At 39.6% G+C, this 144,179-nt stretch overlaps 2 protein-coding genes and 1 long non-coding RNA gene across 5 annotated transcripts; 1 reads left to right on the forward strand and 2 right to left on the reverse strand.

The window, feature by feature from the left end:
• Window positions 1-24,960: 24,960 nt before the first annotated feature.
• On the forward strand, window positions 24,961-43,159 carry OR2B11 (olfactory receptor family 2 subfamily B member 11; the record flags this gene model as incomplete). Its single annotated transcript, XM_082453978.1, is given in 8 exon segments — window positions 24,961-29,477; window positions 29,479-29,634; window positions 29,638-29,771; window positions 29,773-29,833; window positions 29,837-29,917; window positions 29,921-30,277; window positions 30,283-30,388; window positions 43,101-43,159. Coding segments are annotated over 8 exon segments (987 nt in total). The 5' UTR covers window positions 24,961-29,444.
• Window positions 43,160-44,418: 1,259 nt separating this feature from the next.
• On the reverse strand, window positions 44,419-100,272 carry NLRP3 (NLR family pyrin domain containing 3). 3 transcript variants are annotated; one of them, XM_082457650.1, is made up of 10 exons: window positions 98,485-100,272; window positions 97,995-98,315; window positions 94,263-94,367; window positions 91,971-93,747; window positions 88,336-88,503; window positions 85,159-85,329; window positions 83,953-84,123; window positions 48,911-49,081; window positions 48,236-48,406; window positions 44,419-45,099 (listed from the first exon to the last, which is right to left on the reverse strand). In XM_082457650.1, the coding sequence occupies exons 2-10, from the start codon at window positions 98,269-98,271 to the stop codon at window positions 45,000-45,002; spliced, it is 3,111 nt and encodes a 1,036-aa protein (XP_082313776.1). In that variant the 5' UTR covers window positions 98,272-98,315; window positions 98,485-100,272; the 3' UTR covers window positions 44,419-44,999. The 3 variants fall into 3 exon arrangements, with proteins under 3 accessions (XP_082313776.1, XP_082313777.1, XP_082313778.1); XM_082457651.1 differs by lacking the exon at window positions 88,336-88,503; XM_082457652.1 differs by lacking the exons at window positions 48,236-48,406; window positions 48,911-49,081.
• A 34,031-nt stretch (window positions 100,273-134,303) lies between these two features.
• Window positions 134,304-137,779, reverse strand: LOC309658813. Its single transcript, XR_014262412.1, has 2 exons — window positions 136,512-137,779; window positions 134,304-136,448 (listed from the first exon to the last, which is right to left on the reverse strand). It is a non-coding gene; the product is annotated as an uncharacterized lncRNA (long non-coding RNA).
• Between the last annotated feature and the right edge of the window lie 6,400 nt (window positions 137,780-144,179).

Raw genomic sequence — 144,179 nt, forward strand, 5'->3', positions numbered from 1 at the left:
AATAAGGGTGAGAGCTTCAACACATAAATTTTGAGGAAAAACAATTCAGTCCACAACACCATACAAATGAAGATACAACATAGACAATAAGCTGTTTGAGTCTGAAGTTTGGCATGGAGGTGCTAGCCAGCACCAAAGAAATATACTTTTATTTATGTATAAAATAGATAACTAATGAGAACCTACTGTAGAGCACGGGGAATTCTACTCAGTGCTCTGTGGTGGCCTAAATGGGAAGGAAATCTAAAAAAGAGTAGGTATATATATATACGTATGACTGATTCACTTTGCTGTACAGCAAGAAATTAACATAACATTGTAAAGCAACTATACTCCAAAAAAATTAATTAAAAAAAGGGGTACATTGGAGTTAATGAAAAAGTTCTGGAACTCGATATTGGTGATGGTTGCACTATTTTGTGAATGCACTTAATTCCACTGATTTGTACACTTTTAAATGGTTACAGCAGTAAATTTATGTGTTATATGTTTATTTTTACAAGTAAAAATAAACTTGTTCTATCAAGAAAAATATTAGTTCATCACTGTACTGTACACCAAGAATAGAGTAATTTGATTTTGAAAAAAAACCTGTAGCACATGTACCAAAATTACTGTAGTGAGCAAATATTTCAGACTCTCTTCTCCAGTACATGTGAGGACACTTTGTGTAGACACACGATTCTTATGTTCTGCAATCAATGTTTTGCAGTATAAAAACCTAAAATAATATTGAAATAACATTCAAAATAAACCTTCTGTACACACATGATCAATTCTGTGTGTATGGAAATTATAATAGAATTGTGATTATTCAATAGGGAAAAATATCCCAAAAACTTCTTTCCTTTCAATTGCACTGCCCTGATATCATCACCCTCTGTCTCCTTCCTGAATGTTCCAGGGGATAAAATGAATGTCTTGTGATTTTTAGAGTTTTTTGGTCTTTTAGGGGGTTGGCGTATATTTCTCATTCTGAAAACACGTGAATCATCCTTACTCCTTATACTAACAGTTTTCTTAGGGAAAAAAATAAATACTTCTGTCTGATTTAAAACGATTCTGATTTTAAAATTTAAGACCGTGTCCTTACACATGCATTTGAAGAGAATCTAGCACACCATTGACTTGGGGATTTCCAATATTTTTAGAACTTCGAAATCCCTTGGCTGCTCTCCTATTTTTTAATGCTACATGCGCTGAATTTGTGGATTTTAACAATCCTTGAAGTAAGATACTACCCATTATACAATATTTGCAACCTACCTACAGAGATATGATGCTGCTACTTCACCATCAGTAAGTGATATTCTTGGGTTTACTTGTTTTAGGTGGTATTTCAGATAAACTCTGATCAGAGAGTTTCTGGTAATTCCAATTAAGTTTGATGAGCACTGATCCATTTCAGTAATCTGATTTGCTCTTCTTAGGGTATTTGGTATTTTATCAGGTTCCTACCTTCAGGGGTAGAGTTTGTGACTGCATAATTGACTCCCAAAATATGGACTCATTCCTGTAACCGTCAACATGCTATATTTTTTGTCATAATGTCGCAGGACTAAGGGTTGCGTCACATTTTCAAGAATGATTTTTCATTGTAATTATTTTGGTGAATTATTGGATGAGCAAAACTCTTCCTTTACTGGGAATTTTTTTTTGTGCTAAGAATCTGGTTATCTTGAATGTAGCTCCAGTACTTACACTGAACAGCTCTTGGACTTTGAGTAAGCCACTAAACATTTCTAGAAATGAATCAGATTATCACTAAGATCTCCATTTCCTCAAAAATTCTACCAAACTTTTATTTCATGACTATGATTGACATTTTGGTCCCCATCTTTTGGTGACATTCATACATTTTCTTCATATGTCAGTCAACAAAAATTTCATATCTCCAGAGGGGATACTTACACCCATGGGGGACAATGTAGTCCTCAGTGTAGCCTGTTGCTTTTCTATGTCTCATCAGTTCATCTGAGATGACTCTTTTTATGGGGCAATTACTTTATTGCATCATGATTCACTTGCACATAAATATCCTCATGCACCTCTCCTCTCCTACATCCACATTATGAAACCACCCATGTTCTGACAACTCTCGATGCCTCCTGAATTTGGAGGGGATCAGAATCCATCTCCCTGGTGCTTTCTCAGAGTATCAGTGCTACTCTGGTCTGCTATATGCAAAGCAGAGGAATGTCTCAGCATTCTGGCTCACAAAAGTCCATACCATGACAACTTCTGTGTATGAATTTTGGCAAATGACTGAAACTCTCTGAGCCCCATTTCTACAAATGCACAGGGAAACTCTAAATGTATTTTAAAACACTGTGAATGTACATGTGTTCAATTTATTTTGTTTGGTCAACTTCCAGTTTTAGAAATGGGTAAGATTCCTGTCCTGGGATTTTAAAATGGTTGAGAGTTGAGTTTTGTTATTTTTTTTAACATCTTTATTGGAGTATAATTGCTTTACAATGTTGTGTTGGTTTCTGCTATATAACAAAGTGAATCAGCTATACATATACATATATACCCATATCTCCTCCCTCTTGCGTCTCCCTCCCTCCCTCCCTATCACACCCCTCTAGGTGGTCATAAAGCACCAAGCTGATCTCCCTGTGCTATGTGGCTGCTTCCCACTAGCTATCTATTTTACATTTGGTAGTGTATATATGTCAATGATACTCTCTCACTTCGTCCCATCTTACCCTTCCCCCTCCCCATGTCCTCAAGTCCATTTTCTACATCTGCTTCTTTATTCCTGTCCTGCACCTAGGTTCATCAAAAGCACTTTTTTTTTTTTTTAGATTCCATATATACGTGTTAGCATCTGGTATTTGTTTTTCTCTTTCTGACTTACTTCACTCTGTGTGACAGACTCTAGGTCCATCCACCTCACTACAAATAACTCAGTTTCATTTCTTGTTATGGTTGAGTAATATTCCATTGTATATATATGCCACATCTCCTCTATCCATTCTTCTGTCGATGGACACTTACGTTACTTCCATGTCCTAGCTATTATAAATAGTGCTGCAATGAATATTGTGGTATGTGACTCTTTTTCACTTATGGTTTTCTCAGGGTATATGCCCAGTAGTGGGATTGCTAGGTCATATGGTAGTTCTATTTTTAGATTTTTAAGGAGCCTCCATACTGTTCTCCATAGTGGTCATATCAATTTACATTCGCATCAACAGTGCAAGAGGTTCCCTTTTCTCCACACCCTCTCCAGCATTTACTGTTTGTAGATTTTTTGATGATGGCCATTCTGACTGGTGTGAGGTGAAACCTCATTGTAGTTTTGATTTGCATTTCTCTAATGATTAGTGATGTTGAGCAACCTTTCATGTGTTTGTTGGCAATCTGTATATCTTCTTTGGAGAAATGTCTACTTAGGTTTTCTGCCCATATTTGGATTGGGTTTTTTGTTTGTTCGATACTGAGCTGCATGAGCTGCTTGTACATTTTGGAGATTAATCCTTTGTCAGTTGCTTAGTTTGCAAATATTTTCTCCCATTCTGAGGGTTGTCTTTTTGTCTTGTTTGTGGTTTCCTTTGCTGTGCAGAAGTTTTTAAGTTTCATTAGGTCCCATTTGTTTATTTTTGTTTTTATTTCCATTTCTCTAGGAGGTGGGTCAAAAAGGATCTTGCTGTGATTTATGTCATAGAGTGTTCTGCCTATGTTTTCCTCTAAAAGTTTTACATTGTCTGGCCTTATATTTAGGTCTTAATCCATTTTGAGTTTATTTTTATGTATAGTGTTAGAAAGAGTTCTAATTTCATTCTTTTACATGTAACTGTCCAGTTTTCCCAGCACCACTTATTGAAGAGGCTGTCTTTTCTCCATTGTATATTCTTGCCTCTTTCATCAAAGATACGGTGACCATATGTGCGTGGGTTTATTTCTGGGCTTCCTATCCTGTTCCATTGATCTATATTTCTGTTTTTGTGCCAGTACCTTACTGTCTTGATTACTGTAGCTTTGTAGTATAGTCTGAAGTCAGCGAGCCTGATTCCTCCAGCTCCATTTTGCTTTCTCAAGATTGCTTTGGCTATTTGGGGTCTTTTGTGTTTCCATACAAATTGTGAAATTTTTCATTCCAGTTCTGTGAAAAATGCCATTGGTAGTTTGATAGGGATTGCATTGAATCTGTAGATTGCTTTGGGTAGTATAGTCATTTTCACAATGTTGATTCTTCCAATTCAAGAACATGGTATATTTCTCCGTCTGTTTGTATCATCTTTAATTTATTTCATCAGTGTCTTATAATTTTCTGTGTACAGGTCTTTTGTCTCCTTAGGTAAGTGTATTCCTAGGTATTTTATTCTTTTTGTTGCAATGGTAAATGAGAGTGTTTCCTTAATTTTTCTTTCATATTTTTCATCATTAGTGTATAGGAATTCAAGAGATTTCTGTGCATTAATTTTGTATCCTGCTACTCTACCAAATTCATTGATTAGCTCTACTAGTTTTCTGGTGTCATCTTAAGATTCTCTATGTCTAGTATCATGTCATCTGCAAACAGTGACAGTTTTACTTCTTTTCTGATTTGGATTCCTGTTATTTCTTTTTCTTCTCTGACTGCTGTGACTAAAACTTCCAAAACTGTGTTGAATAATAATGGTGAGGGTGGGCAACCTTGTCTTGTTCCTGGTCATAGAGGAAATGCTTTCAGTTTTTCCCTATTGAGAACAATGTTGGCTGTGGGTTTGTCATATATGACCTTTATTATGTTGAGGTAAGTTCCCTCTATGCCTACTTTCTAGAGGTTTTTTTTTTTTTTTTATCATAAATGGGTGTTGAATTTTGTCGAAAGCTTTTTCTGCATCTATTGAGATGATCATATGATTTTTCTGCTTCAATTTGTTAATATGGTGTATTACATTGATTGATTTGCGTATATTGAAGAATCCTTGCATTCCTGGGATAAACCCCACTTAATCAAGGTGTATGATCCTTTTAATGTGCTGTTGGATTCTGTTTGCTAATATTTTATTGTGGATTTTTGCATCTATGTTCATCAGTGATATTGGCCTGTTGTTTTCTTTTTTTGTGAAATTTTTGTCTGGTTTTGATATCAGGGTGATGCTGGCCTCATAGAATGAGTTTGGGAGTGTTCCTCTCTCTGCTATATTTTGGAAGAGTGTGAAAAAGATGGGCATTAGCTCTTCTCTAAATGTTTGATAGAACTCGCCTGTGAAGCCATCTGATCCTGGGCTTTTGTTTGTTGGAAGATTTTTAATCACAGTTTCAGTTTCAGTGCATGTGATTTGTCAGTTTATATTTTCTATTTCTTCCTGGTTCAGTCTCAGAAGTTTGTGCTTTTGTAAGAATTTGTCCATTTCTTCCAGGTTGTCCATTTTATTGGCATATAGTTGCTTGTAGTAATCTCTTATGATCCTTTGTATTTCTGCAGTATCAGTGCTTACTTCCCCTTTTTCATTTCTAATTCTATTGATTTGAGTCTTCTCCCTTTTTTCTTGATGAGTCTGGCTAATGGTTTATCAATTTTGTTTATCCTCTTACAGAACCAGTTTTTAGTTTTATTGACCTTTGCTATTGTTTCCTCATTTCTTTTTCATTTATTTCTGATCTGATCTTTATGATTTTTTTCCTACTGGTAACTTTGGGGGGTTTTTTTGTTGTTCTTCTTCTTCTTTCTCTAATTGCTTTAGGTATAAGGTTAGGTTGTGTTTTCAAGATTTTTCTTGTTTCCTGAGGTAGGATTGAATTGCTATAAAATTCCCTCTTAGAACTGCTTTTGCTGCATCCCATAGGTTTTGGGTCTTCGTGTTTTCATTGCCATCTGTTTCTAGGTATTTTTTTATTTCCTCTTTGATTTCTTCAGTGATCTCTTGGTTATTTAGTAGCATATTGTTTAGCCTCTATGTATTTCTATTTTTTACAGTGTTTTTCCTGTAATTGATATGTAGTCGCATAGCATTCGGAAAAGATATATGATACAATTTCAATTTTCTTAAATTTACCAAGGCTTGATTTGTGACCCAAGATATGATCTATCCTGGAGAATGTTCTTTGAGTACTTGAGAAGAAAGTGTATTCTGTTGTTTTTGGATGGATTGTACTATAAATATCAATTAAGTCCATCTTGTTTAATGTGCCATTTAAAGCTTGTGTTTCCTTTTTTATTTTCATTTTCAGTGATGTATTCTTTGGTGAAAGAAGGGTGTTAAAATCCCCTACTATTACTGTGCTACTGTCGATTTCCCCTTCTATGGCTGTTACCATTTGCCTTATGTATTCTTATGCTCCTATGTTGGGTGCATAAATATTTACAATTGTTATATCTTCTTTTGGATTGATCCCTTGATCATTATGTAGTGTCCTTCTTTGTCTCTTGTAATAGTCTTTATTTTAAAGTCTATTTTGTCTGATATGAGAATTGCCTTTCCAGCTTCCTTTTGATTTCCATTTGCATGGAATATCTTTTTCCATCCCCTCACTTTCTGTCTGTATGTGTCCCTAGGTCTGAAATGGGTCTCTCGTAGACAACATATATATGGGTCTTATTTTTGTGTCCATTCAGCCAGTCTGTGTCTTTTGGTTGGAGCATTTAATCCATTTACATTTAAGGTAATTCTTGATATGTATGTTCCTATTACCATATTCTTAATTGTTTTGGGGTTGTTTTTGTAGGTCTTTTCCTTCTCTTGTGTTTCCTGCCTAGAGAAGTTCCTTTAGCATTTGTTGTAAAGCTGGTTTGGTGGTGCTGAATTCTCTTAGCTTTTGCTTGTCTGTAAAGGTTTTAATGTCTCTGTCGAAACTGAATGAGATCCTTGCTAGGTAGAGTATTCTTGGTTGTAGGTTTTCCCTTTCATCATTTTAAATATGTCCTCCCACTTCCTTCTGGCTTGCAATGTTTCTGCTGAAAGATCAACGTTAACCTTATGGGGATTCCCTTGTATGTTATTTGCTGTTTTTCCCTTGATGCTTTTAATATTTTTTCTTTGTATTTAATTTTTGATAGTTTGATTAATATGTGTCTTGGCGTGTTTCTCCTTGGGTTTATCCTGTATGGAACTCTCTTCACTTCCTGGACTTGATTGACTATTTCCTTTCCCACATTAAGGAAGTTTTCAACTATAATCTCTTCAAATAGTTTCTCAGTCCCTTTCTTTTTCTCTTCTTCTTCTGTGACCTCCATAATTCAAATGTTGGTGTGTTTAATATTGTCCCAGAGGTCTCTGAGACTGTCCTCAATTCTTTTCATTCTTTTTTCTTTATTCTGCCCTGCAGTAGTTATTTCCACTATTTTATCTTCCAGGTCACTTACCTGTTCTTCTGCCTCAGTTATTCTGCTATTGATTCCTTCTAGAGAATTTTTAATTTCACTCATTGTGTTGTTCATCATTGTTTGTTTGCTCTTTATTTCTTCTAAGTCCTTGTTAAACAGTTCTTGTATTTTCTCCATTCTATTTCCAAGATTTTGGATCATCTTTACCATCCGTACTCTGAATTCTCTTTCAGGTAGACTGTCTATTTCCTCTTCATTTGTTTGGTCTGGTGGGTTTTTACCTTGCTCCTTCATCTTCTCTGTGCTTCTCTGTCATCTTGTTTTGCTTAATTTACTGTGTTTGGGTTCTCCTTTTCACAGGCTGCAGGTTTGTAGTTCCCATTGTATTTGGTGTGTGCTTCAGTGGGTTGTGTAGGCTTCCTGATGGAGGGGATTGGTGCCTGTGTTCTGATGGATCAGGCTGGATCTTGTTTTTCTGGTGGGCAGGACCACGTCCAGTGGTGTGTTTTGGGGTGTCTGTGACCTTATTGTGATTTTAGGCAGCCTCTCTGCTAATGGGTGAGGTTGTGTGTCCTGTCTTGCTTGTTGTTCGGCACAGGGTGTCCAGCATTGTAGCTTGCTGGTCGTTGAGTGGAGCTGGGTCTTAACGTTGAGATGGAGATCTCTGGGACAGCTTTCACTGTTTGATATTACATGGGGTTGGGAGGTCTCTGGTGGTCCAATATCCTGAACTCGGCTCTCCCACCTAAGTGGCTCAGGCCTGACACCCGGCTGAAGCACCAAGACCCTGTCAGCCACACAGCTCAGAAGAAAAGGGAGAAAATAAAGAAAGAAAGGAAAATAAAATAAAATAAAATAAAAAATAATATTAAAAATAAAAAGTAATTAAGAAAAAAGAATGAAAGAAAGAAAGAAGAGAGCAACCAAACAAATAAACAAATCCACCAATGACAACAAACGCTAAAAACTATACTAAAAAAAAAAAAAAAAAAGGACAGACAGAACCCTAGGACAAATGGTAAATGCAAAGCTCTACAGACAAAATCACACAAAGAAGCACACACATACACACTCACAAAAAGAGAAAAAGGAAATATATATATATGTTAACAAAGATAGGAAGGGAGCAAACAAATCAATAAATAAATCTACCAATGATAATAAGCTCTAAATACTAAACCAAGAAAAACATAAAACCAGAAACGGATTAGATGCAGGAAGCAAATCCCAAGTCTACTGTTGCTCCCAATGTCCACTGCCTCAATTTTGGGATGATTCATTGTTTATTCAGGTATTCCACAGATGCAGTGTACATCAAGTTGATTCTGGAGATTTAATCCACTGCTCCTGAGGCTGCTGGGAGAAATTTCCCTTTCTCTTCTTTGTTCACACAGCTCCTGGGGTTCAGCTTTGGGTTTGGCCCCACCCCTGCATGTAGGTCACCTGAGGGCATCTGTTTCCCACCCAGACAGGACAGGGTTAAAGTAGCAGCTTATTAGGGGGCTGTGGCTCACTCAGGCTGGGAGGAGGGAGGGGTATGGAATGTGGGGTGAACCTGTGGTGGCAGAGGCCAACTTGACGTTGCAACAGCCTGAGGCATGCCGTGTGTTCTCCAGGGGAAATTATCCCTGGATCACAGGACCCTGCTAGTGTCAAGCTGCACAGGCTCCTGGGAGGGGAGGTGTGGATAGTGACCTTTGCTTGCACACAGGCTTCTTGGTGGCTGCAGCAGCGGCCTTAGTGTTTCATGCCCGTCTCTGGTGTCTGCGCTGATAGCCGTGGCTTGCAGCCCTCTCTGGAGCTGGTTTAGGCAGTGCTCTGAATCCCCTCTCCTTGCACACCCCAAAACAATGGTCTCTTGCCTCTTAGGCAGTTCTGGACTTTTTCCTGGACTCCCTCTTGGCTAGCTGTGGCACCCTAGCCCCCTTCAGGCTGTGTTCACACAGCCAACCCCAGTCCTCTCCCTGGGATCTGACCTCCGAAGCCTGAGCCTGAGCCTCAGCTCCCAGCCCCCACCTGCCCCAGTGGGTGAGCAGACAAGCCTCTCAGGATGGTGTGTACTGGTAGACACTGATCCTCTGTGTGGGAATCTCTCCACTTTGCCCTCTGCACCCCTGTTGCTGCACTCTTATCCGTGGCTCTGAAGCTCCCCCCACCACCCCTGCTGCCTACCCTCAGGCTCCACAAGTGAAGGAGCTTCCTAGTGTTTGGAAACATTTCCTCCTTTACAGCTCCTTCCCAGAAGTGCAGGTCCTGTCCATATCCTTTTGTCTCTGAATTTTCTTTTTTCTTTTGCCCTATCCAGGTATGTGGGGAGTTTCTTGCCTTTTGGGAAGTCTGACGTCTTCTGCCAGCATTTAGGAGGTGTTCTGTAGGAGTTGTTCCACATGTAGATGTATTTTTGATGTGTTTGTGGGGAGGAAGGTGATCTCCACATCTTACTCCTCTGCCATCTTGAAGGTCCTCTGTGCATTATTTTTGTATCCTGTGATTTTACTAAATTCACTGATTAGCTCTATTAATTTTCTAGTGGCATCTTTAGGATTTTCTATATATAGCCTCATGTCATCTGCAAACAGTGACAGTATTACTTCTTCTTTTACAATTTGGATTCCTTTAATTTCTTTTTCTTCTGTGATTGCCGTGGCTAGGACTTCCAAAACTATGTTGAATAATAGTGGCAAAAGGGGACATCCTTGTCTTGTTTCTGATCTTAAGGAAATTCTTTCAGGTTTTCACCATTGAGAATAATGTTTGCTGTGGGTTTGTTGTATATGGGTTTTTGATGTTGAGGTAGGTTCCCTCTATGTGCACTTTCTGGAGAGTTTTTACCATAAATAGGTGTTCAATTTTGTCAAAAGGTTTTTCTGCATCTATTGAGATGATCATAAGGTTTTTAATCTTCACTTTGTTGATGTGGTGTATCACATGGATTGATTTGCAGAAACAGAAAAATCCTTGCATCCTTGAGATGAATCCCACTTGATCATGGTGTATGATAATTTTAATGTATTGTTGGATTTGGATTGCTAGTATTTTGTTGAGGATTTTTGCATCTATGTTCACTAGTGATATTGGCCTGTAATTTTCTTTTTTTGTGGTTTGTCTGGTTTTGGCATGAAGGTGGTGGCGGCCTCATAGAATGAGTTTGGAAGTTATCCTTCCTTTGCAATTTTTTGGAACAGTTTCAGAGGATCGGTTCTAGCTCTTCTCTAAGTATTTGATGGAATTTGCCTGTGAAGCCATCTGGTTCTGGACTTTTGTTTTTGGGGAGTTTTTAAATCACAGTTTCAATTTCAGTACCTGTGATTAGTCTGTTCATATTTTCTACTTTTTCCTGCTTTGATCTTGGAAGTTTGGGCCTTTCTAAAAATTTCTCCATTTCTTCCAGGTTGTCCATTTTATTGGCATATAGTTGCTTGAAGTAGTCTCATGATTGTTTGTATTTCTGTGGTGTCAGTTGTAAGTTCTCCTTTTTCATTTCTAATTTTATTGATTTGGCTCCTCTGCCTTTTTTTCTTGATGAGTCTGGCTAAAGGTTTATCAATTTCATTTATCCTTTCAAAGAACCAATTTAGTTTCATTCTTCTTCTTTATTTCATTTATTTCTGTTTTGATCTTTATTATTTTTTTCCTTCTACTAACTTTAGGTTTTCTTTGTTCTTCTCTCTCTGGTCACTTTAGGTGTAAGGTGAGGTTATTTATTTGAGAGTTTTCTTGTTTCTTGAGGTAAAATTGTATCACTATAAACTTCCCTCTTAGAACTTCTTTTGCTGCATATCATAGGTTTTGGATCTTTGTGCTTTCATTTTCATTTGTCTCTAGGTATTTTTTAATTTTTTCTTTGATTTCTTCAGTGATTCATTGGTTGTTTAGTACCATATTGTTTAGCATCTACGTGTTTGTATTTTTTACAGTATTTTTCTTGTAGTTTATTTCTAATATCATAGCATTATGGTTGGAAAAGATGTTTGATATGATTTCAGTTTTCTTAAATTTACCAAGGCTTGCTTTGTGGCCCAGAATATATTAAATCCTGGAGAATGTTCTATGTACACTTGAGAAGATTGTGTGTTCTACTGCTTTTGGACAGAATGCCCTATAGATATCAATTATGTCCTTCTGGTCTAATGTGTCATTTAAGGCCTGTGTTTCTTTGTTGATTTTCTGTCTGTATGATCTGTCCATTGATGAAAGTGGGGCATTAAAGTCCCCCACTATTATTGTGTTACTGTTGACTTCCCCCTTTATAACTCTTAGTAAAACATTTGCCTTATATATTGAGGTGTTCCTATGTTAGGTGCATATATATTTACAATTGTTATGTCTTCTTCTTGGATTGATCCCTTGATCATTATGTAGTGTCCTTCTTTGTCTCTTATAACAGTCTTTATTTCAAAGTCTATTTTGTCTGATATGAGTATTGCTACCCCAGCTTTCCTTTGACCTACATTTGCATGCAGTACTTTTTTCCATCCCCTCACTTTCAGTCTGTATGTGGACCTAGGACTGAAGTGGGAAGAGAAAAAAAAATTTGATCAGAAATTTTAAAAAAATAGCATTAATATTTTTCTTAGAAACTTACTTTAAGTGGGAGTACCACAAACTCACCTACTTGCAACAATGTTTTGCTGGTGTTTCTTTAGGTAGACTTTTTTTTTGACCAAATCCCTGCCTCTAGAAATTGTGCTCCCACTTTTTTTAATTCAACACATCGCTAAATGTCACATATTGATTCTCAGACTGCTCATTTGATTAATACTAACAGACATTGGGAGATTTGGATCTTGGATATGGTAAAACAGAGTATTGGGGTTCATATATTATCAGATTTATCAACTATTAACTCCTTAGCTTATTTCTATTAAAGCTGAGTCTGTAGGTCTGTAGAAAATGGGAACCAATAATTCATACATGTATTTATATATACTGTAAAAATAAAATGATTTTTAAAAATTATAAAACCAAAATGTTACCTACATTCTACCCAAATACTGATTATTTTATATATTGCTTTCTACCCAATCCCTATATGTTGTTCATTCATTGGTGGGGATTAACATAGTATAGGTAGAACTTTCTATTTCCTTTACTCAATAAGAATAACAACAATCATATCTGACACCTATTGAGTGCTAAGTATTCCCAGGCACATTTCTAGGAAATTTACTTGATTTCACTGATTTAATTTTCTCAATGAAGCTATTATTTAGGTGTTCTCATTATCCCCATTTTATAAATGAGTAAACTGAGGCCCAAATTATCAAAGTTTGGATGCAAGGAAGCTCATATTTAAATCTAGGCAGTTAGTTTCAGAGTGCCCTGCTGCTTCTTGAGTACTTTTTTCATTAAATGACATTACAATGTTCACACTGATGCAGTGTCATAATGTTTTTGAAAATAGTGTGTAACATTCCAAAAATAGATATCCCTTCAATTGGTTTCCAGCAATTGTTTTGTGTAGACATTTGGGATATTTTTATTTTCTTTTATTTTTGCTATGTTATGTGATTTGAGTAGGTTTATGCCTTCTATTGAATTATTTTCTTAAGATAATCCCCAGGATATACATTGCTGAGTCAAATATTACAAGAATTTCATTTTTTTCTTTTTTTGATGATTGCCCACATGTCGGCGACTGGAGGGGAAAACACATCAAGATGCAGCTCAATTTGCTTCACAAATTTACCTAAAAATAAAATTCACCTTCTTACCAAATATTGCATCATACTTATTTATTTTTATCAATTCTCTATTTAACATTGCATCACTGCATAGTTCTCTATAAAGCATCCCCAGGTTTCAGACTCAGGAGCATAGAACTCCACTTACTCTTCTGAAGTGAGAAAAAGGGTGTGATTACTCTTTTTCTCTGAGTTAATAAGTTAATGTAAACCAAAAGTGCCTTCTAGATTACCCAACATCTGTCATCCCACCACTGAGTTATGAGGTAGGAAGGAAATGAGTCTGGATTTGGAGCTAGAGAACCTGGGTTTACAATCAACCTTGACAATCAAGTATGGAGATGTTATGTTAATCAGGGTCCCAACAACAACAACAACAAAAAAACAGATGTCAAAGTGCATAATTTGAATAATATTTAATATGGATAAAATTGCCTAAAGTATGGGAAGATTCTATGGAAACTGCAAGGGCTAGTACAAGTGGGGACCGTTACTTCTCAGGGGTGGAGGCCAGAGGACAGGAACAGTTACAGGAACCTGAAGACAGAAGGGCTGAGGGGGGAGGAATACCTAATAGGAGTTATGAACTTCAGGGAGAAAAACACCCAGAGGTGGCACTTCCAGGAAGAATGATGGGGGATCAGTATGCTGACCGCACTCTATTACATCCTTACTACATCATGGCATGACCCCCAACCACTGATCACAACCACAAACTAAAGGCTAGGGACCCACTGAAGTAGTCCAATGCATGTGAAGCACAGAGCAAGTCAGAGAAAGTGGAGAGTGAATCTAGAGGGGCAAGGAGTCCATCCTTATTGCCTCAGTCTCTATTCTTGACCTTAATTTATGTTAAAGTTTACATCTCCAACTCCAGAAACATAGAAACTTGTGTTGGTTATCATATCACCAAGCAGTGATGTCAATTGAGGGATAAGCGCATCAGGAACTAAAATATTAGCCACCATCAGTGTTCTTCATAAAGATTATTAGAAGAGAAGGAGGATAATAATTTAACATAAAATAAAGCTGCTAAGTCCCCACAGCTCTTCATGAGTATGAGACAGGAGGTTCAATCATAGCTACCTTCTTCCACCACCCAATCCATGTTTCCCTAACCTTATTCCAGCATCTCAGCTGGAAGGAATTTTTTACCTGGTGATGTGAACCATACCTTTATCACTTTTTAGTTCCAGTGAGATTTGAGTCCTTAAGGTCTTGGCTTTATTGGGCTGTTATATTTTTCTATTGTCCAGGACTATTGGACAAGCATGTACTGGGAGCTTCTTCCCAATTATTTCTGCCTGCAACATTCTATAACAGCATTTCAAGTTATTGTAGTAATCCAGATTAATCACCCCTGCTAATAGAATTATCTCATTCTCCACCTGCTGATTTAGAGGCATGGGGAGCCCATATTAACAAAGTAACATCTCTAGCTTCTAATTTAAAGACATCACATGGCTATCTATATATTCTGGTGGAAGTGTTGTTTCTTTTAGTTCTAGGGTCTTCAAATCCACTATGTTAGTCAGGGTTCCCCAGAGAAACAGAACCAATAAGGTGTGTGTGTGTGTGTGTGTGTGTGTGTGTGTGTGTGTGTGTAGAGAGAGAGAGAGACAGAGAGTGAGAGAAATAGAAGGAGAGGGAGAAGGAGGGGGAGGAGAGAGAGAAAGAGAGAGAGAGGAAGGAGAGATTGATTTTAAGAAATTAACTCAAGCAATTTTGGAGAGTGTCAAACCGAACATCTGTAGTATGGGCCAGCAACCTGAAATTTCTGATAGGAGTTGATGTTGTAGCTTGAATCCAAGAGTCTGGAGGCAGAACTCTCTCTTCCTTGGAGGAACTCAGTCTTTTCTCCTAAGGCATTGATTGGATGAATGAGACCCACCCACATTGTGAAGAATAATCTACTTTACTCAGTCTATTGATTTAAATGCTCATCACATCTCAACAGATACCTTGACAGCAATATCTAGACTGGCATTTGAGCAAAAACTGCATAACATAGTTTATTCAAGTTGACACATAGAATTCATCATCACATTCACGAAGCCCAAACTTTCAGTGCCATGAAGCAAAATTCTTCAACTGAATGATTATGTGTAATAGTGAGTGGGGACGCCCCTTCCTCACCTGTTGGTTCCTGGACCCATGCATCACTCTGTGTGGAAGTTGTCTTCACGTACTGGCTTCAGATTTAGGACATATACCACACCTGCAGGAAAGCAATGTATATTCACACAGTATTGTTTCTCAGCTTGCACCATAACTGAAGCTTCATCAGGCCAGTCCATCAACCTCTCAAGCCTACTGCTTCTGAATAGTAAAGTATAAAGTAAGAATCATGAATTCCAATGGTGATCCTAATGTCACACTCCCTTTGCTTAAAATGTGTTCTCTGACCACAGGTGATATTGCATAGGATGCCATGGTGATGGCTAAGGCATTGTGAAAGTCCATTCTGTAAGTGGTTGGTGCAGGAAAACAAAACTGTGAGAATAGTTTTCTATCCTTATGAAAACAAACATTATTGACTGAATGATCAAAGGAGTCTAATGTAATCAACATGCCACTAGTTGGTCCCCTAGACCCCTGGGAATGTGCCAAATCAGGGGTCAACCTTATTGATAGAAAGGTCATAATTTTGAATCAATCCATAGCCTCCATCCCTGCTTCCATGTTCAACTTTTCTTGGGCCTAGGAGCAAGCCTGCTGGCAAAAAAGACTAATATCTACTGGAAGAGTTCTCACCTACATTACTATCAAGATCCATCTCTGCAGTGGATGTCCTTTAGCAGGGATTTATGTAGGACACAGTTATCATGCTCTTGTGCCCCTTTCAAGAACTTCATCTGCATCCTCTTTCCAGATTTCTGTCATTAATTTCCCAGTTTTGTTCTTCTCAAATCCCTGAACAAAAGACCACCAATGACCAGAAACCAGTGCACATCCGTACTTAAGCGCATATCTCCCATGAAAATTAACAGCCAGATGAACTGTCTGTAGTCTGTTCACTGGTAAAATGTCTACTTGCCAGCATCTTTTAAGACATTCAGAGGGGACTGAGGCATAAGACGTTCATTTCTTTCTGCTGCTGTATATAATTTAGATTTACCTATAAACTGGCCCTTGCTTTTCCTCCATTGATAACTGGTTGAGCATTACACAACTTTTGGAGGTTTAGGTAGGGAAGAAAGAGAGGTAAAAAAGTAGGTCAGTTGTTACCTAGGGAGTCAGAGCAGTAACATAAATTAGGAAGGGAGTTAATGGAGTCAACTGACAATTTTTACTCAGTTTAGTACCCACAGAATAAAAAGAACAAGGAGGAAAGTAATAACTTTGAAAGCATTAGATGAAAATTTTCAAGATCTGAAGAACAACTTCAATTTGTATACTGAAATCTTTCACTGACTCCTTGAAAAGATGTATTAAAAAATCTCTCCTGGTGTTTAGATGTGCTGTTATTTTCCTTTGCCTGCTCATGGTTTTGTTTAAACTTAGTAGTCAAGTTTTTAGAACCTCCAAACATTGCAGCAAGGAAGGGGGCAGGAGTACCCACTGGGATCCCCATTTCCCCAAGCATGCATCATCCTCTTGATCTCAGTGTTGGATATCAACTCAAGAGAGTAGTACAGGGTTTCATCAGATTATTCAGGAATAGTCGACCAAACAGGTCCTCCTGGAAACATGGAGGACAGCACTGAGCTCTGCTCATCTCTCCGTCACACTCTGGTTCAAAGAAGATTGATGACCATTACTAGCACTTTCTTCCAGTTGCTTTAAATGTCCAGGCTGATGGGTCATTTGCTAACCCAACTGCTACCTATATATGTTACCGAATTCAAACTCCCACTGATCGCTGCATGACAGGCCAATAAGTTGAGACAAAAGGTGTTGGGGCCAGGAATAGTGACTTTATTCAGAAAGCTGGACAATTGAGAAGATGGTGGACTAATGTCCTAAAGAACCATCTTAACTCAGAGTAGAATTCAGGCTTCTTTTATGCTAAGGGAAAAGAAGAAGCAGGAGGGTTCAAGATTAACGGGTAAAGCCTATGTATTCTATTACTTTATCTTGACATACAAGGATAAAGTAATAGAATACATAGGCTGAAGAATGAGGGAGGCAGTTTCAACATGGTGTTAGTTCTGTTCTTTCTCTGTTACATATGCTTGCCAATGAAGACATTCCCCTGAGAATCCAAGGAGATACACTTGAAGTGTGATTTGTGCCTCAGAGTGAAGTCAAGAACTGAAAGGAGCACCAGTGATTCCACAATTTCTCTCCCCATGTCCAGTAGAAGTATGGCAGACCCACCAACAGAGCCATCCTGAGTCAGTGCAGCCTGAGGGAGAGTGAGGGAAGGTCTTCCTAAATAGAGTGAATTTCTGTCTTATTTGTGTGTAAGTCCTTAAGTTACAGTGAAAGGGGAAAAGATGATTATGTGACCTATTGGAAACTAGCCATCTACTGATTTACATTATGCACCTTTTCTGCCCAATACATCAGAATCTTCTAGTCTCCACCATTACTCCTGTCACTCCTGCCCCCTTTTGCATCAAAGAGTTGCACACAGGTTTTGATGCCCTCTCACCAAAGCAAACAGACCCTAAGTCACCCCAGGCCCCCTTTGTGAACTCCTCAACTTTCCCTCTGGGTCTCCCCACATGCTTAACTCAAACATGCACAGTCTGGAAATGAAGCCACACCTACTACACGGATGGAAGCCAATGGAGATGCTTGTAAACAAATTTTTTGAGGTATAATTCACATATAACAAAATTCATACATTTTAATACACAATTTGAGGTTTTCATAAACATAGGCAGTTATGATACTACCATTCCAATCAAATTGTAGAACACTGCCACCACCCCAGAAAGTTTCCTTGAGGGCCAAATAATTCTAGTTGCATTCTATTTATCACCACTTATCATACTGCAAGATACATTGTAAAAATCTATGCAATACTTGTTGGTGGGTCAATGGAAAGAAAGAGTGCAGGAAGGAAAGAAGGGAAGTGTAGACTACCACTTATTAAATTATATACCAGGAAATATACTAAGATATTTGCATTTATTATTTCAGTTTTTCTCATTACAACCCAATGCTCAGATTTTACTATTCCTATTTTACAGATGAGTAGACTGGGTTTCATAAAACTTTTGTAAGTCATTCAAGGTCCAATAGTTAATAAGTGGGTGCTGGGGTTTGAATCCAGTTCATTTGATTACAAAAGTACATTTTTCACCACTATTTTTCACTGGTTTCATGTTAAATAAATATTGGTCTAGAGATGTGTTATCAGCACAAATCTTTTGCTCCTTGAATCTTAACTGCAGCTGAAATAACATGAAATCCCAGAAATATGGGCAATCTGTATTATACCCTCCCCCCTCCACAAGAGAACCTTCCAGTTCATTCCAAGCAGAACAAGGCATCTCTCATCTCCACTAACCATAACCACATTATTTTTTATCACCTATTTGATCATTAAATGTATTCATTTGTTCATTGTTAGTTCAATTATTAATCTGTTGTGTCCATATCAACAGAGACTGCTTCAGGTTACATTCTCCCAGAGATTGGGAGATTGTTGGGAATACTGACATCAACAACTTTATTATAGCCCATAATATAATAATGTTAAGAAAGAAATTTCAGAAAATCTTCTTGAAAGGTCTGTCATGATTAGGTTCAGCTTCCTAAAGCACAAAACCCAAACTGGTGCTATAAACAATGTGGAAGGCTGTCACTCTCCTGTCACAGATGCTGGGGTTCAACAGCTCATGGTACCTCCCTGATCATCAGGTACCCTGGTTCCTCTGAATGCTCCACCATTCATAGTGTGCAGCTTTCATCTTCAAGTTTGCTTCAAGGAGAAAAATGGCTGCTAGGGCTCCAGCCATCAAGTCTAAATTGCCCACAGGAAAATGAAGAAAGGAGGATTGACAAATATTTCTACAAGTTTTCCCAGCATCTCATTCATCTCATTATTGTCCTCTATCAAAGAAAGTGAAAAATATAACTCCTTCACAGGGTACCTTGTTGTCTGGAGTAACAGAGACTGCCAAAAATAAGAGTGGCCGAACAGATATCTGAAGTAAGATGAGGAAGGTGATGATTAGCATAAAGGTACTCTATCTCACTCATAACAGTTTCCATCTACTTATCATTTTTCCATCTAGAGTTTCCATAGTTTCCATCTACTTATCATTTTCCATCTACTTATCAGTTTCCATCAGTTTATCAGTTTCCACAGTTTCCATCTACTTATCATTTTTCCATCATAGAGTTTCCATAGTCATAGTTTCCATCTACCATCATTTTCACAGCACAAAACTGTGGATTTCATCTATTTTTTTCCAACTTCACGTATATTTAAGCCTCTATGTCTTCAGAATTTATCCCATCTGGACATCAAGACAGTTCCCAAGAATTCCCACATCCCACATCTGGCTCTCCACGGGACAGAGCACATGTGAGAGAAATGCTTAGAATCAGGGAATTTTCCCACTTCATCACCCAAGCACAATCTACTGTCTTCTTTGGGGCAGGCCTTCTCTCCTCACTCTAACCCTAGACAAAATGCTTCCTGAACGCCAGAGCGTAAAAATGAAACCACAGCCATAATCCGACCTCATGCCAAATCAAGACATCTAGAACTAGAGGTCAAGAATAATCAAGTTGAAACCTAGAGAGTAAAAATAACTGTCCCAGAGGTAGAGAATGGACTTGAGGACATGGGGAGGGGGAAGGGTAAGCTGGAATGAAGTAAGAGAGTGGCATGAACATATATACACTACCAAATGTAAAATAGATGGCTAGTGGGAATCAGCCACATAACACAGGGAGATCAGCTCGGTGCTTTGTGACCACCTAAAGAGGTGGGATAGGGAGGGTGGGAGGGAGATGCAAGAGGGAGAAGATATGGGGATATATGTATACATGTAGCTGACTCTGTTATACAGTAGCAAATAACACAACATTTTAAAGCAAATTATACTCCAATAAAGATGTTTAAAAATAAATACATAAATAACTGTCCCAAAGTGTCACTATTCATGGTGGTTTATAGTACATAATAGCTCTTATTCACCTGAATTACAGCTCATGAATTAATTTGCACTACTTCATACTGGCTGTCAACCTAAAGACTTTTTTGTCCATCCTTTCCATGTGGCAAATAGAACAGGTAGTTGAGACCATGTGTAGTAGTCAGAAAAAAGTTTTTCAAAATTTTTTCTCTGTGCCAGTCACAGTTCTGAGTGCTTTACAAAAACCAACTCATTTTGCACTTGAAATAGACTAAAGGGTGACTCTAGTGCTTCCTGTACTTTTCTGATCATGAGTGAGGTACATAGAAGTTAGGTAACCTGCTCAAAGACACACAGACAGTGAGTAGCTGAGCTTGGTGCTGAAGGCTGTTCAGTGCCCACACTCTAAGTGAATTATGTGCTGTACAAGTTTATCTTCCACTCTGATTTTACAGCAGCCCCTACCTACCCTGAAAAGTTAAAAATACAGGGTTCTCGTTCCCCATTTTTGGTCCATTTCCTCTGGTCTTCTGGTCTTCTAAGATTTATCATTCATTGCGAGTACTCCAGTCTCACACACTACATCAATTACCAGCTAACCCCTCAGACACTAATTAAACAAAACATCAGGGATAACTTCCCAGCCAGAGGAGAACAAGGTTTTCTTCTCAATGTCTGGGGAGAAAGAGCAAAGCCCTTAATAAAACAGAGACAATGAGGTCAAATTTCATCTGAGGGATAATTTTGAAATGATCAAGGAGCATGACACAGGATGGTTTGCCACCTAAGACTCTTATCCTCAGAAGTAACCTTCACTACCTAAGCACATAAGCTTGCTCCACCAAATCAAAATGTCTTCAGGTCTGGGGACCACCAAGATTATAGCAGATCCACGGAGATCACACAGAAAGCACTGAGTATCCCCAGTGATCGTGTTGTGATGGAAGACAGACTTTTCTTCTAGACTAATAATCTCTCCATGTCTACTCAGAGGGCAAGGCTCAGGTAAGGGTGAAGTCCCAGCAACTTCATCAGAGAAAGCATGTTGTGTCTTCCTAGAATATAAAGAACATTTCCAATGACTCCGTCCCTAAATGTCTCTCTCCAACAAAAAGCACCACATGCTGCTAATAAAGCCTCCATTCCTTAAGCAAGCCCTCTGTAGAAGCCAGGGAAACATGGAGGTAAGTGGTTAGTCCTCAACTCTAGACAAACTAAAATCTGCACAGTGCAGTAGAGGTTGGTCAGGCTGTGGCAGCAGGAACACTGGTCTGTGCTGGAGACCAAGATGATGTGGGACAGCGGACAGGCAGATCAATGATCAGTGGCTAAGCATTAAGCAACATATGTAAGATTGTGTACTTAAAAGCTAGAAAAGACAGCCAGGAACAGACTAGGCTGCGCCCACCTCTAGGTAAATGAGCTGTTCAATACTCACTGGAAGAGTGGATATTGCCCAGAGTAAATGAGACCCTGAGTCTCATTCCTGCTGCCTCTCAATATTTTCGACAATGCTGAGTCATAGTCTCAAGAGCAATATTAAACCCTTCATGGTCATGAAAAGAGAGAAACAGAACAAGTAAAGCCAAATAGTGCCAATCCCTAGAGAAAGCAAGCTTCTAGCTACATTTTAGCAGCAAACTGAAATATCCAGAGAACATTAAAAGGCAATGGATTATGGGTGGGGGACCAGATTTCTGCAGGCGAGGCCATCCCTGTCTCGGTGACATGTGTTTGCTTGCAGAGACTGGTGCCCTCCCTGTGAGGGCTTGTGTCCTCTCTCTGTGGCCCCAAAGACCCATCACTGCTGTGTTCCAGCTCCTTCTTCCCTTTTCCCCTCCCCACCACCACTAGAAAGAATAACAGATGCAGCTCAGGACTCTACATACCATCTGGAATAAGGAGTTATTTGAAGACTGAGACCTTTAGGTTTATGAACATAATCAGTAATCACTTCATGAATTAATTGCATTATGCATGCTGTCTAAGTGCTGTGAATGACACAATGTGTAAGATCCTTGCTTTTAGAGAAATTACAATCTCTGCAAAAAGTAAGAATTAACAAATTGGAAATTATTATCAAACAATATAGCACATTATTAAGTTTTCCTTTAGGCAAGGTTTTCAATATTTTTCAGGGTATTTAAGAAAGAGTTGTGCATCTAGAAGGGGACTGCTCATACTTTGGAGGCAGTGATGTCCTGGGTCAATGGTTATGACATCTGGGGGCTTATGAAGAGGTAACTTTCCCTCTGTATGAACCAATATCAGGGGGCTTCAATATCTTACCCCACGGAGTCATATTGCAGCTTTGACCTGAACAAGGAAGATGTTCTTAACCTTTATGAACTTCTCAGTTTTCCCAGAGTTTTTGAAGTAGGACATGAGATAGCACATATATAGTACCTGGTACACAGACTGAAGGGTGGTAGTGCTCAGTCAATGCTGATTTACCTCCTTTCCTTTCTCACTATTTGCTAGAAATTGTTTTTTTTTAATAATCTCTAAAAGTAAAGCATTTTGAAAAGTTTTACCTCAAGCCTCTTGTGGAGATGTGGTTACCAATGGTCCTCAAACCTCTCTGTATGTAGGAGTTTATAAGGGATGACCTATGGTGAGGATCAGTGAGGATGGTTTATGAAAGAAGCAGAAGCTGAGCTATAGTGAAATCAAATGTATGATGTGAAGTGAAACAGCATCCTGGCACATGGGCAAAGACCTGTCTCAGGATGAGTGAGACCTGTGAGTGGACCTGGGCGTTAACTATGCTGAAGGGGCTGATGGATTGAGAGTTAGTGGAGCAAAGCTAAAGGGGGCAGAGCTGAAGGGGGAAGAGTCTAAAAGTACTCTTTCCTCATTGTGCCAGTTCACTTCTTCATTTTACTCTAATCAGAACTTCCATCCAAGAATAAGCATGTCATCAGAACAGAACTGGAAATACAAACAAATCATAAGAAAAGTACTTTTTTCTTTTTTGAGGAAAAACTTCCTGTTAATATCAGTGAAGGAAAATATTGGCATTCTTCTTTTTTTTTAATTAATTAATTTATTTATTTATTTTTGGCTGTGTTGGGTCTTCGTTTCTGCGCGAGGGCTTTCTCTAGTTGCGACGAGCGGGGGCCACTCTTCATCGCGGTGTGCGGGCCTCTCACTGAGGCGGCCTCTTTTGTTGCGGAGCACAAGCTCCAGACGCGCAGGCTCAGTAGTTGTGGCTCACGGGCCTAGTTGCTCCGCGGCATGTAGGATCTTTCCAGACCAGGGCTCGAACCCGTGTGCCCTGCATTGGCAGGCAGATTCTCAACCACTGCGCCACCGGGGAAGCCCAATATTGGCATTCTTAAGCCTTGTCCCCAAGACTCAATCTGCAATATAGTTTTAGTTATGGCCTTGGCTGTTAAACAGGACTTTCACTTGGTTATCTGAGTGGTGGGAATTTGAGGCTGAATTTTGATTGAAGAAAGAGATCTTTGGGGTTGATAGACAATAATACCTCATGGCCTAGACCTTGTTTCCCCATCTCATAAGCTTATTTCTAGATTTTCTCTCTTGTTTGTTGGAGTAGGTAACGTGTTCTGTCAACTCCCAAGAGGAATTTCAGCAGCCAGTGTCAGGCATGTGTGTGTGTGTGTGTATGTGCGTGTGTACAGATAGATGATAGATAGATAGATAGATAGATAGATAGATAACAAGGTTTATATATCATACAGGGTAATGATATGGAATGATATATATCACAGGGTATATCAATGTGTTCCCATCCAGCCTGCCAATTGGTATGGTGTAAATACTGTCCTTAAAATTTCCCATGGCAGCTGCTAAGAGAGACATGTGACAGAGGTCAGAAGAAACTGCAGGGAATTTGGTGTGAGAAGGATACAATCCTTGCTCTTGCTCAGTAACTATTAAGGAGATTTATATTTATTTATTAAGAGTTTTTATTTTTTAGGTAATTGGAAGACATAAAGATATATTTGCTCTTAACACCTGAGTCTTAGAAAGATGACTCCATTGTGAATGTGAGTGATGGGTTAGATAAGGCAGGGACTGCCTGCAAGAAGACAGTTAACAGGCTCTAAGAGGGGTCTGGAAGACCATTCTGGCCCAGAATGGCAGTGGCGAGAAAATAGATAGCTTGTATCTACAACATTGTGCTGGTAGAATAAATAGAACAAAGTCACTGATGAAATATGGTAAGTGAGGAATAGAACATCATTAGAAATAACCTGAATACTTTGAGTCAGGATGACTAACGCAGAGGCAGCCAAAAATTAGTAGGAAGGTGCTGGTTTGAGGTTGGAAGAATGGCTAAGTTAAATTGGGGCTGTTTCAGTTAGTAATCTCAAGAGGGAAATTGGACATCAGTGAATAAGTGACAGCTGTAGACACAGGTCTGGATTCTGCTTGAGGGTTATTGTAGCTGATGTGGAAATTACTGTTTACCCAGGGAAGCGAAGCAGCATGTTGGGGAACGTCTCTTTTTTGGTAGAAGAAAAACACAAGGATGTCAAGAGAGAGCAGAGGCCAGATCTGAAGCAGAGCTCTAAATGGAGGGCTGGACAGCAAGGCATCTGATGCAGGGTGAGAAGTGTCAGGCTGGGATGACTCCAAGCTTTGCAGTTGAGAGGGTGTGTGTGTGGGTGTGTGGGTGTGTGTGTGAGTGTGTGTGTGGGTGCATGTGCCCAGAAATGCCTGGTACACTGAACTGGAAATTACAAAAAACCTCTTCTCAATTATCTTACCACTTTCCCTCCTGTGACACTGCTCTTCTCTTTCTGGCATTTTCTTCTATCTTAGTCATTTGCACAAATGCTGTTGATGCTCTCCAAGTCACTAGCTGCATTTTCAAAAGCAAAGTGCTAGAACAAAAACCAACAAAAGCAAAAATAAGCAAGTGGGATTACATGAAACTAAAAAGTTTCTGCACAGCAAAGGAAATTATCAACAAAATGAAAAGGCAACTTACTGAATGGGAGAAAATATTTGCAAATTACAATAACTGATAAGGGGTTAATATCCAAAATATATATAGAACTCATATAACTTAATAACCAAAAACCAACGATCCCAATTAAAATGGGCAGAGGATCTCAGTAGACATTTTTCCAAATGAGACATACAGACAGACAGCAAGAAAAGGTGTTCAACATCACTAATCATTAGGGAATTGCAAACCCAAACCACAGTGAGATATCACCTCATACCTGTCAGAATGGCTATTATCAAAAAGACAAAAACAACAATTGTTGGTGAAGATGTGGAGAAAAAGCCACCCTCATTCACTATTGGTGGAGATGTAAATTGATGCAACCACTATGGTAAGTGGTATGAGAAAAATTAAAAGTGGAAACATTATATATAATCCAGAAGTTAAACTTCTGGGTGTTTATCTGAAGAAAACAAAAACACTCTTGACCTCAGAGATATAGTGGGTTCCATTCCAGACCACCACAATAGAGCAAATATAACAATAAAACAAGTGACACAAAATTTTTGGTTCCCCAGTGAATATAAAAGTTATGTTTACACTACATTGTAGTGTATTAAGTGTGTAATAGCATTATGTCTAAAAAATCAATGTATATGCCTTAATTTTAAAATTCTCTACTGCTAAAAAATGCTAACCATTATCCGAGCCTTCCAGGAGTTATAATCTTTTTGCAACAGTAATATCAAAGATTACTGATCACAGGGAATTCCCTGGTGGTCCAGTGGTTAGGAATCTGCACTTTCACCGCCAAGGGCCCAGGTTCAATCCCTGGTCGGGGAACTAAGATCCCACAATCTGTGCAGCAAGGCCAAAAAACAAAAACAACAACAACAACAAAAAAAAAAAACAGGACAAAGATCACTGATCACAGACAACCATAATAAATAAAATAATAATTAAAAAGTTAAAAATATTGTGAGAATTACCAAAATGTGGCACCAAGACGTGAAGTGAGCAAATGCTGTTGAAAAAAATGATGCCAACAGACTTTCTCAATGCAGGGTTTCCATAAACCTTTAACTTGTAAAAAAAAAAAAAAAAAAAAAAAAAAGCAATATCTACAAAGGGCAATAAAGTGAACTTCAATAAAATGAGGTATACCCATAATTCAAAAAGACATATACACCCCATATCTGCTGCAGCATTATTTACAATAGCCAAGATATGGAACCAACCTAAATGTCTATCAATGGATGAATGGATAAAGAAACTGTGGTATATATACACATGGAATGCTACTGGGCCATAAAAAGAATGAAACCTTGCCATTTGTGAGAACATGGATGGATCTTGAGGGCTTTATGCTAAGTGAACTAAGTAAGAGAAAGAAAAGTACCATATGATTGTACTTATATGTAGAATACCAAAAAAAAAAAAAAAAAAGCTCATAGACACAGAGAACAGACTTGTAGTTGCCAGAGGTGGGGCGATGGACAAAATGGGCTCACAAGGTCAAAAGGAACGAATTTCCACTTATAAATTAAATAAGTAATGGGGATGTAGTGTACAGCATAGCAACTATAGTTAATAATACTGTTATTGCATATTTGAAAGTTGCTGAGAGAGTAGATTTTAAAAGTTCCAATCACAAGAAAAAAAATTGTAACTATATATGGGAACAGATGTTAACTAGAATTACTGTGGTGATCATTTTGCAATATATACAAATATAGAATCATTATGTTGTACACCTGAAACTAATGTTATATGTCAATTATACCTTAATTTTAAAAAATCAAAAAAATTTTTAAAAAGCAAAGTGCTAGAGAGAATAATGGCTAAAAGGAAGATCTTAGCTTTCAGTATTGACTGTCAGTTGCTGCTACATAAATAATATAAGGTAGACCAGTTATCCTCCCCAAGACACTGCTTAACAGTAAAACAGGGTTGAAAACTTCTACCTTACTGGGTTGTTAAAGCACTAAGTAAGATAACCATGTACTGTTGTTATCACAGTACCTCACTCACATGAGTGCTTAATAATTGGTATTTATTATTAAAAATCTCCTATATCTATCCCTCTATCTTTCTTGCTTCCTCCATCCTTTTATCTCTTTTTTCACCATTCCCCAACTTTTCTCTTTCTTGTCTAGTTTAGGTTCTGAGAAGAAACCTTGGAATCAGAAATTAGGAAAGGAAAATGACATAATTACTTTTCATCTTAAAAAAGGAGCAAGCCTGACTTTGCCCTGCTGCAACTCATGTGTCAAAATCTGGGTCTTGTGTTCCCATTAGAGATAAAATAATCAAATTCTCTTATAGAATTATCTTAGAAGTATTTTTGATAGGATGGTGGGTAGAAGTGCAACAATTGGGTGTTCCACAAGAATATTGGGAACTTAATAGGAAATATTATATAGTTTTGAAACAGCAGAGGAAGAAAGGTAATTTGCACTTATTTATCCATTTCAACCCCAGAATTTGAGTTATTTTCAAATAATACATTCCTTAGAATGTAGAGCTGTGGGGAATGGGAGGAAACATGTTTATTACAGCATCTAGGCTGAAGAGATCTCTATGAATTTTAGAGTTATGTATAAAGCACCAAATAAAGAACTAAAAAATGAATCCTTCATAAGTTACCTGCACACAGGACTTAATTCCCTTTCAATATTATCATGGACTGTATCATTCCCACCATGAACTTGAGGGTGTACAGTCCTGAGGGGAGTGTAGGAGGTTGGAGACCAATGCAGCTCAGTAGTAACGCCCCCTGAGTCAGAAGAGGGCAACACAGTTGCTTTATGACAGCAATGGAATCTGGAAATCAGATCAGTTGTGTTTTTCAACTCCAAGAGGAAACAGCTCCTTGGCAAAAAAAGTTTTATAGGGAATTCAAATGTCACTCAAACTGCCTGATAAATGTTACCTCTAGAGGCAATCTTATCCTTCAGTAGACAACTCCAGGGGCTATGTTTCTTACCCTCATCAACACCTTTCTCCCTTTGCTCAAAATTCTATGTTCTGGAGTCTCATTAGGTGCCATGACCCAGTCAAATGTGGAAGGGACTTATCTCCTCCACTCAGGATTTTGGACTGTGTTTTTTTGTTTGTTTGTTTGTTTTTAACTGCCTAAGTGAATGATAGTGCTGTCCATGTACGAGCAGTCATGGAGAGAGAGACCAGCATGGAGAGCCAGGGAGGCAATATAAACCTTAGGAGGTGAGTAGGATGTGCTCATATCAATAAACCCCTTAGCTATTTACAAAGCCCTTACTTTTTAAAAAAATTTTTATTGGAGTATATCTGATTTAAAATGTTGTGTTAGTTTCTGCTGTACAGCAAAGTGAATCAGTTGTACATATACATATATCCACTCTTTTTTACATTCTTTTCCCATATAGGTCATTACAGAGTACTGAGAAGAGTTCCCTGTGTTATACAGTAAGTCTTTATTAGTTATCTATTATATATACAGTAGCATATATATGTCAATCCCAATCTCCCAATTTATTCCTCCCCCCAACCCCCCACTTTCCTCCCTGGTAACCATAAGTTTGTTTTCTACATCTGTGACTGTATTTCTGTTTTGTAAATAAGTTCATTTGTATCACTTTTTTAGATTCCACATATAAGCAATATAGTATGATATTTGTCTTTCTCTGTCTGGCTTATTTCACTCAGTATGATAATCTCTAGGTCCATCCATGTTGCTGCAAGTAACATTATTTCATTCTTTTTTATGGCTGAGTAATATTTCATTGTATGTATGCACCACATCTTCTTTATCCATTCATCTGTCGATGGACATTTAGGTTGCTTCCATGTTCTGGCTATTGTAAATAGTGCTGCAATGAACATTGTGGTGCATGTATCTTTTCAAATTGTAGTTTTCTCTGGATAGATGCCCAGGAGTGGGATTGCAGGATCATATGGTAGCTCTATTTTTAGTTTTTTGAGGAACCTCTATACTGTTCTCCACGATGGTTGTACCAATTTACCTTCCCACCAATGCAAAGCCCTTACTCTTGCTTTATGCCACCTTTCACCTCCCTCCCGCCACCACTTCAAAAAGGTCAAACAAGAAAGCCTAAGAAAGTGATCAATGCCTGGTTAATGAGTTTGTAGAGAGAATTCAAACCTTCTAATAGTGATGGGAGCTATGGCAGATTTTGACCAAATTGGAAGAAAATTGCTCTTACAATATGCTTTCACAAACCTAATGGCCCTTTATCATCCCCAAGAATGTAGTTGAAGCAGGTATTTTTTCCCCATGTTACAGATGCAGAAATTGAAGTTCAGAGAGGGTCACAGAGTAGGAAGGAGAGCAAGACATACATGCAACTGTCTGACTCTTGGTTCTAATTTCCTCCATATTTCAGTGTCTTTACAGAGGTAAGGAAGATCAGACATGGTGGAACCTGTATAAGAAAGCACAGGCACTGGCATGAGAAAGACAGTTAATTTTGCTTCTTAGATTTTATTCATCCCAACTTTCTCAATTGATCACAGGTGCCAGAAAATGCCTCAGCATGAGAAGTGACAACCAAAGCTTTTTGGGGGACCCCCCCTAAGGACTTCATCCTTCTGGGTGTTTCTGATAGGCCATGTCTGGAACTTCCTCTCTTTGTGGTCCTCCTGGTGTCCTATGTTCTGTCCATGTTGGGGAACATTTCCATCATCCTGGTGTCCCAGCTGGATCCCCAGCTCCACAGCCCCACGTAAATCTTCCTCAACCACCTCTCCTTCCTGGACCTCTGCTATACCACCACCAAGGTCCTTCAGATGCTGGTCAACATGGGAAGCTCCAGCAAGACCATCAACTACAGTGGCTGCACTGTACAGTATGCAGTTTTCCACTAGTTGGGATGCACGAGCAGCCATGGCTCTGGACCGCTACGTGGCCATCTGTGAGCCCCTCTGATACACCATTATCATGCACTGCCCTCTCTGCCAGCAGCTTGTGGTTGTGGCCTGGCTCAGTGACTTTGGCAACTCCCTTGTTTAGGTAGTCCTGAGAGTACAGTTGCCTTTCTGTGGGCAAAAGGTGCTAAACAACTTCTTCTGTGAGGTGCCAGCCAAGATCAAGCTAGCGTGTGCTGACACAGCTGTGAATGACACCACACTGGCTGTGCTGGTGACCTTCTTTGTGCTGGTCCCCCTAGCTCTCATCCTTCTCTCTTACGGCTTCATTGCTCGTGCAGTGCTCATGATCCAGTCTTCCAAGGGATGGCACAAGGCATTTGGGACCTGTTCTTCCCACCTGGTGGTGGTCTCCCTCATCTACCTACCTGCCATCTACTTGTACTTGCAACCTCCTTCCAGCTACTCCCAGGAGCAGGGCGAATTTATCTCCCTCGTCTATTCCAAATCACACCCACCCTCAATCCCTTCATCTGTACCCCGAGGAACAAGGATGTGGAGGGTGATCTTAGAAGACTCCTGGCAAAGGGGGAACCTTCAACATGGCGGAGGAGTAAGACGTGCAGATCACCTTCCTCCCCACAAACACATCAAAAATACATCTACATGTGGAGCAACTCCTGCAGAACACCTACTGAATGCTGGCAGAAGACCTCAGACTTCCCAAAGGCAAGAAAGTCTCCATGTACCTGGGTAGGGCAAAAGAAAAAACAGAGACAAAAGAATAGGGATGGGACGTGCACCTCTGAGAGGGAGCTGTGAAGGAGGAAAAGTTTCCACACACTAGGAAACTCCTTCACTGGTGGACAGAGGGGATGGGCAGGGGGGAATCTTCAGAGCCACGGAGGAGAGCGCAGCAACAGCAGTGCAGAGGGCAAAGCAGAGAGATTCCCACACAGAGGATTGGTGCCGGCCAGCACTCACCAGCCTGAGAGGCTTGTCTGCTCACCTGCCAGGGAGGGTCAGAGCTGGGAGCTGAGGCTCAGGCTTTGGACATCATACTCCACGGATAGGACTGGGGTTGGCTGCGTGAAGACAGCCTGAGGGGGCTACTGCACCACAGCTAGCCAGGAGGGAGTCTGGGAAAAAGTCTGGAACTACCTACGAGACAAGAGACCATGGTTGCAGGGTGTGCGAGGAGAGGGAATTCAGAGCACCAGCTAAAAGAGCTCCATAGATGGGTGCGAGCCACAGCTATCAGCTCGGACCCCAGAGACGGGCATGAAACTCTAACGCTGCTGCTGCTGTCACCAAGAGTCCTATGTGCAAGCACAGGTCACTATCCACACCTCCCCCTGGGAGCCTATGCAGCCTGCCAGGGTCCTGTGATCCAAGAACAACTTCCCTGGAAGAAAACACAGCACACCTCAGGCTGTTGCAATGTCACGCCGGTCTCTGCCACCCCAGGCTCACTCTTCATTCCAAGTATGATTACAATACCCCTCCCTCCCCCCCACCTGAGTGAACAAGAGTGCCCTAATCAGCCACTGCTTTAACCTCCTCCTGTCTGGAAGGGGAACAGATGCCTGAGGGCCACCTTCATGCAGAGGTGGGGCCAAAACCAAAGCTGAACCCCAGGAGCTGTGCAAACAAAGAAGAGAAAGGGAAATTTCTCCGTGAAGCCTCAAGAGCAGTGGATTAAACCCACACAATCAACTTGATGTACCCTGCACCTGTGGAATAACTGAATAGATAATGAATTATCCCAAAATTGAGATGGTGGACTTTGGGAGCAACTGTAGACTTAGGGTTTGCTGTCTGCAACTAATCTGTTTCTGATTTTTATGTTTATCTTAGTATAGTTTTTAGTGCTTGTTATCATTCGTGGATTTGTTTATTGGTTTGGATGCTCTCTTTTTATTATTATTATTATTTTACTTTTTTATAATTATTATCTTTTTTTCTTTCTTTTTTCCTCCCTTTTCTTCTGAGCCATGTGGTTCACAGGGTCTTTTTTTTTTTTTTTTTTACTTTATTTATTTATTTATTTTATTTTTAGCTGCATTGGGTCTTCGTTGTTGTGTGCGGGCTATATCTAGTTGTGGCGAGCAGGGGCTAAACTTCATTGTGGTGCACACGGGCTTCTCATTGTGGTGGTTTCTCCTTGTTGCAGAGCATGGGCTCTAGACGCATGGGCTTCAGTAGTTGTGGCTTGCAGGCTTTAGAGTGCAGGCTCAGTAGTTGTGGCACATGGGCTTAGTTGCTATGTGGCATGTGAGATCTTCACAGACCAGGGATTGAAACTGTGTCCCCTGCAATGGTAGGTGGATTCTTTACCCCTGCACCACCAGGGACGTCTGCTAACAGGGTCTTGGTGCTCCAGCCTGGTGTAAGGCCTGAGCCTCCGAGGTGGGAGAGCTGACTTCAGGACATTGGACCACCAGACACCTTGCAGCCCCAAGTAATATCAATCGTCAAGAGCTCTGCCAGAAATCTCCAGCTAAATGCTAAGACACAGCTCCACCCAACAGCCAGCAAGCTCCAGTGCTGGACTCTCCATGCCAAACAACTAGCAAGACAGGAACACAACCCCACTCGTTAGCACAGAGGTTGCCTAAAATCATATTAAGTTCACAGACACCGCAAAACACACCACCAGACTCGACCCTTCTCACCAGAAGGACAAGATCCAGCCCCACCCACCAGAACACAGGCACCATTCCCCTCCACCAGGAAGCCTATACATACCACTGTACCAACCTTACCCACTGGGGGCAGATACCATAAACAATGAGAACTATGAACCTGCAGCCTGCAAAAAGGAGACCCCAAACACAGTGAGCTAAACAAAATGAGAAGACAGAGAAATATACAGCAGGTGAAGGAGCAAGGTAAAAACACACCAGACCAAACAAATGAAGCAGGAAATAAACAGTCTACCTGAAAAAGAATTCATAGTAATAATAATAAAGATGATCCAAAGTCTTGGAAATAGGTTGGAGAAAATACAAGAAATGTTTAACAAAGACCTAGAAGAACTGAAGAGCAAACAAACAATGATGAACAACACAATAAATGAAATTGAAAATTCTCTAGAAGGAAGCAATAGCAGAATAACTGAGGCAGAAGAACGGATAAGTGACCTGGAAGATAAAATAGTGGAAATAACTACTGCAGAGCAGAATAAAGAAAAAATAATGAAAAGAATTAAGGACAGTCTCAGAGACCTCTGGGACAACATTAAATGCACCAACTTTCGAATTATAGGGGTCCCAGATGAAGAAGAGAAAAAGAAAGGGTCTGAGAAAGTATTTGAACATTTATAGTTGAAAACGTCCCTAATATGGGAAAGGAAATAGTCAATCAAGTCCAGGAAGCACAGAGAGTCCCATACAGGATAAATGCAAGGAGAAACACCACAAGACAGATATTAATCAAATTATCAAAAATTAAATACAAAGACAGAATATTAAAAGCAGCAAGGGAAAAGCAACAAATAACATACAAGGGAATCCCCATAAGGCTAACAGCTCATCTTTCGGCAGAAACTCTGCAAGCCAGAAGGGAGTGGCAGGACATATTTAAAGTGATGAAAGGGAAAAACCTACAACCGAAATTATTCTACCCAGCAAGGATCCCAGTCAGATATGATGGAGAAATTAAAATCTTTACAGGCAAGCAAAAGCTAAAAGAATTCAGCACCACCAAACCAGCTTTACAACAAATGCTAAAGGAACTTCTCTAGGCAGAAAAGACAAGAGAAGGAAAAGACCTACAAAAACAAACTCAAAACAATTAAGAAAATGGTAATAGGAACATATATAGTGATAATTACCTTAAAAGTAAATGGATTAAATGCTCCAACCAAAAGACACAGGCAGGTTGAATGGATACAGAAACAAGACCTGTATATATGCTGTCTACAAGAGACCCACTTCAGACCTAGGGACACATACAGACTGAAAGTGATGAGATGGAAAAAGATATTCCATACAAATGGAAATCAAAAGAAAGCTGGAGTAGCAATTATCATATCAGACAAAATAGATGTTAAAATAAAGACTGTTATAAGAAACAAAGAAGGACACTGCATAATGATCAAAGGATCAATCCAAGAAGAAGATATTACAGTTGTAAATATTTATGCACCCAACATAGGAGTACCTCAATACATAAGGCAAATGCTAACAGCCATAGAAAGGGAAATCGACAGTAACACAATAATACTAGGACTTTAACACCCCACTTTCACCAATGGACAGATCATCCAAAATGAAAAGAAATAAGGAAACACAAGCTTTAAATGACACATTAGACAAGATGGATTTAATTAATATTTATAGGACATTCCATCCAAAAACAACAGAATACACTATCTTCTCTAGTGTTCATAGAACCTTCTCCAGGATAGATCATATGTTGGGGCACAAATCAAGCCTTGGTGAATTTAAGAAAATTGAATCATTTCCGACCACAATGCTATGAGACTAGATATCAATTACAGGAAAAAATCTGTAAAAAATACAAACACATGGAGGCTAAACATATATTACTAAATAACCAAGAGATCACTGAAGAAAATAAAGAGGAAATCAAATAATACCTAGAAACAAATGACAATGAAAACACGACGACCCAAAACCTATGGAATGCAGCAAAAGCAGTTCTAAGAGAGAAGTTTATAGCAATACAATCCTACTGCAAGAAACAAGGAACATCTCAAATAAACAACCTAACATTACACCTAAAGCAATTAGAGAAAGAAGAACAAAAAACCCCCAAAGTTAGCAGAAGGAAAGAAATCATAAAGATCAGAGCAGAAATAAATGAAAAAGAAATGAAGGAAACAATAGCAAAGATCAATAAACTAACAGTTGGTTCTTTGAGAAGATACAGAAAATTGATAAACCATTAGCCAGACTCATCAAGAAAAAAAGGGAGAAGACTCAAATCAATAGAATTAGCACTGAAAAAGGAGAAGTAACAACTGACACTGCAGAAGAACAAAGGATCGTGAGAGATTACTACAAGCAAGTACATGCCAATAAAATGGGCAACCTGGAAGAAATGGACTAATTCTTAGAAAAGCTCAACCTTCCGAGGCTAAACAAGGAAGAAATAGAAAATATAAACAGACCAATCACAAGCACTGAAATTGAAACTGTGATAAAAAATCTTCCAACAAATAAAAGCCCAGGACCAGATGGCTTCACAGGCGAATTCTATCAAACATTTAGAGAAGAGCTAATACCTATCCTTCCTAAACTCTTCCAAAATATAACAGAGGGAAGAACACTCCCAAACTCCTTCTACAGGGCCACCATCACCCTGATACCAAAACCAGACAAAGATGTCACAAAAAAAGAAAATTACAGACCAATATCACTGATGAACATAGATGCAAAAATCCTCAACAAAACACTAGCAAACTAATCCAGCAGCACATTAAAAGGATCATACATCATGATCAAGTGGGGTTTATCCCAGGAATGCAAGGATACTTCAATACATGCAAATCAATCAATGTGATACACCATATTAACAAATTGAAGGAGAAACACCATATGATAATCTCAATGGATGCATAAAAATCTTTTGACAAAATTCAACACTCATTTATGATAAAAACCCTCCAGAAAGTAGGCATAGAGGGAACTTACCTCAACATAATAATGGCCATATATGACAAACCCACAGCCAACATCATTCTCAGTGGTGAAAAACTGAAACCACTTACTCTAAGATCAGGAACAAGACAAGGTTGTCCACTCTCACCACTATTATTCAACATAGTTTTGGAAGTTTTAGTCACAGCAATCAGAGAAGAAACATAAATAAAAGGAATCCAAATTGGAAAAGAAGAAGTAAAGCTGTCACTGTTTGCAGATGACATGACACTATGCACAGAAAATCCTAAAGATGCCACCAGAAAACTACTAGAGCTAATCAATGAATCTGGTAAATGTGCAGGATACAAAATTCATGCACAGAAATCTCTTGCATTCCTATACACTAACAATGAAATATCAGAAAGAGAAATTAAGGAAACAATCCCATTTACCATTGCAAAAAAAGAATAAAATACCTAGGAATATATCTACCTAAGGAGGCAAAAGACCTGTACTCAGAAAACTATAAGATACTGATGAAAGAAATCAAAGATGACAAAAACAGATGGAGAGACACACCATGTTGTTGGATTGGAAGAATCAATATTGTGAAAATGACTATACTGACCAAAGCAATCTACAGATTCAATGCAATCTCTATAAAATTATGAATGGCATTTTTCACAGAATTAGAACAAAAAATTTCACAATTTGTATGGAAACAAAGAACACCCTGAATCATCAAACAATCCTGAGAAAGAAAAACAGAGCTGGAGGAATCAGGCTCCCTGGCTTCAGACTATATTACAAAACTACAGTAATCAAGACAGTATGGTACTGGCACAAAAACAGAAATATAGATCAATGAAACAGGATAGAAAGCCCAGAGATAAACCCACGCACATATGATCACCTTATCTTTGATAAAGGAGGCAAGAATATACAATGGAGAAAAGACAGCCTCTTCAATAAGTGGTACTGGGGAAACTGGACAGCTACATGTAAAAGAATGAAAATAGAACACTCAACACCATACACAAAAATAAATTCAAAATGGATTTAAGACTAAATTTAAGGCCAGACACTATAAAACTCTTAGAGGAGAACTTAGGCAGAACACTCTATGACATAAATCACAGCAAGATCCTTTTTGACATACTTCCTAGAGAAATGGAAATAAAAACAAAAATAAACAAATGGGACCTAATGAAACTTAAAAGCTTTTGCACAGCAAAGGAAACCATAAACAAGACAAAAAGACAACCCTCAGAATGGGAGAAAAAAATTGCAAATGAGGCAACTGACAAAAGATTAATCTCCAAAATTTACAAGCAGCTCATGCAGCTCAATATCAAAAAACAAAAAACCCAATCCAAAAATGGGCAGAAGACCTAAATAGACATTTCTCCAAAGAAGATAAACAGATTGCCAACAAACACATGAAAGGATGCTCAACATCGCTAATCATCAGGGAAATGCAAATCAAAACTACAATACGATATCATTTCACACCAGTCAGAATGGCCATCATCAAAAAATCTACAAACAATAAATGCTGGAGAGGGTGTGGAGAAAAGGGAACCCTCATACACTGTTGGTGCGAATGTAAATTGATACAGCCACTATGGAGAACAGTATAAAGGTTCCTTCAAAAACTAAAAATAGAACTACCATACGACCCAGCAATCCAACTACTGGGCATATACCCTGAGAAAACCGTAATTCAAAAAGAGTCATGTACCACAATGTTCATTGCAGCTCTATTTACAATAACCAGGACTTGAAAGCAACCTAAGTGTCCATCGACAGATGAATGGACAAAGAAGATGTAGCACATATGTACAATGGAATATTACTCAGCCATAAAAAGAAACGAAATTGAGTTATTTGTAGTGAGGTGGATGGACCTAGAGTCTGTCATACAGAGTGAAGTTAAGACAGAAAGAGAAAAACAAATACCGTATGCTGACACATATATATGGAATCTAAAAAAAAAAAAAAAACAGGTCATGGAGAACTAGGGGCAAGATGGGAATAAAGGCACAGACCTACTAGAGAATGGACTTGAGGACACGGGGAAGGGATAGGGTAAGTTGGGACAAAGTGAGAGGGTGGTAGTGTATATATGGACATGGTAGAGAGTGGTAGTGTATATATGTACTACCAAATGTACAATAGATAGCTAGTGGGAAGCAGTTGCATAGCACAGGGAGATCAGCTCGGTGCTTTGTGACCAGCTGGAAGGGTGGGATAGGGAGGGTGGGAGGGAGGGAGACACAAGAGGGAAGAGATATGCAGATATATGTATATGTATAACTGATTCACTTTGTTATAAAGCAGAAACTAACACACTATTGTAAAGCCATTATACTCCAATAAAGATGTTAAAAAATAAAATACATAAAATAAATAAAAAATTTTAAAAAATAAAAGAAACCAGGAATTGTGAATCTTAGGTTAATTCTCATTAAATTTGGAGCATAGCAAGGATATTCACTACCACTCCAAGTAGTAAAAACTACATAATGTAACAAACTAGAAAGAAAAATAAGATGTAGGAGAAAGAGAAAAGAAGAATCAGAGAATTATTATTACTTGAAGGTGATATCTATATAGAAAAAGCAAGCAAATTCATTAGACAAACCACTAGAATACTAAAGCTAATTGTTTTGCTATAGATAAATATTTATTTATATACAGCAATTTCACAATCCAACAATGACATTATAAAATGCAATAGAAATGCAACCCCATTTATAAAGGCCACAAAGATATTAGAGTATATAGGAATAAAGCTAATTTTTAAAACTGAGGGAGATACATATTAAAAAAATAACTAAACATTACTGAAAGATAGAAAAGGAGAATAATGGGGTAGATATACAATGTTTACAGATGGCATGACATATCACAAAACTGTGATTCTTTCCCAATTTAAACTTAAGTTCAACAGAAGTGCATGGATGCTTTCATGCAAGGTGTGTGTGTGTGTGTGTGTGTGTGTGTGTGTGCGTGTGTAGTTTAAGCTACAGGATCAAGAATGTGACTGGACAACTGTTTGCTAAAGGGATGAGGCATGTGACTCATGGATCCAATCAACTATCTCAGTAGAAACCAGGAATAAATTTGTTGTCCAGGTAAGATCTAAAAAGGTCCCTCTTGTTTGATGATTTGGACTCCTATGAATTTCACAGGAGACCAACAAGATTTTTGTGAATGTTCTATCAGCAGAAATACTGACAGATTGGACTAAAGGAGACAGAAACAGAATAAAATAAAGGAGACTGTAGGATTTCTAGGATTCCAGAGGCAAGAAATGGGCCAACAGGGCTATCTGTCTAGGAATACATGTTATCCTTCAAGAAAATGGAAGACTGATCCTATTGGTGGTTCAGAGTTTGACAAGGCTGCCATTGTCACCAGGGTCCAGAGAGCACAGGTCCAGGGGGTGAGGTCATCTACTTTTTTGTGACCAGGAGGGCAGTGCATAATCAGAGCAGATTATTCTCAAGACTTAAAATCTAATGGAATTTGTTCTGTCAGGTTTCATACTTGCTTGGGACCAGTGATTATTTCTTTCCTTCTGATTTTTCTCCTTTTGAATGGGAATGTCTATCCTATGCCTGTCCCACCATTATATTTTGGAAGTACATAACCTGATGTTTGGTTTCACATGTTCACAGCTGGACAGGAATTTTGCCTCAGGATGAATTATTCCTCAAGTCTCACCCATACCTGATTTAGATGATGTATTTTTTTTGGCCGAGCTGCACAGCTTGCAGGATCTTAGTTCCCCAACCAGGGATTGAACCCAGGCCTTTGACAGTGAAAGCCCGGAGTCCTAACCTCTGGACTGCCAGGGAATTCTAGATGATAATTAGATGAGCTTGGATAGTGGAATGGGTGAAGACCTTTAGGGAGGTTGGGATACAGTGAATGTATTTTACACGTGAAAAGAACATGAATTTGGAGAGCCAGAGAGAGCACGCTTATGAGTTTGTGTCCCCCAAAATTTATATATTGAAGGTCTATCTCCCAGCACCCCAGAATGTGACCTTATTTGGAAATAGCATTATTGCAGTTGTAATTAGTTAAGATGAGGACATTCGGGAGTAGGGTGAGCCTCCTCCATTTCTACAAATGTTCCTATAAAGTTTCGTCACTGGAAAAGCTCCACTGGCTGCTAGTGACACATCAGTTCTGAGAGTGAGTGTTACCATTTTAACCTGACTAAACATTTTGCTATTACAAATTGTATTAGTTTACTAGCACTGCCATAACAAAGTGCCACAAACTGCGTGGTTTAAATAATAGAAATGCACTGTCTCACAGTTCTGGAGGTTAGACATCTGAGACCGGGATGTCAACCAGGTTGGTTCCTTCTGAGAGCTATGAGGAAGAATCTGCTCCATGTCTCTGTCTCTGTCTCTGTCTCTGTCTGTCTCTCAGGTGGTTTGCTGAAAATCCTTGGCATTCCTCGGTTTGTAGAGTTCTGCCTTCATCTGCACATGATGTTCTCCCTGTGTTTATGTCTGTGTCTAAATTTTACCCTTTTACAAGGATACCAGGCATATTGAATTAGGGCCCATTCTACTCCAGCATGTTCCCACCTTAACTAATTACATCTATAAAGACCCTGTTTCCAAATAGGGTCACATTCTGAGTTACTGAAGGTTGGGGTTTCAACATATGAATTGAGACAGGTTGTGGGGCGAGGGAACACAATGTAACTGCAAACTAAAGAATGTCACTCGCCACTGGTTCTACAAGAATTAAGTCATTAGCCACTGTAGTCGCTGGCCTTCAGTATAACTTGAAAGAAATTCAGGGCAGAGATCAGGAATGAGGCACTCTGGGAAAACTGGCAGAACAAGACTTCAGATAGTTAGATTTTTTCAGGAGAAAATTTTATGAACCCTAATTCTTGCATCTTCCCATACTTAGAAAAACACTAAAACCACTAAGATATTCGTTCTTGGCAACTAGCAGCAATCTTCTACAGAGATGTGTGATTGATTACAAGTACGCTTCAGCAAAATCATATTTATGTGGGCCTCCCCCCTTACCTCTTCAGAACAGTTTCTCAGAGCTATCGTAGAGGCTCTCTCCCAGGCTATAGACCTCAGTAAGACACTGAATAAACTACACTCACAGTTCTTGTGTTGCGCATTTTCATTCAACTTGACATAATCCATAACAGAAGGAAAGCAAACACAAGGGAGGTGTAATAAGCTGACCCCTACAGTAAGTTACAGGGCCTCAATCCTAGCAAGTCCTTCTGAAAAGTATGTAGAATGTATCACTCAAAGGAAGAGGAAACCTTCATAGTGGTCCCCACCCCTGTTCTCAAGGGCATTAGCTTTGTTGTATTGGCAGGCTGGGCAGCATGGGGTTGTTCAGCAAATGTCCCATGGAGTATCAGAGAAGCCTCATGGCTGAAAGGCAAAGAAAGATAGGTGTTACCTCTGACTTGACATACTATCATATTGCATCTGTGTGCAGCTGGTGAGCACAATGGCTGGAGTGAAATGTGAACCAGAACTGGGCACAAGAGGGTTCAAGCTGGGGCTAATATTTTATCTTTACAACAATGCTCAAAAGTTTTACATTTTATAGTTTATCAACCTTTCCTTTATACTTTGTGTATTTTATATTTATTTCAAGAAGCACATTACCTAAACTTGCACATTTTGCTCTATTTTCTTCTAAAGTCTTTATACTTTCTTCCCTGAAGAAAACAATGTGCTTTTATTGTGACTGCATTCTGTTAATTTAATGATCTGTGTCAATGTGCTTATGTCATGTAATGCACTTTCCTGTCATTCTGTTTCTCCCCCAGCTTCATTGGGTTATAACTGACAAATAAAAATTAGATAGGTAAATAGGTAGAACACAATGTGATGTTTTAGTTAAGTATACACTGTGAAACAATCAACTCAATCAAGCTAATTAACATATCTATTGTCTCACATAGTTGCACTTTTCCTTTTGTGTGTGTGTGTATGGTGAGAACATTTAAGATCTACCCTCTTAGCAAACTTCAATTATACAATACAGTATTGTTAACTATAGTCACGTTGTTGTACATGTAGCTTTACTTTGAAAATGTGTCTTCATTACTTTTGGAATTTATTTGTATGATATAAGGCAGAAATACAATGTTTCCATGTGCATGGCTCTTTGTCCCAGCCAGGTTGACTAGTCCTTCCTTTCCTCAACATTTTCAATGTCACAAATTACATTTCCATGCATGCCTATGCCTGTGCATGAACTCTATCCTGCCTATACTACATCAATCAGTTTTATAGCTTTTTAATATCTAGTGTGGCAAGTTCTCCTACGTTGTCAAATTTTTTCTGGATATTCTTTGTTCCTTATTTTTCTTATACATTTAAAAAATTATCTTGCTCAGTTCTGTGAAAATCCCTGTCAGTATGTTAATGACAATTGCATCAAATTTTAGTTTGAGGGGAGGAACAGATAACATTGTCATGCCTTTGAAACTTCCCATCCATGAATATGACATATATCTCCATCTCTCCATTCATTCAGGTCCTCTTTTGTATGGTTTTTTACAACTTTTAATTTTTAAGAGATTCACTCCAGGTAAATATTGACTGAAAGAAAAACACACAAGTTACATTTTATTCAGGGTCTTACTGAGGACTATAGCCCAGGAGACAGCCTCTCAGATAGCTCTGAGGAACTGCTCCAAAGAGGTAGGGGAAGAAGCCAGTATATATGTGACTTTTTTTTTTTTTTTTTTTGGCTAGGGAATGCATGTAGTCAAGTATACATCTTGGTAAAAGATTACTGCTAGTCATAACGAACAGATATCTCAAGTTAATGATTAACATGCTTTTCTATCTATGAGAAGATGAAAGAAACTGGGCTTATTAAAACTCTTCCTGACCTACATCTAACTATCTAAGGAACCTGTTTGTCCAAAACACAGAGCATCCTGTTGTCATCTTTAATTTCCTCTGTCTGAAACACAGAGTGCACTGTTGGTCAGTGACTGTAGTGGGTAAATCTTTGTAGACTTGGATGGTGAGAAAAATGCTCTTTGCTCTTCTTTTGTTTGCATACTTAATAACTTTTATTGCTATGATTAATGGGATTTTTAAAAATAAATTTATTCATTTATTTTTGGCTACGTTGGGTCTTCGTTGTTGTGCACAGGCTTTCTCTAGCTGTGGCGAGCGGGGGCTACTCTTCGTTGCAGTGTGTGAGCTTCTCATTGAGGTAGTTTCTCTTGTTGCAGAGCACGGGCTCTAGGTGCACGGGCTTCAGTAGTTGTGGTGCACGGGCTTCAGTAGTTGTGGTGCATGGGCTTAGCTGCTCCGCGGCATGTGGGATCTTCCCAGACAAGGGCTTGAAACCATGTCCCCTGCATTAGCAGGTGGATTCTTAACCACTGCACCAGCAGGGAAGTCCCTTTATTAATAGGATTTTATTACATTTTAAATTGCAAGTGCTTAGAAATACTGCTGTTTCGATTATTTATACCTTTTATTTGGAAATATGTCATATGTACATAAAAGATGCAAGAATAAGAACAGTCTAAAGAATAATTCCATAACCCTCCCACCCCAAGATTTATCCATTGTCAACACTGACATTGACATTCTTGAAGAATATAGTTCCCCCCCCCCCCTTTTAATAGAACTTCCTCATTTGGAGTTTGTCTGGTGTTTGCTGATGATTAAATTCCAGGTTCTCAACCAGAAACACACAGTAGTGATATTGGTTCCACCTCAAGTCATCTCACCTGAAAGCAGACATCCATCTGCCCTCACTGATATTTTTTATTAGATGGTCAGGTACTGTCCAATTTCTGCTCTTTATATAGTTACTATTTTTCTTTTGCAACTGATTAGCCAACTGTAAAAAGATAATTTCAGACTACACAAGAATACTGCTTATCATTTAAATTTCCTATTAGGTTTTAGCACCCATTACTGCTTCATGCCTCACCCAATTTTAATTGTGATGGTTGGAACGAATGATTTCTTTCCAACTGCATGTGTTGATGTTTGTATATTGATTTTTCTATCCATCACCTTTACTTATTTTTTAGTTCTACTAGTGTGGAAAACCTCATGGAATTTTCCAAATTAATAGTTATATTGTGGGGTATTTATCTATTCAGATATTCCTCTTGACCACTGAAAGGTAAACTTTTAATCCAATTTTGAGATCTTAATGAACAGAAATTTTTCTTCTGTCTTTCCAGTTTAGCTGTGTTTTTCTAATTATATTTTATCCTGCATGTCAAGGTGTTTATGGCAGAGAGGCAGTCTGCAATATCTCACTTCACTAAGATGCAAAAAAACAAATATCGAGATCAGAGTTACTCAAAAGTGCTAGTCCTAGACTAGAAAAAGACTTTGCACCAGAATATAAATCACATACTGCTTCCCTTATTGAAAAAGTCTTATCATGAAAAAAGTCAGCTCATCTAAAAAGCATACTTAGTAATTCGATTGATTTACATTCTTTCAAAATCTCCTTACATCAACAGTCCATAGGCTACACTTTGAAAAGCAGAGGTCTAGATGACTCATTTGAAAAAGGAAGTGGTATTTCCATCCTGAAAAATTCCATGTGGTTTAAGAGTTGCTCCATGTGTGGAGAAGCAATCATTCAATATACATTAATGATTTAATGCTATGTGAAGTGTGGTAGATGAAATGCTCCTGGAATGTGACAAATCCAAGATAAGTTCTTATAACTGAAGGCAAAATGCATTTTCTACATAATACTTCTATTTATGAATATAGGCTCCCTCTACTCTAAAACTTTCTTTTGCATGATTTCAACCTCCTGTCCTACCAGAGCTGAAATTTCAACCATCAGAGTTAGGATAAGACATTTTTTTTTCCTTATTCATTACAATTGAATCATTTGGCAAAGAGATTTTTTAACACATGAAGCAATTTATTTTATCTTTAGTAGTTTAGATAAATAAATAAAAAGATTTCTAGGCACACTCTCTTAAAATTAAGGAAAGGAAACAAATTAACTCAATAAATACAATAAAGTTTTTCTATTTTCCAAATTTTCAACCAGCTACAATACAATAAAATGAATTATTTTATTAGAAAATATAACTGTTCAAAGATTAAAAATAAATAAGTTGCTGCCACAAAATTGCAACATAATATACAGTTAACTCATTCTGTTATGGTCAGTTAAGAGAAAGATGGCAGGAGGAATGATACAGTCAAAAGTAAACAAAAAAAGGGGGGGGGGAAGATATGAGGGAAAGGAGAGCTAGAGCAAAAAGAGAAAAAGAAAGAAAAAGTGCTTTATTGAATGAGTTAGTTACATGAGGTCACCAACAGGAGCACATCCTCTGACTGAGGCACTATGGTGAGACCTGTGTTGTTTGATGATTTTATTGCCCTGGTGTCTTCAACCCAGAGGTAAAGGAGATGCTCACGTTCTCTAGGCAAAGGCACCATCAGCAAGCTTCCACTCTTCCTCACTGGACCAGAAGAATCACAGAGTGGTGGTCTTAACCCTGATGGAGGAGTACTCACTACCACTTATCCACACCTAGATGGCAGAGAAGGCAAAGAACCTTGGCGTCTGGCAGCCCTGCTTCCACCACTACCGAACAGGCTCAAAGACAATGGTCAACTCAGGCTTTTCTTCTTGAAGTGTTTCTAATGCACGTTTTGTATCATAATTGAAATACATTCCACACAACCTGTAAAAGCAAATAGAGAAGCTTTGGATTGTACTCTTCAAATAAACACTTTCAGTTTTTGGCTTTAAAAATCTCATCTCCTCACTTAGCCTCACACTTCTAGGTTTTCCAATGCTGCACTTCATGCCTAAGGTGGTTTCTGTGATATTCAATATTTTTAACCTTCAAGTTTGGAAATGTTTAAACATGTGCAAATATAGAGAGAATAGTATAATGAATCCCATTACCCAGGTTTGACAGTTAACAGCTCATGGCCAATCTTGTTTCATCTATCATCCACCCACTCCTCACATCAGTGGATTATCTTAAACACAGCAGTTCATGTATCTATAAATATTTCAATGTGTGAAACTAAATGCAGACTTTTAAAACATACCTGCAATGCCATTATCACACCCAAAAAAGTTAACAATAATTTCTAAATATCAATATATGTCCAATCAGTGTTTAAACTTCCTCAACTGTCTGATAAAATTTTTATATTATGTTCATTTAATCAGGAGCCATATAAAGTCCACACATTGGGAATTCCCTGGAGGCCCAGTGGTTAAGACTTGGTGCTTTCACTGCCATGGCCCAGGTTCAATTGCTGGTGGGGGAACTAAGATCCTGCAAGCCGCACAATGCAGCCAAAAAAAAAAGGTCCACACATTGTAATTGCTTGGTATGCCTTTCAACTCTTCTTTGATATCAGTTCTTCCTCCTTCTCTTTTTTTAAATTTCCCTTGCAACTTAACTAAGAAATCATACCATTTGTCCTGAAGCATTTCTAATAATCTTGATTTGGTTGTGTTATGGACTGTTTGTGTTCCTTCAAAATTCATATGTTAAAGCCCTAACCCTCAATGTGATGGTATTTGGATATGAGGTCTGTGGGAGGTAATGAGGGTTAGATGAGGTCATGGGGGTGGGTCCTCATGATGGGATTAGTGCCCTTATAATAAGAGATACCACAGCACACACTCTCTGTCTATCACTGTGTCTCTCTGTGTGTACCACATGAGGACACAACAAGTCCAGAAAAGAGCTCTCACCAGAAACCAAATCAGCCAGTGTCATGATCTTGGATGTTCCAGCTGCCAGAACTGTGAGAAATAAATGTCTATGATTTGTTTAAGGCACCTAGTCTATGCTATTTTGTTATGGCAACCTGAGCTCACAAGACAGGTTGAATGAATCCATGGATTCCCCAGTCTATTTTGAGCCTGTCCCTTATCTCCAGAGTGTCCTTCAGGGCTGGGTCAATTAGCCCACATACAGCAATGTCCCCAGCTTCATCCTGACCAATAATTCCTTTCGTTCCTATTTCTCTTAGCTCTGGAAATGGCTTTTCTTGCAAGAAACATGTTCCACTGTGTCCACACAAGGATACAATGCTGATCTGAACTATTGTTTATTCAAACCTGTATTCCAATTGGTTCTCAGCCTTGAGTCCATGGACAAGGACAGAAATTTCTGGGCTAATAGAATTTATAAACTAGGGGTAAGATATAGATAATAAATAAACAAGAAAATGATATAGCATGTATTATGATGGTCAACACTATGGAGGAAAATAAGCAAAGAAGAGGAAAGGCATGCTGGGCTGCTATTTTCAGTAGGATGGTTACAGTCAGACTCACAGAGAAAACCCTGAGCAGAGAAGTTAATGATGCACAGGAATAAGGCATGTGGCTATCAAAGGGGGGAAGTTCCAGGCAGAGGGAACTGCAAGTGCATAGTTTCGGAGGTGACAGTGTTTTTCGAAATAGCAAGGAAACCAGTGTGAGTGGAGCAGAAGGAACTAGGGTTAGAAGATGACTTTGCAAAAATAGCAGGAGCCAGATCACATGGGGCCTTAGACACTGCCATGAGTTTGTGGCTCTTACTTTGTGATAGAAGCATGTTGGTAGGAGTGATATGCTCTGACTCATGTTTTAGCTACACCCTCCATCTGCAATGGTAGATGCAGAGTATCCTGGCAGAATGCTACCAGGACAATCCAGACAAGAGGTGACAGTGGTTTGAACTAGGGTAGGAGCCATGAAGCTGGCAAAAAGTGGTCAATGAGTGGGCATGCTGTGAAAGCAGAGTTAACAGGACATGCCAATGGATTGGATATGTGCATAAGGAAAAAGATGTGTCAAAGATGACACCAGGATTGTTTTGACCTGAACAATTCAGACTGAGTTACCATTGACTGAGATAGGGAAGAAGCAGATTTTAGACAGAAGGGAACAGCACAGGTTTGGATTTGGACATGTGAAATTTGGGAGGCTTATTAGACATCCAAGTAGAAAGGTGAGACAAGCATTTGAACATGGAATTCATGGAGATATGAACTGGGGGGAGGGGAACAGCACATATATGATGAAACCAGAAGACTAGATGATGTAAACAAGGGAGAAAGTGTAAAGAAGAAAAATTAACCCAGTGATTGAGTCCTGGGGATTCAGTATGTAAAGGTCAGAATGATGAAGGGATACCAGAGAAGACTGAGCAGAAACAGCCAATGTAGTAGGAGAAAATCCAGAGGAGAGTGTGTTGACCCTAAAACCAAGTGAAAGAAATGTCTTTAGTGGAGACTGTGATCGTCAGAGCTGACAGAAGTTATGAAACTAATTAGGAAGCTCTTACTAGCGAGGTAATGTGTACCTCAGTGGTATCATTGATGATGGAAAGGAGCCAACGGTCCCAACAACCTGAAGACAGGCCAAAGTTTATGGAATTCCTAATCTTGATGTTTCTGGAGCACTTTCTATTTAGAAATTCTCCGAAACAAGACCAACAACATCCCTACTACGCGAGGACCTTTGCAATAAGGATGACCCATGGACAGGTCTAGTTCTACAAAGTATGATACCTTGCATAGAAATACAATTCTCTTTGGCTATTTTTCACTGGGACTTGTGTTTCTTTCAGGAATATGGATGAAAGGTCTTTTCACACCCAAATGAACCTTGATTATTCTAAATGTCTGGATGAAATTGAATACATAGTTCATGACTCAATTACTGTATACATTTATAAATCTGCAACTGGCCCAGGCCCAACCTCACCCAGAGTGCAAATGAAGCCAACCTGGATTTTGGAAACTGGCCAACTTTTCCTTAGCACTAGGAGCCCTGCCACACAAATCTCTACAGAGCACACTTACTTCAGGCTTTTCAGGAGGCAGCCCTGCTGTTTCAGCACTTCACAGAGTAGCATGACCCCCAGATCACCCAGGTCATTGTTGCCTAAGCTCAACTTTCTCAGGCTCTGGTTAGAAGTCAGAAGTGTGGAAAGACCCCAGCAGCAGTGTGACGTGAGGCTGCAGTTGTCTAATCTGCAAGAAAGAAGGTGATTTCAAGAAAATGTACCCTTAATTATCCTCCACAGGTCTCCCAGATCTTAGCCTGTAATATTTCAAATGCAGAAAAGGCTCAGGATTAACAAATTTGGAACTGCCTTATGTGCCAAGGGTTATCATTCTCTCCTCTTCAGATGAGAATATTTTTTCCAGTCTACTGGATTTTGCAGTTCAAATGATTAACAGCAGTTTATGAAATGATTTTTCCCAAATTCTGTGTCTCTCCCCCAGATTTTCCTAAAACACTAGTGCCGTACCACCCCCACTCTTTTGTGGTAGAGAGATTTATGGTGAAAGGAACTTCAGTATTTACCTTTACACCATCTAAAAGTACAGCTCCTCCTAGTCCCATAATCCTGTAAGAAGCCAAGCCCTAGGAAGACTCTCAGATATAGATTATCTCATCATCATTCCCCTCAACTGTCCCCTTCCCTGTAGCCACCATGCATTCCCATCACTGTAATAAGCTCAGAGACTTACTCCAACACCTGAAGTTTGCAGTGGGCATGTAAGAGTCCCTTACAGAGTAGCTTGAGCCCCACGTCTCCGAGAGCATTGCCCCGTAGGTAAAGGTGTGTGAGATTCTGGTTTGTGCTGAGCACCGAGCATAGAGCTAGACAACCACCTGACGTAATGCCAGAATTCACCAACCTGTAGAAGGAACAGGGAGAAGAATCCTCAATGCCCAGACTTCCTTGAACATTGCACAGCTGTCTCAACACATGAACTTCATTTTATCTGAAAGGCTTCATGCTTCAACTTAAAGGTCAGTGGCCAGCATTTTGGATATAATCTGAGGAGAGCATGACTCCCTATCTCTGGCCCCATAAAAGAGACAAATGATTTCTTAGCAGATGCTTTCCTGGGATCAGCAGAAGGGACAGAGCAAAAGCAAACTGATCCACATTCCCTCCACATTCCTCCTTCTTACACGTATTCCCTCTGGCCATACATGTTCCTCACTACCACTTCTTCCAGAAAGACATCCCAGATTGTCTCTTACTAATAACTCTCATTATTATTATATTAACACTGCAGAGGCCTACCTTATTTGATTCTTATACCAACCAAGCAGGGTGGCAGTGCAGCTGTAACTATTGAATATTTTCTACAGATTAGAAAGCTGAAGCTCATCAAATCATGTGTTGCTTTTAAGGTCAAAGAGAGAGTATTTGGTAGAGAGGGGAGCCAGACTTACACCTTCTAGAGCCATCCCCTTCTCTATTGGCCCTTTTGTCCATTTCACACTACCTTCTGCCTTGTAAATGGCCTCTCAGAGTACAAAGCCCTAGGTTTGCATTATACGCAGTGGAACTAAGATTTTTGATGTACTACTCTTGGTCAAGTTGAGAATATACTATCACCCAACGAGAGCATAAGCGCTCTGAAATAGAGAGCTGTGTCACTCCTGCATAGAAGCTCAAAGAGTAATATACAGTATGCAGAAAGTCACATGTGCTAGGCCTTCAACAAAGCTTTGATTTAAGAATATCTCATGCAGTCACATTTCTTTCTTAACAATGACATGTTTTTAAGTTCCAAGGTGTCTTAGAATCAGAAAAAATAGAAATACAGAAAGAAGTGATCCAGACAGCATAGCATGAACAGATGACCAAAAGGAAACAGAAATAATTATCCATCCGCAAGTCTCCATCTTCCCAGTTAAGAATGAATCACAACAAAAAAGACTAAGTAAGCAAGACAGAGGGAAATGAAGCCCAAGAGCTATGAACAAAAACAATTGAGTAGTTTATAGTAAGTTCTTCTTTCTAGCTAAGGAGAATTTTATCAGAGGATCTTCAGTGAACATGCAGAAGGGATTTTCAGGATTTCTGGCTATCATAGACTGAATGTTTGTAGTCCCCCCTCCTCCAAATTTCATATGTTGAAATCTTAACTCTCAATGTGATGGTATTATTGGGTTGGCCACAAAGATCATTTGGGTTTTTCTGTAACATCTTAGGGAAAAACCCAAAAGAACTTTTTGGCCAATCCAGTAGAATGTGGGGGCTTTAAGATGTGATTAGATCTTGAGGGTAGAGTCCTCATGATGGGATTAGTGCCCTTTTAAAAGAGACCCCAGAGAGCTGCCTCACCCCTATCACCATGTGAGAACACAGCAAGAGTGGCTGTATGCAAGCCAAGAATAGAGTTCTCACCAGGAACCAGGTGATCTACAGGCACCTTGATCTTGGATTTCCAACCACCAGAACTGTGAGAAATAAATGTTTGTTGTTTGAGCCACCTAGTCTATGGTATTTTTGTTATTGCAGCCCAAATAGACTAAGACACTGGCAAAGATGAAGACCATTCCAGAAGACTAGAGATGGTCCTCAAAAAGGAAAAGAAAGAATATTTTGAAAGTTACAGAATAGTAAGATTTACTAGTATTTCCAGAAAAGGGCTAAAAAGTATTATGCAACAGATGTTTGAGGAGAAGTACACAGTGAAGTGGCAGCAATTACAAGTAGATAGGGTGGTTTTGTTAAGAATAAGTCACATCAGGATTATCAGAATGTTGGTAACCACTGAGACTGAGTGATGGGTACATAGAGTACATAATGAAATGTTTAGAAAATCAAACAACCAAGCCCTACCAACCAAACCACTAGATTAGAAGAATGTAACCAACATCATATATCTTGGTTTCACTCAATCCATTCGACTCAGATCTACATTTACTGAACATAGATATCTTTCCGTGTACTATATTGTTACTGATTTTTTAAAAATTTACTAATGATATGCCTTATGTCACAAAAATGTCTCACAAAGAAAATTGAGGAAGAAGATTTAACATTTATTGAGTATCTACTAATTGCTTGGCTGTGTGATGATGACTTTAAATAGGATTATCTCATTGAATTATTAGAAAATCAAGATGCACGTGTTGTTTTTATATCTATTTTTAAACAGAAAAACTGAGGATCAGAGAAATCAGTTGAAGAATAAGAAGGAGCTTTCTAGATGGACAGTAGGAATGGGAGAGTAAGGGTAACCCTCAGGCAAAAAGGAAAATGGTATGCAAGCGTGAGGAAGGGTGAAAGAGTGGGCCAGGTTCTTAGAACTAAAACTTTAGTATGACTCAGAAGAGTGACGTGTGTGGTAGGCAAGAGGGAAGAAGCAGCAATTTAGGGCTGATCAGGGATAGCCTTGTGTGCCAAGCTAAGATATACCAAATTTACCCTGATTTCAAAGAAGAACGTTTGAAGGTTTTTTTGAGCAAAAACCCAGTATTATCAAATTTGCATTTCAGAAAATTCCCTCTGGTGTTATGTAAAAGAAAGATGAGAGGCAGAGGAATTTGAAAGTAAACACAAGATTAGAATTATCCTCTGTTTACTTGTCAGCTCCCTGGAAAGTCCCACTATTCAACAAGGCAGAATAGAGAGGGCAAGAGGGCAGAATAGAGAGGGCAAGAAAAAGGAGAGGGGTGGGAAAAAAGTTACAAGAAATAAAGAATTTTGCAAATGCTTAGTGTGTGATGCTTGTGTAATATTGTGGAGGGGGCAGGGGCAATATGCAGCCAGAGAGAAAGACCTAAAGTTCAAGAAAAGAAATGTTGGCTATACCTAACAAAATATAAAATGCCTAAAAGTTTTGCCTCATTAATTCCACTTGTAGGTATCTGTCTCAAAACAAATACACACACATAAAGTTGTATATATAAATATGCTTGTTGCAGAGTTATTTGTAACAGTGAAAAAGTAGAAACTCATCCAAAGGTTCATCATTCAATGAGCAGCTAAATATATTACCATAATGCATACTATAGAGCATTATGTCAAAATCTGTAGATCTGTATATACCAGCATGGCAACGTGTCCACAATAAATGAAAAAAGTAAATCATGGAAAAATGGTCTCATAATGATTCCAGTTTGGATAGACAGAGTGTTTGGGGTTGAATCATGTCCCCCAACATTTTATATGTTGAAGTCTTATCCCCCAGTACTTCAGAATATGACCTTATTTAGAAATAGGGTCATTGAAGATGTAATTAGTTAAAATGAGGTCATTAAGGTAAGCCCTAACCCAATATGACTGATATCCTTATAAAAGGGAGATGTTTAAACTCAAAGACAGACACACACCAACACAGTGAGAACACCATGTGCATACATCTACAAGCCAAGGAATGTCAAAGATTGCCAGTAAACCACCAGAAGCTGGAAGAGAAGTATGGAACATATTCTTCCTCACAGCTGTCAGAGGAACAAATCCTGCCGACACCTTGATCTTGGACTTTTAGCCTCCATTACTAAGACAAAATAAATTTTGTTTGGAACATTTTAACAATAGCAGAACATTCTTCTCAAGTGCACATGAAAAATTTTCTAGGATAGATCATATGTTAGGCCACAAAACAGGTCTTAGCAAATTCAAGAAGATTGAAATTATACCAAGTATCGTCTCAGACCACAATGGTATGAAACTAGAAATCAATAACAGGAGGATAATTGAAAAACTCAAAAATACATGAAAATTAAACAATGCTCTTCTGAACAACCGATGAGTCAAAGAAAAATTATAGGGGAAATAAAATATCTTGAGTCAAAAAAAAATTAAAAATAACATACCAAAACTTATAAGATGCAGGAAAATCATTTCTAATGGGAAAGTTTTTAGCCATAAATGCATACATCAAGAAAATTGAAAGATCTTAATTAAACAACTAACTCTACACCTCAAAGAACTAGAAAAAGAGGAATAAACAAAGCCTAAAGTTAACAAAAGGAAGGAAATAAAAGATTACAGCAGAAATAAGTAAAATAAAAAGTAGAAAAATAATAGAAAAAAATAACAAACTAAGAGTTGGACCTTTGAAAAGATAAACAAAATTTACAAACTTTTAGCTAGAAACCTCCCCCCCCAAAAAAAGGAGAGAGAGAAAGAAAACCTAAGTCAATAAAAGTATAACCAAAAGAGGAGACATTAAAACTGATATCACAGAAATACAGAAGATCATAAGAACTGCTATAAACAACTATAACAAACTGGACAACCTAGAAGAAACGGAAAAATTCTTAGAAACATACAAGCTACCAGGACTGAATCAGGAAGAAATAGAAAATCTAACCAGACCAATTACTAGTAAGGAGATTGAATCAGAAATTTAAAAACTCCCAGCAAAAGAAGGCCCAGGACCAGATGGCTTCACTAGTGAATTTTATTAAACATTTAAAGAAGAATTATCACCAATTCTCTACAGACTTTTCCAAAAATCAAAAAGGAGGGAACACTCCCTAACTCATTTTATGAGGCCAACGTTATCTTGATACCAGATAGGACACTATAAGAAAAGAAAACCAGAGACCAATTTCCTTGATGAATATAGATGTAAAAATTCTCAACAAAATTCTAGTAAACTGAATTCAGCAGCACATTATAAGAATCATGCAGGACTTCCCTGGTGGTCCAGTGGTTAAGAATCTGCCTGCCAATGCAGGGGACATGGGTTCAATCCCTGGTCCGGGAAGATCTCACATGCCGCGGGACAACTAAGCCCATGAACCACGACTACTGAGCCTGAGCTCTAGAGCCTGCGAGCTGCAACTACTGAGATGATGAGCCACAACTACTGAAGCCCGTGTGCCTAGAGCCTGTGCTCTGCAATAAGAGAAACCACTACAATGAGAAGCCCATGCACCACAATGAAGAGTAGCCCCTGCTCACCGCAACTAGAGAAAGCCCATGCGCAGCAATGAAGACCCAGCACAGCCAAAAAAAAAGAAAAAAAAAAAAAGAATCATGCAATATGATCAAGTGGAATTTATCTCTGGGATGCAAGGATAGTTCAACATATGCAAATCCATTAATGTGATACATCACATTAATAGAATGAAATAAAAAATCACATGACCATCTCAGTAGATGCAGAAAAAGCATTTGACAAAATTCAACATCTGTTCATGATAAAAACTCTTAACAAATTAGGTATAGAAGGAATATACCCCATCATAATAAAGACCATATATTACAAGCCCACAATTAACATCATACTCAACAGTGAAATGTTGAAAGCTTTTCTCTATAATCAGAAACATGACAAAAGTGCCCACCCTCCCCACTCCTATTCAACATAGTACTGAAAGTCCTAGCAAGAGCAATCAGGCCAGAAAAAGAAATAAATGTATCAGAATTGGAAAGGAAGAAGTAAAATTGACTCTACAGATGACATGATTTTTATATAGAAAATCCTAAAGACTCAACCAAAAAAACTGTTAGATCTAATCAATGAATTCAGTAAAGTTGCAGTATACAAAAATCAACAAACAAACGTCAGTAACATTTCATGTAGCGTTGGTGGTATAGTGGTGAGCACAGCTGCCTTCCAAAACCCAGTAGCATTTCTATACGCTAATAACATTATATAAAAAAGAAATAAAGAAAACTATCCCATTTACAGTAGCATCAAAAACAATAAAATACTTAGGAATAAACTTAATCAAAGAGGTGAAAGATCTCTACACTGAAAACTGTAAGACACGGGTGAAAGAAATTTAAGAAGACATAAACAAACGGAAAGATATCCCTTGTTCACGTATTGGAAGAATTAATATCATCAAAATGTCCATACTACTTGAAGACATCTACCAATTCAATGCAATCCTTATCAAGACTTCAGTGGAATTTTTCACAGAAGTAGAAAAAACACTTCTAAAATTTATATGGAACCATAAAAGACCCAGAATAGCCAAAGTAATCCTGATAGAGAAGAACAAAGCTAGAGGCATCATACCTCCTAATTTCAAAGTATATTGTAAAGCTATGGTAATCAAAACAGTATCATAGTGGCATAAAAACATACAGTAGATCAATGGAACAGGATCCAGAGACCAGAAATAAGCCCATGAATATGCCATCAACATATATTTGATGAGGAGCCAAGAATACTCAATGGAGAAGACAATCTCTTCCATAAATGGTGCTGGGGAAATTAGATATTCACCTGAAAAGGAATGAAACTAGACCCCTTTCATATATCATTCACAAAAATCAACTTGAATAGGATTAAAGACTTAAAGATAAGACCTGAAACCATAAAATTCCTGGAAGAAAATATAGAAAACAAAGCTCCTTGACATGGGTCTTAGTAATGATTATTTTTTAATATGACTCCTAAAGCATTGGCAACAAAATTAAAAATAAACAAATGGGACTACATAAAACTAAAGTTTCTGCATAGCAAAAGAAATAATCAACAAAATGAAAAGGCAACCTACAGAATGGAAGACAATATTTGCAAATCATGTATCTGATAAAAGGTTAATATACAAAATGTAAAGAACTCATATAACTCAATAGCAAAAAAGCAAATAATCCAATTTAAAAATGAGCAAAGGGCCTGAATAGATATTTTTCCAAAGAAGATATTCGAATAGCCAACAGGTACATGAAAAGATGCTCAACAGGACTACTCACCAGGGAAATGTAAATTAAAAACACAATGAGCTACTACCTCATGTCTGTTAAAATGGCCATCATCAAAAAGACAAGTAATAACTATAGATAACACTGCTGTATGGTATATTTGAAAGTTGTTAAGAGAGTAATTCTAAAACATTTTTTGTAACTATATGAAGTGATGGATATTAACAGTGGTAATCATTTTGCAATATATGTATGTCAAGTCATTATGCTATACACCTTAAACTTATACAGTGCTGTACTTTAATTATATGCCAATAAAATTGAAAGAAAAAAAGTAAAAATAAATGTTGCTTAAGCCACTCCTTTTGTGGTACTTTATTACAGTAGCCCTAGAAAACCAATACACAGAGTGTATTAAGATGGGTGGGTAGATGGACAGATTAATGGATGGATGATTGTTCATGTATAACAAAATGTCTAGAAGTTTGCTCATCAGCCTGCTGTAAATTGTTCTCTTGGGAAGTGAGCTGAAAAGGAGCTTTCAATTCTTACTTCATGTATTTGTATTATTTAACATTTTCACACTAAGCATGTATTACTTTTGTAATTAAAAAACTCACAAGCAGGACTTCCAGTTTCCAGGCCAGCATGTAGAAAGCTTAGAAGTTGCCATTCTGTCCTAACAACAAGGTAAAAGCTGAACAAGCTGACGAATCAACAATACTTCTTAAATCCACGAGAAGTGTGGCCACAGCACAATTTGCTCCCCCAAAATTGGGGAGACACAGAGGCAAATACAAAGAATCATAACTTCCTGGATCAGAAACCAATGAGTTTAAATCTCCATGAGAATCAGTGCCCAGGTAGGAAAACCTGAATTGTAATTGACAAATAACTAAAGGCTAGTTGTGGACAAGTCTGAACAATAAAAACACCGGGGGACCCCATCATAAGGGGACCTGCATACTTTTGTGAGTTTTATCTCCAGGAGCTCAACCAAGTTCTCACATTAAATATCAGGGAAAAATCCGTCTGTGCTTCCAGTACAGGGAGGAGTAAAGGAACCATTTTAAAATACAAGCATATGTCAGATATATTGTCAGTTCAGTGCCAGACTACCGTAATGAAACAAATATCGCAACCAAATTAGTCACACGAGTTTTTTGGTTTCCCAGTGCATATAAAAGTTATGTTTACACTATGCTGTAGTCTATTAAGTGTGCAATAGCAATATGTCTAAAAAAAACAATGTGTATACTTTAATTAAAAAATACTTTATTGCTAAAAAATGCTAACTGTCGTCTGAGCCTTCAGTGAGTCATAATCTTTGCTGGTGGAAGGTCTTGACTCAGTGTTGATGGCTGCTGACTGATCAGAATGGTGGTTGCTGAGGTTTAGGGTGGCTGTGGCGATGTCTTGAAATAAGACAACAGTGAACAACAAGGTCCTACTGTAGAGCACAGGGAGATATATTCAACATTCTGTGATAAATCGTAATGGAAATGAACATGAAAAAGAACGTATACATATGTATAACTGACTCACTTTGCTGTACAGTAGAAACTAACACAACATTGTAAATCAACTACACTTCAATAATTTTTTTTTAAAAAGACAACCATGAAGTTTGCCAGATTGATTGACTCTTCACTTGAACACTTAGAAGAATTGTAGGGTTATTAATTGGCCTAATTTCAATATTGTTGTGTCTCAGAGAATAGGGAAGCCCGCTGAGAGGAAGAGAGATGACACAGGAACAGCCGATCTGTGGAGCAGTCAGAACACACACAACATTTATCAGTTAAGTTCACTGACGTACATGGGTGTGGTCTGTGGTGCCCCCAAAACAGTTACAATGGAACCAATAAAAATTGCTGATCATGGATCACCATAACAAATATAATAATAATCAAAAAGTATGAAATAAGGCAAGAATTACCAAAATGTGACACAGAGACACAAAGTGAGGAAATGCTGTTGGAAAATGATGCGAATAGACTTGCTCAACACAGGGTTGCCACAAACCTTCAATTTGTAAAAATTGCAATGTCTGCAAAGCACAATAAAGCAAAGATCAATAAATTAACGTATGCCTATATACCAGAGCACTCTGTTCTTTTCAACAATACTTATCTTCAGGAGAAAATAGTTGCCCAGGGCCTAACTTGCTGGGATATTATTAGTCTAACTGATCTTAGGGAAGGGAAATACTCAGCTTCAGGCTACTCTAGGCAACCTGTCCTGCTAAGAAGGGAGGGAAAAAACTGAGAAACAGTTGAAAAGCACTGAGAATTCACAGCCCAGAGGTATAAATTCACTAAAAGGCTGAAACCTAATCATAGGATTCTAGAATGCTTCACCTCTTCCCACACTCCATTACCATATTACTAAAGTTCTATTTAGAGTAGTTCCCTCTACCCAGTACATCATGTCCAGGTTTCAAGAAAAAGTTACAAAACACTTTAAAAGGCAAAGAATAAAGGTTGAAGAAACAGAGAAAACATCAGAACCAGAGTCAGATATGGCAGGAATGTGAAATTCTCAGACCAGGCATTTAAAATAATTATAACTAATACCCTAAGAGCTCTAACGGATTAAGTAAACAACATGGAAGAACAGACAGGCAAAGTAAGCAGAGAGAGGACCAGTCTCTCCCATCAGAAAACCTGCACAAGCCTCTTAGATAGCCTCATCCACCAGAAGACAGATAGCAGAAGCAAGAAGAACTACAATCCTGCAGTCTGTGGAACAAAAACCACATTCACACATAGATAGACAAGATGAAAAGGCAGAGGGCTATGTACCAGATGAAGGAACAGGATAAAACCCCAGAAAAACAACTAAATGAACTGGAGATAGGCAACCTTCCAGAAAAAGAATTCAGAATAATGACAGTGAAGATGATTCAGGACCTCGGAAAAACAATGGAGGCAAAGATCGAGAAGATGCAAGAAATGTTTAACAGAGACCTAGAAGAATTAAAGAACAAACAAACAGAGATGAGCAATAAATAACTAAAATTAAAACTACACTAGAAGGAATCAATAGCAGAATAACTGAGGCAGAAGAACGGATAAGTGACCTGGAAGACAGAAGGGTGGAATTCACTGCTGCAGAAAAGAATAAAGAAAAAAGAATGAAAAGAAATGAAGACAGCCTAAGAGACCTCTGGGACAACATTAAACGCAACAACATTTGCATTATAGGGGTCCCAGAAGGAGAAGAGAGAGAGAAAGGACCAGAGAAAATATTTGAAGAGATTATAGTCAAAAACTTCCCTAACATGGGAAAGGAGATAGCCACCCAAGTCCAGGAAGCCCAGAGAGTCCCAGGCAGGATAAACCCAAGGAGAAACACACCGAGACACATACTAATCAAATTGGCAAAAATTAAAGACACAGAAAAATTATTGAAAGCAGCAAGGGAAAAACAAAAAATAACATACAAGGGAACTCCCATAAGGTTAACAGCTGATTTCTCAGCAGAAACTCTACAAGTCAGAATGGAGTGGCATGATATACTTAAAGTGATGAAGGGGAAGAACCTACAACCAAGATTACTCTACCCAGCAAGGATCTCATTCAGATTCGATGGAGAAATCAAAAGCTTTACAGACAAGCAAAAGCTAAGAGAATTCAGCATCACCAAACCAGCTCTACAACAAATGCTAAAGGAACTTCTCTAAGTGGGAAACACAAGAGAAGAAAAGGATCTACAAAAACAAACCCAAAACAATTAAGAAAATGGTCATAGGAACATACATATCGACAAATACCTTAAACGTGAATGGATTAAATGCTCCAACCAAAAGACACAAGCTTGCTGAATGGATACAAAAACAAGACCCATCTATATGCTGTCTACAAGAGACCCACTTCAGACCTAAGGACACATACAGACTGAAAGTGAGGGGATGGAAAAAGATATTCCATGCAAATGGAAATCAAAAGAAAGCTGGAGTAGCTATATTCATATCAGATAAAATAGACTTTTAAATAAAGAATGTTACAAGAGACAAGAAAGGACACTACATAATGATCAAGGGATCAATCCAAGAAGAAGATATAACAATTCTAAATATATATGCACCCAACATAGGAGCACCTCAATATATAAGGCAACTGCTAACAGCTATAAGAGAGGAAATCGACAGTAACACAATAATAGTGGGGGACTTGAACACCTCACTTACACCAATGGACAGATCATCCAAAATGAAAATAAATAAGGAAACAGAAGCTTTAAATGACACAATAGACCAGATAGATTAATTGATATTTATAGGACATTCCATCCAAAAACAGCAGATTACACTTTCTTCTCAAGTGTGCATGGAACATTCTCCAGGATAGATCACATCTTGGGTCACAAATCAAGCCTCAGTAAATTTAATAAAATTGAAATCATATCAAGCATCTTTTCTGACCACAACGCTATGAGATTAGAAATGAATTACAGGGAAAAAAACGTAAAAAACACAAACACATGGAGGCTAAACAGTACGTTCCTAAATAACCAAGAGATCACTGAAGAAATCAAAGAAGAAATCAAAAAATACCTAGAGACAAATGACAATGAAAACACGATGATCCAAAACCTATGGGATGCAGCAAAAGCAGTTCTAAGAGAGAAGTTTATAGTTATAAAAGCGTACCTCAAGAAACAAGAAAAATCGCAAATAAACAATCTAACCTTACACCTAAAGGAACTAGAGAAAGAAGAACAAACAAAACCCAGAGTTAGCAGAAGGAAAGAAAATCATAAAGATCAGAGCAGAAATAAATGAAATAGAAACAAAGAAAACAATAGCAAAGATCAATAAAACTAAAAGTTGGTTCTTTGAGAAGATAAACAAAATTGATAAACCATTAGCCAGACTCATCAAGAAAAAGAGGGAGAGGACTCAGATCAATAAAATTAGAAATGAAAAAGGAGAAGTTACAACAGACACCATAGAAATACAAAGCATCCTAAGAGACTACTACAAGCAACTCTATGCCAATAAAATGGACAACCTGGAAAAAATGGACAAATTCTTAGAAAGGTATAACCTTCCAAGACTGAACTAGGAAGAAATAGAAAATATGAACTGACCAGTCACAAGTAATGAAATTGAAACTGTATTAAAAATCTTCCAACAAACAAAAGTCCTGGACCACATGGCTTCACAGGTGAATCTATCAAACAATTAGAGAAGAGCTAACACCCATCCTGCTCAAACTCTTCCAAAAAATTGTGGAGGAAGGAACACTCCCAAATTCATTCTATGAGGCCACCATCACCCTGATACCAAAACCAGACAAAGATACTACAAAAAAAGAAAATTACAGACCAATATCACTGCTGATTACAGATGCAAAAATCCTCAACACAATAATAGCAAACAGAATCCAACAACACATTAAAAGGATCAAGTGGGATTTATCCCAGGGATGCAAGGATTCTTCAATATATTCAGATCAATCAATGTGATACACCATATTAACAAATTGAAGAATAAAAACCATATGATCATCTCAATAGATGCAGAAAAAGCTTTTCACAAGATTCAACACTCATTTATGAAAAAAACTCTCCAGAAAGTGGGCATAGAGGAAACCTACCTCAACATAATAGAGGCCATATATGACAAACCCACAGCAAACATCATTCTCAATGGTGAAAAATTGAAAGCATTTCCTCTAAGATCAGGAACAAGACAAGGATGTCCACTCTCACCACTATTATTCAACATAGTTTTGGAAGTCCTAGCCATGGCAATCAGAGAAGAAAAAAAATAATAAAAGCAATACAAATTGGAAAAGAAGAAGTAAAACTGTCACTGTTTGCAGATGATATGATACTGTACATAGATAATCCTGAAGATGCCACCAGAAAACTTCTATAGCTAATCCATGAATTTGGTAAAGTTGCAGGACACAAAATTAATGCACAGAAATCTCTTCCATTCCTATACACTAACAGTGAAAAATCAGAAAGAGAAATTAAGGAAACAATCCCATTCACCATTGCAACAAAAACAATAATATACCTAGGAATAAACGTACCTGGGAGACAAAAGACCTATATGCAGAAAACTATAAGACACTGATGAAAGAAATTAAAGGTGATACCAACAGATGGAGAGATATACCATGTTCTTGGATTGGAAGAATCAACATTGTGAAAATGACTATACTACCCAAAGCAATCTACAGATTTAATGCAATCCCTATCAAATTACCAATGGCATTTTTTGCGGAACTAGAACAAAAAATCTTAAAATTTGTATGGAGACACAAAAGACCCCGAATAGCCAAAGAAGTCTTGAGGGAAAAAAGCGGAGCTGGAGGAATCAGACTCCCTGACTTCAGACTATACTACAAAGCTACAGTAATCAAGACAATATGGTACTGGCACAAAAACAGAAACATAGATCAATGGAACAAGATAGAAAGCCCACAGATAAACCCATGCACCTATGGTTAACTAATCTATGACAAAGGAGGCAGGATATACAATGGAGAAAAGACAGTCTCTTCAATAAGTGGTGCTGGGAAAACTGGACAGCTACATGTAAAAGAATGAAATTAGAACACTCCCTAACACCATACACAAAAATAAACTCAAAATGGATTAGAGACCTAAATGTAAGACTGGACACTATAAAACTCTCAGAAGAAAACATAGGAAGAACACTCTTTGACACAAATCACAGCAAGGTCCTTTTTGATCCACCTCCTAGAGTAATGGAAATAAAAACAAAAATAAACAAATGGGACCTAATGAAGTTTAAAAGCTTTTGCACAGCAAAGGAAACCAAAAACAAGATGAAAAGACAACCCTCAGAATGGGAGAAAATATTTGCAAATGAATCAACGGACAAAGGATTCATCTCCAAGATTTACAAGCAGCTCATGCAGCTCAATAACAAAAAAACAAACAACCCAATCCAAAAATGGGCAGAAGACCTAAATAGACATTTCTCCAAAGAAGACATACAGATGGCCAAGAGCACATAAGCTGCTCAACATCACTAATTATTAGAGAAATGCAAATCAAAACTACAATGAGGTATCACCTCACACCAGTTAGAATGGGTTTCATCAGAAAATCTACAAACAACAAATGCTGGAGAGGGTGTGGAGAAAAGGGAACCCTCTTGCACTGTTGGTGGGAATGTAAATTGATACAGTCACTATGGAGAACAATATGGAAGTTCCTTAAAAAACTAAAAATAGAATTACCATATGATCCAGCAATCCTACTACTGGCCATATACCCAGAGAAAAGCACAATTCAAAAAGACACATGCACCCTAATGTTCATTGCAGCACTATTTACAATAGCCAGGTCATGGAAGCAACCTAAATGCCCATCAACAGACGAATGGATAAAGAAGTTGTGGTACATATACACAATGGAATATTACTCAGCCATAAAAAGGGATGACATTGGGTCATTTGTTGAGACGTGGATGGATCTAGAGACTGTCATACAGAGTGAAGTAAGTCAGAGAGAGAAAAACAAATATTGTACATTAACGCATATATGTGGAACCTAGAAAAATGTTACAGATGAAACTGTTTTCAGGGCAGAAATTGAGACAGGGCAGATGTAGAGAACAAACGTATGGACACCAAGGGGGGAAAGCTGTGGGGTGGTGGGGGTGGTGGTTTGATGAATTGGGCGATTGGGATTGACATGTATACACTGATGAGTATAAAATTGATGACTAATAAGAACCTGCTGTATAAAGAAAAGAAACAAAAACCTGAGCCTAGGGAGTTAGGGGAGGGGTGGAGTGGGAGGTTGGGGTTAGCAGATGTAAGCTATTATATATGGAATGGATAAACCACAAGGTCCTACTGTATAGCACAGGGAACTATATTCAGTATCCTATGATAAACCATAAAAAAAAAAAGTGGGCTTCCCTGGTGGCGCAGTGGTTGAGAATCTGCCTGCCAATGCAGGGGACATGGGTTCGAGCCCTGGTCTGGGAAGATCCCACATGCCGCGGAACAGCTGGGCCCATGAGCCACAATTACTGAGCCTGCGCATCTGGAACCTGTGCTCAGCAACAAGAGAGGCCGCGATAGTGAGAGGCCCGCGCACCACGATGAAGAGTGGCCCCCGCTTGCCACAACTAGAGAAAGCCCTTGCACAGAAACGAAGAGCCAACACAGCCATAAATAAATTAATTAATTAAAAAAAAAAACTAGAAAAAAAAAAAACTCTTAAAAAAAAAGTAAGCAGAGTGATGGAAATTCCAAGAAGGAACCAAAAAGGAAAGCTAGAGATTAAAACAAGAACAACAACAACAACAAAAACCCAAAAAATAATAACAGTGTAACAGAAAAGAAGAATGCCTTTGATGGGATTATTAGTAGACTGGACATAGCTGAGAAAAGAATCTCTGAGCTTGAGGATATCTTAATAGGAAGCTCTAGAACTGAAAAGTAAACAGAAAAAAAGGATGGAAAAAAAACCCCAGAATATCCAAGAACTGTGGAATAACTATAAAAGTTGCCATATGAGTGTAACAGACACACAATGGAAATACCAGAAGGAGAGGAGAATGGAACAGAAGAATTACAGGAAACAAATATGACCAAGAATTTTCACTAAGTTAACGTCAGATGCCAAATCACAGATCCAGAGAACGCCAAGCAATATAGGTACCAAAAAAGATGGAAAAAAAGAAAAAAAAAAAAAAAACTACGGCTAGGCATATCATTTTCAGAACACAAAAAATCAAAGGTAAAGGAAAAATCCTGAAAGAAGCCAGAGGGGGGAAAATACTTTTTCTGTTTAGGAGCAAAGATAAGAATTACAACTGACTTATTCTCAGAAATCATGCAAACAAGAAAAGAATGGAGTGAAATATTTAGTGTTGAGAGAAAAAAAAATCCTAGAATTCTGAACCCTGTGAAATTAGCCATCAAAACTGAATATTACTCAGCCTTTGTTTCTCAGACAAACAAAAATTGAGGGAATTTGTCACCAATAGATCACCTTGCAAGAAATGAAATGTTACTTTAAAAAGTTCTTTAGAGAGAAGGAAAATAATATATGTCAGATGTGCATAAAGAATGGAAGAGCACCAGAGAAGGAACAAGTGAAGGTTAAATAAGAACTTTTATTTTTCTTATTCTTAATTGATCAAACAGATAACATCATGTTCAAAATAATAGCAACAATGTATTCAATGATTTATATTTATGTGTATATATATGCTTATATATAAATTGAATGAATGACAGCAATTATACAAGGGACAGAAAGGAGGAATTAGGATTACTTTGTTATTATAAGGTATTCATACTGTGAAGTGGCATAAGGTTATTTGAAAGTAGACAGATTAGTTGTAAATATGTATTCCAAACTCTGGAGCAACCACTAAGAAAAATTTTTTGAAAGTAAAATGGAGGGAATCCTGGCTGTCCAGTGGTTAGGACTCAGCACTTTCACTGCCATGGGCCCAGTTCAATCCCTGGTCAGAAAGCAAAGATCCTGTAAACCGGGCAGCACAGCCAAAAAAAATAAAGTATGATGGATGTGCTAAGAAAAGAGACAAAATGGAATTATATAAAAGGTCCAGTTAAAGTCACAAAAGGCAGTAAAAGAGATGAAGACAAAAATAAGATAAAAGAACAAGAGCAATAAATGGAAAATGGGAACAAATATGAGATATTAATCCAACAATGTCAATAATTAATTTATCAATGATCTAAATAAATCGATTAAAAGGCAGGTATCAGAGAGTGAACAAAAAATAAGACCCAACTGTTTATTGTCTACAAGAAATCCACTTTAGGACTTCCCTGGTGGCGCAGTGGTTAAGAATCTACCTGCCAATGCAGGGGACACGGGTCTGAGCCCTGGTCCGGGAAGATCCTACATGCTGCGGAGCAACTAAGCCCATGTACCACAACTAATAAGCCTGCACTCTAGAGACCATGAGCCACAACTACTGAGCCCATGTGCCACAGCTACTGAAGCCCATGCACCTAGAGCCCATGCTCTGCAACAAGAGAAGCCACTGCAATGAGAAGCCTGCACACTGCACCAAAGAGTAGCCCCCACTCACCACAACTAGAGAAAGTCCGTGCATAGCAACGAAGACCCAAGGCGGCCAAAAATAAATAAATAAATAAATAAATAAATAAATAGAAATCCACTTTAAATATAAACACATACAGATTAAAATTACAGGAATGGAAACAATGTTTTAAAAAATAAGTGTAAAGGGATAGAGAAAGATATAGCATGCTAACACTAATCAAAAAAAAGCAGAGGATATGTGGCATAGGTGATAGATGATAGATAGATAGATAGATAGATAGATAGATAGATAGATAGATAGATATACATATACATATATGCAATGGAATATTATTCATCCTTAAAAAAGAAGGAAATCCTGCCGTTTGTGACATGAATGAACCCAGAGGACATTATGCTAAGTGATTTAAGCCAAAGAGAGAAAGACAAATACCATGTAATCTCACCTATATGTGGAATCAAAAAAAACACAAAAAAACAAAAAACCCACCAAACTCATAGTTAACAGAGTAGAATGGGGGTTACCAAAGGTTGGGGGAATGGGGGAAAAAGGGAGATATTGATCAAAGAATATAAACTTTCAATTATAAGTTCTGAAGACTGAATGTACAGCTTGGTGACTGTACATTCACCAAGTTAACATGTTGTATATTTGATATTTGCTAAGAGTAGATTCAAGTGCTCTCACCACACACACACAAAAAAGTAACAATGTGATGGGTATGTTAATTAGCTTGTTTGTGGAAATTAGTTCACAATGTATACATATATAAAAACATCATGTGGTACATATTAAATATATATGACTTTTACTGGTCAATCATACCTCGATAAAGCTTGAAAATGTTTTTAAATTAAAAAATAAAAAATAAAGCAGGAGTATCTATATTAATTTCAGACAGAGCAGCCTGCAGAGCAATGAAAATTATTAAAGATAAAGAGGGACATTATATGATGTTTATATTGGTCAATTTTCCAGGAAGACATAACAATTCTTAAAATATGTGTGCCTAAAAAAAGTCAAAATATGTGAGGCAAAAACTGATAGAACTGCAAGGAGAAAAAATATATGTATCTATAACACATTGTTGGAGACTTTAACACCCCTCTATCAGAAACTAACAGATCCAGCAGGCAGAAAATCAGTAAGGACATAGTTGAACTCAGCAACTCTATCAATGAACTGAAAATAATTGACATCTACGTGTGGTTGCCAAGGGGGAGTGGGAGTAGGGGAGGGAGGGATTGGGAGTTTTGGATTAGCAGATGCAAACTATTATATTTAGAATGGATAAACAACAAGGTCCCACTGTATAGCACGGGGAACTATATTCAATATCCTGTGATAAACCATAATGGAAAAGAGTATATATGTATATATCTGAATCACTTTGCTGTACAGCAGAAATTAACACAACACTGTAAATCAACTATACTTCAAAAAAATAAATTAAAAAAAATTGACATCTATGGACTACTTCATCCAACAACAGAGGAATACACATTCTTCTCAGGCTCACATGTAACATTCACCAAGATAGACCACATTCTGTGTCATAAAACATATCTTAACAAGTTTAAAAAACAAATCAGACTGCAATCAAATGAAACTAGAAATAAATAACAGAAAGATAGCTGGAAAATTCCAAAATACATGGACACTAAACAACATACTTCTTTTTTCTTTCCATGTTAATTACAGTGTTTTAATTATGGCATCTTCCCCTTTACCAGAATATTTATGAATTATTCTTTGTGTAATCCCAAGGTACATTATTAATGCAAATCAAAGGACAGGTTAGTTATAAATATTAATGACCCAGGCAAAGTAACTTTTGGCATGGAATTTCATAACACAGTCAATTTTCTAAACAACACAGTTCTAAATAAAACATGGATCAAGGAAGAAATCTCAAAAGAAATTTTAAAATATTTTAAACTAAATGAAAATAAAAACACAACTTAAAATTTGTGGGATGCAGCAAAAGCAGTGCTTAGATGGAAATTTATAGCAAGGGATGCATATATTAGTAAAACATAAAAATCTAAAATCAATCATCTAAGCTTCCACCTTAGGAAACTAGAAGAAGAAGAGCAAGTTAAATTCAAAGTAAGCAGAAGAAAAGCAATAGACATTAGAGAAGGAATCAATGAAATTGAAAACAATAAATTCATATCAAGAAAATCAATGAGGGCTTCCCTGGTGGCACAGTGATTAAGAATCTGCCTGCCAATGCAGGGGACACGGGTTTGAGCCCTGGCCTGGGAAGATCCCATGTGCCGTGGAGCAAATAAGCCTATGCACCACAAGTACTGAGCCTCCACTCTGGAGCCTGCAAACCACAACGACTGACCCCATGCCACAACAACTGAAGCCCATGCGCCTAGAGCCTGTGCTCTGCAACAAGGGAAGCCACTGCAATGAAAAGCCCATGCACCACAATGAAGAGTAGCCCCTGCTTGCCTCAACTAGAGAAAGCCCACACACAGCAACAAAGACCCAACACAGCCAAAAATAAATAAATAAATAAATAAATTAATTAATTTTTTAAAAAAAGAAAATCAGTGAATCTTGGGCTTTCCTTGTGGTGCAGTGGTTAAGAATCCGCCTGCCAATGCAGGGGACACAGGTTTGAGCCCTGGTCCGGGAAGATCCCACATGCTGCGGAGCAGCTAAGTCCGTGTGCCAGAACTACTGAGCCTGCGCTCTAGAGCCCATGAGCCACAACTACTGAAGCCCGCGTACCTAGAACTGGTGCTCTGCAACAAGAGAAGTCACTGCAATGAGAGGCCCATGCACAGCAAGGAAGAGCAGCCCCCACTCACCACAACTAGAGAAAGCCCACGTGCAACAACGAAGACCCAATGCAGACAAAAATAATTTAAAAAAAAAAAAGGAAAAAAGAAAATCAATGAATCCAAAAACTGATCTCCTGAAAAGATCAATAAAATTGATAAATATCTAGCCAGGCTAATGAAGAAAAACAAAGAGAGAGGACACAAATTACTAATATCAGAAATGAAAGAAGGGAAATCTCTACAGTTCCCCAAAATATTACAAGGATAAGAAAGGAGTCCTACAAACAATTCTATATGCACATATTTTATAAGTTAGACGAAATGAACCAATCCTTTAAGGACAAAATTTGCCAAAACTTAAACAAGAAGAAATAGTCTGAATAGAACTTTATCTATTAAAGAAATTGAATCAATAATTAACAAACTTCCAAAAGAGAAAGTACTAGACACAAATGGTTTCACTGATGAATTCTAACAAATGTTTAAGGAAGAAATTTTACCAATCCTCTACAACTTCTTTCAGAAGAGAGAAGCAAAGGGAACATTTCCAAACTCATTCTATGAAGCCAGCATTATAAATATCTCTTATGACCAAAGGTGCAAAAATCCTCAACAGAATATTACCAAACTGAATCCAACAATGTATAAAAAGTTATATACCCACATGGAATTTATCCCAGATATTCAAGACTGAATCAACATTTGAAAATCAATTAATATAATCCATCACATCAACAGAATATAGAAAAAATTGCATGATCATATCAATAGATACAGAAAAAGCATTTGACAAAATCCAACACCCATTCATGATGAAAGTACTCAGCAAACTAGGAATGAGGGAAATTTCCTGGACTTGTTTTAAAAAATCTACAAAAAGACCTACTGGTAACAGCATACTTAAAGGTAAGGAACTTGAAGTTTTCCCACTAAGATTAGGAAAAAGACAAGGATGTCCCCTCTCACCACTCCTTTTCTTCATCATAGTAGAAGTCTTAGCTAATACAATAAGACAGCAAAAGGAAAAAATAATAAAAGGTATACAGATTGGGAAGAAAAAATAAAGCTGTGTTCACAGAGGACACGATCTTCCATATAGAAAATCTGAAAGAACTGAAAAAAACTCTTACAATGAAAAAGCAATTTCAGCATGGTTGCAGGGTATAAGGTTATGAGGACACAGGGAGGGGGAAGGGTAAGCTGGGATGAAGTGAGAGAGTAGCACTGACACATATACACTACCAAATGTAAAACAGATAGCTAGTGGGAAGCAGCTGCATAACACAGGGAGATCAGCTTGGTACCCTGTGACCATGTAGAGGGGTGGGATAGGGAGGGTGGGAGGGAGGCACAAGAGGAAGGGGATATGGGGATACATGTATACATATAGCTGGTTCAGTTTTGTTATACAGCAGAAACACAACATTGTAAAGCAATTATACTCCAATAAAGATGTTAAAAAAATGTGATATATATATATATATATATTATATATATATTATATATATATATAATGAAATACAACCCATCCATAAAAATAGAATGAAATAGCGACCTGGTGGTGCAGTGGTTAAGAATTCGCCTGCCAATGTGGGGACATGGGTTCAATCCATGGTCCGGGTAGATCCAACCTGCCGCAGATCAACTAAGCCTGTGGGCCACAACTACTGAGCCTGCACTCTAGAGCACATGGGCCACAACTACGAGTCCACGTGCCACAACTACTGAAGTCCACATGCCTAGAGCCCGTGCTCCACAACAAGAGAAGCCACCGCAATGAGAAACCCATGCACCTCATCAAAGAGTAGCCCCACTCGCCACAACTAGAGAAAGCCCACATGCAGCAACGAAGACCCAATGCAGCCAAAAATAAAAAAAAATAAAGAATGAAATAATGCCATTTGCAGCAACAGGGATTGAACTAGAGATTGTCATACTAAGTGAAGTAACTCAGAAAGAGAAAGACAAATACCATATGATAGCACTTACATGTGGAATCTAAAATATGACACAAATGAACTTATCTATGAAACAGAAATGGACTCACAGACATAGAGGATAGACTTGTGGTTGCCAAGGGGGAGGGGGTTGGGGGATGGAGTGGAAGTTTGGGGTTAGCAGTTGCAAACTGCTATCTATGGAATGGATGGACAATGGGGTCTTACTGTATGGCACAGGGAACTATGGTCAGTATCTTGGGACAAACCATAATGGAAAAGAATATTGCAAAAAGAATATATATATAAATATATGTATAACTGAATCACTTTGCTGTGCAGCAGAAATAAACACAACATTGTAAATCAACTATTTTAAAAAAAGATGTGGTACATATATACAGTGGAATATTACCCAGCCATAAAAAAAGAATGAAACAATGCTATTTGCAGCAACATGGAGGGATATGGAAATTATCATACTAAGTGAAGTAAGTCAGACAGAGAAAGACAAATATCATATGATATCATTTATATGTGGACTCAAAAGAAAAAAATGATACAAATGAACTTATTCACAAAACAGAAACAGACTCACAGACTTGGGAAACAAACTCATGGTTAACAAAGGGGAAATGTGGGGAGAGGGGAGGGATAAATTAGGACTTGGGGATTAACATATACACACCACTATATATAAAATAGATAATCAACAAGGACCTACTGTATAGCACAGGGAACTCTACTCAATGTTCTGTAATAACCTATATGAGAAAAGAATCTGAAAAAGAATGGATATATGAATATGTATAACTGAATCACTTAGCTGAACACCTGAAACTAACACAACATTGTAAATCAACTATACTCTAATATAAAATAAAATTTTAATTAAAAAAATCCATCCCTTTCCTATACTAGCAACGAACTACTAGAATTTGAAATAAAACACAATACCATTTATATTAGCACCCAAAAAACTGAAACATTTTAACCGAGCAGGACCCTATGAGGCCTTTCCAGAATAGACCTACACCCATGTCCTCCACCTGCCTTTTGTCTGAAGAAAGACTTTAGTCAAAGAATAAATTTAATCAGAGAAGTGAGAAAATGCAGAAAGAAAGGAAAACAGTCAAGCAAGACAAAATAATAATACTTTAGTCATTAAACAAAGTCAAGGACCTTTAGTTCTTCCTCAAGGACTATAGATAATATTCTGAGCAATGTCCTTTGAGCTGTTTTGCAGAAACTGAAACCCCCACCAGGTGGAAGAAGTTAATTGTATGCTGCCCACAAGTGTGTAGACCCCAGACCATTTGGAACCAGAAGGTTGATGATGCTGACTCTTGATTACCTCACCACCAACCAATCAGAAGATTGTCCACAAGCTGACCACGCCCTGCTCCTTGAACACTATAAGGCTCCTTACTACACCCTCCAGGGTGGGACTCACAGTTCTGAGGGCGTTAGCCCACTGTGGCCCCCTTTGCCTGGCAAAGCAATAAAGCTATTCTTTTCTACTTCATCCAAAACTCTGTGTCCACATTTCTATTCGGTGCAGGTGAACAGAGGCCAAATTTCGGCAACAATACTTAGGTATAAATCTAACAAAATATGTATAAGATCTACATAAGGAAAACTACAAAAGCCTGATAAAAGAAATCAAAGAACTACATATATGGACATATATTTCATGTTCATAGATAGGAAGACTCAATGTTGTCAAGATGTCAGTTCTGCCCAACGTGATCTATAGATTCAATGCAGTCCCAATAAACTTCCCAGCAAGTTTTTGTGTGTGTGTGGATATTGACAAAATGATTCTAAAGTTTATATGTAGAAGCAAAAGACCCATAATAGCCAACAAAATAGTGAAGGAGAAGAACAAAGTTGGAGGACTGACACTATTCAGCTCAATGACTTACTGTAAAATAACAGTAATGAGGACAAAAGAATAGGCAAATTGATCAGTGGAACAGAATAGAGAGCCCAGAAATAGAGGAACATAAATATAGTCAACTTATCTTTGACAAAGGAGCAAGGGCAAAGATAAGTCCTTTCAACAAATGGTGCTGGATAACTAGACATCCACATACAAAAACATGAATCCAGACACTCATACCCTTCACAAAAATAACACAAAAAATTAACTCAAAACAGACCTAAAGGTAAAACACAAAACTATAAAACTCCTAGAAGATAACATAGGAGAAAATCTGGAGGACTTTGGGTTTGGCAATGACTTTAGTTTGGCGATGGCCAAACTCATGATCCAAGAAATAAATAATTGATAAGTTGGACTTTATCAAAATTAAAATTTTCTTCTCTGGGAAAGACACTGTCAAGAGAATAAAGAGACAAGCTACACTGGGAGAAAATATTTGCAAAAGATATATCTGATAAAGGACTGTTATCCAAAATATACAGAGAACACTTAAAACCCAACAGTAAGAAAAGAAAAAATCCAGTCAAAAAATGGGCTAAATGCCTTAACAGACACCTTATCAAAGAGGATATATAGATGGCAAATAAACTTATGAAAATATGCTCCACATCATATGTCATCAATGAAATGCAAATTAAAACAACAATGAGATACCACCACATACATATCAGAATAGCCAGAGTCTGGTACACTGAAAACACCAAATACTGGCAATGATATGGAGCAACAGGAACTCTCATTCATTGGTGGTGGGAATGCAAAATTTTATATCCACTTTGGAAGACAGTTTTTCAGTTTCTTACAAAACTAAACATTTGTTACTATATGATCCAGCAATATCACTCCTTGGTATTTACCCAAAGAAGTTGAAAACTTATGTCCATGCAAAAGCCTGTACACAGATGTTTATGGAAGCTTTATTCATAATTATCAAAACTTGGAAGCAACCAAGATATCCTTCATTAGGTGAATGGATAAATAAACTGGTACATCCAGACAATGGTCAGTGCTATAAAGAAATGGCAAAAACTTAAATACATATTACTAAATAAAACAAGCCAATCTGAAAAGGCTACATATTGTATGATTCCAACTGTATGACATTCTGTTTAAGGCAAAATTATGAAGACAGTAAAAAGATCAGTGGTTACCAGGGATTAGAGGTGAGGGTGGGATGAATAGACCAAGCATGGAGGATTTGGGGGGCAGTAAACCTCCTCTCTATGTTACTACAATAGTAGATACATATCATTATACAATTTTCCAAACCCACAGAGCATACCAAATGAAGAGTGAACCTAATGTAAACTATGAACTTTGGGTGATTATGATATGTCAGTGTAGGTTCGTCAGTTGTAACAAATATACGACTCTGGGGGGTGATGGTGATAATGGGGGAGATTATGCATATGTGAGGTAGGGGGCATATGGGAAATCTCTGTATCTTCCTCTCAATTTTGCTGTGTATCTAATTCCCCTCTAAAAAATGTCTATTTAAAAAGAAAAAAGCACAAGAGCAATATCTAGGTTTAAGATCTGTTTGGGGAGCCACCTGTATACAGGTTGTTTTCAAAGCTGAGGGGCATATGAGAGTTCCCAGAGAGTGTAGAAACATTTAGTGAAAAAGAAAACCAATGGTGAAATCCCCAGACCACAGGAAGAGAAGTCAATGCAGAAGCCAGAGGAGCAGAAGCTATAAAATTAGCAGGAAAAACTGAGCAGTGCCCTAAAAACAAGAAAGAAGGGTTTCAAGGAGGAGATGATGAACAGAATTAAAGGCAACAGATTTCAACTAGGATTAGGACTGAGGAGAATCTACAAGAGTCAGAAACAGGATCACTGAGGGTCAACTGAGAGTTTATGCTCTGAGCCTCTTCACTTCTTTTTGCTTTGTGTGGAGTGTTTTCCCCTGGCTTTTTCATGGCTCTCACCCTCAGTTTATTTAGTACCCAATCCCATGTCATCTGCATGGGAGGCATTTACTGAACACTTGGGCAAGGAAGCAGTCCTCATTGTCACTCCAGTTTTTATTATACCACTTACATATATTGTACATTGCTTTGCTTGTCTATTGTCTAGTGTTTATCACCCACTATAAGAATGTTTGTGAAACCCGGGTCTTGGTTTGTTTTACTCACTGCTACTATCAACACCCACAACTGAGCCCCCAGAGTACCTGGAAAATAAAGGGGCTAAATCATATCTGTTGAACAAACCAAGAATAGCAGAAGCCAAATTGCTGAGATAGAGTAATGATATAAGGGAAGGAAATGAAGGCATTGAATATAGACTTTTTTTGGTAAAGAGTTTGGCAATATCTGAGGATGGGCCACTGGGACAGGCCCAAGGAGGTAACAGAGCTTTGTGAACATCTATGGGTTTTAATTATGGATTAACAGATTATTCCTCAGTAAATACACTTCCTGCTGTATTTGGTGCTGATCTAGTTGGTATTTCTGTCAGTAACATTAATGAAGACAGTTTGCTTGTTATATGTCTAGGTAATACTGACAGGATCATGATTCAAAAATGCCTAGACAGCTCTCTCACCTGCCCGCTTGCATCTCTTACAAGCGTCCTACATTAATAAATCTACTTCTTGCCTATCAATGTGCCTCTCGCTGAAGTCCTTCTGTGTTGAGACACAAAGAACCTGAGCCTCAATAAGTCCAGCACAGAGATTTCTTCAAGATGGCAGAGTAGAAGGACGTGCGCTCACTCCCTCTTGCGAGAGCACCAGAATCATAGCTAACTGCTGAACAATCATGGACAGGAAGACACTGAAACTCACCAAAAAAGATACCCTACATCCAAAGACAAAGGAGAAGCCGCAATGAGATGGTAGGAGGGGCACAATCACAATAAAATTAAATCCCATAACCACTGGATGGGTGACTCACAAACTGGAGAACAATTATACCACAGAAGTCCACCCACTGGAGTGAAGGTTCTGAACCCCACATCAGGCTTCCCAACCTGGGGGTCCAGAAATGGGAGGAGGAATTCCTGGGGAATCAGGCTTTGAAGGCTAGTGGGATTTGATTGCAGGACTTCAACAGGACTGGGGGAAACAGAGATTCCACTCTTGGAGGGCACACACAAAGTAGTGTGCACATCAGGACCCAAGGGGAAGGAGCAGTGACCCCATAGGAGACTGAACCAGACCTACCTGCTAGTGTTGGAGGGCCTCCTGCAGAGGCGGGGTGGGGTGGCTGTGGCTCACCATGAGGACAAGGACACTGGCAGCAGAAGTTCTGGGATGTACTCCTTGGCGTGAGCCCTCCCAGAGTCCACCATTAGCCCCACCAAAGAGCCTGTAGCCTCCAGTGCTGGGTTGCCTCAGGCCAAACAACCAACAGGGAGGGAACACAGCCCCACTCATCAGCAGACAAATGGATTAAAGTTTTACTGAGCTCTGTCCACCAGAGCAACACCCAGCTCTACCCACCACCAGTCCCTCCCATCAGGCAGCTTGCACAAACCTCTTAGAGAGCCTCATCCACCAGAGGGCAGACAGCAGAAGCAAGAAGAGCTACAATCTTGCAGCCTGTGGAATGAAAACCACATTCACATAAAGACAGACAAAATGAAAAGGCAGAGGACTATGTAGCAGATGAAGGAACAAGATAAAACCCCAGAAAAACAACTAAATGAAGAGGAGATAGGCAACCTTCCAGAAAAAGAATTCAGAATAATGATAGTGAAGATGATCCAGGACGTCAGAAAAAGAATGGAGGCAAAGATCGAGAAGATGCAAGAAATGTTTAACAAAGACCCAGAAGAATTAAAGAACAACGACCTAGAAGGATTAAAGAACAAACAAACAGAGATGAACAATACAATAACTGAAATGAAAAACACACTAGAAGGAATCAATAGCAGAATAACTGAGGCAGAAGGATGGATAAGTGACCTGGAAGACAGAATGGTGGAATTCACTGCTGCAGAAAAGAATAAAGAAAACAGAATAAAAAGAAATGAAGACAGCCTAAGAGACCTCTGGGACAACATTAAATGCAACAAGATTCACATTATAGGGGTCCCAGAAGGAGAAGAGAGAGAGATATGACCTGAGAAAATATTTGAAGAGATTATAGTCAAAAACTTCCCTAACATGGGAAAGGAAATAGCCACCCAAGTCCAGGAAGTGCAGAGAGTCCCAGGCAGGATAAACCCAAGGAGAAACTTGCTGAGACACATAGTAATCAAATTGACAAAAATTAAAGACAAAGAAAAATTATTAAAAGCAGTAAGTGAAAAATGACAAATAACATACACGGGAACTCCCATAAGGTTAAGAGCTGATTTCTCAGCAGAAACTCTACAAGCCAGAAGGGAGTGGCATGATATATTTAAAGTGATGAAAGGGAAGAATCTGCAACCAAGATTACTCTACTGGCAAGGAACTCATTCAGATTTGATGGAGAAATCAAAAGCTTTACAAACAAGAAAAAGCTAAGAGGATTCAGCACCACCAAACTAGCTCTACAACAAATGCTAAAGGAACTTCTCCAAGTGGGAAACACAAGAGAAGAAAAGGACCTACAAAAACTAACCCAAAACAATTAGAAAATGGCAATAATAACATACATATAATTACCTTAAATGTGAATGGATTAAATGCTCCAACCAAAAGACACAGGCTCGCTGAATGGATACAAAAACAAGACCCATATATATGCTGTCTACAAGAGACTCACCTCAGACCTAGGGACACATACAGACTGAAAGTGAGGATATGGAAAAAGATATTCCATGCAAATGGAAATGAAAAGAAAGCTGGAGTAGCATTACTCATATCAGATAAAATAGCCTTTAAAATAAAGAATGTTACAAGAGACAAGAAATGATACTACATAATGATCAAGGGATCAATCCCAGAAGAAGATATAACAATTATAAATATATATGCACCCAACATAGGAGTACCTCAATACATAAGGCAAATGCAAAAAACAGTTATAAAAGAGGAAATCGACAGTAACACAATAATAGTGGGGGACTTTAACAGCTCACTTACACCAATGGACAGATCATCGAGACAGAAAATTAATAAGGAAACACAGGCGTTAAATGATGCAATAGACCAGATAGATTTAATTGATATTTATAAGACATTCCATCTGAAAAGAGCAGATTACAATTTCTTCTCAAGTGCATATAGAACATTTTCCAGGATAGATCACATCTTGGGTCACAAATCAAGCGTCAGTAAATTTAAGAAAATTGAAATCATATCAAGCATCTTTTCCGACCACAACGCTATGAGATTAGGAATAAATTATAGGGAAAAAAACATAAAAAACACATAAACATGGAGGCTAAAGAATACACTACTAAATAACCAAGAGATCATTGAAGAAATCAAAGAGGAAATCGAAAAATACCTAGAGAAAAATGACAACGAAAACACGACGATCCAAAAGCTATGGGTTGCAGCAAAAGCAGTTCTAAGATGGAAGTTTATAGCAATACAATCCTAACTCAAGAAACAAGAAAAATCTCAAATAAACAATCTAACCTTACACCTAAAGGAACTAGAAAAAGAAACCCAAAACCCAAAATTAGTAGAAGGAAAGAAATCATAAAGATCAGAGCAGAAATAAATGAAATAGAAACAAAGAAAACAGTAGCAAAGATAAATAAAACTAAAAGCTGGTTCTTTGAGAAGATAAGCAAAATTGATAAACTTTTAGTCAGACTCATCAAGAAAAAGAGGGAGAGGACTCAAATCAATAAAATTAGAAATGAAAAAGGAGAAGTTACAACAGACACCGCAGAAATACAAAGCATCCTAAGAGACTACTACAAGCAACTCTATGCCAATAAAATGGACAACCTGGAAAAAATGGACAAATTCTTAGAAAGGTATAACCTTCTGAGACTGAACCAGGAAGAAAAATAAAATTTGAACAGACCAATCACAAGGAATGAAATTGAAGCTGTGATTTAAAATCTTCCAACAAACAAAAGTCGAGGACCAGATGGCTTCACGGGTGAATTCTTTCAAACATTTAGAGGAGAGCTAACACCCATCCTTCTCAAACTCTTCCAAAAAATTGCAGAGGAAGGAACACTCCTGAACTCATTCTATGAGGCCACCATCACCCTGATACCAAAACCAGACAAAGATACTACAAAAAAAAGAAAATTACAAACTAATATCACTGATATATATAGATGCAAAAATCCTCAACAAAATACTAGCAAACAGAATCCAACAACACATTAAAAGGATCATACACCATGGTCAAGTGAGATTTATCCCAGGGATGTAAGGATTCTTCAATATACACAAATCAAGCAATCTGATACACCATATTAACAAATTGAAGAATAAAAACCATATGATCATCTCAATAGATGCAGAAAAAGCTTTTCACAAGATTCAACACTCATTTATGCAAAACACTCTCCAGAAAGTGGGCATAGAGGGAAACTACCTCAACATGATAGAGGCCATATGTGACAAACCCACAGCAAACATCATTCTCAATGGTGAAAAACTGAAAGCATTTCCTCTAAGATCAGGAACAAGACAAGGATGTCCACTCTCACCACTATTATTCAACATAGTTTTGGAAGTCCTAGCCACGGCAATCAGAGAAGAAAAAATAATGAAAAGAATACAAATTGGAAAAGAAGAAGTGAAACTGTCACTGTTCGCAGATGATATAATACTGTACATAGATAATCCTGAAGATGCCACCAGAAAACTACTAGAGCTAATCCATGAATTTGGTAAAGTTGCAGGACACAAAATTAATGCACAGAAATCTCTTGCATTCCTATACACTAACAATGAAAGATCTGAAAGAGAAATTAAGGAAACAATCCCATTCACCATTGCAACAAAAAAATAAATTACCTAGGAATAAACCTACTTAAGGAGGTAAAACACCTGTACTCAGAAAACTATAAGGCACTGATGAAAGAAATCAAATATGACACAAACAGATCAAGAGATATACCATGTTCTTGGATTGGAAGAATCAATACTGTGAAAATGACTATACTACCCAAAGCAATCTACAGATTCAATTCAATCCCTATCAAATTACCAATGGCATTTTTACAGAACTAGAACAAAAAAATCTTAAAATTTGTATGGAGACACAAAAGACCCCTTATAGCCATAGCCATCTTGAGGAGAAAAAATGGAGCTGGAGGAATCAGACTCCCTGACTTCAGACTATACTACAAAGCTACAGTAATCAAGACAATATGGTACTGGCACAAAAACAGAAATATAGATGAATGGAACAGGATAGAAAGCCCAGAGATAAACCCACACACCTATGGTCAACTAATCTATGACAAAGGTGGCAGGGATATACAATGGAGAAAAGACAGTCTCTTCAATAAGTGGTGCTGGGAAAACTGGACAGCGACATGTAAAAGAATGAAATTAGAACACTCCCTAACACCATACACAAAAATAAACTCAAAATGGATGAAAGACCTAAATGTAAGACCAGACACTATAAAACTCTTAGAGCAAAACATAGGAAGAACAAACACTCTTTGACATAAATCACAGCAACATATTTTTTGACCCACCACCCAGAGTATTGGAAATTAAAACAAAAATAAACAAATGGGACCTAATGAAAGTTAAAAGCTTTTTCACAGCAAAGGAAACTATAAAAAAGATGAAAAGACAATCCTCAGAATGGGAGAAAATATTTGCAAATGAATCAATGGACAAAGGATTAATCTCCAAAATATATAAATAGCTCACGCAACTCAATATTAAAAAAACAAACAACCCAATCCAAAAATGGGAAGAAGACCTAAATAGACATTTCTTCAAAGAAGACATACAGATGGCCAAGAGGCACATGAAAAGCTGCTCAACATCACTAATTATTAGAGAAATGGAAATCAAAGCTACAATGAGGTATCAGCGCACGCTGGTTAGAATGGGCATCATCAGAAAATCTACAAACAACAAATGCTGGAGAGGGTGTGGAGGAAAGGGAACCTTCCTGCACTGTTGGTGGGAATATAAATTGGTACAGCCACTATGGAGAACAGTATGGAGGTTTCTTAAAAAACTGAAAATAGAATTATCTTATGACCCACTACTGGGCATATACCCAGAGAAAACCATAATTCAAAAAGACATATGCACACTAATGTTCACTGCAGCACTATTTGCAATAGCTAGGTCATGGAAGCAACCTAAATGCCCATCGACAGATATATGGATAAAGAAGATGTGGTATATATATACAATGGAATATTACTGAGCCATAAAAAAGGAATGAAATTGGGTCATTTGTAGAGACGTGAATGGACCTAGAGAATGTCATACAGAGTGAAGTAATTCAGAAATAGAAAAACAAATATCGTATATTAACGCATATATGTGGAATCTAGAAAAATGATACAGATGAACCGGTTTGCAAGGCAGAAATAGAGACACAGATGTAGAGAACAAATGTATGGACACCAAGGGGGGAAAGCAGGGGGGTGGAGGAGGTGGTGGGATGAAGCGGGAGATTGGGATTGACATATATACACTAATATGTATAAAATAGATTACTAATAAGAACCTGCTGTATATTTTTAAAAATTAAATTAAAAAAATGCCTAGAAAATGAGTCAAAAGAAAGATATGAAGAAATTTAACAGACCTAAATGTGAGGTGCCACACAGGTTGGAGAGGGCAATATATATTGTAGAAGCCTTCTAGAGAGTCTACTAGCAACTCATCATGAAGCAGTGTTGTGCTGGAGTTAAGGGGTGGGTGGTGGGTTACACTGGACTATATCTGCATTGGGTTCCACTGCCTTTAAGCTCTTTGAGCCTCACGTTCTCGTCTTTCAATTGGAGACACTGATATCTACTCAGTGTATATCAGTGGGTATTTTTGTGGTAGGCACATATATGCAATGGAATATTACTCAGCCATAAAAAGAAGCAAAATTGAGTTATTTGTAGTGAGATGGATGGACCTAGAGACTGTCATGCAGAGTGAAGTAAGTCAGAAAGAGAAAAACAAATACTGTATGCTAACACATATATATGGAATCTAAAAAAAAAAAAAATGTTCTGAAGAACCTAGGGGCAGGACAGGAATAAAGACGCAGACGTAGAGAATGGACTTGAGGATGTGGTGAGGGGGAAGGGTAAGCTGGGATGAAGTGAAAGAATGGCATGAACATATATACACTACCAAATGTAAAATAGGTAGCTAGTGGGAAGCAGCTGCATAGCACAGGGAGATCAGCTCGGTGCTTTGTGACCACCTAGAGGGGTGGGATAGGGAGGGTGGGACGGAGATGCAAGAGGGAGGAGATATGGGGATATATGTATATATATAGCTGATTCACTTTGTTATAAAGCAGAAACTAACACACCACTGTAAAGCAATTATACTGCAATAAAGGTGTTAAAAAATTTTAAAAAAGAAATATATTTGGTCTTTGTCCCCCATTCCCAGCTCAGAGGTCCTAAAACCCTGGGGATTTCCTGAGTAATAAGAGTGTCTCTTGTTATTCAAAGGAGCCCCTTTTGATCACATCTGAGTTTATGCTAATGAGGTAACTTAAGGTCGGGCCCCTAGATAGGCTCACGATGGGCTGATCATCAGAAAGCCCAAGTGATTAGAAAGTTGGAACTTTCAGCCCCATCCACCAACTTTCAGGAAGGAGAGGGGAGGAAGGCTGGAGATTAAGCTCTATAAAATCTCTTGAACAATGAGATTTGGAGACCTTCTGGGTTGGTGAATATATCCACAGGCCAGGAGTGTAAAGCACCCCAACTCCATGGGGATAGAAGCCCCTGGGCTCCAGACCCTACTGTACTTCACCCTAGTGTCTCTTCATCTGATTATTTGTACCCTTTATAAAAAATTCAAACATAAGTAAAGTATTTCCCTGATTTCTGTGAGTCATTCTAGCAAATTTTCCCACCTGAGTAGGGGGTCGTGTGAATCCTCAATTTGTAGCCAAGTCAGAAAGAAGTGTGAGTAATCTGGGGACCCACTACTTGCAGTTGATGTCTGACATTGGCAGGGGTTGGTGGAGGCAGTCTTTTTGGACTGAGACCTTAGCTGAAGGGTCTGCAATAACTCTGGGTAGTTAGTGTCAAAATCGAATTGCCTTGTAAGACACCCAGTTGGTGTCTGCAGAGAATTGGTTATTGGTGTTAGAAACACCCCCAAAATGTGTATTATTATTGACTGCAGACATCCAGTAGAACTCATGTTCTAATGTGATTGCCAGAAATATAAGGAAATCCCAGGCTTCACCGGTGACATTATAGTGCCCTGCCACAGGAGGTGAAAGTTCCACCAGGCATCTTTAGGAGTATCAGGTTCAGGTCTGGGCATTGCACTTGAAATAGACACATTAACAGACCAACCCTCACCTAGGACAACATAACTAAATAGGTGAAGGTGCTAAACCACATCCTAGTTAAGGGTTTAGACATCCAGGCAAAAGATGAGAAGACCTAGAGTGTGAGTGTTGTCTCTGAGGAATTGAGATCAGCATCTCTTAGCAGACCCTGGGGAGCAGAACAAAGACCAATGCACAAAAAAAAAAAGAAGGGGCTGCATAGAAATAAGAACTGCAGGCAGTGTAGCAATGACTAGCATGCCTAGAAATTTTTACGCATAAAACGGGTGACTACCCACGTGAATGTCTTAGAAGCAAGTGTTTCGCTGCTTCACTGGGCTGCACAATTCCTAAGCTTTCTTTCAGCTCTGAGAACCTCCACTTCTATATGTAATAGAGAAGAGCAAATCTGACTCCATATTAGATCTGGTTCTTTTACTTTAACCTTTGTGCTCTGTTGCCTGTGCTTAGTCATGCTTTGCACCTTTGTGTAAGAATGTTGCCTGTAGCCTGAAATATACAGAATAGCCTATTCTCAAAGCTCTGACTTTTAAGAGTCATCCATTTGGAGATACAAAGTTGCAGAACAGAGGGTAACATTTGTCTTGTTGGAGGTTTATGGGAACAGTGTGACCTGACCTACATGGACAGTGCAAGAACAAAGGATTACGGACACCAAGAAGTCTGCAAAAACCACCCACGCCCTTCCCTCAACTTGCCTTTAAAAATGTTTGCTGAAACCCTTAAAGGAGTGCAGGGTTTTGGGGTACATGAGCCACGCATCTCCTTGCATGGCCCTGCAATAAACCTTTCTCTGCTCCAAACTGCAATGTTTCAATTTGTTGTGCCTCACTGTGTGCTGGGCACATGAACTTGCATTCAGTAGCATAGACATAACTAACTTACTAGCAGTGGGTAGTATCTAGTGCTTCAAACTACTTCAGATATTGTCTCTTCCATTCTCTACCCTCAACTCCACCTGATTAATCTTTTTTAGAATAACCCCCATTCACATTTTCCAAACAATATATCCCTAAAGATAAGTTGCTTTATTGCTGAGACACTCATGAAGACTTACCCCAGTTTCTGCAGGTTACATTGTGGATTCTTTGCTTTTTCACATAAAATTCCAACTCCTGAGTCTCCCAGAGCATTTTCCCCCAAGTAGAGTCTGGTCAGGGAATGGTTGGTGCTCAGGACAGATGCGAGATCATCACAACACACCGATGTGAGACAGCAACTGACCAACCTTCAGAGATGGCAGAATGTCACAACACTTCTCTCATGCCACTCCCCACTCTCCTGTGACTCAAGAAAGCACTTGTCCGGCCCTTGCCTATAGTCCAGTCCACACGTGGAAAGAGTACATCCAAGCTCTTTATTAACTTTTTGCTTCTTTTTCTGGTTGGTATAATAGCACGTAAACACCTTCCAAGCCCATGCAATATTACAACATCTTCCCAGATCTCTACATGTATTTTTATTGTGGTAAAATATGCATAACATAAAATTTACCATTGTAAACATTTATAAGTGTTCATTTATAAGTGCTACAACTCAGTAGCACTTAAGTACATTCACATAATTGTGCAACGCTACCGCTGTTTATCTCCAGAACTCTTTTCATCTTCCCAAACTGAAACTTTGTACCCATTAAACAATAACTCCCAATTCCCCTCCCCCGAGCCCCTGGAAACCACCATTCTACATCTTGTCTCTACGAATTTGACAATTCTAGGGACTTCATATAAGTGAAATCATACAAATATTGCCCTTTTTCTTCTGGCTTATTTTATTGAATATATAGTCTTATTTTGCTTTGCTTTTTTATAATAGCCACCCTAATGGGTACCATTTTCAAGTGCGTTCTTGTCTTCTTCAAAATTCAAGTGTCCCAGAAGCATTTAATGAAGAGCTGCATAGAATGTCAAGTGTCTGCATTGCTTTAGCGTCGTTTTTCCTATTCTGTGTGGACCAGGGCCCTGTCATCAAGTCCCAAAACTCTTCTAAAGCAATGCATACGTCGGTTTTATTTTCTCAGCCAGGTTGTAAATACCTTAAAGGCAAGCATGACATTTTTGCTTTTTTAAGTTCCCCTCCAGGGCTGAGTTACGTGGCTTTTCCTACGACAAACACGAACTGAATTAATTATTGACAAACACCCAGAGATAAACACAGGGGATCCTCTGAGCAGCAAAGGTCATCCTCACACTAAAATTCTAAACCATCGTGACTCATTGAAGCCACAGCTCATACTTCTTGAAGGAAATTAGTTCAGACTCACCAGAGCTTCTTCAGATTGCAAAATAGATGCCTCAGTCCCACACACAAAAGCCTGATTCCAAAGTCTCCCAGGGCATTGTGGCTCAGATCCAGTTCCACCAGCTTCTGGTTGTTACTCAAGACCGAGGAGATGTTGAAGCAGCACTGATGGGAAAGGCAGCACTGCCCCAGCCTTCATGCCAAGCACAGAAACAGAAAACGTCAGAACGTGGGCGGCTTTTCTGTCACGGCTTTCTGGTCTACGTTGGTTTTTAGCACCAGGAAGGGGCACTCTGTTCTCATGTTACAAAGAGAAAGTTATAACTAAATTTTTTTTTTTCTTCCCTCGCCCCGCCACCCCTAAATTTTTTAATGAAAGAAAGAATTATCTTATCAGAACTCCTGACTACAGCTCAAGACGTATTGGGAAGTTAGGTGTTGGGCTCACTGGCTCACGGTCTGAGACCACAGCTGCCAGTGAACGCCCTCCAAAAATAATGGGCATATATATGAGTATATTATTGGCAAGTTCCAGTTTTGTAAATGAAAACAATGGTGAACCTATGGGTTCCACCTCTTTACCACATGTTCCTAACAGCTGAAACTCCTTCAGGTGGATACTATTCTCTTTAGGGTTGTACCCATCTACCTTTTCTCTTTGCCAACCTTGTCCCTGCTATACTGTTTGATGATTTTTTTTAAATTAATTAATTTATTTATTTTTGGCTGTGTTGGGTCTTCGTTTCTGTGCGAGGGCTTTCTCTAGTTGCGGCAAGCGGGGGCCACTCTTCATCGCGGTGCGCGGGCCTCTCACTATCGCGGCCTCTCTTGTTGCAGAGCACAGGCTCCAGACGCGCAGGCTCAGTAATTGTGGCTCACGGGCCCAGTTGCTCCGCGGCATGTGGGATCTTCCCAGACCAGGGCTCGAACCCGTGTCCCCTGCATTGGCAGGCAGATTCTCAACCACTGCGCCACCAGGGAAGCCCCTATACTGTTTGATGATTTAATCCCAGCCCTTCATCTAAACTGAAGGAGCAAGCAGCTCTGATTCTTGGTTTGCTCTACACACACACAAACACACACTCCGTCACCACCATCACCACCACCACCAACAATTAGTCCCTATCAGAGGAGCGAGAACAATATTCCAGCTCATCTCCAGGTGAATAGTTCAAATGTCCTGGAGCTCGTTGGATCATCTTTTCTGCCTCCATTTCCACACCAACTAGAAGCGAATGGATAATAGATCTTATCTGCAAAACATCTCATTCTCACCCATGTCTCCCCATTTGTGTCTCACTTTCTGGAATCACACAGGGGCACCCACAGGGGCGATGGGGAGAGTGGCATGGGATGATGGTGGAGAGGAAGGTTAAATGTCAAAACCAGCCAGAGCCTTGAAGGCAAGAAGAACATTTTATACTTTGTCAAAAGAGCAAAGAAAAAGCACCTAAGCATAGAAATGCCACGATCAAAGTAGAATTTTCTAAATAACACTCTGTCTTTTGTACAGAGAATGATTGGTGAGTGGCAAAAGTAGATGCAGGGAGACCAAACAGCCAACATTCATTCAATATGTATTTTGGGGCATGAACACATGGTAAGAACAATGTCTCCAGACATTATAGAGACAATTGCAGAACAAACATGAATCCTGTCATGAGAAGTTTATGGTCTTAGAGTCTATTGCACTATCCAGGCAAATCACGGTGGTTGTTGGACCTGGGCTGGTGGAGTTGAGATAGGCTGGGACCTGGGACTCTTTGCTGCAGTGCTTGCACCTGGACAAATATCTGCTCAAGCAACAGAATACAAAGAAACTATAAGGGACTAAACATAACTGCATGCATGTGTGCAGTTGGGGCAAATTATGAACAATAAGATACAAAAAAGTCAAAACCCAACTGCCATTTCTGAGGCGCCAGGAGCAAAAGCAGGGTACTGCACATGATCCCTGCACAGAGTACCACCAAGGGGGTGGCAGACCACCTAAGCCACGCCTCTGGCCAGACCCCTGGATCTTCCCCTACTCTCACCCCATTTAAGGGACCAGCTCGCCCCCCGCTCAGGGAGCGAGCAAGGGCACCTGTTACTTGTTTTTGCTCCCTTGTGCTGTAGCATGAGCCCCAATAAAGCCTTGCCTGAATTCATCATCTGGCCTCTAATTAATTTCTGTTGATTAAGGAGTCTAAGGACTCTAGTCAGTAATAGAGTGAGAATGAGGAAAAGTGGACAACGGTTTGTGTAATAGGTAAAATAAGACTGGTGATGGCGTGGTTATGACGAGCAAGAGAGGAAGGAATGAAAATGTCCTGGAGTGGTGGGCTTTAACACTGGCTGTGTAGCTCATCAAAAATGCAGATGTGTGATGGAAGAGGGCTGGAGGGATGGCCCATACAGCTGTGTGCTCAACTCAGGGCATGCGAGTCTGATTCACAGTGTGGGCTCACAGTAAGCATTTCATTAATAAATCTACAAGAGATTCCCTGTGACAATTTAATCTATGCAAAATATTTTGATGGGTTCCAGCCCAGGTAGCCATTGCTGTATTTGATGAAACTCTTCAAATCTCATCTGTAAGCATGGCTAATGAAGAAATGGAAGATACTGAAAGTCACGTCCTTTCATAACACCAACAAATGACTTATTTTCAGTTCCCCTTTATTCTTCCCCATCTTAAACTTCCCAAACAACTGTCTTCCAATCAATTTTGCCTTCCCACTTACTATGGGCTGAATTGTGTCCCCCCAAATATTTCATGTTGAAGTCTCAACACTTAGGACCTCAGAATGTGACTATATTTGGAGACAGGTTTAAAAAGTAATTAAGTTAAAATAGGTCATTAAGGTAGGCCCTAATCCAACATGACTTGTGTTCTTGTAAGAAGAAGAAATCAGACACACACAGAGACCATGTGAAGACACAAGGAGAGGACAGCCAACTACAAGCCAAGGAGAGAAGATGCAGAAGAAACCAACCCTTCTGACAACTTCATCTTGGACTTCTAGCCCCCAGGACTGTGAGAAAATTAATTTCTGTTGTTTAAGGCTCCCAGTCTGTTGTACTTTGTTATGACAACCTTAGAAAGCTAATCACTAATCTGGTCCTTCTTCTCCCTTTCTCTCTCTCTCTCCCTCTCTCTCTCTCTCACACACACAAACACACACACACACACACATACACACACACATGTTCTTACCACAATCTGCGAATGTTACATCCAGGTTGATGGAGTGTTTCACATAATACCTTCATCCCTGGGTCTCCCAAGGTATTGCCACTGAGGTTCAATTCAGTGAGGTTCCAGTTATTGCTCAGGACTGAGAAGATGCCCCTGCAAATGCTGGAAGTGAGATAGTTCACCAATCTAGAAATTGGAAGGAAGGAAGGACAGAAAACAAAGTCAATCTCTAAGGATAGCAAACTGAAGCTAGGGGCCAGGAGTGGCTGACACCAGTTCAAAGGCCTCCTGGGAATTAAGAAATGAGTCACAGAACCAAAGATTGTGCACTGAGGAATGAAAAAGGCCAGAGGAGCCTTGGTAAGACTGTTCTACACACCTATGATTCAAAGAGCCTGTGATGAATGGATAAAGAAGATGTGATGTATACACACACACACACACACACGCCACACAATGGAATACTACTCAGCCATAAAAAAATAATGAAATTTTGTCATTTGCAACAACATGGATGGACTTGAGGGTATTACGCTAAGTGAAATAAGTGAAAGACAAATGCTATATGATATCACTTATATGTGGAATCTAAAAAATAATACAAATAAACTTATTTACAAAACAGAAAGAGACTCACAGACATAGAAAACAAAGTTACGGTTACCAAAGTGGGGGGGAGGAATAAATTAGAAGGTTGGGATTAACATGTACACACTACTATATATAAAATAGATAACCAACAAGGACCTACTGTATAGCACAGGGAACTATATTCAATATTTTGTAATAACCTATAAGGGAAAATAATCTGAAAAAGAATATATATATATATATATCTATATATATATCTGAATCACTGTGCTGTACGCCTGAAACTAACATGACACTATAAATTAACTATACTTCAATTAAAGAAATAAAAATTAAAAACTAAATTAAAGGGTTTCCCTGGTGGCACAGTGGTTGAGAATCTGCCTGCCAATGCAGGGGACACGGGTTCAAGCCCTGGTCTGGGAAGATCCCATGTGCCGCAGAGCAGCTGGGCCCATGAGCCACAATTACTGAGCCTGCGCGTCTGGAGCCTGTGCTCCGCAACAAGAGAGGCCGCAATAGTGAGAGGCCCGCGCACCGTGATGAAGAGTGGCCCCCGCTTGCCACAACTAGAGAAAGCCCTCGCACAGAAACGAAGACCCAACACATAAATAAATAAATAAACAAATACAAAAAAAATAATTAAAATTTAAAAAACTAAATTAAATTTTAAAATAATGAAATTTTGTCGTAACAACATGGATGAACTTAGAGGGTATTATGCTAAGTGATATAAGTGAAAGACAAATACTGTATGATATCACTTATATGTGGAATCTAAAAAATAAAACAAACTAGTGACTACAATGGAAAAGAAACAAACTCACGGATATAAAGAACAAACTAGTGGTTACCAGTGGGGAGAAGGAAGGGGGAGGAACAAGATAGGGGTAGGGGATTAAGAGGTACAAACTACTATGTGTAAAATAAATAAACTATAAGAATACATTGTACAACACAAGGAATATAGCCAATATTTTATAATAGCTATAAATGGAATGTAACCTTTAAAAATTGTGAATCACTATGCTATACACCTGAAACTTATATAATATTGTACATCAACTATACCTCAATAAAAAATAATAATAATAAAATTAAAAGTAAAAAACAATTAAGAAAGAGCCTGTGACTTTGGCTGACTGTGAATACCCTCTGGCCCTTCCCTCAGGCATCCTTCTCCTCCCTCAACAGTCGGCTGTCCTGTCCATGGCCCTGGACACTCTGCTAAGTGACCCAGAGACCAGTTCTCACATTGGCTGCACAATAGCATCAGCAGTGCTCTCGAAAATCCCTAGGCCAGGCCATAGGAATAGAGTCAGAATCTCTGAGGTGGGACCAAGCATATTGATATTTTTAAGACTTCCAGGTGATTTCAAAGTTCAGCTCTTGTTAAAATGCAGATTCTGACTCCATGGATCTAGGATCAGGCCTGCAGTCCTGCACTTCTAACAGGCACCAGGTGGATGCCCATGCTGCTGGCCCTTCGAAGGCTCTAGAACACGCAAAGCAAGCGCCTGCCCTCAGAAGAAGGTAGCTGTCATCTAGCAAGATGGGCATCAGGCTCTTCATCAGGAGTTTTAGTCCGAGTCTCTGCCAGCCTTCCTCACAGCCGTGTGATCTTTGTCAGATGTCTTGTTTACTCAGCTTCAATTTTAGAGCCCTAGAGAGCAGATCTTCTCCTCTTAGTCCCCCTCTCTCTTTCTCTCCCTCTCCCATCTTCTTTCTAGCTATTCTGAACTATTTGCCATTGTCAAAATGTACCCTGGCTTTCCCACCTCCCACCCTTTGAACCCACTATTCCCTCAATCTGAGTTGCCCTTTGCACATCCATGGCTCTCTCATGCCCCATCGTTCAGGGTCCGGCTGTTCAAGGGCTCCGCCCATGTGTTTCAGGTGCACTCCACCAGTGTTCTCGCCAAAGCCCATCCTCTCTACCAACTGCCCTTGTTTCCTTCCTGTCCCCACAACCCAACTGTAAGTCGCTGTGAGCAGGACCTTGGTCTTAGCGTCCACTGAAGCCCCAGCGGGTGGTCCTTGATGACCCGACAGTAAATAGAAAAGTCATCCTGGTAGTGGTGCTGAGGCAAAGAGAGGGAGCTGAAAATTTATTGCTGCCAGTGAAAGGGTCAGCTCTCTTTGTCCTGAATTTTGTCCTATGTCAAGTGTCTTCTATAGCGGTTAAACCCAAGCACTCACAGAACAGCCACCTCCCCACAGCCACTGTAGCTGTGGCAGTTTCTGTGCAAGGACTTAGAAGTCAAGTAACTCAATCCCTTCACTGTACACACACAGCAACTGGCGTCCAACCCCCTCGCAAGTGGGTGAACAGACACTGAAGGGGGTGCTGTTGATGAATGCCTGGCTGCAAACACAAGGTGGGGGCCTTGGAGCACTCTCTCCTTTCCAGCCCTATTTCCCTCGATTTCCCCTCATTGGTTGGTCCAGTGAAGCCATGTCCCTCCCCATTTTCTCCAACATAAGTACTCTTCCTCAGATCGTATTCATGCTTTCTTCATACAAGAACCCATTGCACAAATCCCTTTACCTTCTCCTCCACTCACGCACATCCTATCAATCCTTCACGGCAGGCTCAAACTCCACTCCTCCAAGAAACCTCCCCCAAGCATCCAACGCTGAGGGCCCTCTGTCCTCTGTGTCCCTGGGCAGAGTCAAAGAGGTTGTTTTGCCCCTTAGGTACTGATAGGGTATTATGCACTAAAGCCCCAAGTACATTACAAGCAATTTGAGTTTATGAACATTTTTATTCCATTCTTTCTCCCACAGAATGCCTTGTGCTAAATTGGCATCCACCAAACATTTGCTTTTTGTTTCATTGGCTTTTTTCTCATGGCGTTTGTCCACCTACCCTTTCTCTACTAGTCAATATCTGCCAATGAAGGGGTCTGGTAGAAATGAGTGGTGGTGGCATTATTATGTAGCTGTGGCAACTGCATTTGCAAGACAGTTGAGAAGGAAGGAGAGAGAGCAGGTGCCAAGAGATAGGTGGTTGGAAAATAGAAAACATATACTACCACCTGCCTGAAGCAGAATCTCCTTACCGCTGAGAATATGCAACATGAGGATCAGAGAGGACACAATCGTTCACATCAGAGTGTTGAACTTCCTCCTCTTTCTCCTCCTCCTCTTCCTCCTCCTCCTCCTCCTTGGATGAGTTATGGAGCAATCTCAGGGAAAGTGATTCCACGTGGCGACAGTTCTCAATACAAAAAGAAGAAACCACATGGTCCATTCTGGTGGAGAGCTTGATCTCAATTTTGGGGAAATAGCCCATGGCCCTTTGCACAAAGTCCTCCTCCTGCATCTCATACAAACAGTAGAACAATTCCAGCTGGCTGGGCTCAATCTGTAGCATCTTGGCCTCGGCTTTTGCTTCAATCCATTTTAGCAACTCCAGCCTGATTTTCTGAGAGATCTTGCAACTCAGTTTTTTCTCCAAGTAGGAGGTTCTCTCCTGGTTTATAAGGCCAAAGAGAAAACGGACAACGAAAATCAGATACCCTTTCTCAAACTTGCCATAGTTTTCGAGAAGGACCGTCACATCTCGGTTGGGAAGCTTCAAACTACTCTGCTGCATGCTCCTCATCTCCCCCTGATTCTCCTCTTCCAGCAGATAGTACATGGCAGCAAAGAACTCCTGGAACGTCATGTGGATGAAGCTGTAGAATTTCTCACAGTCCACTTCCTTTTGGAATAGGTTCATCCTCAAGAAAGCAGACACATCTGCCTTCTGCAGGCCATGATTCCTGAGGTCACACTCCTCAAACAGGATTTTCTGGTTCCAGATTCCATCTGCAGCCAATGAACAGAGACCCCAGAGGGTGGCAGAGTTGTGGTGCTCCTGGTTCCCTCCTTGGGACTGCAACAAACTGGAGAGGAAGAAGATATACACGGCAGTGGTGGTCTTGGACGTCCGGGCAAGGCTCTTGCCACTGTCCATCTGCTGTTTCAGCCCAGTGCACACGATCCAGCAGACCAGGGGAATAAAGCACATGGTGAAGAGGATCTCATTCTCCTGAATCAGCCTGAAGGCTTCCCTGGCTTGCTGCTCATCTGAGAAATACTTAAAGAAATATTCCTTCTTTCTGACCTCTGAGAAACCCAGGATCTCCACGTGACGAGCCCGGCCCAGCAAGTGCTGAAGTTTCTCCAGGGCCACGGGTCTTGTGGTGATGAGCAGAGAGGCCTCGGGAAGCAGTCTTTTCCTGATGAGGCTGCTCAGGAGAATGTCTCCCCGCTCCACCTTCTGCCAGTTGGTGCAGAGTGCTTCTGTGTGCTCATCAAAGGCACCTTGCAGCTCATCAAAACCATCCATGAGAAAGAGGATCCTGGAAGGCTTGCTCACAATCTTGCCTATGGGTGGGTTTGGGCCAGGGCAGCAGCTGGCGATCAGGTCCCCCAGGCTCCTCTGCATCCCAAGGCTCACCTCCCGACAGTGAATGTAAAACAAATAGTCAAATTTGTCCTGGTAAAGTTCCCCTGACGCCCAGTCCAACATGATCTTCCTGGCCAGTATTGTCTTCCCAATGCCCGCTGCTCCCTGGAATACCACCGTGTGCACAGGCTCAGAGTGTTGGTCCTCAGGATCAAAAAGCAATTCCAAGTTCATGGAACTCACGGGGCCATCCTGCATCTTGGCTGAGGTCCTACCAATGGCCAGGAGCTCATGCTCTCTCTCCTGCTGGCTCCGGTGTTCCTTGATGAGACGCAGCCTGGTGAAGCGTTTGTTGAGGTTCACGCTCTCACCCAGACGGGCATTCCTGTCTTTGATACACTGGAATCTGCTTCTCACATATTTTCTGTACTTCTTACAGTAATCTGTGGCAGAGACAGAAAGTTAGATTTTGGAAGAAGCCTGAGCACATCCACCAGAGATGAGCTATCAGCAGGGGCTGGTGGTCTCTAAGGAATGGTAACTGGAATTGAGGACTGGGAGTTGCAGTTTCTCTCCACTGCCTGGGTATGAACAGCCCCAGAAAATCTAGGGTGTCAAAGTCTTCCTAGACACAGTTAAACAAAAGAACAGCAAAACGCCATATGAACTGGCCCTGGCCAGAAGATCCTTTTTATTCAATCTTACTCCTTTAGGTAGGCTGCAGCTCATGCCTGATAAAACCTGAAACACTCAATTGCCTCCCCTTGGTTCTGGGACTCCAAGGAGCCATGCAAACATGAATCTATTTCTTAAGCTGAAGTGGATTTCCTGAGACAGGCCTTTTCATCCCAAGGAGCAGGAACATGTTAGGATCACCAAATTATCCACCTTCCTAGCTTCAAGTACCTACAGAACCAGGTCTCCAAACCCAACTAGAAGTGCCACCCCCATTGCTTACCTTTCTTTTTTTTACAAATAGAGATTCTGGAAAGGTACCCCAGTAAACCCATCCACTCCTCTTCAAGGCTTTCTTCCTGGCTTATCACAGAAACGTTTGCATTGTCTGAGAGTAAAAGGAAGAAAAATTTAAAGCGTCAAAACCCAGGACTCCTGATTAAGATGACGTCACTGAGATCCAATATCTAACACCTGGCATAGGTCAAAGGCACCTGCCCTGAACATCTCCCAAACCAGAATACAGCTCAGTTGAATGTCCAGTTAGGGGCATTCCTGTACTCCTAATTTCAAAGCAATGGATACCACCCAGAATTATGTCCACACTATATCCAGTCTTGGAATCTGTCTCCCAAGCCTGGAAATCAAACAGTAAACATGTGAGGCATCAAGGTTTCTTACCCTCATTTGTCTTTGGCAGACTCCCTCCCTGGTGCTCTGGTTTTGAGGCCATCCCACACACTTTCCAATATCCCCAAGATGGCTAAAGGCCAGCAATATCATCCTTCCTTGACCCCAAACACCTGAAATTCATCTTACCCATACCCTGAGTCTTAAGAGTAAGAATAACCAATCTGACTTATGTCTATTTCTCTATTTCAGTATTCAGAATCCTGGCTGACTTTAGATTCACCTAGAAAGCTTTAAAAACAGTGATTCCAGGACTCCACCTCCGGTGATCCTTTGTCAATTCTCTGAGGTGGAGCCCAGGCACCATTATATTTTAAAAGCTCCAACACGCATCCACAGTTGAGAATCACAGATCTAAACAATCACTGAATAACACATCCCAAAGAAGCATCTTATAGGAGAAATTAGACACAGTAGAATAAGAGCTAGGCACCAAGGGAAACACATGGGACAGATAACTTTAGGTGGGCAGGAACCGAAGAGCTACATAAAGGATTCCTGATAGGTGTCTACTTATTCTGAATGGCAAAGCTGTTAATCCAACACACACAAAACCACAAAACAAAATCTAAACATTAACTCAAACCAAGACTAAAATTTAATTCTTACCTAAAACCTAACCCTAGCCAGCACCCCCCATAAAAACAAAAAAATTCTAACCCTAGTTATCATTCTTCCACCCCACAACCCAGATGTAAAAGCCAAATGGCACAGTGGTTAAGAGCCAGGCTTCCACCAAAGACACACTTGGCATTGAATCCCAGTCTTGGCTCTGATTAGAACAGAGTCATGGACAACCAAAACCTTTTCCAGGTTCACTTCACATGGTTGTGCAACCAATCTCCAGAATTATTTTTCATCTTGTAAAAATGAAACTCTATACCCATTAAACAACAATTCTCCATTCCCCATTCCCTGCAGCCCCTGGCAACCACCAGGGGCTGTGACTGGCTTATTTCACTCAGTATAATAAAACTGAAAGTTCATTTGAAAAAGCACAGGCTTCCTGGGGTTCTTGTGAAGAATGAATAAAATCCACAAAAACTGCTTAGTGAACTACTTCTGCCACTATGATTATTATACTTTAAAAGGGTTATTGAGTATGTAAGTACTGACACATTTATAACTGTGTTATTATACGTAATTTGTTTATAACATCCCACTGGTGTACGCCCTTGCCCTCATGCCCCTATATTATTTTAATCTCCCTCATTAGACCCATATTGCTTCCCCAGTTCACTGTGCTTCTGACCTGATGATTCTTTTTTTTTTTTGCCAGTATAAATACATTTTAATTGACTTCAGACATGCCAATATGGACAATACAGGGTTGGAAGAAAAAACAGGGTAAACAGGGTAAACATTCATTAGAAAACAGAAGTTTAAATATATAAAACTGACTTCAAATGGCATGGATATATTACATACACACCACCATTTTTGTCTGACCATTTCAGAAATGCTGATTCATTTTTATTCCCCATTTCCGCTAGCTCAACATCATCATCCTGTGATTTTCTAGATTCCCCTGAGCCCATCCTTGTACCCTTCCCTTGCTCAGAACCAGAGCCAGAAGGAAGAACCTCACCCTCAGCCTGTCCACAGGGATGAAGAGTATTTCTTTGATCATTCCAACACCCAAAGTAATGGCCATAGGAAAAGCTTTTCCCCAGAAATTACATAGTTCTATAAGGTGAGAGATTGCCCCCTGAGCCATGGGAAGCAGAGATTCAAGTTTGTTGACTATGCAGGCAGACACATGAGGAGCTAGATGGAGACCTGGAGGAAGTTTCAGGCACAGGAGAGATTTGGATAAAGTGTAACTATTCAGAGAAGATTCCTAGTGGTATATGAGCCCTGACTTAGGTTTTTAAAGAAGTTAGAAAAAAAGTAAACTGCTTTCCTCCATCTTCTCATAGCACTATCATGAGAGGAAAAAAGAAGATGAAGCCAAGATAATAAAACAAGTGATTAAAAAACAAACATACTGGGCTTCCCTGGTGGCACAGTTGTTAAGAATCCACCTGCCAATGCCGGGGTCGCGGGTTCGAGCCCTGGTCCAAGAAGATCCCACATGCCGCAGAGCAACTAAGTCCGTGCGCCACAAGTACTGAGCCTCCGCTCTAGAGCACACAAGCCACAACTACTGAACCCAAGTGCTACACCTACTGAAGCCCGTGCACCTAGACCCTGTGCTCCGCAACAAGAGAAGCCACTGCAGTGAGAAGTCCGCGCACCGCAACAAAGACCCAATACAGCCAAAAATAAATAAATAAAATAAATTTAAACAAACAAATAAAACAAACATACTAACTTTGATTCGTCAAAGGATACCATTAACAGAGTGAAAAGGCAACCCATAGAATGGGAGAAAACATTTGCAAATCATATATCTGATGAGAGGTTAATATCCAGGATATATAAAGAACTCCTACAAGTCAACAACAAGAAAGACAAACAACCCAATTAAAACATGGGAAAGGGACTTGAACAGGCATTTCTCCAAAGATAAACAAATGACTAACAAGCACATGAGAAGGTGCTCACGTCACTCGTCAATAGGGAAATGCAAATCAAAACCACAATGAGATACTATCTCACACCCATTAGGACTGCTACTATCAAAAATATATAAATATATATATAAAATAAGTGTTGGTAAGGATGTGGAGAAATTAGAACAATTGTACACTGCTAGTGGGAGTGTAATATGATGCGGCCATTATGGAAAACATTCCTCAAAAAATTAAACTAGAATTACCATGTAATCCAGTAATTCCACTTCTAGGCATATATCCAAAAGAATTGAAATCAAGGTCTCAAAGAGATTTGTACAGCCATGTTCATAGCAGCATTATTCACAATAATCAAAAGCTAGAAGCAACCAGAAAGTCCACTGATGGATGAATGGATGAACAAACTGTGGTATATACATACCACAAAATATTATTCCACCTTAAAAAGGAACGAAATCCTGCCATATGTGACAACATGGGTGAAGCTTGAGGATGTTTATGCTGAGTGAAATAAGCCAGATACAAAAAGACAAATACTGTATGATTCCACTTATAAAAGGTACTGGAATAGTCAAGTTCATAGAGACGAAAAGAGGTTGCCAGGGGCTGAGGGGAGGGTAGAATGAGGAATCGTTGTTTAATGGGTACAGAGTTTTGCAAGATGAAAAGATTTCTGGAGATTGATTGCACAAAAGTGTGAATGTGCTTAACACCAATGAATCATACACTTTAAAATGGTTGACAGTAAGTTTTATATTATGTGTATTTTATCACAATTTTAAAAAATATACTGTCTTCCTTCCACTCACCCCATTCGGGCTCATCCCTCTTAGCTTTCTCATAAAGGTCTCTCCTGTTGATTGCAGCAAAAATCCACTTGGCCATGGCCCATGCTTTCTCCTCTCCATTGAAATCAATCATCAGAGTGGCTAGATCCACGTGATCTGCTTTCTCTGTCTGACCCCGAGGAAGTGACGTGCAGCCCTTCTGACTAGGATAGTCTTCTAAGTGCATCTTGAATTTCTTAAAGTCTACGTCTTCCAGATCCTCCAGGTAACGAGCCAGCTTGCAGCGGACACTTGCCATGCTCACCTGCAGCCCTGGTCAGAGTCCTTGGGCATAGGTCCACACTGGGAAATCAGGTGGTGAAAACAGCATATGGATAAGAAGTCTTTTAAGAAGTCTACCCTCAGAGAGAACTAAACTATCAAAAACCCAGAAGATTGAAAGGAAAAAAAGAAATCACCAGACTCTAACGAGTTGCCATCTTTAGTTTTGAAAAGTGAGTCAAATACTTACCAGAGAGCTTTCCTATTGGCTTGACCCAGGAGTGTGTCCTGAGCCATGGAAAAAAGGTGCCCCTGTGGAGAGAAACAATTAAACCCACAAACACAGTCACATTAACATTGCAATGTGTATCTTAAACCACTTCCTGATGCCACCTTGATGTATCACCAGGAGAACTTTGGTCCCACTGATCACTGGTTATGTGTGACCTTGGACAAATTCTTCACTATTCTTCAACTTCAGTTTCCTCGTCTATGAAATGACAGAGTGGAAACTATGTTTTTTACATTCCTTCCAACTGAAAGACTCTGGTCTCTTGTTTCTGTTTTGAACCAAGGAAAGATGAGTAAGGGACAAAACAAGAAGGATGCCAGGAATGAGTAAATATGGTGATAACAGAGCAGCATATGCCTAGAGAGAGAAAAGGAGAGAGAACATAAAAGCATGTAGAGGAGAGGATGGTCTGCAATAGCCCTTTTATCAGTGCACTGATTGATAAAGACTGAAACGGGATGGAACTTGGGGTGATAAGGGAGAATAATAAACACATATATTTCTTTAATGTCTCTTTGCAAAAATCACAATTATAATAATTATTAGAACTCACATTTATTGAGAGCTTCTCATGGGCTAGGTGCTGCCCTGATGCACAAAGCCCAAAGATTAAATTCCTAGTCCCATGGTATGGAAGTAGAGACTGAGTCTTAGGCTAAGTGACTTGCCCAGGTTTTCACAGCCAGGAGGGACAAAGCCAGGATTTAGACCAGGGTCATTGATTTCTGAGTCATGCCCCTAACGTTGCATTTTTCTCAGCTTAAAAAGTGTGAGACCGTTTCTTCCACCATTTAAGTAGGTATCTCAGTCAGATAGGAGGACAAATTATCGAAGATGATAAAAATAAATGGTTAAAAGGCAAAGACATTTTCCCAGGTTTTATCACACACAGTCTTTCATTACAGTGTTCAACAACTCAGTTTCCTAACTAGAGTTTGAGTTCCACAAAAACTAGAAATAAGCTGCTATATCTTTTGATCATACACATCTCCTAGATTTTAGATGGATGAACACATTGGCTTTGTTTGGAATTTATCCCTTCATATTACTGAACTTGGAAAAGCACAACATTAGCCCAAAGACATAAATGATGTTAAAGGAAGGGAGAGGCCCTACGAAGCTTTGGAACTCTCCAAAACGGAATTTATAAAGAACACAGTTTAATGTTCAAGCCATCTCAAACATGTTCATCTCTCCTTCTATCTTCATTCTTGCCTCTCCACTCCTGGCCTCATGCACCCCACGCCAAATCCATTCCCTATGCATCTGGCAGGTGGCAGGAGGGGAGGGGGGCACTCCAGACAGATCCACCAGCGCTGCAGACCCTCCCAGGTCCCATTCCATTGATCTTTCCATCCACATCAGGACTCTGCCTTTCCTCTGTGCTCCCCTATCCCTAACCCTAGTGCACCCCACCTTGACCTTTACCTTCTCTGTCCCTTGGTTTCTAAAATACTCATTTGCTTTTATGCATCCCATGTATCCTCTCCCTGGGGGAATGATTGGCAAATATGCTGGAGTCATGGGTGTAAGCAGTTGCTGCTCCTGTCCTCACCCCCCGTCCCCCCCCCCACACATGCACTCGCACACATAGCATCCAAATAGTGATAAACATAAAAGAACATTCCAGAAGCATTGTTGAAGGACAGACCTGAAGGCTGGCAAAAGAAATCTCTAGTCAAGTTCTGGCCCTTGACACAATCTCCCCATGCTTCCCAAGACCATTTCAGCCACCCCGCTCCACAGAGCTGGACTTACCCAGATGTCAGCCTCAGGAACAGCCGGAGAGGAAACGAGATGAATTTTATAGCAGTCACAGCCCAGCAGGAAGGATGTGGTCTCACTATGGAGTGAACAGGCTTGCATCACAGACAGAGGCAGAGACTAACGATTACTCACATCACTGGATTTTCCAAACTGAAGTTCTCAAAGCTGAGACTGGTTGTAGCCAGAGATGTCTGGCCTCTCCTCAGTGGCCACTGGGGTAGAGAATGGGAGGAAATTCAACTGCTACTCAGTGGATGTTCCCTGTAACTCTGACAAGCAGCCACGTGAGTGTTTTGTTGACAGAGAGGGGAGTACGATGGAGAATACCACCGGAGCTGGTAAATAGAGAACTGAGAGCATAACCTGGCCATCAGACTGCAAATCCCATGCACTTTCAAGCCGTCACATGGAGGCAGTCTGCAGACAGTACAATAACAATTGACTGTTATATTTTTAACCACTTTATTAGGGGTAAGTATATACCTGTGAAACCATCACCACCATCAAGGCTATAAACATATTTATCACCTCCCAAAGTTTCTCCCCACCCTGTTATGATTATGATTTTGTGTGGGTGGTGAGAATACAATATAAGATCTACCCTTTTACCAAATAATAAGTACACAATACAGTATTTTTTTATATAAATTTATTTAGTTATTTATTTATTTTTGGCTGTGTTGGGTCTTCGTTGCTGAGCGTGGGCTTTCTCTAGTTGCAGCAAGGCGGGGGCTACCCTTCATTGTGGTGCGCTTCTCTTGTTGCAAAGTACGGGCTCTAGGCACGTGGACTTCAGTAGTTGTGGCTCGTGGGCTCTAGAGCACAGGCTCAGTTGTTGTGGTACATGGGCTTAGTTGCTCCGCGGCGTGTGGGATCTTCCTGGACCAGGGATCGAACCCGTGTCCCCTGCATTGGCAGGTGTATTCTTAACCACTGTGCCACCAGGGAAGTCCACAATACAGTATTATTAGCTACGGGCTCTATGCTGTACAGCAGATCTCTAGGACTTTTTCATGTTGCATAATAGAAACTGCCCACCCTCTGACTAATATTTTCCCTTTTCTTCCTCTCCCTAGCCCCTGGCAACTGTCATTCTACTCTGTTTCAATGAGTTTGACTATTTTAGATTCCACATGAGTGATTTCATTCAGTATTTATCTTTCTTGTCTCATTTATTTCACTGATTTCATTCAGTATTTATCTTTCCTGTCTCATTTATTTATTAATGTCATCAAGATCCATCCATGTTGTTGCAAATGGTAGGATTTCTTTCTTTGTCATGCCTGAATAACATTCCATTGTACATATATACCACGTCTTCTTTATTCATTAGTCTATTGATGGACGCTTTGTTTACCTTTATCCATTCTTCTATTTACGGACATTTTATCCGTTCTTCTATTATGGACAAGGTTGTTTCCACATCTTGGCTATTGTGAATAATGCCACAATGAACATGGGAGCAGATATCTCTTCAAGATCCTGATTTAAATTCCTTTGGATGGGCACAAACTCTACTCTCTGACTCACTGACTTACTCGTTCAACTAACACTTATGGGGTACCTAGTGTGTGTCAGGCATGAACACAAAGCTGAAAAGCACCTTGCCTTACCCAAGAGGAGCTGGAGGAGAGAGAAACACCCAGGCCTGCTTTCCTAGCTCTCACCATGGCTCCAGGACCACAGTCCAACAGTGGCATGAGTTCCATAGAGCATGGTGAGTGAGAAGCACTCAGCACCTCCAGGAGAGTGCAGGAAACTTGGAGCAAGAAGGAAAAGCATCCAAGTCTAACAGAGGGGCACTGGTATGCTACTTCATGCCTCAGTTTCCTCATCTGTGAAATGGGGGTGACAATAGCACCAATAGGAGATGGCTGTCATAAGGATTGAGCAAATGGGTAGATGTGAGGTCTTTGGAACAGAGCCTGAATCAAAGAAGCTGGTATCCGTGGTTAACTCCTGTTACTACCGTTGTTACAGAATTATGTGCAAAATGCTCCGAGGGATGAAAGAGAGGCATCTACTCCCACTGAAGCAAGGGCAGGATAGCAAGACCTGAGTCTAAAGCTCTGCATGTTGTTAAGGACCAGGGTGCATGCAGGAGCAGTGAGGAATCCAGATGCTGAGGCCAGAGAGAGAGACAGCAGATCAATCAAACAATACCTGAGAGGGAAATGCAAGGTAGAAAGCAGAGTTCAAATGTCATTCCAGAATTTTGAAAATATATTCTAATCATGTATAAAAACTAATCAAGAAAAAAAATGACCATGCTTTCCTTGTTATTCTGCCTTCTGAAAACATTGTTTCAGGTATGGGAATATCAAAATCAACACAAATAATAAACAAAGAAGGTCACAAAAATAGAATATAATGATTCTCCTTCCTACCTATTCATGACCCCCCTCCTAAAAACATGGAGAATAACAATTTAATACTGTGCACCAAAGAAAAACAATTACACCCATGAAACAACTGCCGCTCACTTCTATAAAGCAGAGTGAACTGGAGCTCTGGGTATTGGGTTCCAAACCCAAATTTGCCACAAATTCTTTCTAATTGAATAATCTACAGGAAACCAAACCAAAACAAAAGTAAATCCACTAGGAAATCAATGACTGCTGTAAGTTACAAAGAAATAGCCTGCCAAAGGCTGAAGGGGAAATAAAGCAAGCCAGGACAGATGTGCTTCCCCCAACCACCTCCAAGTACATATGAACAAGCCCTGATTCTACAGGTCGGGGCAGAGTGAGGAAATGTCATAGGGCTTTTCTGAACCAAAAATCCAGACACGAGACATGAAAGTATAGGTGTAGTGACAAAGACCCCAAACATTTAAAGTCAAGATTCTATTGAAAACTCCAAAGCAAAACAGTAATAGTGTAAGATACCCTAAATCATGCATGTCTCTCTGGGCCCGAATGCCTCCAAATCCTCACCCAGCTTCCCCTTCCCTTGACCTCTACACACAGGGTACAACATGACATGCTAATCACCCTCTCTAGGCCTGCGAGGAAGGTGGTTTCACTTCTACATGGGCAGAAAGAAAGCACATTGCTTTCCTGGAAAAGAGATCCTCTTAGGCTGCAGGCATCGCTGCCACTTTCCATTTGTCAACCCTGCACTGATCAATACAGTAGCCGCTAGCTACACATGGCTACTGAAATGTAAATTAATTAAAATTAACAATTCAGTTCTGGCTGCACTGGTGGCATTTTAAGGGCTCAGTAGCCACATGTGGGGACAGTGCAAAATAGGACAAGTATATCACTACTGAGTTTTATTGGTCAGCCCTGGTCTGACTCCTTTCTTTGCCTGGAAGGGGCTTCCTGGAGCTTAATTCCTCATGTTGGAAATCTTAAAATATTTCCTTCAGAACATTATTCTATCAGACATTAGGTAGGTTGTTGAAGATATATATATATATATATATATATATACATACATATATATATAGGATTACTTATTTTTAAAATACATATATATGCACTTATTAATACATGTGTAGACAAATTTGAAAGAACTGTATTTGAAACTACAAACATGAAGTTAGAACAAACAGAGGATTTTTATTTTCTACATTAACACAGAGGACTTTTATGTTGTACATTATATATTTCTTCATTGACTGGCTTTTTTCCAAAGCATATATAACTTTGTAATTGAAAAAGATAAAAAGGGAGTTTTACCCAGCACAGGTATCAAGTTGGTAGGTTCTGGTGGCCTTAAAATAGGATGACAGTGACAGTTGGGCTTCCCTGCTTTTCTAGCTTCCATCAGTACACCAGTCCTCTAACTAATAACGTTACTTTTTTTCCTCCTCCTCCACTAGGTGTTAATTCTTTCTCACATGCCTTCTAATCCATGTCAAGGCATGAACTGCAAAAGGCCAAGCATGTACTCGTATTATGGTGAGTGTAGAATTTCACAGAAGTGGAGCAGATACTGTAGGTGGTCAGACCATCATCCAGTGGCCACCTTCTTCCTTGCTAAAAGGACTCCAATTTTGTGCAAGCATTCACTTTTTCCTTACAGGACTCAGGAAAAGTTAATTCTTTTCTCCAAATTAAGGGGTATATTCTGGTTTATATAACCCAATAATTGGATCCTGCTCTCCTAATAATGATGGCTTAAGGAGTGGGCTGGTGAGTAAGTTCTAGTTATAAGACCAGGACTTCACATAAAACAGTCTGTGCTCTGAAGAAAGACTTTCCTTAAGGTTTGGTCCTTTGCTGCCAATAGATGTGGTCACATCAGGTTAAGATGCCTGGAACTGCTGTGGCCATTTAATGACTATAAGGGAACATGAAAGACACTACGGATGGCAGAGCCAGAGATGGAAGAAACATGTCCACTGAAGCAACCAGCCCAACAGTGAAATGCTCTGGTGTTTAAGCCAATTAATATGGTTTCTCTATTCCTTAAATCCAAAGGCAACTTATACATAGATGCCATTGTTGAGGTATGATTGACTATTCTCTGTGAGTTTTGATTTCCCTGAGGTCAACGCTGAGCTAATACTCACCAGTACAGGTGTAGTAGCATGGCTATGGACTTGTGCCTGGGCTAACAGGTGGGCATCGGTGTCCTGAGGATTGTTAAATAGTTCTAAAAAAGACCCTAGCTGTCAGCCACTACCATTTCCTCACCACTTGCTCATCATAGTTTTTCCCTGTGGCAACATGGCCACAAAATAAGGAGTTATCAGGCAGCTCTGAATTTCAAGGTAGAACAATGGTCTTGAATGGAAGGCTTTTATGATAGAATGGAGGCTTTTTGAGAGAGAAAATCTTCGTTGAGCTCCAAATAGCATGAGCATTCATGAATTCATAAAATAAATTTTATCTCATAAACTATAGCACAGGGAAGATTGAAAGGTGATATGAGAACAGTTTCAAAGAACATGAACATTTCAACAGGAGACTGAATTGGAGAAATGGAAAGTCCCTGCAATGGTTAATTTAATGTGTCCGTTTGGCCAGGCCGTGGTACCCAGACATTTGGCCAAACACCAGTCTGGATGCTGTTGTGGAGGTATTTTTTAGATGAGATTAACTTTTAAATCAGTAGATTTTGAGTAAAACAGATTACCCACCATAATGTGGTTGGGCCTCACATAATCAGTTGAAGGTATTAAGAGAAAAGACTGAGATCCCCCAAGAAAGAAGGAATTCTGCCTGCAGTTTGCCTTCAGACTCAACAATGCAACATCAACTTCTCCCGAGTCTCCAGCCTGCCCTGCAGATTTCAGACTTGCCAGCCCACACAATCACATGAGCCAAATACTTAAAATCCCTCAAGATAGGGGCTTCCCTGGTGGCGCAGTGGTTGAGAATCTGCCTGCCAATGCAGGGCCCACGGGTTCGAGCCCTGGTCTGGGAAGATCCCACATGCTGCGGAGCAACTAGGCCCGTGAGCCACAACTACTGAGCCTGCGCGTCTGGAGCCTGTGCTCCACAACAAGAGAGGCCACGAGGCCCACGCACCGCCATGAAGAGTGGCCCCCGCTCGCCACATTTAGAGAAAGCCCTCTCACAGAAACGAAGACCCAACGCAGCCATAAATAAATAAATAAATAAATAAAATTTTAAAAAAAAAATTGTAAAAAAAAAAAAAAAAATCCCTCAAGATAGATAGATAGATATAGATGTTGATATAAATATAGACATAGTTACATATATATAAATGTGATATATATACATATATATATATACACACTATATATATATATATATATATATATATATATATATACACATATATATTGTCTTAGTGTGTTCAGGCTACTATAACAAGAATACCATACTAAAAAAATGGGTGACTTCAAAAACAAACATTTATTTCTCATAGTTATGAAGGCTGGGAAGTTCAAGATCAAGGTGCCAGCAGATTCAATGAGTAATGAGGGCTGCTTCCTGGTTCATCAAAGGTCATCTTTTTACTGTGTCCTCACATTGCAGGAGTAGTGAGGGACCTCTCTGGGATCTTTTATAAGAAGAGCACTAATTGCATTCATAAGGGTTCGCCCCTCAGACATAATCACCTCCCAAAGGCCACACCTCTAAATACTAATCACACTGGGGATTAGGTCTCAACATATGGATTTTGAAGGGACACAAACATTCAGTATATTATACACACACACACACACACACACACACACACACACAAATATACATCTGTTTCTCTGGAGAACCCTGACTAACACAGTCCCTGGGTAAGGACCAAAAGCCCAACAGCATACCTGCAGCCCAAGCCCCCGGATGAGGAGTTACAGAAACTACTAGTGGATGCAGGGGATCTGAGAATAGAGGAAAATATGCCTCACTGTCTCAGATGTAGCCCAGAGAGAGTACACACCTCTCAGAGAAATCTCTCTTCTAAAACAAGGAAATGGTGCCTGAGATGCCAGGTGGGCAGGCCATGACATATTCACAAAACCCTACCTGGCCCAGACCCAAGGAGGGAGCACGCATTCTGGGACAAAAAGAAATTCCAAGGGACCTAAGACCGGGATGAGGACGTGGTGCCAGAAGTAGCTGGGAAGGACGCTGGTACCCAGGGGAGATTTCAGAGGGGCCCAGAAAGGACAGAGATCAGCCCAGCAGCCAGACACCCTTCCCCTACTAGGGAGAAGAGAAGAGACAGGAGGTAGAGAGTCCCAAGGCAGCTGAGCTTTCTTAGAAAGAGACTGCATTTTAAACTGAAAGTGACTGTTGGACAAATCACATGGCAGAAACATGATGTGGCAGGAAGGGGCAGTGATGCACGATTTGAATTTGCACAAAGACAAATTCAATTTTTGAAAATAAAGTTACAATTTAGCATTACTGAGTCTTCGTGATCTCTTGTAGGGAGAAGCCTGGCCTAATCACTTTATGTTGCTACTGTGCTCTTCCCTCTTTCCCACAAGGTGTATTTCCCTGGGGCTTAGAATGCTGGGAACACACCCTTCTCCTGGCAGTCACCATCCGCAGTTGAGATGGGTTTCCATGGGCTTATGAGCCCAAGTGTTTCTAAGACCCCCAGTTCTTGGACCTCTACACCTTCTGAGTAATGGATTGAAGAAGATTTGGCTGACAATTGTGAAAAAAGTTGTCAAGTCCTGCTTTTTTAAGAGGACTTAAAAAGTCCTCCACACAAACATCCCATGAACCATATTTGGAATCAGTTTCTTTGTTCCCATTTAGCTTTCCCTTTTTCTGTGTTCATAAGCTTTTCTCTAGAATTACTTTTTATAATCAGCATTAGGGTCAGAGACCCTTGTCATGGGGTTCCAACTATGGCTTACTGTCTCATCTACCTTTAAATGACACCCCCCACCCCCGGTCAGTGTTCCCTATTGTGTTTCTGGAAGACACATTCCAAGTTGAAGCAAATCTAGGAGCTTTTACTGCAAACTCAAAACCAGAAGGAAAACAGATAAACATTTTGAGAGGAAAACAGATAAACTACTACTCAGAAGTACAGTTGACCCTTAAACAACTGGCAGGGGTTAAGGGATGTTGACCCTCTGCACAGTTGAAAATTTGCCTATAACTTACAGTCGGCCTTCCTTATCAGCAGTTCCTCAGTATACTACAACATGACCATGATGACTTTACGCTAAGTGAAATAAGCCAGTCCCAAAAGAACAAATACTGTTCCACTTATATAAGATTCTTAGAATAGTCACATGCACACAAACAGAAAGAATGGTGGTTGGCAGGGACCCAGGGGAGGGGGAAATGGGGACTCATTGTTTGATGGGTACAAAGTTTCAGTTTTGCCAGATGAAGAGTTCTTGGGATTCCCTGGCGGTCCAGTGGTTAGGACTCTGTGCTTCCACTGCAGGGGGCATGGGTTTGATCCCTGGTCAGGGAACTGAGGTCCTGCAAGCCACACAGCATGGCCAAAAACAAAAAAAAAAAAAAGAAGAAGAGTTCTGGAGATGGATGGTGCACAACAATGTGAATGTACATTACACTGCTGGACTATACACTTAGAAATTATTAAAATGGTAAGTTGCATGTTATATATATTTTCTACAGTAAAAAAGAAGAAAATCAGTTGTTTTATACATTTCCACCCCTGATTTTCCCTCTCTCTCATTTAACCCAGAAGAGAGTAAAGAAAAACTGTAGTACAAGTGCTACTCCTAGCACTCAGTTAAAAGTAAGAAATTATATTTCACTTTACCAGCTACATCTATATAAATTGTGGATGGATTGGATACTTTAAATGTTTATATAAATATATAGAAAAGACTGGAAAATAGACACACATCACATTTTTTCTTCTGATATCATCCCTAAAAGAGGTCACTATGTGGGAAGAAGGAGACATTTCCACTACATGCAATTCTGTATTGTCTCTATTATAATGAACTTCAGCAACTTTTTAAAAGTTATGGAAAGAAGCGAAAAAGATTTCCTATTAAAGATAGCAGAAGAGAAACCTCTAACTCTTGTGTCTTCTCTGAAATCAACCCAGAACAACAAAGAGAAACAAAAAAAGAACTTCCACTTCTATGAAGTCACCAATCATGAGAGGGCCCCTATGCTCTTGGGGCCTGGGGCTGGAGTGAGAAGGGACACAATGAGAGAGACCATCTGCAGGAAAATAAAGAGAATCCAAGGTTTCCCAGAGTAGGGAACACACACTAGTGGGACACAGCAATCCCAGCCCCACCCTCCTTTGAATTGTAAGGTCTGGGTATGTGGGCAAATCACCAAACATCTTTGAACCCTGTGGACCACAGAAGTGGAAGGATGTTGGGATGAAACAGGGACATATGTTTTCAAGAGTGGGTGGTTATCTGTTACCAGTGTGGGGAGAAACTGTGAGTGAACCAATAGGAGCCTGATACTTTCTGACACTGGTTAGCTAAGGAGAAGTCCAAGCTAAATCACCCAAAATCTGTGACATGCAGGGTTTTGACATGAGTCAAGGAGACTTCCTGTTTTTCGGAAGGGGACCACACCCAGCAGAGAGGAACAGCAGGCACAGGGCAAAAGGCAGGAAGGCTGGACCCACGCTGCAGCCTGCTGACGTGCATGGGTCCCTCTCAGAATAATATTTTCAAATGCATAAAATAAAGCACAGAAGATTACAAAGGGAGACATATTGAAATACAGGTACCAAAATATTTTTTTTAAGTTTGTGATATTTATGCCTCAATTAATGAGATCTAGCAGTGGGCCTAATAACTGTTATAATTTGGAAGAAATGATGAGGGTAACTGGTATTTCAGTATATCTGTAAAGTGATATCAAAATATCTTTAGGGACTACCCTGGTAGCGCAGTGGTTAAAAATCCACCTGCCAATGCAGGGGACACAGGTTCAAGCCCTGGTCTGGGAAGATCCCACATGCCACAGAGCAACTAAGCCCACGAGCCACAACTACTGAGCCCACGTGCCACAACTACTGAAGCCCGTGCTCCTAGAGCCCATGCTCCGCAACAAGAGAAGCCTGCGCACCACAACGAAGAGTAGCCCCTGCTAGCTGCAACTGGAGAAAGCCTGTGCACAGCAACAAAGACCCAATGCAACCAGTAAGTAAGTAAGTAAGTAAATAAATAAATTTATTTTTTAAAAAAGAAAATATCTCTAATTTCTACTGGTGACAAATGTATAGGATTTATTAATACTACTGGGTTGTGTTGCCTGCCTTCATTAGAGAAAATCAAGATTAAAATTTCCCATCCAAGTTAACAGACCCCCTGAATTATATCCACAGAAGCCTTGGGGATATATGTTACCTTTTCCTCCAACTACTTTTTCAAAAATAGCTGTCCAGGAAAAACAGCATTACTTCAAAAAAACGTGATAAATTTTTTAAAGGAACTACCATGGAAACTATGCAAAGATAATGCAGGAGGGAAAAACAAAAGAAGAAAAGGCATCTGGCAAATAAAAGATAATGGAAAACACTTAAATACAGTAGCATGGTGGAAGTTAGTAGCATTCCAAAGCAGGTGGAAGTTAGTGGGGCAGGCACAATAGTGCACACCCGCCCCCAGCATGTCTACATGCTAGTTCCCATAAACCATGAATATATAACCTTACATGACAAAAGGGAATTAAGGGAGCACATGAACCAAGTTTGCTAATGAGGTGACAAAATTGGGGAGAGTAGCCTGGGTCATCCAGGTGGGACTAATATAATCACAAAGGTCCTTATAAGTGGAAGAGGAAGGTAGAAGAGTTCAGAGTGATTTAATGTGAGGACTCAAGGAAAAGAGACCTCTAGAAGCTGGAAAAGGCAAAGAAACAGGGTCTCCCCTAGAGCCTCCAGAACGGAATGCAGCCTTGCCGACACCATGATTTTAACACCCTGAGACCCATATTTGACTTCAGACCTGCAGAAGTAGAAGATAATCATTTTTTATTGTTTCAAACCTATAAGTTTTTGGCAATCTGTTACGGCACCCATGGAAAACTAATACAATTAAGAAGCCCTAGTCCTCCCAGAATAGAGAGTCCAGAAATAAACCCACACACCTATGGTCAATTAATCTTCGACAAAGGAGGCAAGAATATAAAATGGGAAACAGACAGTCTCTTCAGCAAACTGTGCCAGGAAAGTTGGACAGCTGCATGTAAATCAACGAAGTTAGAACACACCCTCACACCATGCACAAAAATAAACTCAAAATGGCTTAAAGACTTAAATATAAGACATGACACCATAAAACTCCTAGAAAAGAACATAGGCAAAACATTCTCTGACATACATCGTAGCAATATTTTCTTAGGTCAGTCTCCCAAGGAAAAAGAAATAAAAGCAAAAATAAACACATGGGACCTAATCAAACTTATAAGCTTTTGCACAGCAAAGGAAACCATAAACAAAATGAAAAGACAACCTACAGAATGGGAGAAAATATTTGCAAATGATGCAACTGACAAGGGATTAAATTCCAAAATATACAAACAACTCACACAACTCAGTAACAACAAAAACAATCAAAAAATGGTCAGAAGACCCAAATAGACTTTTCTCCAAAGAAGACAACAGATGGCCAGCAAGCACATGAAAAAAATGTTCAACATGGCTAATTATTGGAGAAATGCAAATCAAAACTACAATGAGATATCATCCCATGCCAGTCAGAATGGCCATCATCAAAAAGTCTAGAAATAATAAATGGTAGAATGGGTGTGGAGAAAAGGGAACCCTCCTACACTGTTGGTGGCAATTTAAATTGATGCAGCCACTTTGGAGAACAGTATGGATGTTCCTTAAAAAACTAAATATAGAGTTACCATATGAACCAGCAATCCTACTCCTGGGCATATATTTGGAAAAGATGAAAACTCTAAATCGAAAATATACATGCACCCCAATGTTCACAGCAGTACTATTTATAATAGCCAGGACATGGAAGCAACCTAAATGTCCATCAACAGATGAATGGATAAAGATGTGGTACATATATACAATGGAATATTACTCAGCCATTAAAAGGAACGAAATTGGGTCATTTGTAGAGATGTGGATGGACCTAGAGAGTGTCATACAGAGTGAAGCAAGTCAGAAAGAGAAAAACAAATATTGTATATTAACGCATATACGTGGAATCTAGAAAAATGGTATGGATGATCTTATTTGCAAAGCAGAAATAGAGACACAGACATAAAGAACAAATGTATGGATACCAAGGGGGAAGGGGGGGGGAGGAATTGGGAAATCGGGATTGACACATATACATTATTGATACTATGTATAAAATAGACAAGTAATGAGAACATATTGTATAGCACAGGGAGCTCTATTTAATGCACTGTGGTGACCTAAATGGGAAGGAAACCCAAAAAAGAGGGAATATATGTGTATGTATAGCTGAATCATTTTGCTGTACAGTAGAAACTAACACAACATTGTAAAGCAGCTATACGCCAATAAAAATTAATTTTAAAAAAACCTAGGACTGGGCTTCCCTGGTGGCGCAGTGGTTGAGAGTCTGCCTGCCAATGCAGGGGACACGGGTTCGAGCCCTGGTCTGGGAAGATCCCACATGCCGCGGAGCAACTGGGCCCGTGAGCCACGACTACTGAGCCTGCGCGTCTGGAGCCCGTGCTCCGCAACAAGAGAGGCCGCGACTGTGAGAGGCCCGCGCACTGCGATGAAGAGTGGCCCCCGCTCGCCGGAAGTGGAGAAAGCCCTCGCACAGAAACGAAGACCCAACACACCCAAAAATAAAAAAATAAATAAATATTAAAAAAAAAAAAAGAAAAAAAAACCTAGGACTTCCCTGGTAGTGCACTGGTTAAGAATCCACCTGCCAATGCAGGGGACAAAGGTTCGAGCCCTGGTCCAGGAAGATCCCACATACCGCGGAGCAACTAAGCCCATGCACCACAGCTACCGAGCCTGCGCTCTAGGGCCCATGTGCCGCAACTACTGAGCCTGCATGCTGCAACTACTGAAGCCCACACACCTAGAGCCCATGCTCTGCAACAAGAGAAGCCACCACAATGAGAAGCCTGAGCACTGCAATGAAGAGTAGCCCCCACTCGCCTCAGCTAGAGAAAGCCCACACGCAGCAACGAAGACCCAACGCAGCCAAATAAATAAATAAATAAATAAATAAATAAATAAATAAAAATAGAGTTACCATATGAAGTAGCAATCCTAGTCCTGGGCATATATTTAGAAAAGATGAAAACTCTAAATCGAAAATATACATGCACCCCGATGTTCACAGCAGTACTATTTATAACAGTCAAGGCATGGAAGCAACCTAAGTGTCCATGAACAGATGAGTGGATAAAGATGTGGTACATATACAATGGAATATTACTCAGCCATAAAATAAAACGAAATAATGCCATTTGCAGCAACATGGATGGACCTAGAGATTATCATACTAAGTGAAGTAAGTCAGACAGAAAAGACAAATATCATATGATATCATTTATATGTGGAATCTAAAAAATAATACAAGTAAAGTTATTTACATAACAGAAACAGACTCATAGGCAGAGAAAACAAAATTATGGTTACTAAAGGGGAAAGGGGGGAGAGGGATAAATTAAGAGTTTGGGATTAACAGATACACACAACTATGTATAAAATAGATAAACAACAAGGATTTATTGCATAACACAGAGAATTATATCCAATATCTTGTAATAACCTATAATAAAAAGGAATCTGAAAAAGAATATACATATATGTATAAATGAATCACTTTGCTGTACACCTGAAACTAGCACAATATTGTAAATCAACTATAATTCAATAATTTTTTAAAATAAAGAGCCCCTAGTTCTCCATGAAATCATTTAATTTACCAAAAGCAGTATCTATTACACATAAGAGTCTGAAGAACAGGCATAAAGGGTTGGACAATGAGGACAACATAACGAAAGGGAGATAAAATGATGAGCCCACAAACTCAGGTCAAATGGAAAGGGGAAAGCCCCGCAGAAATGAAGATCACCATAAGAGCAGCAGAAAAGAAAGATAGAATCTGCTAAATCATTCAAGCATGGAGAACATGCTTGAGAAATTGAGAAAAAGAAAGAAGAAAGGACAAAGTGTTTAAGAGAATTTTAAAGCCAAAGGAACGGTATATAAGACAAAGGAGATCCAACATATACATAAATTTTGTCCCTGAAGATAAGAGCAAATGAAATAGGAAAAAATATCAAAGACTTAAAGAAAACTTCCTAAAATAAAGAAGTGCTTGAATTTACCAATTGAAAAGGCACAGTGTGTCACAGGGAAAACTGATTTGGAATGTGCAACATTTGGGCGTACCTTTCAAAGACTGAAAAATAATCCTATGGACAAAAATAAACAGGTAAAAGCATTTATTAAGAATAGCAGTTAAGCTGCCCACAAACTTTTGATCAAAATCTCAGCAATGTTTAATCAAAATCTTAAAGCAAAGTTTGGCTTAAGAATTGTATATAGAGCCAACATTCTTTTAAGCAAATAGTCAAGAAAACATATTTTTTTAAAGATTTTTTTGGGGCTTCCCTGGTGGCGCAGTGGTTGAGAATCTGCCTGCCAATGCAGGGGACATGGGTTCGAGCCCTGGTCTGGGAAGATCCCACATGCCGTGGAGCAACTGGGCCCGTGAGCCACAATTACTGAGCCTGCGCGTCTGGAGCCTGTGCTCCGCAAGAAGAGAGGCCGTGATAGTGAGAGGCCCGCGCACCGCGATGAAGAGTGGCCCCCGCTTGCCACAACTAGAGAAAGCCCTCGCACAGAAACGAAGACCCAACACAGCCATTAAAAAACAAAAAAAAAAAAGATTTTTTTGACATGGACCATTTTTTTTGTTTTTTATAAACTTATTTATTTATTTATTTTTAGCTGCATTGGGTCTTTGTTGCTGCGTGTGGGCTTTCTTTAGTGGCATTCAATGGGGGCTACTCTTCATTGAAGTGCACGGGCTTCTCATTGCTGTGGCTTCTCTTGTTGCTGAGCACGGGCTCTAGGTGCACAAGCTTCAGTAGTTGTGGCACATGGGCTCAGTAGTTGTGACACAGCAGGCTCTAGAGTGCAGGCTCAGTAGTTGCAGTGCAAGGGCTTAGTTGCTCTGTGGTATGTAGGATCTTCCCGGACCAGGGCTCAACCCATGTCCCCTGCATTGGCAGGCGGATTCTTAACCACTGCACCACCAGGGAAGCCCTGACGTGGACCATTTTTAAAGTCTTTGTTGAATTTGTTACAATATTGCTTCTGTTTTAAGTTTTGGCTTTTTGGCTACAAGGCATGTGGGATCTTAGCTCCCCGATCAGGGATCAAACCCACACCCCCTGCATTGGAAGGTGAAGTCTTAAACACTGGACGGCCAGGGAAGTCCCAAGAGAAACATTTTTAAACAGATAAGAACTTTTAAAGTATCTTTTCCAGGGCTTCCCTGGTGGTGCAATAGTTAAGAATCTGCCTGCCAATGCAAGGGACACGGGTTCAAGCCCTGGCCCGGGAAGATCCCACATGCCGCCGAGCAACTAAGCCCGTGTGCCACAGCTACTGAGCCTGCACTCAAGAGTCCACAAGCCACAACTACTGAGCCCATGTGCCACAACTCCTGAAGACCACGCACCTAGAGTCCGTGCTTTGCAACAAGAGAAGCCACCACAATGAGAAGCCCACACATCTCAACAAAGAGTAGCCCCCACTCACCGCAACTAGAGAAAGCCCATGCACAGCAACAATGACCCAACACAGCCAAAAATAAAAACAAACAAATTAATTTTTTTAATAAAAGTACCATTTCCATGCCTGCTTTATGGAAAAGAGAAAAAATAAAATAAAAAGCAAACCTACTAGAGTACAAACTTAAGCCAATCATGGAATGGAAAAAGAAGATGTTGTAAATTGATGTTCCTGGGCAGTGAATTTGTTTTCACATTCTAGAAATTAACTTTTATCAAAATAATTTATTTCAAAAACCACATAGTAGTTCAACACTTCTGTGACAATAGCACTGGTTAAACCCCATTTTCCACCAGCCCTACATGGGGTGCTTATGTGTCTAGTTAAGTGGCTCATTCCCAGCCTCCCTCACAGACATGAGTGGCCACTGTCACAACACCAGCCAATGAGATATTAGCAGAAGTCACTGAGTTGCTCTTTTAAGAAAGCTCTTGTATAAGTTCCACTTCTGGAATGGCAATGTGAAGAGCCCTATGGACCCATTCCCAAGCAAAATAACAACAACTGGTGAAAACTGTAAAAATAACAACCATTTAAAGTTTCAGGAAATTGTCCTAAAGGTAGACAGCAAATGAAGAATCATTTACTAAAGAAAATCTACTGTATCTCCATAGGAACAGTGAGAATCTGTGGTCCTTGAGCTGCAACCAGCCCCCTCTTTCCCCTCCTATCTGCATCCCCTACCCACTCCCTCAGCAGGAGGAAAGCTTCAATCTGGGTGAGTGAGGCCAAGAAGATAGTGACCCCTTAACCTCATCCGTCAATCAAGGGATATCACCAGAAAGGACAAGAAGCCAATATTTCTCATCCCCTCCAACTCCAAGTTGCAGAGGGTAAAATCTTAGCTTTACCCTTCACCCATGGAAAACTGAGAGTATTTGCCAATGGCCTTTGCACCAACTTACTTATAGGGTAGAATTTCCATGCCAGTAACTTTTATATGGATGTTCATAGCAACACTATTTATAATAGCCAAAAAGTGGAAACAACCCAAATGTTCAACTGATGAGTGGACAAACAAAATGTGGCATGTCCACCCAGTGAAATATTATTCAGCAATAAAAAGTAACCAATGACTGATATATGCAATTACATGGATGAACCTTAAACACATATTATGTGAAAGAAGCTACTCACAAAAGACCATATATTGTATGATTCCATTTATATAAAATGTCTATAATAGGCAAATCTAAACAGACAGAATGTATGTTCATGGTTGCCTAGGGCTGAGGATTTGGGAGGAAATGGAATGTGACTTCAAATGGAAACAAGGTTTCTCTTTGTGCTGATGAAAATGTTCTAAAATTAACTGTGATGGTTGCACAACTATATAAATATACTAAGAAACTTTGAATTGTATACTTTAAATGGTCAGATTGTATAGTATATGAATAATCATATATCAACACTATTATTTTTTTAAAAGCTCTCATTTTTTTAAAAAAAGAAGACATTTGGAATGTATCTTTTAGAATTTGTCCTTCCTCTTCTACCTGCCTGGTATGCAGCTGCAGAACCTGAGGTACAAAAGCCATCTTGAATCAATAAGAACAAAAGCCACATGCTAAGAAAGACTGCACAGAAAGAGTAAAAGAATCTGGGACCTCAGTGGCATCATGAGCCAGTCCCCTTCCTCTGAATAGAAAGCAAACAACTACAACAAAGTCTTGTTTAAGTCACCATGATTTGGGCTTTGTGTCATATGCATCCAAGTGAAAATCTTAGATAAACAACTACCCTCTCCATCCTATTCCACTCTCAGAAGCACCTACTTTTAACAGTTTTGGTTCGTTTTTTATGTTTATGGCTTTACTTTTAAATTTGCTTACACTACTAATTTCTTGATTTTTCAGTTTTAGACATTGTTCACTTCCTTTTATGACAGTTGCAGTTTTAGTCTTTTAACACCTTCTCTTCACTTCCCTTCCATCTGTTCTCCCAATACAGTAAATTCCCTACATATGAACGAGTTCCATTCCAAGAGCATGTTCATAAGTCCAATTTGTTTGTAAGTCCAGCAAAGTTAGCCTAGGTACCCGACTAACACAATTGGCTATATAATATTGTACTGTAATAGGTTTATAATACTTTTCACACAAATAATACATAAAAAACAAACAAACACAAAGAAACAAAGAAAACATTTTTAATTTACAGTACAGTACCTTGAAAAGTACAGCAGTACAGTACAACAGCTGGCATACAGGGGCTGGCATCGAGTAAACAGACAAGAAGAGTTATTGACTGGTGAAGGGAAAGGAGGTGGGAGATGGTAGAGCTGAAGGATCGTCAGCAATAGGAGATGGAGGGCAAGCTACAATTTCATTCACACCTGACGTTGATGGCACAGGTTCTGGTTCCTTGCCGGATTCAATTATATCTACCCTCTTGAAAAAACAATCCAGTGATGTCTGGGTAGTAGCTCTTATTTTCTCATCATAGATGACACGGTAGCCCTGGATTGCATTCTGAACAACTGCTGCAGCCTTCGTGTACCATTCTGCATTTGGATCCTGTGCCTCAAAAACTACCAGTGCCTCCTCAAATAAAGAAAATCCCCTTGCCATTTCCTGTGTCATGAATCTCTTCAGTTCTTCAGTTACTTCTTCCTCTTGTCTCTATTCCTCCTTTCTCTGGGCCTCCAATTCTATCAGGTCTTCATTAGTAAGCTCCTTGTGTTGCACAGCAAGGAGTTCAGTGAAGTCATCCTCTTGCAGATCTAGCTCCAGCTTCTCTCTGAGGGTCACTAAGTTGCTGAAGACCTCTTTGGACTCCTCATCCACCTTCTCAAATCCACGAAGATCATGGACAAACTGCAAGCAAACGTTCTTCCAAACCCCATTCACGGTGACAGCTGTAACCTCACGCCAAGCAAAGTCAATGTTTTTTATGGCCTTGTAGATGTTATAGTCCTTCCAAAATTGTCACAAGGTTGTTCCCGATTCATCACTCACCTTTACGGCCTGACAAAAAGCGTGACATAAATAATATTTCTTGAAAGTCGCTGTAACTCCCTGGTCCATAGGTTAGATGAGCGACGATTCAGGGGCAGATGCACTACTTTGACGTTAGGATGAAAGTTGTCTATGAATGGGGAGTATCGTCAAGCAGCAAAACAATGTTGAATGGGATGTCCTTCTCCAAGCAATATTTCTCTACCTCCTGGATAAAGTGGTAGAAAAACCAGTCCTAGAAAATTGTCTGTGTAACCCAGGCTTTGGGGTTACTCTTCTGCACAACAGGAAGAGAGCCCTTGGCTATGTTTTTAAGGGATTTGGGGTTCTCTGAATGATAAACTTAGAGAGGCTTCAGCTTCATATCGCCAGAAGCATTGCCACCAAACCACAGAGTTAGCCTATCCTTTGCTGCCTTTATAGCCTGGCATCAACTTTTCCTCCTTACTGATGTAACTTCTGTGTGGCATCCTCTTCAAGTACAATCCTGTCTCATCCACATTAAAAACCTGCTTGGGTAAATATACACCTTCATCAATAATTTCTTGAAGCATTTCAGGAAATTCCCAGGCAGCTACTGTATCTGCACTCGCTGCCTCACCATTTACTTTTACGTTGTGAAGATTGGCTCTAGCCTTGAACCAATGAAACCAGCCATGGCTGGCATTAAAAGATGGGCCCTCTGATTCTTCACCGTGTTTCTTCTTCAAGTCTTCATAAAGTCTTTTATTTTCTCTTGAATCAGCATTAAGCTGAGTGGGACTTGACACTGATGCTGATACTGCATCCACACACTGAGATGTTTCTCCATCTCCTCCATCACTTTTCCATGGTTCTTCAATATTTCTGTCAACATCATCAGCACAGCAAACTTCACATGTTCCATGAGCTTTTCCTTGTTCTTTAGAATTGTGCCGATGGTTGAATGATTCACATTATAAGAAAGAGCGACGTCTACCATCTTTTCGCCTCGCTCCACTCTCTCAATTATTTTCACTTTTGTTTACATTTTTATCTCTTGGCACTTCTTAGCAGTACTAGCTACATCACTGGTGCTTTTGCACTTGCTTCCGGATACCCTGAGCTTGAAATAAAGATACTGTATTACTATAATCTATACAGTACTGTACAGTAAAGTACACAAAAGCACAACCACTTGTAGAGGATGCACACATGTGGCAATGTATGCCAGACGTGAACTAACTTACGTGATTGCACATACGAACACACATTCACATCTTTGAAAATTCACAACTTGAAGGTTCGTATGTAGGGGACTTAGTGTATAGTTTATCACTCGTTTAAGTTAAACCATTCAGTGTTTACAAATTGCTAGCTTTGCTCATGTTCTTCACTGTAAAGCCAAGGACTGAACCAAGAGTATCTCCTTGCACTTTTTTTCTCATAGTTAATAATTGCCTTTATTTTTTCATAATTTTTGCATAAATTTTTGTATATCTGAACACTCCATTACATAATCTATCAAATCATCAATTCTATGAGTCTCCTTTTTTTTTTTTTTCCTAAAGACTGTCCTTCAGGTCCTCAATGCTCCTGACACGGCCTGGACAGGTTCTTCTCTAGGTCTACAAGGTCACCATCTAGAACTTTTCCTTACCAGTCACCTGAGTTGGAGCCATCATTTCCAGGATCCCATACCTTTCTCTTTCTTGATTTTTTCCCTTGATTTGCAGAAGCAAGTAGCTTCCTGAGAAAGAAACCATCAGATAAATATTCTGAGCCCTTCATCCTGGACAGTGTTTATGTTTTGTACTCACACTTGACTAATAGTTTATCTGGGTTAAAAATTTAGGTTGATAATGCTTCTGGCACCAAATGTTGCTTTGAAGAAACATAATAACATTTATATTCTTATTGCTTTATATGAGATTTCTTTCCCTTTGTTCATCTTCTTCTTTTCTCTGGATGCTTATAAGATGATTTCTTCCCTGGTTCTAAAATTCCAAAATAATGTGAGTGTTTTATGCATGGATAGCCAAGGAGCAATTTCAATTTGAAACTGAATGCCAACTAGTTCTGGAAAAATCTCTTGTCTTTCTTTGATTATTCCCTCCCTTCTGTTTTCTGTTTTCTTTTTTCTTTTTCTATAAATCCTAATAATTGAATTTTTTTACCTTTCTGGTTGACGACCCAAGCTCTTTCAACTGTTCATTATTTGAATCTATCTTCTAATAGATTCTATTCATTTTAACTTCCAGCCCTTCTATTTTCTTATTAATTTTGACTCAAAATTTTAAATTCCAAGAGTTCTAGCTATCAGATTGTTTTACTTTACAATATCTTGTTCTTGTTTATCTATAAGTACATTGTTAAATTTTTTCTTTTAGTTTGATTTTTTCTCTGCATTGTTTCCTCACATATTGTCCTCTCATCTTGCAACTTCTCCTTAAATGTCTCTAGATCCTTCATTATGTGTTATATTTAACAGTGAGACACTAAAATAATAGATTAAGTGTTTGAAGGCATGGATGAGGCTCATAAACTGGGGATGGAGAACTTCTCTTGTGGAATTGAGTATGGAACTATGAATTTTATTGGGGATACTCCAAATTTAGGAATGAGGAGATATTTTCTCTAGATGCATCCAGTTTCTCCAGAGAAGAATCTATTAATCTTCTACATTAGCAGTTGACCTTTGGCTGCTGATGTTCTGTGGGTAAGGCAGGTTGACTTCTAATCTCTTTTGTCTTAATGTGTTCTTTTTTAATCTCATCTCCCTCTGCCCACACTATGGGTGGTAGTTTCTTCTGCCCCATAACATTAGTTGTCATACAGAAGAAAATTTAAATATATATAAAAATATTGGAAGTAAGCAAAAGAAGATTATTTTCATAATCTTGCATTGGTAAGTGCCTTTAAATTATGATATGAAAACCCAAATCCATACAATACTGGTAATCATGTAAAAGATAGACATTTTTAATGGCAGTAAAAAAGACAATGTTGAAAAATAATATCAGCAATGAAGAGTCAGTTTTTAACTATATAAAATGCTCTTATAGATCAACTCAATGAAAATTAACATTCCATTAGAAAACCAAATAGACAAAGAATTTAAACATATAGTTCATAGAAAAGACAAATATTCAAATGGCTTGTTAAAAATATTTTTAAATATACTTAATTGTACTGATAATTAAATAATTAGAAATTAAAACAAAAAATCATATTTTTTATATTTCAGAAAAATGAAGATTAAAATATGTGGTAAACACAATGTTGCCAAGAATATGGGGAAATAGCCACCATCATACATTTGAGAGTATAAACTTCTGTAACTTTCCACAATTTGACAAATAGCTACTGACATTTTTAATAAACATATCCACTGAACCAGCATTTTTATTTCTAAGAATTAATCCTACATATGTATTTTTAATGTATTTGAAAAATATGTAATGTATACAAAGATGTCCATTGAAGTATTGTTTGTCATATTTCAAGACTGGTAACAACCTGATATATGGGTGGTACTAGCACAGGTGAGGGTCAACCTGGAAACTGTTTTGTAGCCACTGTGTGACAAGATGAGAAACTTGCGCCAGCATCTATATTATTACATAACTCAGCACATTGCAAGACTACCACAAAGAAGAAGGTAATATGTTGATTTACATTTTGATTAGCCTCCTTATCTCATGGACTGGCATTTTGAGTCACACTGATTTAGGGGAATGTATAAATCAATTTTGGTACAACCAAAAAATATTCAGTCTTGAAAAAGAATGGGAAAGAACTATTGAGTTATTTTTGAAAATAAATTTATGAAAAAATCTTGAGCATGTGTGTATGTATTCATGATTAACGTTTTTTAATGCTTCTTATTTGTGTAAAAACAAGGAAAGAGGTATTCAATCACATATCTGTATTTCTGGAAAGAGTTATAACAAATTGGCAACAGTGTTTGCCTCTGGGAAGAAAGACTGGAGAAATTCAGAAACTAGAGATCTGAATGAAAAGGAGACTTGCCTTCCACTGTATTCTATTTATAACATTTTAATCTTTAGACCATGTGCATGTACAAATAAAAGCAGAATTTTTAATAAATATAATAAGTAGCAGAAACTTTAAAAAAAATTTATGTACCCTTATGTTCATTGCAGCATTATTTACAATAGTCAAGTTATGGAAGCAATCAATGTGTCCACTGAAAGATGAATGATTAAAGAAGATGTGGTATGTATATACAATGGAATATTACTCAGTCATAAAAAAGAATGAAACCTTGCCATTTAAGACAACATGGAGGGGCGGAGCCAAGATAGCAGAGTAGGAGGATGTGGAGTTCACGTCTCCTCACAACCAGGGCACCTGCTAGGTGCTGGTGGCGGACTTTGGACACCTAAGAGGAAGGGAGGAATCTCCGCACTACCAGGTAGGACATGGGAGGGTAGGGGGGGAAGAAAGATGGAGGTGGGACAGGACTGGCACCCCTGAGTGGGGGCTGGGGGAGGGGAGAGGTTCCCATGCTTGGAGGGGCCCAGTCATGATGAGGAGATCAGCAGGGATGCAGAGGGACCTTAGGGGGATAGGAGGATCAGAGGGGAACACAGCCAGCATCTCCCCAACCCACTCAGGCACTGGTGAGCCGGCTGGGCTCCCAGGCCTGAACCCATAACCTCCGGGGCTCCCCCAGCCATGTGGATCCCCGGGCCTGAGCCCCTACCCGACCAAGGCCTCTTCTAGCCACGCGGGTCCCAGCCATGAGCCTTGCCTCTGCCAAAGCCTCCTCTGGCTGTGCAGGTCTTGGCAGCCCGTGTGCCACCCCAGACAGGGCCTCCTTTGTCTGCAGGGGTCTAGGTGGGCTGAGCACTGCCCCCCTCCAAGGCTTCCTGCAGCTGTGCCGGCCCTTGCAGGAATGCCTCTAGAGGCCTTCACACCATCTGACCTGTGCAGGCATGTGTGCTCTGGGCCAGACCCAGGAACAGATGCTGGTGAGAGGAACACACACAGAGGTGGGGCTGACACAGCAGGTCCAGAGACCTACCTAGAGGTCTTGGAGGCCTACTGGGGAGGCAGGGATAGGCTGCAGCTCACTGTGGGGGCAAGGACACTGATAGAGGAGACACCAGGGAATTTTTTGTATCTTTTATTTTTATTCTTATTTTTTTATTTTCTTTCTTTCTTTATTATTATTATTTTTGCTGTTGTGGTTCTGTTTTGGTTTGTTTTTGTTTCATTTCTATTGTTAATTTTTCTAATATATATATTTTTATTTTTCTAACTTTATTTCTTTATTCTTTGCTATTGTTCTGCTCTTTTCTGTTTGTTGCCTTTTTTTTTTTCACCACATGGCTTACGGGGTCCTGGTTCCCAGGCCAGGGGTTGAGGCTGAGTTCCTGTGCTGGGACTGTCAAGTCCAAACCACTGATCTAACAGAGAACTTCAGATCCCAGGGAATATTAATTGGTGTGAGGTCTCCTGGAGGTCCTCATCTTGGCACCAAGACCTGGATCCACCAAACTGCCTGCAAACTCCAGTGCTGGATGCCTCAGGCCAAACAACCAGCAAGACAGGAACACAGGTCCACCCATCAAAAAAACTGAGATGACAAAAAAATATGTTACAGATGGCGAGCAAGGTAAAAACCTACAAGACCAAATAAATGAAGAGGAAATGGGCAACCTACCTGAAAAAGAATTCAGAGTAATGATAGTAAGGATGATCCAAAATCTCAGAAATAGAATGGAGGGACGGACTGAGAAAATACAAGAAATGTTTAACAAGGACATAGAAGAACTAAAGAACAAACAAACAGTGATGCACAACACAATAACTAAAATGAAAAATACACTAGAAGGAATGCATAGCAGAATAACTGAGGCAGAAGAACAAATAAGTGAGCTAGAAGACAGAATGATGGAAATAACTGCCAAGGAGCAGAATAAAGAAAAAAGAATGAGGGCTTCCCTGGTGGCACAGTGGTTAAGAATCTGCCTGCCAATGGAGGGGACACGGGTTTGATCCCTGGTCCAGGAAGATCCCACATGCCGCGGAGCAACTAAGCCCATGTACCACAACTACTGAGCCTGCGCTCTACAGCCTGCGAGCCACAACTACTGAGCCCGCGTGCTGCAACTACTGAAGCCCATGTGCCTAGAGCCTGTGCTCCACAACAAGAGAAGCCGCCACAATGAGAAGCCCACACGCCACAATGAAGACTAGCCCCCACTCAATGGAACTAGAGAAAGCCCACACGCAGCAATGAAGACCCAATGCGGCAAAAAATAATAAAAATAAATAAATACATTTATAAAAAAAAGAAAGAAGAATGAAAAAAATTGAAGACAACCTCAGAGACCTCTGGGACAACACTAAATGCACCAACATTCAAATTATAAGGGTTCCAGAAGAAGAGAAAGAGAAAGGGACCGAGAAAATATTTGAAGAGATTATAGTCAAAAACTTCCCAAACACAGGAAAGGAAATAGCCACCCAAGTCCAGGAAGCACACAGAGTCCCATACAGGATAAACCCAAGGAGGAACATGCCAAGACACATAGTAATCAAACTAACAAAAATTAAATTCAAAGAAAAAATACTAAAAGCAGCAAGGGAAAAGCAACAAATAACATACAAGGGAATCCCCATGAGGTTATCAGCTGATTTCTCAGCAGAAACTCTGCAGGCCAGAAGGGAGTGGCAGGATATATTTAAAGTGATGAAAGGGAAAAACCTACAACTGAGATTACTCTACCCAGCAAGGATCTTATTCAGATTCAACAGAGAAATCAAAAGCCTTACAGACAAGCAAAAACTAAGAGAATTCAGCACTACCAAACGAGCTTCACAACAAATGCTAAAGGAACTTCTCTAGGCAGGAAATACAAGAGAAGAAGAAGAAAAAGATCTACAAAAACAAACCCAAAGCAATTAAGAAAATGGTGATAGGAACATACATATCAATAATTACCTTAAATGTAAAGGGATTAAATGCTCCAACCAAAAGACATAGACTGGCTGAATGGATACAAAAACAAGACCCATATATATGCTGTCTATAAGAGACCCACTTCAGACCCAAAGATACATACACACTGAAAGTGAGGGGATGGAAAAAGTATTCCATTTAAATGGAAATCAAAAAAAGGTGGAGTAGCAATTCTCATATCAGACAAAATAGACTTTAAAATAAAGACTGTTACAAGAGACAAGGAAGGACACTACATAATGCTCAAGGGATTCAATCCTAGAGGACATACAATTATAAATATTTATGCACCCAACATAGGAGCAACTCAATACATGAGGCAAATGCTAACAGCCACAAAAGAGGAAATTGACAGTAACACAATAATAGTGGGGGACTTTAACACCCCACTTACACCATGGACAGATCATCCAGAAAGAAAATAAATAAGAAAACATAAGCTTTAAATGACACAATAGACCAGATAGACTTAACTGATATTTATAGGACATTTCATCTGAAAGCAGCAGAATATACTTTCTTCTCAAGTGCAGCAGAATGTTCTCCAGGATAGATCACATCTTGTGTCACAAATCAAGCCTCAGTAAATTTAAGAAGATTGAAATAGTATCAAGCATTCTTCCGACCACAATGCTATGAGATTAAAAATCAATTACAGGAACAAAAAATGGAAAAAACACAAACACATGGAGGCTAAACAATACACTACTAAATAACCAAGAGATCACTGAAGAAATCAAAGAGGAAATCAAAAAATACATAGAAACAAATGACAGTGAAAACACGATGACCCAAACCTATTGGATGCAGCAAAAGCAGTTCTAAGAGGGAAGTTTCCAGCAATTCAATCCTACTGCAAGACACAAGAAAATCTCAAATAAAGAACCTAATCTTGCACCTAAAGCAGCTAGAGAAAGAAGAACAAACAAAATCCAAAGTTAGTAGAAGGAAAGAAATCATAAAAATCAGAGCAGAAATAAATTAAAAGAAATGAAGAAAACAATAGCAAAAATCAATGAAACTAAAACCAGGTTCTTTGAGAAGATAAAAAAAAAATTGGTAAACCTTTACCCAGACACATCAAGAAAAGAAGGGAGAGGATTCAAATCAATAAAATTAGAAATGAAAAAGGAGAAATTACAACTGACACTGCAGAAATAAAAAGGATCATAAGAGACTACAACAAGCAACTATATGCCAAGAAAACGGACAACCTGGAAGAAATGGACAAATTCTTAGAAAGGTACAAACTTCCAAGACTGAACCAGGGTGAAATAAAAAATATAAACAGAACAATCACAAGCACTGAAATTGAAACTGTGATTAAATATCTTCCAACAAACAAAATTCCAGGACCAGATGGCTTCACAGGCAAATTCTATCAAACATTTAGAGAAGAGCTAACACTCATCCTTCTCAAACTCTTCCAAAAAATTGTAGAGGAAGGAACATTCCTGAACTCATTTGACGAGGCCACCATCTCCCTGATACCAAAACCAGAAAAAAAATCACACAAAAAAAGAAAATTACACACCAAATTCACTGATGAACATAGAAACAAAAATCCTCAACAAAACACTAGCAAACAGAATCCAGCAACACATTAAAAGGATCATACAATATGGTCAAGTGGGATTTTTCCCAGGGATGCAAGGATTCTTCAATGTATACAAATCAATCAATGGGATACACCATATTAACAAACTGAAGAATAAAAACCATATGATCATCTCAATAGATGTAGAAAAAGTTTTGACAAAATTCAACACCCATTTATGATAAAAAACTCTCCAGAAAGTGGGCATAGAGGGAACCTACCTCAATATAATAAAGGCCCTATATGACAAATCCACAGCAAGTGTCATTCTCAATGGTGAAAAACTGAAAGTATTTCCTCTAAGATCAGGAACAAAACAAGGATGTCCACTCTCACCACTATTATTCAACATAGTTTTGGAAGTCCTAGCCATGGCAATCAGAGAAGAAAAACAAAGAAAAGGAATCCAAATTGGAAAAGCAGAAGTAAAACTGTCACTGTTTGCAGATGACATGATACTATACATAGAAAATCCTAAAGATGCCACCAGAAAACTACTAGAACTAATCAATGAGTCTGGTAAAGTTGCAGGATACAAAATTAATGCACAGAAATCTCTTGCATTCCTATACACTAACAATGAAAGATCAGAAAGAGAAACTAAGGAAACACTCCCATTAACCATTGCAACAAAAAGAATAAAATACCTAGGAATAAACCTCCCTAAGGAGGTAAAAGATCTGTACTCAGAAAACTATAAGATACTGATGAAAGAAATCAAAGATGACACAAACAGAGAGATATACCATGTTCTTGGATTGGAAGAATCAATATTATGAAAATGACTATACTACCCAAAGCAATCTACAGATTCAATGCAATCCCTATCAAATTACCAAGGGCATTTTCCACAGAATTAGAACAAAAAAATTTACAATTTATATGGAAACACAAAAGACCCCGAATAGCCAAAGCAATCTCGAGAAAGAAAAATGGAGCTGGAGGAATCAGGCTCCCTGAGTTCAGACTACACTACAAACCTACAGTAATCAAGACAGTATGGTACTGGCATAAAAATAGACACATAGATCAATGGAACAGGATAGAAAGCCCAGAGATAAACCCCATAGAATGGAGAAAAGACAGTCTCTTCAATAGCGGTGCCAGGAAAACTGGACAGCTACATGTAAAAGAATGAAATTAGAACACTCCCTAGCACCATACACAAAAATAAACTCAAAATGGATTAAAGACCTAAATGTAAGACCGGACACTATAAAACTCTTAGAGGAAAACATAGGAAGAACACACCTTGACATAAATCGCAGCAAGATTTTTTTTGACCCACCTCCTAGAGTAATGAAAATTAAAACAAAAATAAACAGATGGGACCTAATGAAACTTAAAAGCTTTTGCACAGCAAAGAAAACCATAAACAAGATGAAAAGACAACCCTCAGAATGTGAGAAAATATTTGCTAACAAAGCAACTGACAAGTGATTAATCTCCAAAGTATACAAACAGCTCATGCAGCTCAATATCAAAAAAAGAAACAACCCAATCCAAAAATGGGCAGAAGACCGAAGTAGACATTTCTCCAAAGAAGACATACAGATGGCCAAGAGTCACATGAAAAGCTGCTCAACATCACTAATTATTAGAGAAATGCAGATCAAAAGTACAAGATATCACCTCACAGAGGTCAGAATGGCCATCATCAAAAAATCTACAAACAATAAATGCTGGAGAGGGTGTGGAGAAAAGGGAACCTTCTTGCACTGTTGGCGGGAATATAAATTGATACAGCCACTATGGAGAAGAGTACGGAGGTTCCTTAAAGAACTAAAAATACAGACTTCCCTAGTGGTCCAGTGGTTAAGAATCCACCTTCCAATGCAGGGGGCGCAGGTTTGATCCCTAGTCGGGGAACTAAGATTCCACATGCTGCAGGGCAACTAAGCCTGCGCGTCACAACTAGAGAGCCCACGTGCCACAACTACAGAGCCCACGTGCTCTGGAACTCACGTGCCACAACTAGAGAGCCCGTGTGCCACAACTACTGAGCCTGTGTGCTCTGGAGCCCGTGCGCCACAACTAGAGAGAAGCCCATGCAGCTCAATGAAAGATCCCGCAAGCCACATCTAAGACCCTACGCAGCCAAAAATAAATAAATAAATAAATATTTTTTAAAAAACTAAAAATAGAACTACCATATGACCCAGCAATCCCACTACTGGGCATATACCCTGAGAAAATTATTCAAAAAGACACATGCACCCCAATATTCATTGCAACACTACTTACAATAGCCAGGACATGGAAACAACCTAAATGTCCATTGACAGATGAATAGATAAAAAAGATATGGTACATATATACAATGGAATATTACTCAGCCATAAAAAGGAATGAAACTGGGTCATTTGTAGAGAAGTGGATGGACCTAGAGTCTGTCATACAGAGCGAAGTAAGTCAGAAAGAGAAAAACAAATATCGTATGTTAATGTATATATGTGGAATCTAGAAAAATGTACAGATGAACCTATTTGAAGGGCAGGAATAGAGATACAGATGTAGAAAACGGATGTGTGGACTTGGTAGGGGGAAGGGTGAATGAACTGGGAGATTAGGATTGACATATATACACTACCATGTGTAAAACAGATAGCTAGTGGGAACGTGCTGTATAGCGCAGGGAGCCCAGCTCGGTGCTATGTGGTGACCTAGATGGATGGGGTGGGGGTGGTGTGGGAGAGAGGTCCAAGAGGGAGGGGATATATGTATACATATAGCTGATTCACTTCATTATACAGCAGCAACTAACACAACATTGTAAAGCAACTATACCCCAATAAAAATAAAAAATTTTAAAAAGATAATATGGATGGACCTGAAGGTATTATGTTAAGTAAAATAAGTCAGACAGAAAAAGACACATACCATATGATTTCACTTATATGATTCCACTTATGTGGAATCTAAAAAACAAAACAAAATGAGAATAGATTCATAGATACAGAGAACAAACTGATGATTGCGGGGTTGGGGGGAGAGTGAAATAGACCAAGGGGATTAAGAGGCACAAACTTCCAGATATAAAATAAATAATTCATAGAGATATAATATCAGAATAGGGAATATAGTGATAATATTACAATAACTTTAAATGGTGACAGATAGTAACTTGACTTACAGTGTTAATCATCTCATAATGTAGATAAGTGTCATATCACTGTCATATACCTGAAACTGATATAACATTGTATGTTAATTATATTTCAATTATAAATAAAAAAATAGATAAGATGGGAAGAAGGGAGAAAGAGAGAGGAAGGAAGAAAGGAAGGGAGGGAGGAAGGAAGGAAGGAAAGAAGGAAGGAAGGAAGGACGGAAGGAAGGAAGGACGGAAGGAAGGAGAGAGCGAAAAACATTAGTCACCCCACCTCTAGAGGAAAATGGATTATAGAAGTTCAGAAATGACGGGTGAAAACACCTAGAAAACAATGAATTGTCTAAAATATTTACACATTTTAAATGTCCACATGAAAATATATGAATAAGATAAGTAAAATATTTGAAAACAACTGTATTTGGAGTTGAGCCCTATCTCTCTCCTCTATTGCAATAGTCCTATGTAAAGTCTTCCTTACCATTTTAGCAAGTGTCAGAATAATTATTTAACAACAGCTGTTGCTCAGGCTCCTAATGGTATAATATAATCCAGTTCATCTAAAGTCCCAGAGTGAGATCTTTGTGCTAAAGAAAGGAAAACCTTCAAAATTTTGCACCAGGTCAGATATTTCTTTCTTTTTGTGCACAAAATAAACCTATCATAAGATATTTGTAAATAATATATCCAGTAAGGGTTGATAACCAAACTATAGAAAGAGTTCATACAACTCAATATTTTTAAAAATCAATTAAAAAATCGGCAGAGGACCTGAACATTTTTCCAAAGATATACAGGTGGCCAGCAGGCACATGAAAAATGCTCAATATCACTAATCATCAGGTAAATGCAAATCAAAACTACAATGAGGGGACTTCTTTGGTGGCCCAGTGGTAAAGAATCCGCCTTACAATGCAGAGGACGTAGGTTCGATCCCTGGTCAGGAAACTAAGATCCCACATGCTGCAGGGCAACTAAGCCCACGCACCACAACTACTGAGCTTGCACACCTCAACTACAGCCCCCGTGCCTTAAACTACAGAGCCCACGCACCCTGGAACCCACGCACCACAACTACAGAGCCCACGCACTCTGGAGCCTGCGTGCCACAACTAGAGAGAGAAAACCCGCACTCGACACCTAGAGAGAAGCCCGTGCGCCTCAATGAAAGATCCTGCATGCCTCAGCGAAGATCCCATGTGCCGCAAGTAAGACCCAACGCAGCTGAAAATAAATAAAATAAACAAATAAATAATAAATAAGTCCAAAAAAACCCACATGATGAGATATCACTTCACACTTGTCAGAATGGCCATTATCAAAAAGACAAAAACAACAATTGTTGGTGAGGATGTGGATAAAAGGGAACCCTCAGGCACCGTTGGTGGGAATGTAAATTGGTTCAGCCACTGTGGAAAATAGTATAGAGGTTCCTCAAAAAACTAAAAATAGAACTACCGTACAATCCAACAATTCCACCTCTGGGTATTTATTCTAAGAAAACAGAGACACTAATTCAAAGAGATAAATGCAACACTATGTTCATTGCAGGTTTCAAGATATGGAAGCAACCTAAGCATCCATGAACAGATGAACAGATAAAGAAGACGTGGTGTGTGTATATATATATATACATATATATACATGTATATATATGTATATATATATATAAAATGTTAATCATAAAAAGAATGAAATCTTGCCATTTGTGACAACATGGATGGACCTAGAGTGTATTATGCTAAGTAAGATAAGTCAGACAAAGAAAGAGAAATACCATATTTCACTTATGTGTGGAATTTAAAAAACAAAACAAGAATAAATTCACAGATAGAAGAAAAACTAATAGTTGCAGGGGGAGTGAAATAGGTGAAGGTGATTAAGAAGCACAAACTTCCAGTTACAAAATATATAAATCGGGACTTCCCTGGCAGTCCAGTGGTTAAGACTCTGCACTTCCACTGCAGTGGGCACACGTGGTCGACCCCTGGTAGGGGATCCCGCATGCTGTGTGGTGTGGTCAAATAAATAAATAATTTAAATTTTTTAAATTAAAAAAATAAATAAATCATGGGATGTAATATTCAGTATAGGGAATATAGTCAATATTATAATAACTTTAATGGTGACAGATGGTAACTGGACTTAGTGTGATTATTGCATAATGTATAAAAATATTAAACCACTATGTTACACATCTGAAACTAATACAATATTGTATGTCAAGTGTAACTTAATTTTTAATAAATAAATAATTGATACTTTTACCTTTTTTTAATAAAAATAAATAACCTATCATTGCACTGGACCTTCAGTTTTCTGTAAATGGGAGGTTTATTCAAGGTAAACATTTAAAACACACCACAGGGACTTCCCTGCTGGTGCAGTGGTTAAGAATCTGCCTGCCGGGCTTCCCTGGTGGTGCAGTGGTTGAGAATCTGCCTGCCAATGCAGGGGACACGGGTTCGAGCCCTGGTCTGGGAAGATCCCACATGCCGCAGAGCAACTGGGCCCGTGAGCCACAATTACTGAGCCTGCGCGTCTGGAGCCTGTGCTCCACAACAAGAGAGGCCGCGACAGTGAGAGGCCCGCGCACCGCGATGAAGAGTGGCCCCCACTTGCCACAACTGGAGAAAGCCCTCGCACAGAAACGAAGACCCAACACAGCCATAAATAAATAAATAAATAAAATTAAAAAAAAAAAAAAAAGACTCTGCCTGCCAATGCAGGGGACAGGGGTTCGAGCTCTGGTCCAGGAAGATCCCACATGCAGTGGAGCAATTAAGCCCGTGTGCCACAAATACTGAAGCTCACGCACCTAGACCCTATGCTCCACAACAAGAGAATGAGAAGCCCACGTACAGCAAGGAAGAGTAGCCCCTGCTTGCCACAACTAGAAAAAGCCCGTGCGTAACAACGAAGACCCAACGCAGCCAAAAATAAAATAAATAAATATTTTAAAAATAAATAAATAAATAAAACACACCACAATTTCGTAATCCTGCTTTGTCACTTCTTCTTTTTTTTAATGTACTGGGATTCTCTAAACAAAAAAAAAAAAAAAAAAAAAAGGGAAAGAAAGAAAAAATGGAAGTGGCCTGGAACTGCTGCTGTCACAATGCGTTTCCTGCCCACATTCTGGGCACTTCTCCTTTCCAGAAACTGGCTCCAGCTGCATCTTGGGCCGCGGGGGTCTCAACACTTCTTAGGCCTGGCCTCTCCTCTCCTCTTTAGGACTCTAAGCAAAACCGGCCACCTGGTCTGGCCTGGTCTGCAGCCCCCGACAACTGACCTCATTGCTTAACTAGGGTGGGAGAATCCCCGCTAATTTGCTTCTGCTACTCTCTGCCACCCTCTGCTGGTCATGGGTGTTAGTAGCACTCAACCTTCCACTCTCCTTCCCAGGTTAAGGAAACAAAGAAAGAAAAGCAAGGACTAGAAGAGAGTGCAGAGGACCAGAGAAAGGAGATAGTTAGTCACTGAAAGAAAGAGTGTGCAAGGTGTTGAAATCTCCAGGAGAGAGGCGAATGACTGGATACTGGGGAAAGATGTTGTTTTTCTAGATGAACATTAATATAGTTACTTACAGGAGGTGGGGGAGAAATGTTTGGCTGACACCTGTGCAAAACCAGGGAGCAGGAACCTCCCCCTCTTTGTAACCAAGAGACCGACACTGTGAAGCACTCACCTTCATGGGGTGCCTCCCCTCCACCTCACTTAAATTAACCAAATGCCCTTCTGTTCACCCTTCATCAAAACCCTTTCACAAGAAAGGCTCTTGTAAACCTGCAGGTGAGCCTCTTTCAATTGTTTAGAAATAAAAAGATATTAGATATCATCCAGTTTAATATCCTTCCTTTATAAAAGAATACACTGTGCTCTAGAGCCCGTGAGCCACAACTACTGAGCCTGTGCACCACAACTACTGAAGCCCGTGTGCCTAGAGCCTGTGCTCTGCAGCAAAAGAAGCCACTGCAATGAGAAGCTCACACACTGCAAAGAAAAGTAGCCCCCGCTCACCACAACTAGAGAAAGCCCACGTGCAGCAATGAAGACAAAATGCAGCCAAAAAAAAAAAAAGCATAATCTAGCAGATGCAAACTATTATATATAGGATGGATAAACAACAAGGTCCTACTGTATAGCACAGGGAACTATATTCAATACCTATGATAAACCATAATGGAAAAGAACATGAAAAAGGATATATATATATATATATATATATATCTGAATCACTTTGCTGTATAGCAGAAATTAACACAACATTGTAAGTCAACTACACTTCAATAAAATTAAAAAAAAAAAAAAGAAGCATAATCTTCCTCAAGGCAGATCCTGGCCCCACTAAATGCTAGTTGTGTTCCTCAGTCCTGATAACTGGAAATGCCCATCCTCACAGCCCAACATGTCCTAGGGGTCCTCTTTTGGATTTGTGTGACTGATCCAGCTGGTAAAGATACAAGGAACCACTTTTAGGTTCAGACACTTGATTACTTATATAGCAAAAGGAAGAACAGCCAAAAGTGCCCCAGCTCCCCGTGGCCCTCTTCCCACACACTAAAAAGACAACACCCCAATGAAAGGGGCAAGTTGTGGGATGTTCCATAGTGGAGGAGACCATCCTAGACTGCAGCTAAGCAGTTTTATATTCTGCAGCTCTCTTCTGAGTAGGGCAGGGCAGAAAGCCCCACGCCTCACTAGAGCCTCAAAAGTCCTGAGAAAATGCATGACAGCCTCCCTGGGGAGATAGGGAGTAAGTGGGAGATAGCATCAGAGCAACTCCTCACAGGCTTACCATGGTCTCATATTCCAGGGGGATCACAAGGAGTTCTGTCAAGACTCAGATGAGCTGTGGTTCAAGCCTGTGTGGACTGAATGTGCCCCCCCAAATTCATACGTTGAATCTCCAACCCCCAATGTGATGGTGTTAGGAGGTGGGACCTTTGGGACATAATTAGTGTTAGATGAGGTCGTGAGGATAGGGCTCTAATGTTGGGATTAGTGCCCTCATAAGAAGAAGGAAATCTCTCTCTCTCTGAGCTCAAAGAAGAGGTAATGGAGCACACTGCAAGATCCAGTCACCTACAAGTCAAGACAAGAAGCCTCAGAATGAAACCTAACTTGCCAGCACCCTGATCTCAGACCTGTAGCATGCAGAATTGTGAGATATAATTTCTGTTGTTGAAGCTGCCCGGTCTGTGGTACCTTGTTACAGCAGCCCAAGCTCACTGAGACAAAGTTTTGCCTGCATGGCCTGTGTCTCCAGGGCACCATGGGAGAACCATGGCCCTACAATCCCTTCCCTCCAACACTGCCCAACTTTCACCTCTATCACAAACACACTTCATGGCATACCTCAGAAAGGCTGAACCCTGGACACCCCTGGAATAACCCAGAGGAAATGAGGAAGAGAAGGAAGAAGTTAATGGTCAGACTGTCATGCTCCCCCAATTTTCTCTAGTTTCCTTTCTTTCTTTTTTTAAGTAGGTGTGCCAATGGCTTTTTTTTTTTAATTCTTATTGGCATATATTTGATTTACAATGTTGTGTTACTAGTTTCCTTTATTTCTAACTATTAAAAGCACATTCCAGGGCTTCCCTGGTGGCACAATGGTTAAGAATCTGCCTGCCAATGCAGTGGACACAGGTTCGAGCCCTGAGCCGGGAAGATCCCACATGCCGCGGAGCAACTAAGCCCGTGTGCCACAACTACTGAGCCTGTGCTCTAGAGCCCGTGAGCCACAACTACTGAAGCCCACGCACCTAGAGCCTGTGCTCCCCAACAAGAGAAGCCACCGCAATGAGAAGCCCTCCCACTGCAATGAAGAGTAGCCCCCCACTCACCACAACTAGAGAAAGCCCGCGCACAGCAACGAAGACCCAACGCAGCCAAAAATAAATAAATAAATTTATAAAAAATTAAAAAATAAAAGCACATTCCAAGAAAATACCATATAATAAAGAAGTAGACATATATTTAAAAAAAAGAAAAAAGTACATTCAAAGTCCATCTTACACATGGTTGCCTCCTCATCTTCTTCTCCCAGGGGTCAGAACCAAGTTTTGCAAATAGTAAGTACACAATCAATTTCTGTTTGATTATATGCATTAGTTTAAAAGGACTCAATTTCTTTTTCCTCAGCAATTTCAAGGTAATCAACACTGAAAATCTTGTGCCAGGGCTACGCAAAACATTTTGCTGACATCACCCTATTTAACCCTCTGAACTATTTTTGCTCACACTCATGACACAAAATGTGTGGGGGTTTCCTCTACCCAACAACATTTGATTCTGCAAATGTCTGGACTCTAATTGGGTGTCCTACAACTCAATTCTGATACTATCTACCCAGAATTAGTGTCAAATCTCACAAGTTAAGGGCTCAGTCCCACAAGACTGACCCCACTACATAGGCCAATCAGACGTCCAGGTTGTCACAGGTACTTCTGACCAACCAGCTATAAATGCAAGGGTTACCATGCCCACTCCCCAACTCAGTTTCAGTTATTTGCTAGAGATGTAAACTATTACATACAGAATGGATAAACAACAAGTTTCTACTGTATAGCACAGGAAACTATATTCAATAACCTGTGATAAATCATAATGGAAAAGAATTTTAAAATATATATATATATACATATATATGTATAACTGAATCACTTTGATGTATAGTAGAAATTAACACAACATTTAAATGAACTATACTTCAATAAAATAAAAAATAAAAGGTAGATAATTTGCTAGAATGACTCACAGAACTTAGGAAAGTATTTACTAGTTTTTTATAAAGGATATAACAACCAAATGGAAGAGACACATAGGGCAAGGTATGGGGTGGGGGTGAGTTTCCATGCCCTCTCCAAGCACACCACCTTCCTACTACCTCCATATGCTCACCAACCTGTAAGCCCTCTGAACCCCACCATTTAGGGTTTTTTTAATGGAGGCTCCATCACATAGGCATGGTTGATTAAATCATTGGCCATTGGTGACGGAACTCAATCTCCAGTCCCTCTCACCTCCTGGGAGGTTGGGCAGTGGGGCTGAAAGTTCCAACCCTCTAATCACAATTATTAGTTCCTGTGGCAACCAGTCCCCATCCTGAAGCTACCTAGGAGCCCAACTTGAGCTCAAATAAGTTCAAATAAGTATAAACTCAGGTATGGTTGAAAGGGGCTTATTTGAATTAAAAAATATACTCTCTCATGCATATCACTCAGGAAGTATCAAGGATTTTAGAACTCTGTGCCAGGAACTAGGGACAAAGACCAAATATATATTGCTTATTACCAACATCCTTATTCTATTAATGAGGGAACTGAGGTTTAAAAAATAATCATAGCTTGCACTACAGTGTGTTATATTTAAGAAATGGTTCTGTATATATTGTAGACTGTATTCTAAATTATAGTATAGTGCCTATACAATCACACATACGCTACATAAAATGTACTATTCTATAATCTAGAAGTATTGTACATTAGTAGATATTATTACATTATATAATAACACATCTATTAAATGTTTTACTCCTACAATAACCCTATAGGGTGAGAACTAACTATGATTACTATCATTTGAGGAAACTGAGCTACAGTGAAGTTACATTAGTGTACAAGATCACACTATAGGAGGGACTTCCCTGGTGGTTCCGTGGCTAAGAATCTTCCTTCCAATGCAGGGGATGTGGTAGATTTGATCCCTGGTTGGGAAACTAAGATCCCACATGCTACAGGGCAACTAAGCCCGTGCCACAACTAATGAGCATGCGGGCCACAACTAGAGAGCCCACAACCACAACTACAGAGCCTGTGCACCACAACTAGAGAGAAGCCCATGCACCACAATAAAGATCCTGCGTGCAGCAACTAAGACCTGACGCAGCCAAAAATAAAATAAATAAATAAATATTTTTTTTAAAAAAAAGATCACACCATGGGAGGTGGCAGCTGAGCTGATCTAAAAGTTGTGCAGTCCCACAGGCACTTCCCTGGTGGTCCAGTAGTTAAGACTCTGCACTTCCAATGCAGGGGGCGTGGGTTCAATCCCTGGTCGGGTAACTAAGATCCCACATGCCACGCAGTGCAGCCAAAAAAATAAAGTTGTGCAGCCCCAAATCCTTTGCTCTCAACACTCCCCTAAACTGCTCTTGTCTGAGTCCCAGGCCTGAATGTGGACCTATCTCAAGGTTCTTGGTCACTGTTTCCCAGTACATCAAAGAATCTTCTTCAATTTTATAATATTCTCTCCCTACTTCAATTTAAAATGTTTATGCCCCCAGTCACTTAGCAAAACTCAGCTTCATATTTCCTTGATTCTAAATCTTGCATTTGACAAAAGACGCTATATATAAAGTTAAAAGAAAAATGATGAAGGATATATTTGTGAAAAGATTCTCATTTTATATAATAAATTATTACTATCCATAATGTGTAAAGGGCTCCTGAAAATAAAGAAGCAAATAAGACTTATACGCTAAGAACTATAAAACATTGATAAAGAAGATGATTCAAGGAAACGGAAAGATACCCCACACTCTTGGAACGGAAGAATTAATATTGTTAAAATGGCCATACTACCCAAAGCAATCTACAGGCTTAATGCAATCCCTGTGAAATTACCCATGACATTTTTCACAGAACTAGAACAAGCAATCCTAAAATTTGTGTGAAACCAGAAAAGACCCAGAATTGCCAAAGCAATCCTGAGAAAAAAGAACAAAACTGGACGCATAACCCTTTCAGACTTCAGACAATACTACAAAGCTACAGTAATCAAAACAGCATGGTACTGGCACAAAAACAACATATAGCTCAATGGAACAGAAGAAGGAGCCCAGAATTTAACCCACACACCTATGATCAATTAATCTTTGACAAAGGAGGCAAGAGTATACAATGGAGAAAAGACAGTCTCTTCAGCAAGTGGTGTTGGGAAAGCTGGACTGCCCCTTGTAAATCAAGGAAGTTAGAACATTCTCTCATACCATATACAAAAATAAACTCAAAATGGCTTACAGACTTAAATATAAGATATGACACCATGAAACTCCTAGAAGAGAACATAGGCAAAACATTCTCTGACATATATCATAGCAATGTTTTCTTAGGTCTGTCTTCCAAAGCAATAGAAATAAAAGCAAAAATAAACAAATGGGACCTAATCAGATTTATAAGCTTTTGCACAGCAAAGGAAACCATGAACAAAATGAAAGGAAAATCTATAGACTGGGAGAAAATATTTGCAAATGATGTGACCAACAAGGACTTAATTTCCAAAATATACCAACAGCTATTACAACTCAATACAAGAAAACAAAAAACCCAATCAAAAAATGGGCAGAAGACCGAAATAGAGATTTCTCCAAAGAAGACATACAGATGGCCAACAAGCACATGAAAAGATGCTCAAGATCACTAATTATTAGAGAAATGCAAATCAAAACTACAATGAAGTGTCAACTCACTCCAGTCAAAATGGTTATTTTCAAAAAGTCTACAAATAATAAATGCTGGAGAGGGTGTGGACAAAACGGAACCCTTCTACACTATTGGTGGGAATGTAAATAGGTGCAGCCATTATGGAAAACAGTATGGAGGTTCCTTAGAAAACTAAAAATAGAGTTACTATATGATCCAGCAATCTCACTCCTGGGCATATATCTGGAAAAGAAGAAAACTCTAATTAAAAAAGATACATGCACCCCAACTTTCACAGCAGCACTATTTACAGTAGCCAAGACATGAAAGCAACCTAAATGTCCCTTGACAAATGAAGGGATAAAGAAGATGAGGTATATATATACAATGGAGTATTATTCCGCCACAAAAAAGAATGAAATAATGCCATTTGCAGCAACCTGGATGGACCTAGAGATTATCATACTAGGTGAAGTAAGTCAGACAGAGAAAGACAACTATTATGATGTCACTTATATGTAGAATCTAAAAAATAGTAAAAATATATTTACAAAGCAGAAACAGACTCATAGACATAGAAAACAAACCTATGGTTACCAAAAGGAAAGGGGGAGGAGGGATAAATCAGGAGCTTGGGATTAACATATACACACTACTATATATAAAGTAGATAACCAACAATGACCTACTGCAGAGCACAGGGAACTATACTCAATACCTTATAATAACTTAAAACGGAAAAAAATTTTTTTAAAAGATAAATGATGAATGATATATTTGTGAAAAGATTCTCATTTTATTTTTCTATATTTATTTATTCATTTATTTATTTATTTATTTGGCTGTGCTGAGTCTTAGTTGCGGCATGCAGGATCTTTTAGTTGCAACATGTGGGATCGAGTTCCCTGCCCAGGGATTGAACCCAGGCCACCTGCATTGGGAGCGTGGAGTCTTAACCACTGAACCACCAGGGTAGACCCAAGATTCTCATTTTATATGATAAATTATTAATATCCAAAATGTGTAAAGTGCTCTTAAAAATAAAGAAACAAATAAGACACTTTATTATTTATCTGTTGCCATGTGTATAACAAGTTGCTTAAAACAACAAACAATTGTAGTCTCAGTGTCTGTGGGTCAGGGATGTGGGCGTGGTTTGGTGGGTGGTTCTGGCTCAGGGTCTCTCCGGAGGCTGCATTTAAGACTCAGACAGTAGGGGCTTCCCTGGTGGCGCAGTGGTTAAGAATCCCCCTGCCAATGCAGGGGACACAGGTTTCAGCCCTGGAAGATCCCACATGCCGCGGAGCAACTAAGCCCGTGCGCCACAACCACTGACCTGCGCTCTAGAGCCCGAGAGCCACAACTACTGAGCCCGCCGAGCCACAACTACTGAAGCCTGCGTGCCTAGAGCCCGTGCTCCACAAGAGAAGCCACTGCAATGAGAAGCCCGCAGAAGAGCAGCCCCCGCCCGCCGCAACTAGAGAAAGCCCGCTCACAACAACGAAGACCCAACGCAGCAAAAAATAAATAAATTAATTAAATTAAAAAAAAAAAAAAAAGACTCAGACAGTAGCTAGGCTCTGAGGCTTGCCTGGGTTTACAGGATCCACTTCCAAGCTGGCACTCAGCTGCTGGCAAGAGGCTTCAATTCCTGGCCACAAGGCCCTTCCCCTAGGACTGCTCACAATATAAAAGTTGGCTTCCCAACTTCTATGAGAGTGATGAGATAGACAGAGGGAGAGACCGCACAAGTGGGCAAGGGAGCTACCAAGATGAAAGCTTTTGTAACTTAATCCTGGAAGGGATATACCATCCCTTCTGCCTGAAGCTGTTGGTCTCACAAACTAACCCCGGTAGGATGTGGGAGGGAGCCACATAGGGTGTGAGCAGCAGAAGATTGAACAGAGGTCATCTTGGATGCTGGCTCCCATTAACATAAAAATGGTTATCCATATAAAAAGATATTTGTCCCCCCAGTGATTAGGTAATGCAAATTATAACAAAAAGAATCCATTTCTCTGTTAGATTAGCAGGAACTTTAAAAGCCTGACATAATCTATCATTGACCACAACGCAGGCAAGTGGGTGTGCTTACACCTTATCCTGGAAGTGTGCATTGAAAGGACAATTTGCAGTAACCTCTGAAGTAGTGGCTCCACTTCCTAGGTATCTCTCCTGAAGGAATACTGACTTATGTTCACATGATTTATGTTCAGGGGTACTCAGGGAAGAACTGCTTGCTGTACAAAGAGAATAAAGAACAGAATGCCCATGAATAAGGAATCATTATTTCATATCATATCCACAGGGCACATAATATGTTGCTAAATGAAGAAAGCTTCATGCCAAATATATGTATCTTGTGATCTAATTTAAGTAAAGTAATTTTTTTTTAAATCTCCCATGCAGGTGATAAACACACACACACACAACAGCAAAAATACAGGAAACCTGCATACCTTGTTCACTCCTTAACCCCCAGGGCTGTGAACAGAGACATTCTGGATAAAAACTATGCCTCAAAATATCTGAATACAGATAAAGATAAATCTAGAAAGTTGCATACTCAATTATAGAGAAGAACGATATAATGAGGGAACATTCACATTTGGGTGTGTGTGTATTATATACAAAACCACAAATATGTACTTAAGTTTTGTAGTTTATTTCCTTCCAACAATATTGCTACAACCAACTGTAAACAAAAATCATGAAACTGGACAAAGTCAGCATGACTGATACCATCCTGGCCTTCAGAACTCCTCTCCAAGGGCTTTTAAATCCCAAATTCAGTGCGAAGAAGTTAGAAGAGGAGAAGGATGAAGAGGAAGGGGAGGAGGAGAAAAAGTAGGAGGAGGAAGAGAAATATGAGGAAGGGGAGAAGGGGGAGGAGCACGGGAGAGGAGAAGGGGGAAAGCAGAAGAAAAAGAAAGAGGCGAAAGGCCCTTTTCATTTCATTCCTTTGCTTCTGCAAAGCAAATGTCACCTGAGGAGAGTCAGGGATGAGACCTTTTCACATGGGTGTGAAGAAGAGCCAAATGTTTCCACAAGAGGCAGGAAAGAGGCCTTGGACTTGCTCAGCTGAAATCAGTCCTGTACCTCTAAGTCAAACAAAGACAAGAGGAAAAAAAAAAAAAAGAAGCCCTGTCCAGGCGCTGCAGTGAGCTGGTCTAGGGGCCTGTGTGTGGAGCGCGCGGCACCCAAGTGGACCCGCGTGAGCGCGAAGGGGAGCTCAGCCGGTCCTGGCGTGCGCGGGACAAGGATGCCCGCCCGTCTGTCGCTCATCTCCCCCGAGAGCTGCTTCCGCATTTCCAGCAATACATGTTCGACCAGCCTGGTTAGCCCTGCGAAGGTAGCGCGGGTTTCGTGGTGCTAACACTCCCCCACTCATTTTCTAGCCCACGGGCTGGACTCAACGGATGATTTTGAACCCCGCAAACCGCCCGAAGCATATTCTCCGCCCTCTGGTGGTTACAGCAAAGTGAAACTGATAGAGAAATTCAAATCCCGCTGAACTCGGGAGTTGCGAGGAATAGATTTATGACTACGCGAGAAGGAAAACGCATGATCTTGCCATTTGTATTTTAAAATGTCCAGAGCTTGTGACTCTCCACGGGTCACCATTTCACCGAAAGTGCGTGTTCCCGACGGATCCAGTTTGAATGTGATGTTCTCGGAACACCTCCGCGGTGCTTCGAAGGCCTGGAATCCGCCCCGCACGATGGATCGCGCCGTTGTCACTGTATTCCCTCCTGTCTTCTAGGACCTCTGGGTGTGCTCCCGGCAGGCTCTGGGCCTCGTGTCCTGGACTCCCCTGGACAAGTTTTGACTTTGACTGCAAGGAGGTAACTCCTCAGCCCCAGGCCAGGGAGACCCCAAAAGGGTGGCGCCCCAAGATCTCCCCTGGGAGGCGGCGCGCAGCAGTACACTTTATAAAAGTGTTTTTCAGCCTTTGAGCCAGCAAGCCACTTTAATTTTAGAAGAGTTGCCGATAGGAGCAGACATGGTGAGGAAGTTCATAACTTAAAACGCCCCACTCCACTACGGGGGGTACCGAGGTGCATCTCTGCCTTCCCATTCTCCAGCAGAGAGAGGAGGCGCGCCCGCCCCAGCTAAACTCTAAAGCCACCCCTGGAGTTTGGGCAGAGAGGGCTGCTTCAGGCGTTATAGCCCCGCCCTGACTGGGGAATTTTCCTTTTGTTCCACATTAAAATACGATGGTTGGGGGTAAGGGAAGGGAAATGGGTGAAGGTGGTCCAAAGGCACAAACTTCCAAGTTTACTTCCTGGGGTAGTAAAGTACGTCATGGTGACTGTAGTTAACCACAGTGTATCATATATTTGAAAGTTGCTTAGAAAGTAGATCTTAAAAGTTCACACACACGGCTTCCCTGGTGGCGCAGTGGTAGAGAATCCGCCTGCCAATGCAGGGCACACGGGTTCGAGCCCTGGTCCGGGAAGATCTCACGTGCCGCGGAGCAACTAAGCCCGTGGGCCACAACTACTGAGCCTACGCTCTACAGCCCGTGAGCCACAACTACTGAGCCCGCGTGCCACAACTACTGAGTCTGCGCTCTAGAACCCACGAGCCACAACTACTGAAGACTGTCCACCTAGAGTCTGTGCTCCGCAACAAGAGAAGCTGCCCAGGCCTGGCAAGGAAGAGTAGCCCCCTCTCACTGCAACTAGAG

This window comes from Balaenoptera physalus (assembly GCF_965194825.1).
Source record: "Balaenoptera physalus genome assembly, chromosome: 3".
Lineage (NCBI taxonomy): Eukaryota > Metazoa > Chordata > Mammalia > Artiodactyla > Balaenopteridae > Balaenoptera > Balaenoptera physalus.

Bases quoted from the DNA above. Each gene is read 5' to 3' on its own strand.
- NLRP3 (XM_082457650.1), bottom strand. From the start codon at position 98,271: ATGGCAAGTGTCCGCTGCAAGCTGGCTCGTTACCTGGAGGATCTGGAA. The intron at 94,368-97,994 runs GTGAGTGGAAGG...TTTTACTCTCAG, and splicing joins GAGGGATGAGCCCGAATGGG to ACAATGCAAACGTTTCTGTG. The intron at 48,407-48,910 runs GTAAGTCTCTGA...TCTTTCTTGCAG, and splicing joins TGCAAACTTCAGGTGTTGGA to ATTAGACAACTGCAGCCTCA.